The 144,179-nt window shown below is 40.2% G+C and overlaps 11 protein-coding genes across 12 annotated transcripts; 5 read left to right on the top strand and 6 right to left on the bottom strand.

Moving 5' to 3' along the window:
- Nucleotides 1–30,175: 30,175 nt before the first annotated feature.
- LOC311508453 (histone H2B) lies at nucleotides 30,176–30,738 on the top strand. The gene has a single exon (XM_084573216.1). It carries the CDS (start codon nucleotides 30,251–30,253, stop codon nucleotides 30,623–30,625), a length of 375 nt encoding a protein of 124 aa, XP_084429342.1. The 5' UTR covers nucleotides 30,176–30,250; the 3' UTR covers nucleotides 30,626–30,738.
- A 2,293-nt stretch (nucleotides 30,739–33,031) lies between these two features.
- On the bottom strand, nucleotides 33,032–33,641 carry LOC311508610 (histone H4). Its single transcript, XM_084573450.1, has one exon. It carries the CDS (start codon nucleotides 33,400–33,402, stop codon nucleotides 33,091–33,093), a length of 312 nt encoding a protein of 103 aa, XP_084429576.1. The 5' UTR covers nucleotides 33,403–33,641; the 3' UTR covers nucleotides 33,032–33,090.
- Nucleotides 33,642–79,013: 45,372 nt separating this feature from the next.
- LOC311508576 (histone H2B) lies at nucleotides 79,014–79,539 on the top strand. The gene has a single exon (XM_084573399.1). The coding sequence runs from the start codon at nucleotides 79,085–79,087 to the stop codon at nucleotides 79,457–79,459; it is 375 nt and encodes a 124-aa protein (XP_084429525.1). The 5' UTR covers nucleotides 79,014–79,084; the 3' UTR covers nucleotides 79,460–79,539.
- Nucleotides 79,540–82,100: 2,561 nt separating this feature from the next.
- Nucleotides 82,101–85,756, bottom strand: LOC311508920 (uncharacterized protein). The gene is made up of 5 exons (XM_084573911.1): nucleotides 85,169–85,756; nucleotides 83,819–84,751; nucleotides 83,430–83,591; nucleotides 83,248–83,340; nucleotides 82,101–83,037 (listed from the first exon to the last, which is right to left on the bottom strand). The coding sequence occupies exons 2-5, from the start codon at nucleotides 84,734–84,736 to the stop codon at nucleotides 82,708–82,710; spliced, it is 1,503 nt and encodes a 500-aa protein (XP_084430037.1). The 5' UTR covers nucleotides 84,737–84,751; nucleotides 85,169–85,756; the 3' UTR covers nucleotides 82,101–82,707.
- A 5,126-nt stretch (nucleotides 85,757–90,882) lies between these two features.
- LOC311508298 (histone H1-like) lies at nucleotides 90,883–92,654 on the top strand. Its single transcript, XM_084573009.1, has one exon. The coding sequence runs from the start codon at nucleotides 90,912–90,914 to the stop codon at nucleotides 91,524–91,526; it is 615 nt and encodes a 204-aa protein (XP_084429135.1). The 5' UTR covers nucleotides 90,883–90,911; the 3' UTR covers nucleotides 91,527–92,654.
- A 933-nt stretch (nucleotides 92,655–93,587) lies between these two features.
- LOC311508299 (histone H2A-like) lies at nucleotides 93,588–94,088 on the top strand. The gene has a single exon (XM_084573010.1). It carries the CDS (start codon nucleotides 93,601–93,603, stop codon nucleotides 93,982–93,984), a length of 384 nt encoding a protein of 127 aa, XP_084429136.1. The 5' UTR covers nucleotides 93,588–93,600; the 3' UTR covers nucleotides 93,985–94,088.
- Nucleotides 94,089–94,725: 637 nt separating this feature from the next.
- On the bottom strand, nucleotides 94,726–95,530 carry LOC311508300 (histone H2B; the record flags this gene model as incomplete). Its single annotated transcript, XM_084573011.1, has 1 exon — nucleotides 94,726–95,530. One exon carries the CDS (start codon nucleotides 95,528–95,530, stop codon nucleotides 95,156–95,158), a length of 375 nt encoding a protein of 124 aa, XP_084429137.1. The 3' UTR covers nucleotides 94,726–95,155.
- Nucleotides 95,531–125,992: 30,462 nt separating this feature from the next.
- LOC311508308 (histone H3.2) lies at nucleotides 125,993–126,487 on the bottom strand. The gene has a single exon (XM_084573019.1). The coding sequence runs from the start codon at nucleotides 126,444–126,446 to the stop codon at nucleotides 126,036–126,038; it is 411 nt and encodes a 136-aa protein (XP_084429145.1). The 5' UTR covers nucleotides 126,447–126,487; the 3' UTR covers nucleotides 125,993–126,035.
- Nucleotides 126,488–127,205: 718 nt separating this feature from the next.
- LOC311508275 (histone H4) lies at nucleotides 127,206–128,063 on the bottom strand. Its single transcript, XM_084572980.1, has one exon. The coding sequence runs from the start codon at nucleotides 127,842–127,844 to the stop codon at nucleotides 127,533–127,535; it is 312 nt and encodes a 103-aa protein (XP_084429106.1). The 5' UTR covers nucleotides 127,845–128,063; the 3' UTR covers nucleotides 127,206–127,532.
- Nucleotides 128,064–128,286: 223 nt separating this feature from the next.
- On the bottom strand, nucleotides 128,287–129,460 carry LOC311508531 (histone H2A-like). The gene has a single exon (XM_084573325.1). It carries the CDS (start codon nucleotides 129,344–129,346, stop codon nucleotides 128,855–128,857), a length of 492 nt encoding a protein of 163 aa, XP_084429451.1. The 5' UTR covers nucleotides 129,347–129,460; the 3' UTR covers nucleotides 128,287–128,854.
- A 1,379-nt stretch (nucleotides 129,461–130,839) lies between these two features.
- On the top strand, nucleotides 130,840–140,053 carry LOC311508842 (CCR4-NOT transcription complex subunit 2-like). Of its 2 annotated transcripts, none has more exons than XM_084573830.1 (15): nucleotides 130,840–130,884; nucleotides 132,541–132,672; nucleotides 132,844–132,916; nucleotides 133,088–133,235; nucleotides 133,324–133,539; nucleotides 133,953–134,032; nucleotides 134,111–134,236; nucleotides 134,736–134,866; nucleotides 136,047–136,167; nucleotides 136,323–136,479; nucleotides 136,713–136,774; nucleotides 137,049–137,098; nucleotides 137,182–137,282; nucleotides 137,439–137,583; nucleotides 137,990–140,053. In XM_084573830.1, exons 2-15 carry the CDS (start codon nucleotides 132,553–132,555, stop codon nucleotides 138,074–138,076), a joined length of 1,617 nt encoding a protein of 538 aa, XP_084429956.1. In that variant the 5' UTR covers nucleotides 130,840–130,884; nucleotides 132,541–132,552; the 3' UTR covers nucleotides 138,077–140,053. The 2 variants fall into 2 exon arrangements, with proteins under 2 accessions (XP_084429956.1, XP_084429957.1); XM_084573831.1 differs by having other exon boundaries at nucleotides 130,852–130,884; nucleotides 132,470–132,672.
- The last annotated feature ends 4,126 nt before the right edge of the window (nucleotides 140,054–144,179 follow it).

The raw sequence follows: 144,179 nt of genomic DNA, 5'->3' as shown, positions 1-144,179 counted from the left end.
TTTGTATGGACGACCGCTTTGTAAATATTCAAGATTCAAGGATTCAAGGATTCTTTATTGTCATTTCAACACATGTTGGTACATGGGATGGAATGAAATTAGTTTCTCTGGTCCCGAAGTGGAGTTAAAGTGACGGCAGATGTGTCTATGGGGTCGGGGGGGGGGGGGGGGGGGGGGGTTGGCTACGGAGGTCCTCCAGCGTTCAACAGTCTCACAGCCTCCGGGAAGAAGCTGTTCCTCAGTCTGGTGGTCCTGCTCTTAATGTTCCGTAGCCTCCTGCCTGAAGGGAGAGGGACGAACAGTGTGTGTCCAGGGTGGGTGGTGTCTTTCCTGATGCAGGTGGCCCTTTTCCTGCATCTGGAGGTGTAAATATCTCAACCAGAGGCTTTTTCATGGAGGACTTCCTACATATTGTTGTAAATAATGATGTTGGTCTTCTAACATCAGTCAGTCCTCACCAGAGACGCAGAGTCATGATTCCCTGATGTGTCTCTATTGATTCCTGCAGTAGTTGAATAGTTTACTGTAGACCAACACAACCTCCAGACAACACACCTGAAAGTCTCATTAAGAGTTAAGAAGCTCCACCAAGTAGAACCTGGGAACGAGCCTCATGAAGCCGTTTAACAGAGTAACTGATCATCTGGTATATTAGTGAAGACGAATGCTGTTATAATCCATGATGAAAGCTGAATATCTTTGGAGTGTACAACATGTAATTGTGTAGAAAATGTTAAAATATAATTTAGTCAAACACCCAACATGTAGAAATCTTAGCCTTTCCTCAGATACTAGCTGCCGTGTCCGTCAGTCCTCCCCCTCCATCACAGTAATCTCTGCTGCAGACGAGTTAAGCCTCTGGTTGCATAAGAACCAATCTCCGGTGTGGAGGTTCAGCCTCAGGTGGAGGAAAAATTGAATTTACCTGAAACTGAATCTAACCTTCTGACTCTGGTCCATGTGCAAAGACAAACAGTCTAAAATATCATATAACTGATTTCTGTTTCCATCTGTAAATGTTTTTGTGGAGGAAAGTTGTTCTGGAGTCTCTCTGTTGGGAACTGATTCTGCTCCTGCAAAGATCTGCTGGACCAATCAGATCGTTCATAAACTTGTGAACTTTAACCTCTTTGAAATGTTCAATTTACGAGGCTGTGACTACCACAACAGAGGGCACCATTTATATACTATTAACTGGTCAAGGTGACACCATATGTAGAGTGGCGCAAGATGCAAAAACACTACTGATGTAACTGTTAGTGTCCAGAAGCCACCAAAGCTAACAGTTAGCAAGCTAACGAGAGGCAGCATTAGGAAGACCTCATGAATAGGTGTACATATTATAAAATTACAAATTCAACTTTCCACGACTAGATTATACAACTATGAGCCATTTACAAACAACCTTTAAACTACTGAACCAGCAGTGATTCATCTAAAAACAGACTGAATTCAGCACCACTATGAAAAAAAAAAAACGACAGATCAAGATGGCAACGTGAAGTAGGTTATTTAAAACCTGGGCTGCACCCGGTCATTAGCTGGAGCCGTGAGCGTAGAAGAGAGCACACGAGTAAATAGAAAATGATTGCCTCATTGGCGTGTGATAATTAAGGGTTTTCAGCCGAGCTGCTCAGCTGGCTCGGGGTCTGTGACATGGAAATGTAAGACTCAGATGAGCTTACGTAACCTAATTGTTTAGCCTCGGAGAAGAACTTCCAAATGGAAAGCATCGCGAGGGCCTGAATTAATCAAATATATGTAAACTCTACTGAGAACGCTAATTAATCCCTCTCAGTGCTCCCGCCCTCCGCTGCCAGCTCCTTCCTGGGTAAATTCTTCATCAAACCAACCGGAGGGGTGGGGTGGGGGTCGGGGTGGGGGGGTTGTTAATTGCAACAATTCACAAAAACACATCCACGATAACGTCACCTCAACTTTAATACCACGCCAACTCATCCTGACAAACCTCTGCTGTTAATAAATGTAGGAAATGCAAATAAAGATGTTGTAATGATCCTGAGGGGAGAAGCCAAAAATAAATGAAGACATTTAGATTCAGTCAAAGCTGTCGAGGAAAGATGAATGAATACTGCACTGAGTTTGTGGTTGGTGGTTCTGCAGGTTGTTAAAGCCCATAAACTCCTCATACATCAATATTTTGCACGTTTTTTTTTTTCATAAATCACTTAAACAACTTGTTCAAAACTACCAAAAATGTTATAGTTTTCAGGATTTTATCCCTTTAAATGCCAGTCTGATTATATTAAGTATTAATCATTTTTTACAAAAATAAAAAAAACACAAAGACTTGACACAAATTTTTTTTCCATAAAATAAACAGTAGGAGGGATATGTCAAGAGAGTAGCAATAAAATAATTTGTTTGCATTAGTATTTTTGATGTATTGCCAGATACTCCCTCTGGACACATTCATGGCCAAAAATGCCCCATTGACTTCCATTCAAACCTCATTTTTTAATCTCACTGCCATCACAGTATAAAACCATGCATTCTGTAATGTTAGCATTCAGTTTAGAAGAAAAGTAGTGACATTTGACCGTTTTACTGTATCTGACCAGATTTAACCATTTTCCTATTTTAGGTCGATGCATGAAATTCTTGTAAATTTACCATTTATATTAAAGAGCTATGTGACTACCAGGGGCTCCAAGTGTGTGCAGAAAAAAATATTAATGTATAATGATTTTATGGCAATTTCTTTCTGTGTGTGTGTGTGTGTGTGTGTTTTTACCATGATGATGATCCAGAGGGTAGTAAACTTGAGGAGGGCACAAGGGTTAAAAAGTGTCATCTTACTTTTCTTTTAGAAATATAAATCCAAGAAAGAAAATTTGAATAATTCAACATTTAAAGTCTACATTTAATATCTGATGTATTTAATGGATGAACGTTTTATTACGTAGCAGTTAATAGAAAGACTTGACTGCATGTAAAAAGAAGACCTGGTCCTATCAGTGCAGATTAGATTTTAGCTGTTGGACAGTTGGTTGAGTTTCTGCAAGCGATGAGAAAAAGAGGAAAAAAAATCAAATAAGCAGAAAACAAGCAAACAAAGCAGCATCAGAGGAAGGTTATCTAACCGGACTGACTGAATGCAACACTTCCACATGAGAGGCTGCCGCCATCACTTCTGCATCATCTGCTTTAACTGCACCTACACCGCCGCTGAAACCGACGACGGCCGATCAAACCTCCAGACCTCCAGCGTTTGTCCAGCGGCGCAATGTCTTTAGAAAACAGAGGCTAGTGTTGTGTTTAATGCAGTTACGTAAGACAGAGAGAGAAACTCCTACAAAATGTCACAGATGAATCCATGAGGCTCATTCTGGCTGCTTTTAACCTTCAGCTGTTTCCTTTGGATTCACTTCCTTAAAATAATTTTACGATATTATTATTATTATGATGATTGTTATAGTTTTGGTTCAGGGTAGGAGCACAGCATTACTCAGTCATGTCTGAAGAGATTAAGACTTTTTGTAGTTTTTTGTGCCTTTGTTTTTTTTTCCGTCAAGGTCATGTTTTCTGTTATTTCCCATTTTCTTCTTCTTCTCTCATGTTTGACATTGTCTTAGTGATTGCTTGAACCTCCCTGATGTGTCTCATTGTTCGTCCTCTTGTGTCTTCGTCACAGTTTCAACCTTCACTTTCCTTTTCATAGTCTTCCAGTGTTCATCTTTAGTCTAAAGCAGGGGTGCCCAAATACTTCTCAGTGGAGGGCCAAAAATGAATCAGGGTACAGGGTCACGGGCCAAAACTAAACATTCATGTTGCAGTGCATTTAATTAAATATGACTATGATATAACTTTGCAAAATAAACAGTCATACAAAGTAATTTTGAAAATGAATGGCACTTCTGTTTATTGAAAGCAGAAAAATAATAATAAGGCTACCAGGCCTATGTCTTCAACAACATGGGACAACATGCCCCTACAAGACTGAAATATTACACTCTCTGCTGCCTTGAACAATCATTTTAAAATAGTAATATAATTGGACAACAGCTTCAGCTTTTTAGCTTTTTTTTTTGACGATTTCCTATTGCAATCAGCCTCGAAAGCAGCTGACTGAATAATGACATGCAATATGAAATCATCATTAGCCTAATAATCAGCCTGCAAGGCACTACTCTCTGCAATTAGCCTTGAAGGCTGGTGCCTTTTGTATTAACAAACAAACAAGCTAAGCTAACGTTAGCAGTAACTTGCAATTAAAAATTTCTAACATATATAAACTAACCAGTTTATTTACAAAAATACTCTGTGTATAGTCTTGGTTACCTATAATTTGTAAAAATTATATTTGTAATTTCGTAAAATCTAGCTCTTGTTTGCATTAGTCGAAGCAATCAATTAGCTTAAATATCTAACTTACTTCAAAAAGCAGTTTGCATCTAACTTAAAGCAGTTCGCTCGGTGGCTCACTCCGCTTATCGCTTCGTGTTCAAACCATTGACTGTAGGTTCAAACCATTGACTGTAGGTTCAAACCATTGACTGTAGGTTCAAACGAGTCGTGCTCACTCGCTTCGAATGGATGCCGCATGAGCTCTGATTGGTTGTGCTGGTTGTTGTTGAGGGTGGCGCTTGTGCAGCCTCCCAGGCTGAGCAGCCTGGAAGTCGACGGCTGAAGGCAGATTCACCCTGGAGCCATTGACTGTATATACTAGAGGGCCTGGAGCTATGATTGAGCCCATGCTCTCCATCCCAGCATCTTCTCACTCTCTGGTCATGGGCTTCCGGCCGGATTTGAGCTGACGGGAGCTAAACAGCGCCACCCTACCCCCAATGTAACACAATGCTAAGTTGTGGTCAGGAGAGGAAGTGCAACAATAAATAAACATTAAAAGAGATATTCCGACTGCTGGCAGTGGGAAAATAATAATAATTTAATTATTAAAAATATGAGCATGGGCCGCGGGCCAAAAATAATCAGTCGCGGGGGCCCCAAATTGGGCAGCCCTGGTCTAAAGGCTCCGTTCACATATAAACCAGATCTCCGCTCGTCCATCTCTCTATAGTTGGTCTCTAGTGGACATCCCAGGCTGTGGTTGTCATGGTAACCATCTTGTATATTTCCCAGTGAAAAGAGCAGAACATATAAATATTGGTTTGTTATTTTCGGAGCAGAACGAACTCATCTCGTCACCAAAGAACGCCGTCTCCATGGTGACGCATGGAGGTAACAGCATCATGTTGTGGAGCTGCTTTAGTGAAGGTGGAGGGAGTCATGAATATGTCTAGTGTGTGGGCGGAGCTAGCTCTTCTTCTACTGGAAAAGAAAATAACGCTAGTGGTGCTACTGAGGAAAAACCCTGCTTTGTTCTGAAAGTTTGTTCTGGAGGCGGCCATCTTGTTTTTAATGTTTCGACCTGATCTGTTCGGTTGTGACGATGTTCAGACAAAATTTATTTGGAGACTTTAGCTTCAGCAGCTGTTTGATGCCATGAAGTTCTACAGTTAGCTGAGATAAGAGCTAATGTTGTTAGCAGGGTTACTGTGCAAGCTAGCCTTAGCTTGGAGCTAGTTTTATGCAGTAAGGAGATAAGTGCTAATGTTATCTGTGGTAACTTAAACCAACCTTAAGCTAAAGCTAGGGCTAAGTAGTTAGCAAAGGTAAATTTTGATGTTCCTTGGACTGTTGTAGCTTCAGCTAAAGTCAAGCTAGCTGCTGTAGAACCTTCTCTCAGTAAGAGTCATCTCTGTCCACAAATAAGACAGTTGGTCTCTAGTGGAAGTCCCAGGCTCTGGTTGCCTAGGTAACATCATATAACCATGTCTAGTTTGTGGGAGGAGCTAGCTCTTCTTCCTCCAAGCCGCTATCATGGATCTGATGGTAGGAACCAAAGTGGTGGATGGTGTTTCCTTCAGGGAAATGTTCGGGGGACTCTGAGTTTGAGTCACATGTCAATCAACTGGATCAGTGGCTCCCATTGGTCCAGATCAGATCTTTACTCTTGCTGAGGTTGAGGAACGTTAAGGTGCTAAATGAAAACAGTTTTATTAGAGAGTTAAAGCAGATGGAGAGCAAGAAAGAGCCTTTTAATAAAAGACTGTGATTCTAGTGAAACTATTCTGGCAGGAGAACAATGTTTCTAGACATGTTGGCGTCGGTTTCAGTCGTTGCTTTTCACTTTGACCTAAAACACTGAAACATATTTCATGTTTTTAAACCCACGTGCTAAATAGTTCATAAACAAAGCTGTCTCCTAGGAATATGTTAACACAACAACAACACTGTGTTGGTGGTGGAACGCTTCAAGATCTTTAGGAGCATTAATTCAATTAATATTCTGCTGCTCGGAGTTAACTCTGAATGGTTCTGGTTAAAGGGTTCTTAACTACAGCACCACCCAGCAACGGGTCACTATGAAGCCTGGCTTTAATGAAGCTACTGATTTGGAGGCGTTTAGAGACATTTCAGTAGAAAAGTTTGAGCTCAGAGCCACAGACAGGAAGTCTTTGTTTAGGATTCATTGACAAGAATAAAACTATAAGATAAAGCTAGAGTCAATGGTTCAACCAGTGTTATTAGATTAATATGTAATAATTATAAAAAAAAACCTAAAGAAACCACGACCAGTGTTGGACGAATTTTTATTATTTTTAGAATTTTCATATCAGATAAAAAACTGGAAATGTTTTAGTCTGGAATGAAACAAGACCTATGGAAGTCAAATAATGTCTTAAATATAAAGAAATAAAGAATTACATAAATATAAAAGAAACATTTCTATAATGATCTTTACTGAAACAATCTCCACATATTTCCTTCATATTTCAATTTCCACATATATTTAAATCCAAATAAACAGCTAACTGACAGAATGACCACCTCCTCTACTTGATGCACCTTTATTCTATAACAGCAGCTTCATATTCTGCAGGATGTTCATGTAGTTTGTGGAGATAAGTGCCTCAGATCTGCTGAGTTTACGTCCGATGACCGATTCTAGACGGATGTGTTCCTGTTATGATGACCTGGATCGACGGCCGTCAGTAATGGACGGTAATGGACCCCCCCTTCCTGAATATGCTGCTATTTTTAGGAGCTTAAAGAGGGAAAATCCTGTTTCATTATCCACAGACGAGGTGGCACAACTGCGTCACATAACATCTTAGTTTTTCGTGTTTTCGGCCGACGGGGCCGCAGCACGTTCGCCTCCATGTGCCACATCAGTCATGCATGAACACACAGATTTAATTACTCAGTAATAATATTCACCATGTCTAACCCCAGATATAAATAGACAACGTGCTGTTTGTAGTAATCAGAGCGGAGCTGCTGTTGGTGTTGCAGCACACCAACAGCAAGCGAAGGAGGAAGGTGGGGGGGGCGGGGGGAGTCACATGATTCTAGGCGACCAATCACAGCCAGCCTCGCTTGACTGAATTTCATAGTCCGGCGAACGCTAACCACGCAGCTTCCAATACGACCCCCGAGGCCGAACTGCTGTGGAGGCTGGTCACAGAGCTGTGTCAGAGGTTTTTATTTTTTATTTTATCCCCCCTAATCCTCCTGATTTCCCGCCAAACATTTTCTCAGAAGACTAAACTTAGAATGTTTTATTTATTTATTTTTTATCACAAAAACATTTACAACCGCGTTTTTGCATTTTTCGGTTCAATATCTCTTAATCATTTTGTTGCTGCAGCTGATGCCATGTTTGTGTTTTGGTCACCATGGTTACAGATGTTATGTGATAATAAACAATCAAGTCATGACTTCCAGACCCTGCACGCCTACCATTAGCATTAGCATACCTAGCATTCCATCTGTGTTAAAACAGAGAACATTATAAATCCTGGAACCGACTAATTCCTTCTGAGAACACCATGAAAAACAACGTTACGTCGACATTAGCTAATCATGCTACGTTAGCTTAGCATATCAGATCTGTTGCTAGTTTGTCCCAGCTAATCTTTTGCTGCTTCTTGTCTGATCCTGGTTGTAGTTTGTAGATAAGATGGTTGTAATTTACTGAATGGAAGGAGTCTGTCTAACAGCAGTCATATAGAGGTGGTTGAACACAAGGCATTCTGGGAGTTTAACAGTTTAACACTAAAGGTTGCCCCTATTTTCTTCCTGGAACAGTGTGGAGGTAGATACATATGATAACTGCAACTTCCAGGATGTAGCAGCGTTGATGTGAACATGTCTGACTCAGACACGACTATAAATCCATAAAGAGAGTTTTCACTTTCACCACAAAACAACATAGTTCAGGTTCATTTAAAGCATCGTTTAGAGGAATTAATAGAGTTGGAGGCAAACTATTCTGATGGATCATAAAAAACTGGAACAGGTTTTCTATTCCCACCCCTAATGAAGCCCTGTAGCTGGAGGGTTGATGATGTCTATAGGCAGCAGTGATTAATCCCATAATATTAGTGACTGGTTCAGGTTTAATACTATGAATAGTTTGTTGTTGTGGTTTGGGTGCAGCCTTTGACTGAGTGGACTCCATGGATTCTGTTTAGATGATCAACTACTACCACCTCACCACACATCCACATTACACTAGTTACTGACTAACAGAGGACGACCTTTATGGTTAAACACTGGGTTCTGGTTCTTCTTCCTCTATATTTGTCAGCTTTGACGTTAGCCAACTGCCATTAAAATAAAAGAAAAAGGCGTTTTGGCGCTACAGAGATGTAGAATTGGTTTATAGCAGACCTAAAATAAATAACTACAGAAGATCAGACTTGGCTGAAGCCCGATACCGATCAGGACGTCCCAAAATACAACCATCAGAGAAGATGTCCCATTTCAACTTGGAAAAGAGCAAGTATCTCCAACAAACCAAAATATATGTACATATATATGAGCCACATGGTAGCAGAGCAGCAACATCAAAACAATGCGAGAACCTCTGAAAGCTAGCAAACAGTCAGTGTAGCTAGCTCTGTAGCTACAACATCATCGTTTTATTTTTATTTTTATTTGTCAAGATCCGGACACCGATTGGCGGAACCAGGCAGGATGGTTTCCCTACGTTATCTTGTGAGAACTGAGCAACCACATAGTCGTAGCACATCACTTCTTGAGAAACAACTTCAACATGAGTCTCTGAGTTTGAAGTCCACAGAAAAACTCAACATGGCCGACCAACAATGAACAAAGCCAACAAACCAGAAAACAAGTTTAAATCTTTACACCAGCGTGGCCAACCATATCATAGACTCTGTGTAGACCAGGAATTAAATATCTCATCTGAGGAACTGGTCTTTTATTTTGTCAGAATTAAAGAAAAAGCTCATCATAAACAAGAGTTTTAAATATACTGGAGGCCAGATAATATGAAAATATAAAAGCATATAAATATGGATTAAATCTCTAGAACCAGAATAAAACAAACAGCTGACCAGAAAACACTCAACAGGACAACAATCATTATTTTCTCTTTTCAATTCCCACAGATTAAAAGCGTTCCGTTTAATTCAGTGGAGTGATACCTCCTGTCAACGGAGCAGCTTTGTATCTCGAGTGTACCCGGAAATAACGGCCGTACCTGTTGAGTTCCGGTCCGGTCCGTTCTCAAGGCAGTCGTTCCTCCCGGGTAAAAAAAGACGAGCAGGGCGGGACATGGACGGTGAAGACGTCAAACGCGCCGACAGAGTTCACCTGCGCGCCCGAGAACACGCGCCATCTTGTTTTTAAACGCAGCCATTCCAGGTGTACGGGTGACGCAGGGGGGCGTGTCCTTAAAGGCGCCGTTAACATTATTAGTATTTTAATACAGTTAATACACGAACCAATACATCAATAATAACAATAATAATAATAATAATAATAATATCGTCTCTCAGGTCTGACTTTAATTGTAATTACTGTAGCGTTTTGTTCATTTATTTAAACCTCATCATGTGAACTATCTTGAGTATTTTTGATGGATTTAGTTCATGGACGTGTTGATCTGCAGCAGCTGAACGTCTCTGCAGCTCCTCTCCTTCACACTTCCCTCTCAGAGGATGAAGTGTGAAGTCGTGGGCCGAGTTGACGCCGCTCTGTGTTCCTTCATTCATGTCAGACCGTTAAATAACCAGAGAACCAGGAAACATTTCTGAACAGGAACGTTTTAAAAACCGACACAGAGCTGAGGCTGAACTAAAACAGACATCATTAACATCATTGAGATATTTTCTAGCTTTTCTTTGTCTCTTTGTTCGCAGAAAAACAGGATTCACATAAAATGTTCAATGATATTCAGTATATTTATTGTACCCAGAAGATGAACCCTTTCATAGCAACACCATCAGCTTAGATAAGATTACTTGTACATTTTTATTTTGTTCTATTTGGTCAGTACTTGTAGTCAAACCATTTTATCACTATGTCACATGCTAACATTTCATTTTAATTTAACTTTGAGTAACTGGGTCTTGTGTAGCCACGTTGACTCTTGTGTTTTTGTCGTCCTGTTCCAGATACTCCAAATAACTCACGTTAGCATCATTGTGGTTTTGTTAGTATTCTAGTAGTTGGCCTCTATGGGACGTCCCACTCTCTGGTTGCCATGGTAACCCTCTACAGAACAGAACATATAAATATTAGTTTATTGTTTTCGGAGCAGAATCAACTTGTCACCAAAGAACGCCGTCTCCATGGTGACGCATGGAGGTAACAGCATCATGTTGTGGAGCTGCTTTAGTGAAGGTGGAGGGAGTCATGAGTATGTGTAGTGTGTGGGCGGAGCTAGATCTTCTTCTACTGGAAAAGAAAATATCACTAGTGGTGCTACTGAGAAGAAAACCTCACCGTGTTCTGGAGGCGGCCATCTTGGTTTTCGTGACTTGTTTTGACACGATCAGTTCAGTTGTGACAACGTTCAGACATCTCTTCGCTTCAGCAGCTGTTTGAATCCACGAAGAGTCTGGTTGCCTAGGTAACCATCATATAAATATGTCTAGTGTGTGGGCAGAGCTAGCTCTTCTTCTTCTGGGTTCACTCACTGCTGCAAGCCGCTAACATCATGTTGGTAGGAACCAAAGTGGTAGTAGCTCGTTCTTTATTTTCTACGTGGAACACTTTGTTTAAGATTTGTCATTTTTGTGGCTTTTATCAACGTTGAGCCTTAAACCTGTTGATGCAACACGAAGCCAGGAGAGCAGGTTAGTTACTGTTCATGGGCCACAACCAACCGTCATGATTTAAAGCCAGAGGAGATATTAAGACGATGGGATTTAGAGTGTTCATTCTGTGCAGCGATGATGCGCCATCAAAAACACATCCAGCCCTATTTGGATTATCATCATCATCATCATTATCATCATCATCAGGTTTTTATGTGACGCTACAACATCCCTGAGCTTTTAAAGGCCGCTGTTCTCCTCGGGGGGGGGGCATTTATTCGAATATTGTGACGGAGAAGACGTATTGAAGTAAAACCATCCCACTGCTCCTACAGACCGACGTGTGTCTGGGTTTAGGTGAAGAAAAACCCAACACTGGTGTTTTCTCTGTGAATATATCTACATATGTAATGGACTGTGACAGCTGCCTGCCAGCATCAGATTTCCCATAATTCCTGGCTGGATTTTACGGAGGCTGGGTGTGAAAACAGATATGGATACGGTCAATTTATGCATCCAGATTTCAGATTCCTCTCTCGCTGTCTTTTTTTTTTTGTTTTTTTTTGCAGAAACACTTTGGCTCAGGTTAATTCCTGCAGTCTGCAGCGCTGCCGACCGTCCTGCTGGGATTTGCAGCGTCTGTTATTAAGCACATAATGCCGAGCGCCGCGTGATCCGCCGGCCATCTTCACGGCTGGAGGTCAGCAAGGGTCTGCAGAAAAAAAAGAAAATAAACCTGACAGCCACACCTCCACCGACACATTTATCAGACAAATAATCTTAAAGCTGAAGACAGTCGTTAGATTTGTCAACCGTCACTGGTTTATTCCAGCGTACAAACAGATTTCTGGTCCCTAATTAATGATAAAAAAATAATAATTAACAAACAAATAAAATACAAAATATTAATATAAATAAATAAATAAATCTGATAATTGTAAATGTATTTAACATGTTCTGGATGCAGAATATTAAAACATTTAAATACATAAAAATTCGCAGTGGAATATTTAAAACAATTAAATAAATCAATTAAATAAATAAATAAATAGTTTTATTAAATGTTGAATTTCAATTTACATTTAATTGACATTAACTACACATGCAATATATATTAAATTATTATATATATTTGCTATATTCTTTGCATTTTTTTCAAAATATTTTTCTTCCTTTAATAAAAGTTAAAATTATATACATTTTGTCAAAAGCATGGAGTTAGTGCATGTACGGAGTCCCAAAGGTGACAAAAATTAAACACATACATAAATACATTCAGCATATAAATAATCATAGAACAAATAGTAGTGTGAATTAAATTCCTTCTAATGTATTAATATAACTAATTTTAATATGCTCGATTTAAACTTATAATACAATAAATGTATTTTATTCTCTGCTCTTTTTTTGTGAGTCAGATTTTATTTGTGAAGCATTATTTCATGCAAATGCCGTTTAAAGATGACATGACAATATAATATGACACAAAGCTGTAGTTTTAAAGCAAATCAGAAAAGTTAAAACAACTATTGAAGCAAAGAAACAAAAACTTTAGTGTGATTTTCAAATACGAAGCACGTCAGTGATAGAACGGCAGTAATGGACTTTAGCTTTTAATTCTACTCTCGTTTGTTTGAGGTTTTCAGATGCAGCTCATGTGATATAAAATACTAATCACACTGTTTTGTCTCCACCGGGCCTCCGTACACAGTGATCGTCGTATTTAAGAAACGTTTGTGGCTGATGTGATTTCTGTCACTGACTCTTGTTGTCGTGACGATACGAGCTGGAGGACGAGATCAAGGTCAGGAAGCTCAAACTCAGCTTTTTCATCTTTATTATGGGACGCAGTTACCGTGGCAACCAGGGATGACTGCAAATTAGTGATGGAGGCAGAAACGTGAAAACCTCTGTGAGTTTGTGAGGCGACAGCAGCAGCAGCAGGAGCAGGAGAGTAAGAAATCAAACAAATGAGAGAAGACCCTGCAGGTTGGTGAGATGCTTCACAGCCACGGCCGTGAATCACTGCATCCGACCGGCTAATGTTCCCAGAGAGTGACGGCAGACGTGCAGGACACGTCTTCATCTCCACTGAGCATGCATACATGCAAACATACACAGAAACCAGAGCTCTGTGCATTTAATCTGCTTTGCATCGTCAAACACACTCTGGCTTAAAATAGTCCAGAGGGGAATCAGAGCGCTGGAGCGAGAGGAGAAAGAGAAAGAGAGCGATGAAATGTCACTGTTTTCATCTTAATGTGAAATCAGAGGTCAAGCTGAGTGTGTGAGGAGTGTTTAACTCAACCTTTCGAGAAAAATATCCTCAGAAACGAGTGAATCTGAGAGAATGTTAAAAAAAAAGATTCTTGATGATTTTCCAGGATGTTAAAGGAAAGTAAAGAGAACAGAGCAGCTTCAACTCTGACTCTGAACAAACATCCCCCACTAGAGAACAGAGACAAGAGAAATCCTGCAGCTCCACCTAGTGGACATCTGGAGAACAACAGGACTGAATCTGTCCATGATTGACCCTTAATACATTTGTTATCTTATTTTAAATCATTTAATTTTATTTTTCAGAAAGTTTTCAGAATAACCAGCTCATACTATAGACATACTAATAACTAACAAACTAATAATTTGATTTATTTATTTGGATGATAAAGATTTATACAAATTAATTCACCTTTTCCTTTTTTTTATTTTAATATTGACACTTCCTGGTTTCCATACTTCTTAGCCAGAACATTTTTACTTTAATGTATAAAAGGAGGCTTTAAGGTTATAATAAAAATAAATCTGGAAGAAATTTGTATTAATTAGAAAATTCAGTAAAATTTTGAAATAATTTGGGAAACTTGACTCCAAAACAGGGCGGCACAGTGGCGAGGTGGTTAGCACTGCTGGTTAGGTTCATTGGTGATTCTGAATTGGCTGTAGGTGTGAGTGTCTCTCTGTGTTAGTCCTGTGATAGACTGGAGACCTGTCCAGGGTGGACCCCCCCTCTAGACCAATGACAGCTGGGATAGACTCCAGCAGACCCCCATGACCCTTCACAGGAATAAGCGGTTACAGATACTTTTAAAAAAGTATGAAGTAAAAAATAATCAAGGTTTGAAACAGAAGAAGCTTTTGACTCTTTGATTCAATAATCTGTGATGTTCTGGTGTTTTGTTTACCTCAGGATCTGATCTGGCTCATTTAAATATTGATTAGAAATATTTCTGGTTCCTTTATTGTGATGAAAACTGATGTTTGATCCTCTAGTGATGTGAAGTCAACCTCGACTGCCTGCCACTAATTTCAGTTATTTCTAGGTCCAGTGATTTCAGCAGGAAGAGAACAAATGAATCTAACAGAAACATGAAACTGTGACTTTTTAGATGAGATTTTTTTTTTTTTAAAAATTAACTGCATTTATCGTGGGACGGTCCTGTCGTTACCAAACGACAGTTTCTTAAAATGTGTTTGAGGGACGTTTGTACGATCGCTGTCTGATCAGAGACAAAGACGGAGACAGGACTGTAGCGTCCATGTTGTCTTAATCAGAAGTAAACTTCCTGCTGCTCTGTGACGAAAACCGAACTGCCTGAAACCGTTGTAAACTGCTGCAAAACAGAAACACAAAGAGCGTCTGACTCTGGAGGACGAGAGCTTTTACTGTTTCAATGACTGAATGTAGACGTAGTGACTCCCAGGCTTTACTACGCTGGTCATTTTTATAGAGCCTGGATTTTAACAAATCAAACCTAACACCTCCAGAAACGACAAGACCTTGTGTTAACATCTGTCCTGAGCATCTGGATCACAACTGTTGGGTTTCTAGAGAACGTTCTGCTGCTGATCCAAGTTGGCTTTAGTCTCCGTGGTGCGTTCAGGTGCAACTTTCTAGTCCAGACTCAGGAGAAGTCACAGTCGACCTTTGTTGGAGTCGGTTTATTGTGTCTGTACCGTCACATGTTCAACATCTGGACGTTACAAGTAGTTTTACTTGAATAAACTTCAACACTAAAACACTCTGAGACGCGTCCACGGATCCTTCAGTCGTCCTCACGCTCCTCTGACGTCTTAACTCTGAATTTGGGTTCAGTGGGATGAGATTAAACTTGACTTTAGCCTTTTTATTTAAACCTTTAAACCTTCGTACAGATGTTCAGCTCGATACGAGGGACCAGACTCTCGTCCTGCCGTGTTGGTTCAGCAGCTGCCCGGGCGTCCCGTTGGCGGCGGTGGGCGTTCACACCTCGCTGCCTCCTCGGTTTGTGGAGGGAAAGCGAAGGAGGGAAGTTCTGCTGCTGGATTTGGCTGCTGCATATGCTGCGGTGGATTACACTGATCCAACTTAAAGCTTAAGACCGTGCAATCATTCATAACTACAGGAGCTGCTGAGGGCAGAGCTGCAGATGCTCCCAGCACCATCTGCCACTGCCGGGGGGATTAACTTCGAGGAAGATGGTGGAAGGAGGGGGTGGTGGGAGACGTCGGAACCCTCAACACAAATCACTCTCACTTCACACTCTGGAAAATCTGTATTTAATGACCTGGAAAAGTCCAGATACACCTCAGAGTTTAGCTTTAAGAGTCGACATTCACTGTAAAACAACATCCTCTTTTCTATTTCATTAGGATATAAACACATTTTATAGAGTCTCTAATCAGAGCCAGTTTGTCTTTTTACACTAAAAAAAATCAGATTACTACCAGATTTCCCAGGATGCATTGCTGGAGACCTAAAAGCCTGGGATGTTAGGACCCAGGAACTGAGCTGTTCCTAAACATTCATTTTGTTCTTCTTTAACCATTCTTCTGTAGAACCACTTGTGTTCTTGGTTCTCGTTGTCTTGCTGCATGACCCAGTTTCTCTTCACATTCAGCTCATGGACAGATGTCCTGACATTTTCTTTTAGAGTTCACTGGTAGAATTCAGAATTCATTGGTCCATCAATGATGACAAGGCGTCCTGGTCCAGATGCAGCAGAACAGGCCCAAACCAGGACATTAGCACCCCCATGTTTGGTGGAGGGATGAGGTTCTGATGCTGGAATGATGCAGTGTTGGTTCATCTCATTTAAACCAAACTATTCTACTTTGGTCTCATTTGTCCACTAAACATTGTCCCAATAGTCTTCTGTCTTGTCCACATGATGTTTAGAAATGTTCTTCTTGGAGAGCAGTGTCTTTGTCCATCACACCATGGTTGTTCAGTGGATTCATCAACATTAACATCAGCCAATGAGAGAGAGGCCTTTAGCTGCTTAGAAGTTCCCCTGGGTTCCTTTGGGACCTCTCAGACTATTATGGAGTGATCTTTGTTGGTGGACCACTCCTGTGGAGGGGAACAGTCGTCTTCAATCTGTCTGACTGTGGATTATTTGTGGGTTCCAAACTCTTTAGAGATGGTTCTGGAACCTTTTCCAGCCTGATGAGCAACAACAACTCTTTCTCTGTGCTCCTCAGAAAGCTCCTTTGTCCACAAACATGTGTTGTGAAGATCAGACTGAGACAAATCCCTGATTTATTGAAACTAAACCAGGAACTGAACCACACCTGAGTCTCATTACGTTGATGGAAACACTTCTGAACACATGGACTCTGATTGGATCCTAGAGGAGCACCTCTCTGATATGTAATATTGGCTCATTTTAGTCTAATATTTCTGTTTCATCTCTGACTGGGTTCTATCTTTGTCGACTTTCAGATTTATGTGAAAATCTGTTGATGGTTTGAGTCATTTTATGAAAAAATGTGGAAAATTCTGAGAGATAAGGAACGATAAAATATTTACTTTAAGCTGAATCTGCAGACAAACTAAATTAAATGTTGTGAAAAGCTGAACCTCTGACCGTGGTCTCGTGTTTGTCTCCACAGAGTTGAAGCCCTGCCCTCCGACCATCAGGAGAGTTGATCCCGTCATCAGGAAACAACAACACAATCAGCATCTACAACCCTTTTTCTGAACTCTGTGCCTTCAACCAAGACTCACCAGTGAAGCTTTTCTTGTTTTTCTTTGGAGCAGGACTCGGGGGGTGAACCTGCCTGATGAAGGAGGGCCGGGGGTCGTGCTGCTGTCTCTCTGGAAGAACAAAACAAAAAAACAAACAAACAAAATAACTTCTTCTGATCATGTTAACGTCCTAACGTGTTCCTTTTTTATTTTCTACAAATCGTGTCAGTGATTTACTTCATATCAGAAGAAATCCCTCGCTGTGCAATATCAGTCACATTTCTGTGGAGTCGTCGGGTGGACTATGGATGAACTTTTTGGTTTATTTTTGTAACGATGTTTTCCTGATTTCTATTTTTCTAAAGCGGTGTAGGACAGAGGAGGGGAGACGAACTCTTTTTAACGGAGACGGGACGTTTGGTTGTTGGTAAAGAAGTTTAGTTTCCCTCCAATAAACCCCTCCCTGCGTGGACCAGGGCCAAAGCCATAGCCTATCTCAGATAACACACAGCGAGATGCATTCAGGGTCTCTCAGTCTGGGGCGGCCACCACAGCCTCGTCATGTCAGCTCGTCTCAGCTGTTGGATTCATCGAGCGACGCTGTGTTCAGGGGCTTGAATCCCAAGTATTTAATATTCTCTACCTTTGTGTGGCCTGTTCTTCTCGCTGTTCTTTTTGTACTTCCTCCTACATATCAGTCGAGCAACTAGAAGTGGCATGATTACGTATGTGTGTGAGAAAAAAATACGAGTGAGTGTGTGTTTTTTTTCCTGAATGAGACGTAAAATACTGTAAATTCTCAAATAAACGACGAAATTATGAAGAAATGAAGTTAAACAGTTAAACATCCTGAATTAAAAACAACTAAGTTTTGTTCTTATGATTAGATTTGTTCTTTACCTCCGTTAGAAACTGACAAACCCGATAAACCGTTCAGACTTTTAGTTTAACCCTTTAACACTTCAGCCTCAAAATGACTTTTTTGTTCATTTTGACTTTAAAAAGGTGAAAAAAATGTCCTGAGAGTTAGTGCTTTGGCCCATTTTTCCGAAGAATACTTGGAACTTTCAATATCTGTCAGTTATTATGGTAAAAACCTTCTGGGAGAAACACAACTGAAATGACCGTAATGACATCACACTGGCTGTAAAAGAGCAACGTCACAGTTTTCAGAAACCGCTGGAATGGTTCCCAGTAGCACAAACTGTGACGGTACTACCGTAATCCACAGTGGTCTGGCAAACATGCTGCTTTCATGTTACAGTAGAAAAACAAGAAGCAGGAAACTCCCCGTTTGTGTCTTAGCCCCAATGCTAATGTTGCTAGCAGTAGATCGTTACCCTGGAAGCCAGACAAACTTCCCCTGCCTACTAATTTTTGCGTAGTGGAAACTTGTAAAGATCTGTCGGGCCACTCAGATTGTTTGGGGGTGGGGCTTAATGTTGTGATGGACAGAAGAGTAACAGTAGTCGTACGAGTCATCTGAATTAGTTTAAATGTCTCTAATTGGCTGGAGGACTATCCATCTTTCATTGTAGGTATCTGTTGAAACTCGACATTTCTTTTATCGTCCTTTTTAACCTTTAAACCAGTTCTGAAATCATCGATCTGAAAGATTGGCACAGCGATAATCCCGCTAATCATTTCATGTTGTGCCTTGTTAGCCACCTGCTAATGTTAGCTTCACAAACTAGTGAGAAAAGATGAAATGTGAGAGTCGATGTTCACTCATGACTCATAGAAACTAAAAGAAACAAACCATGATGTGTTTAAAACATTAAAACCTGTTAATCTGGATTGAATCCGTTTTCTCAAAAGGTTTCCACCAAACATCCCAGTTATTTTAAACAACCCTGATCTCAAAGAGTTAAAAAATAAACCATCTTAAAGCCGTCTGTGTTTGAGAGTTTACAGTACTTCCTGTTTCTATTGTTTCCACCTCGTTCTCTGCAGTTGTGACTCGTGTTCCGTGTTTCCTTGAAGCTGCTATCCCGGTACTGTGTAGATCGGAGACGTCCGGCCTTATCCCTGAAGTCCTGCCAACGCTCAGCCCTCCTTCACACTCGGTTCATCATGAACTCCATTAAACTCACCAGTGGAGCTCTGGATTCAGTAACTAAGAGTCAGAACGCTTCATTGTCCTTTAACCAAACTTTGGTTACACAGTATGGCCAAAATAATGTGGACACCTGATATCTTCCTGTTTCTTCTACGTTAGAATGATTCATGGGGTCTTCAGCTAAACTGATCAACCTGATCAATGACTGTGATCAGAGAGGAACTGTTTCCATGGACTCTAAATAAAATGATGTGATCAGATACATGAGTTCACATCCAAACATCATCCTACAGAAGAAGTAGTAGTATGTCCTCCTAAATGTCCTCCATGTCCTCATCCTTCATGTCCTCATCCTCCATGTCCTCCTCCATGTCCTCCTCCATGTCCTCCTCCATGTCCTCCTCCTCCATGTCCTCATCCTCCATGTCCTCCTCCATGTCCTCCTCCATGTCCTCCTCCAGTCCTGAATGTGTAGAGACTTAGAAGACGACCAAGCTGTCTCCACGTCTCCATCGTCTCTGTCCACATTGATTCCATCTTGGTTCATCTTGTTTTTCTACCTCCATGTTTCTGTCCCTCACCTGATGATGATTAGTAAAGGTTACCATGGTTACCACCTGAACCTCTACATCTGTTAGTTATTCCACTAATAATCAGATTAAACTAGAGTCCATGGAAACACATCTGTCATTGTGTCCTCGTTTCATTTTTGCCATATTGTGTTTATCAGACACGTTATTAAACTGAAAGTTGATTTTCTGATTCAGGAACGAAGGAAAATCTTCTTTAGGACAAAAGTAAAAAACAAAACAAAAAAAAAAAAAAAACACAACAACATGTTTCCTACTGATAAACCCTCAGAAGCATCAACTGGTTCAAGTTCCTCAAATTCTTAAATCTTTCTTGAAAAAAAATAAAAAATCTTCTGTTTGTAGGTGATTCTACAAAGTGTAAGTTATTTTTTTGATGCATGTTTTTGGTTGAATTCAGACGTTCATGTCCACCCAGTCGTGGAGTCGTTGGTTTCCCTCCGTCCCGGAACAATGCTGCCAAAACCGGTCTGAAAAGCCAAAAGTTTCTCTGTGTAAAAGTGGTTTAAGTGTTTCACATGTGAAACCTCGTCCCGTTAATGTTACACTGTGTTTTTAACAAATGAATCCTGTTTGTTAAACTGTTGATGATATTATGCAGAAGAGTTGAAATAAACTGAATCAGACTCATCCTCCTGTCGGCTGCAGCTCGTTTGTTCCAGGTTTCTCATCTCTGCAGAGGATTTAAAGGACGAGAATAAAACCACGGAAGAAACACAAGAACTTTATGAATAAATGCATTCATTTATTTAATATTGTCTCTAGAATAATATCCATGTTTCAGCACATTTAACATAAACTGAAACACAGTTTATATTTATAACTGAAGCAATGATGCATCACTTTATTATGAACTGTTAAATTCAACATCTGTTAGTAGTTAGATTATAAATTAAGTGTCTGTGTCCATTTACACAGTTATACGCCAGTTTATTAGGGACAGTAGTAAGCAAATACACCAACATTTGGAAATATTTAGAACATACAAACTTTTTATTTGAATGTATGAAATCAGTTTTACTTGTTAGCATTCTTTTTTTTTTTTTTTTTCACATTGTCTGATGAGGCATGTTTTCTTCTTAATAAATATCGGCTGATATAAAGCAGCTTTATTTAACATTACAGTAACAATAATGACTGAGAGTAAAACCTTTTAAAAGAACAAATAATAAATATTGGTTTAGATACACCAACTCTTTTTAGCTTTTGTTCAGATGATAAATGACTTCCTGGATTAAAATCTACTTTAGTAAAGTAGTACATACACACAGCACACAAAGAATATTATCCCAGACATATTTTACCACGGTGTCAAAAACACATCAATCACTTTCTTACCTTATTTGATGACTAATGTTTTCTTTTGAGTAAATATTGAAGGCTGACATTAAGCTGCTGTGAACATTCATTCCTCTAAATCTGTGAAATTACATTAATTAATTAATTCTCTCTATGAGTGGTGCCTCTGGTCAAATGATTCCCCATAAAGAAGAAAATCCTGTAAAACTCTTTATTTTATTTCTTCTTCTCGACACAAACATCCAAATGTAATAAAGATCAGAGGAGTTAAAATAAAACATGAATTATTCACCATTAAATAAGATTTTCTCTCTGAGCTTTGTTTCATCTCTCTCTTCCCTTGCTCTCAGAGAGGCGCCAACTTTAAAATCAGCTCAACCAATCACAGACGGGCGATCGTGCAGCCTCATTTCATAGAGTCAGTGTGTAAACAGACTCGCTGTCCCTCTACCAGCTTGTGTTCTACCCTCATGATGTCTTCTATTTTATGAAGTGCACCAGTTCCTCCTGCATCAAAACAGCCCCACAACATGATGCTACCACCCCCATACTTCACAGTTGGGATGGTGTTCTCAGGCTTAAAAGCTTCCCCCTTTTTCCTCCAAATGTAACGATGGTCATTTTGGCCAAACAGTTCCACATTAGTTTCATCAGGTCACAGGACATGTGTCCAAATATTAAGGTCTTTGTCCCTGTGTGTATTTACAAACTGTAATCTGTCTTTTTTATGTTGCTTTTGGAGTAATGGCTTCTTCCTCACTGAGTGGCCTTTCAGTCCATGTTGGTACAGGACTCGTTTCACTGTAGAGAATGACACTGTCTCACCAGCTTCAGCCATCATCTTGACAAGGTCTTTAGCTTTTGTTCTGGGGTTGATTCACATGTTTTGGACCAAAACACGTTCATCTCTGGGACACAGAACCCGTGTCCTTCCTGAGCGGTATGATGGCTGGACATTCCCATGGTGTCTATACTTGCGTATAATTGTTTGAACAGATGAACGTGGCACCTTCAAGCATCTGGACATTGTACCCAAGGATGAACCAGTCTTGTGGAGCTCCACAATTCTCTTCCTGATATCTTGGCTGATTTCTTTTGATTTTCCCATGATGTCAAACAAGGAAGCAGTGTGTTTGAGGTGTAGCCTTAAAATACATCCACAGGTGTGCCTCCAATTAACTCACGTTGTCTGTTAACCTATCAGAACCTTCCAAAGCCATGACATCATCATCAGGGCTTTCCTTCATTGTTTAAAGACACAGTAATCTTTGTGTATGTAAACATCTGACTTTGAAGAAAGTAATAAAAAATTATCTAAGAAATTCTCTCTCTCATTATTGTGCCATTTAGCAAATAGAAATATTTTTAGTAATCCTAACTGACCTAAAACAGGAGAGGTTTATTCTGATTTAACTTCAGACAGTGAAGAAAAAAAAGGTTTATGTGTCTTTTAACACAGTGGATGTAAACATCTGGTTTCAACTGTTTCATTTAGTAATTTACCTTCCTGTCTTGTTTTAAAAGGCATAGCAGCAATCTTGTCTCCACCACAAGTAACTGTATTAATATCACCACAGTAATATATCAAATCCCACATTTAAAATCCTTCTTAGCTTTTTAAATTACTGCAACTTCAGGCGCCATGTAGACGTTAATAATACAGAACTTCTGACCAGAATAGACACAGTCGATTAACAGAAGTCTTCCTGGTATAATGTCTCTACGTTTGATCACATTTACTGTATGATTGTTAAAGAAGACTCCAACACCATCAGAGTGGCTCTCACTGATAGAAATCTCACAAAGTCTTTATTGCCACAAGCGACAAACATCATGAGAATCACTGAGACTTCAGAGACACAACTCTTGTAAACACAGCATCAGTGTTTAAGAGGATGTCCACTTTCTTTAGTCTCAGTTTACTGGATTTAAAAGCTCTCACGTTCCCCGAAGCTACTACAACTGCTGCAGAGTCCTAAGCTTCATGCTATGAAGGACCATGTTGTCTGGCTGAGTGACAGATCTACCTCTCTTAGTTTTGTTGGAGTTGGACTGTGGACAGGTGAAGAAAATATTATATGTCCACACAGAGACTCACTCACTCTCCCTTTCACTGGCCTTGGCCTCCACAGTGTCAGCACTTCACCGTGGGACAGTCTCTGACTTTGTGACCCATAGATTAAAAGATAAAGCATTTTCTTTTCGTTTGGCCCTCCAGCGCGACGGGGGGAGCCAGAGGTCTGCATGGCAATGGTCCATCCATCTCTGACTCCTTGTCAAAGAATTCAACAGCATCTTTCAGGTGGTATTTGTCCTCAGTGATGGTGAAGACATCCATCATGTGCTGCTTCTTTCACCATTAAGGACAGCCTTAATGTATATCTTTCACCCAATATGAATATAACTAAAAACACAGATTACAAATATACGTTTAATTAAAGCTGAGAGGTTTGTGTGGAAATAAAAGTGAACTGAAGCTGAAACTGTAAAAACACAATTAGACAATATTTAGTCAACTTTCTATCAGCCTGAAATCTGAGATGTTTTATTTATATCAGACCATTTATACATTTCAGATCTAAAAAAGTAATTGCTTTAGTTTATCTTGACGGTGCTGTACAGTGCAAATGAATCCTCCATATTTTCTTGACGTCTTGTTCTGTGAAGGGAAAATAAACCATTCAGTCAGTTTCTAAACCCACATTTATCTTTTAGTTGTTTAGTCTTACAGCGGTTGCTCACCCTGTGGAACGACTAGAAGAGTTAAATATGACAGTTGTGTACACAGTGTCCTCCTCTTCCTCCTCTATTTGACTCTGATCTCTCCTTTTGTTGGAGTGAACAACATCTGTCTGCCTCTGGAAGCAGATGCTGCTGTAGTGAAGGTCATCCTGTGGTTCTGGTGGTTGTCTTTCTGCTGCAGAGGACGGGATGTCGTACACTGGAACCATGTTGAGCTGAAAGGACAAACAGAACCAGAGTGGAACTAAATGTTGCTTTGATCTGACATGAAGTAAAAGAAGAGTTTTGATTGTGATGTTGAGTTTTTCTTGCCACCATCTGGTGATAACATGAAGGTTAAGATGTTAGGCTAAAGAGTTCTCAGGGGAGAGGTGACTTCAGACTGGAATACAGGATTTCTTGAACCTTCTCACCTGTGCTGTGTTGCCAGGTCTCTCTCCACCATCAGACTGTTGAGTGAAGCACTTACTTCTTCTGGATATGAGAATAAAGAAATATATTGACTGAAGTGAAACCTTTAATGGTGGAGTGGTGAATTAGTGAACGTGTTCATAGTGACACAAGTGATCACCTGATCCACAGGTAGACAGCGAGGAGTGAGACAGCCAGGAGAACAGCAGTGATCGTTGCTGTAGCTGCTGTTTTATCTGCGTCTGGATAATTAAAAGGAAATCAGTTCATAGAGTCCTATTAATGAATGGGTTTAACTGACGACAGTTTATGTTAGTGGCTCTTAAAGCAGTGATCAGGAAGGAATAGAAACTTTATCATGGGAGAGAAAATGCCAGAAACTCAACAAAGTGAAACTCACATTTCACGTTGATGTGAATGTTTTCAGATGATCTTCTGCCCAGAACGTTCTCAGATGTACAGTGATACTCTCCAGAGTCAGAGGACTGGATGGAGCTGAAGACAAGCTGTGGTTCTTCAATGACCAGGGTTTGGTTCTTGTACCAGGTGTAGTTAGCTGCTGGGTTAGCATCACTGCTACAGGTCAGAGTCACTGAACTGAACTCCACTATCTCAGCAGAAGGAGTCACTGATACAGAAGGAAGCTTTGGAGGATCTGGAGGAGACCCAGAAACATAAATGATAACAAAATTATTAGAAAGTACTGATGTAATCTCTCAGATTTTATGGGATCTGTAAACATCTCACATTACCAGATAATCCGGGCAGACTTTGATCAATAGCAAGTTCTCCAGGATTTCTCCTGTGATTGTCAGTAGGGGTTCATCTGTGGTAAACTGGATCAAAAAGGGCTATGTGATGGTTTACACATCTCACTATGTGCTCTGCTGGAGATTTCTGTTGAACTGGATCATTATGGTTTTTGCCTTGTGATTGTAAAACTCTGATGAAAAACCTCTCCATAGTCAAAGAGTCAAGAACTCAACAAAGTGAAATTCACATTTCACGTTGATATGAATGTTTTCAGATGATGTTCTGCCCAGAACGTTCTCAGCTGTACAGTGATACTCTTCAGAGTCAGAGGACTGGATGGAGCTGAAGACAAGCTGTGGTTCTTCAATGACCATGGTTTGGTTCTTGTACCAGGTGTAGTTAGCTGCTGGGTTAGCATCACTGCTACAGGTCAGAGTCACTGAACTGAACTCCACTATCTCAGCAGAAGGAGTCACTGATACAGAAGGAAGCTTTGGAGGATCTGGAGGACAATGGAGACAAGTCTTCAACATTGGTTTACTAATAGAATAGAATAGAATAGAATAGAATAGAGTAGAATGTCTGTATTGTCATTGTACAGGTACTATGAAATGATGGTGACCTGAGGTCACCTTTAGGTGCCGTAGAAATATTGGAAAAAAATAAGCAAAAAAAGTAAAGGAAATGTAAAAAACTAGAATTAAAAAAAAAAACATGTACATAACAATAAACACTGACAAATCCATTCTCACATAATAAGAACTAAAATTATTACACATCACATGAAGTTCTTGCACTTGTTTGTGAGAAATTTTTGCACATATGAAATTACTGAACAGATGTATTGCATATTATGAAGAATTCTTTTATGAGTTATTGCACAATTCACATTATTACTTCTTTATTGTTTGAGTTGTTCAGTGTGATTATGACTCTTGCATAGACGTCATTTCTCAGTCTGTTAGTACTGGCCTTCAGTGTTCTGAACCGTCTACCAGATGGTACATGTTATACCCATCAGCACCCCTACTGGCCCTGAAGTGTCTTTGGGTGGTGTAATTGCTTTAAAAATCCCCACTTGTGGATTGTGAATGATCCACGTAATTATTTTTTTATAGAAAGGCCGAGCAGTGAGAAACATGAAGTGATCAGTCTTCAGTCTAATGTTTGGTCCATCCATCCATCCACCCCACTACTTTACAGTAATGTCACATTAATTCCTCTTAATAAGTGTTTTAATGTCTTGAACCTAAAATATGTTTCTTGAGGAACTTGCTAAATCACCTAATGTCATTCTCCATCAAAGGACAGGATGTCTTCACAGCTCACTCAGTGACTTAAGTGAAGGAAACTGAGCCTTCCAGTGTTGATCAACCTCCACTTCAACACAACCACTGAATTCTTTGAACACATTTCATTCAGGAATAAAGTTGAAGTAAACTCACACACTGAAGGAGACTGGTGATCCTCATGTCCTCTGAAAGCACAGGAGACAATGTCTCCAGGAGAAAAGTTGACTGTCAAAGTAGAAGTTTGCTGTGTCCTGATGTTCTGTTTGTTCTTGAACCAGATGTAGGAAACATGATCAGCTGGACTGCAGCTGCTGAGACACTTGAGCTCTGCCTCAGTATCAAACTGATGGACTGATATTATTCTGGTCACCTCCACCTGCAGAGCTGCACATGACAACACAACGTCAATGTCAAAAAGAAGAAATACTCCAAATACAAATACATCCACAAACACAGTTAGTGTTGATCAGTACCTGTGACAGTCAGAGTTGTTCCTGGTAAAATACTGCTCCATTCAAAACTTTGTGTTGTGAATTTGAAGAGATACTCAGATGAATCACTCTCTCTCAGGTCACTGATTCTCAGGGTGGAGCGTCCTCTTGTTGTTTCTAGGACTTGAACACGACCTGAATACTGAGAGTCTTTACTGAGGTCCTCAGACTGATGACTATGATCACGACGGAACCACAACTTTGATTTAATGTCTGAATAATAACTGCTGTAAGTACAAGAAATGTCCACTGATGATCCTTTGGTGGAACAGATTCTTCTCTTGTTATAAATCACTCTGTTGCAGATTTGACCTTTAAGACCTGGAAGATCAAGGATGAAAGTGGAGTTATACAGATTAACAGTAAGAACATGACATTAATATCCAACCCATGTTAAAAACTATATACAGTTAAGGTGAAGTAAGTTTCTATTAAAACTTACAGATTAATGGAGAGTGAAGATCCTCATATCTGTTAAATGCACATGAATAACTATTTTTATAGTTGTTGTTTTCAACACGATTGAAACTTCCCCCGATCATTTCATGTCCATCTTCGTACCAGATGTAGGAAGGATCCTTCTCTATCACACAACTGCTTTGACACCTCAACTCTGCCCTGTAACCATGAGGATATATCTCCACCTGGAGATCTGATTTGATGCAGCAAGAACAGAAACACAAGAGACATTCAGAAACACAGCCATGTTGATGTAGTGTTTGCTAGATGTTGATCATATGAATGAAATCTTACCTGTGACGGTCAGAGTGACTCCAGGTGAACCAGTATATTTCCCTCCTGCTTGGTTTGTTATGAATCTGAACTTGTACTGAGCTGAGTCGCTCTCTCTCAGGTCTGAGATTCTCAGAGTGCAGATGTTCTTATCATGACTGAGCATCACACGACCTGAATACATGGAGTCTGTGGTCAGATCATCAGGTCCTTCATCAGAGGCTTTGAACCAGACTTTGTTCTCCATAGTCGTAGTAACACCATCTACTCCAGATGGGTATGTGTAGCTGCAGGTTATTTCCACTGTTGATCCTTTTACAGCACAGATCTGAGTAGAAGTGTAAGTCACTCCATAACCATTCTGACCCTGTACCACTGGAACACAGAGAACATCACAAACTAGAATCACATCCATTCATTAAACACAACAGTTTCATTCACTATAAGTAACTCTTCTCACATCATACACTCATTTAATTAATCCAGAACTGCAGTTCTCGGGGTATTCCTGGTGTGCAGTGGTCAGTACCGGTCAACAGTGGTCCAAGGAAGGAGGAGAACCAGAGCGTGTTGTTCCTCTTCTGAAGAAAGGAGTCAGAAGACTCAGTGGATCTCAGAAAAATCAGGGGGTCCATGCTGACCCCTGACCTCTGATGGAAGCTCAGAACTGGTTCTGGTCTGATGGATCTTACCTGGAGAACACCAGGATGCATTATGGATAGAGGACTACAAGCCAGTGGAGGCAGAGTGATCTTTAGTCCATGTTCTGCTGGTAGACCTTGGGTCCTTCCATTCATGTGGATGTTCCTTTCACTTGTAGCTCCTAACTCAGCATCGCTGCCGACCATTTCCACTCTTTCATGGAGACAGGATTCTCTGATGACCTCTTTCAGCAGGATGATGCTCGCTGCTTCAGGAATGGTTGGAGTTGAAGGTGTTGAACCAGATCTCAGTCCAGTCCAGCATCTGTGGACTTTCTGGACAAACAAGTCTTATCCATGGAGCCTCCACCTCTCAACCTGCTGGACTTGCCAGATACCACATCACACCTTCAGAGGTCTAGAGGAGTCCAGGCCTCAACAGGTCAGGAAGGAGATCACAATGTTCCACCCGTCTGTGGTGGTTCTGTCTCTTTAAGCGTTGGAGGTGTTTGCTGGCGTGGTTAGCATGGTGAGGTTTTGGTGGTTAGCAGCTTAAATGAAGGAAATTTCCATTTCTGATCTGTTGCTATTTCTACAGCTTATCTTTGATGTTTTAATGTTTAGGAAGAAATACAATGATTATAATACTTTATGTCAATCATAAGAAGCTGGAACCATGAAATGTGACATTTTTATATCAAAGAAGTTTCATTGTTTTTCAGTCGAAGCATCGTTCTGATAAACGTCATGGAGAAAAAGTGTTTCTGTTTGAACTGTACTGGAGCAGATTCATAAAGTAGCGTGAAGATTTGTATAAACTATGTTCACCAATGTGTAAAACGGTTATTACTTCATTTCATTTCAACGCAACTTCATGAAAACGCTTTAACTTTCATCCTCTAAAGACATAAAGACAGAACTTAATATCTTTAGGGTTTACACCACGATGAACAACTAAAATATAAAATATAAATGCACAGTTACCTGACATAGAAAGAAGAAAGACAAATAATCCACTCGTTGCTGCAGTTAAATTCATCTCTGCTCCTCTCATACATCAGAGTGAGTGACAATAAACATTTCCTGGTTGAGACGTTTAAAAATAGTTTATCCTGTGGTTTTGAAGAGAGTCACAGGCCACTTGTTTCACACCAAGTGTTTAGTCCTTCTCTCTGTTAACATCAGTTACTTTATTAAAATGTAAACCAACATAAAACAACTCAACAACAATTTTAAATGAATGTAGCTGGAGATACAGGTTACAAATACATGTTAATATAAATCTGTGAAACTGAATCTGTGGAAATTATTGTTTTAACTGTGTGAACTTGTTATGAAAGCAACTAATGACCTCACAGAAAAGTGGATCTGAGTACTCTAGAATAAGTAAAATATAGATCTACTGTAGTTATTCCTAGTTCAGACATTGAGTGATATTTTCACAACCTACATTAGAGATATTCTCCAGGTACTATATAGTAAACATTAGGGATGTCCTGATCTGATGTTAAATGTCCTAGAGTTGTCCGTCCTTGTCTTCCTTGTCTTCTCCTAGAGTTGGTCTCCTGTAGCTTCCTAAAGTCTGTCCTTGGATAGATAGATAGATAGATAGATTGTAGTAAGTGTGCTGGCTACTCTTTTCAGTGTAAAAGACGTTATTAATCTTTCTTGGTATACCTGATTTGGTCTGATTTCATTCATGAATTCACGTGTCACATTCAGACCAAGAGCAGCGGAGATTCACTTTACTTCAACAAACAGCTGTTCATCAGATATTCTAGTAGCTACTATAGTGAGATAAGTTCTGCTAACAGAGAGGAGACACGATGCTGCTACAGTGACTTTACAGACCGCTCTAGAAACGCTGTTCATCAGAAAATACTTTTTAAAAAATCCTGTCATGTCAGATATTTGAGTTTTTGGCAACTTAACACAAACGAATGGAGCCTTGAAAATATATGAAAGCTGAAAGGAGTTAAAATAAAACATTAATTATTCTACATTAAATAATATTCTTTTCTCTCTGAGCTTTGTTTCATCTCTCTCTTCCCTCACTCTCAGAGAGGCGCCAACTTTAAAATCAGCTCAACCAATCAGAGACGGGCGATGGCGCAGCCTCATTTACATAGAGTCAATATAAATAGCCTCGCTCTCCTTCTGTCAGCTCATTCTTTACCGAGACTAAATCCCGGAAAAGATGCCTGAACCCGCCAAGTCCGCGCCCAAGAAGGGCTCCAAGAAAGCCGTGACCAAGACCGCCGGTAAAGGCGGCAAGAAGAGGAGAAAGTCCAGGAAGGAGAGCTACGCCATCTACGTCTACAAGGTGCTCAAGCAGGTCCACCCCGACACCGGCATCTCCTCCAAGGCCATGGGCATCATGAACTCGTTCGTCAGCGACATCTTCGAGCGGATCGCCGGTGAGTCCTCCCGTCTGGCTCACTACAACAAGCGCTCCACCATCACCTCCAGGGAGATCCAGACCGCCGTCCGCCTGCTGCTGCCCGGGGAGCTGGCTAAGCACGCCGTGTCTGAGGGCACCAAGGCCGTCACCAAGTACACCAGCTCCAAGTAAACGCTGCAGCTGGAAACAACAAACCAACGGCTCTTTTAAGAGCCACACACAAACACTCTACAGAGCTATCATCTGATCTGTTATATTAATGTTAATAAATAGTTATTACTCATGTTTACATGCTACTTTATTCAGTATTAATATAACTACAATATTAAAATCTAGGATGGTCCAACAAAATATTTATATTTTACAACATATTAATATTTACACACGAACACTCTATATATATATATATATATATATATATATATATATAAACTGGAGATACTTTTCTTATATTTACAGTTCAGCCAAGAGCAATGAGAAGTAACAAGGTTAAAGTACAAACAATATCAGTGAACACATTTATTATTTATATATGAGGTCCCAGGTCAGAGGGCTGTTGGTCTATAATCTTGCTCCTGAGATCTGTTAAAATGCTGTGAGTTGATCATCTTCTGTTGTTTTCCAGATGTGACGGTTGATAACGTCTCTTAGAATCAATAAAACTCTTTAAAAGGCCGTACATGACGGATGAACATTAAAACCTACAGTGTTCATTCATTTCATCTTCATCATTTTGTCATTGGACATTTTTTAGTATCAGCTCCACTGACTAAAGCTCTGACTGGTATTAACTGAGATCAGCCTGGTGCAGCCTCTGAGGTTATTAGAATAATTTATTGTTTTTATTGTCGTTGATTATCTTATTAATGTCCTTGGTGTCAGAGCCAGTCCAGTTTATGTTCATCTGGTTCATAAAGTCTCCAAAGAGGAGTTTATAATACGGAGCGTTGGTTCCAGTGAGCTTTACCAACATTTGTCCAATAAGTTCTTCTGCTTTGAGCTTCAGCTACGTTCTCTACGTGCTCCTAGACCATCAGTTTTTAAACCTCCATCTCTCTCTGATTTCTGATGATGACTGTAACGTCATCAGCATGAGCCAGGGCAGCCAGTCTATGTGTCCAGTAGACATCCTTTAATGTGATGGTCATAATTAATTCTTTGAATTAAAGGGCTGATGGCTAAGATGTAGAGAGGACAGACCTGCTTCACACGATAAGAGATCTGAAAGGTTCAGTTAAAACTGTGTTCACTTTAACTTGTACTGAGGATTTAACGTATAATGACTGAATCATTTTAATGAAGTCTGTAGGGAACCATAAACCTTCATTACAGCTCATTACTGACGGGACACGTAATCGAAGGCTTTCCTTTGGTCGATGCTAACTATAGAAAAATCTGTCTATGATCTATAAAAATAATTTAATCTTCACCCAACTTGTGATGATACGTAGAGTCAATTGTTTACATGTGACTACTTGTCATCTGTACTTATACAGTATTTACTGAGTACAAGGTTCATCTATAACAGTACAAATGATTTATTTGCTTGAATATGACATCCGTCTTATGACTCTGTATTGTCATTGGTGTTGATATAAAGATGAGTTAATGTCAGTGTAACCACACGTCCTCTGAATGACAGAATACTGAAACATGTAGACATAAGAAAAAATAATACAAAAACATTTATAATCAAATGTACAATTAAATGTATGCACGTTATATTATCTAAATAAAATGTACACTTACTTTAGATGGCTATGTTCTTTTGTATATATTTAAATTTACAGTTTAAAATAAAATAGTATAAGCAAAAGAATTCTGTTACAGAAAGGTGAGTTGTTGTCCAGCTGGATAGAGTAGAGGATGAATGACGTCCTGTAGCGTTCACTGTGGGAGTGGATCTGGATCAGTGTGATGGAGGATGAGCTCCACTGTCCCTCTATAGTCTGGGGGAGTGGACGAGATGTACAGGACACTCACAGCAATAACTGCTTGTCCTGTGAAGAGTCGTGGGGGGAGTGGAGCCTGTCCCAGTCCCTGTCCCAGCTAACACTCACAACAAGAGTCTCCAGCAACTTGATGAATACATTTACAGACCTGAGCTGAACACACACATTCATATATTCCACAACTGTTCAGTAAATACAGGTGGTCCAGAATAAAGTGGTCTGAACAGCAGAATATACATCTATGTTTAATCTATTACTGTACATAATGATGTTCTAGTTAGTTTGTTTAACTAGATTTTCTCATTTGTAAGTCAGCTAAATGGTAGTTGTACTACAAATGCATAAAAACCAGATGTTAGTGATGTACAGATCAATACCAGGTCTTTATGCTCTAAAATCGGTTCTCATAAAACAAACAAAAAAAAAAAAAAAAAAACTCAATTCTTGATCCAGATCATTATAAGGAACACCGTGAAAGAAAGATCTCGGCTAAATATCCCGTTAGTGGTGAGCAGATATTACCCAAAATATATATTAGGAGCACGTGTAATATATGTATCTGTGTCTAACAGACCTACTATACTACACCATAAAGGCGAAACTGAATGATCAGGAATTTGTCTTTATCGGAGATGTGGGTGGCTCTTAAAAGAGCCGTTGTGTTGTTGCACCAGGACGTAGAGTTTAACCTCCGAAGCCGTACAGAGTGCGGCCCTGTCTCTTGAGGGCGTAGACCACGTCCATGGCGGTCACCGTCTTCCTCTTGGCATGCTCGGTGTAGGTGACGGCGTCACGGATCACGTTCTCCAGAAAGACCTTGAGGACACCGCGGGTCTCCTCGTAGATCAGACCGGAGATACGCTTCACACCGCCACGACGAGCCAGACGACGGATAGCGGGCTTGGTGATTCCCTGGATGTTATCACGGAGAACTTTACGGTGACGCTTGGCGCCTCCTTTACCGAGTCCTTTGCCTCCTTTGCCTCTTCCACTCATTTTGCTGTTTCAGTAGATTTGCTGCTGTAAAAACGAACTGATGAACGAGGAGCACAGAGCGCTGCTTTTAAGTCAGCTCTGCGGACGTGGTTGAAGACAGTCACTCTGTTCTTTCCTGCTTCCGCTTTTGAAGTTGGGGAAAATAAACTGACAAATTCCGGTTTTGTTGCCTTCAGAATAAAAGTACGAAACAACCACTTTGTTGGACTTTTACGTTTATAAACGGTCACCAGAGAGATATTTGAAAAGCTGTACAGATATTAATTAATTCATTAATTATGTATTTATTATTTACCAGCCACACGGAAAACTTACGGTTAGAATACGCTTAGCTTTCACTCAATAAACAATAAAGTCAATCATATCTGTGCTTTAGTATGACTATACCTGAAAACTAAGATTACAAATATGCATTTAATTAAAGCTGAAAGATTTCTGTGAAAATGAAAATGAACTGAAGCTGACACAGTTTTAATGGAAGCAAATGAACATTTTAATACTGTAAACTTCAAATGAAACAACGATTTAACCAAGAACCATCGACACAAACATTTCAAACTGTAAAAACACAATTAAACAATTTTTAGTCAACTTTCTATCAGACTGAAATCCGAGATGTATAATAATTTCATACTTTGTGTAATTCATCTTCTGTAACCTCTTGTCCTGTGAAGGGTCATGGGCGTCTGGAGTCTATCCCAGCTGTCATTGGTCTAGAGGGGGGGGGGTCCACCCTGGACAGGTCTCCAGTCTATCCAAGCTGTCATTGGTCTAGAGGGGGGGTCCACCCTGGACAGGTCTCCAGTCTATCCCAGCTGTCATTGGTCTAGAGGGGGGGTCCACCCTGGACAGGTCTCCAGTCCATCACAGGGCTAACACAGAGAGACACTCACACCTACGGCCAATTTAGAATCACCAGTGAACCTAACCAGCATGTCTTTGGACGGTGGGAGGAAGCTGGAGAACCTGGAGAGAACCCACGCAGACACAGGGAGAACATGCAGACTACACACAGAAAGGAACCAGACGAGAGAAAATACAGAATAAAATTTACAATAAGGTCTGTCCTACTGATATATAACAATAACTATAAAACTATGAAGACATTAGCAAGAGCGCAGGGAAGTAAATGAAACTCATGAACTGACTGAAACATTACGCTGACATGATGAATTCAACAATGTCTGAATTAATTCAGACATTGTTGAATTCATCATGGTCATCGTTATGGATAACAGAGAATCACAAATTTAATAAAATGTTAATAAAACTTTGATTATAAGAGAACCTCTATGTCTGTCCAGACAAACACAGTGTTTCTTTAGTTTATCTTGACGGTGCTGTACAGTGCAAATTAATCCTCCATATTTTCTTGACATCTTGTTCTGTGAATGGAAAATAAACCATTCAGTCAGTTTCTAAACCCACATTTATCTTTTAGTTGTTTAGTCTTACAGCGGTTGCTCACCCTGTGGAACGACTGGAAGAGTTAAATATGATAGTTGTGTACACAGTGTCCTCCTCTTCCTCCTCTATTTGACTCTGATCTCTCCTTTTGTTGGAGTGAACAACATCTGTCTGCCTCTGGAAGCAGATGCTGCTGTAGTGAACGTCATCCTGTGGTTCTGGTGGTTGTCTTTCTGCTGCAGAGGACGGGATGTCGTACACTGGAACCATGTTGAGCTGAAAAGACAAACAGAACCAGAGTGGAACTAAATGTTGCTTTGATCTGACATGAAGTAAAAGAAGAGTTTTGATTGTGATGTTGAGTTTTTCTTGCCACCATCTGGTGATAACATGAAGGTTAAGATGTTAGACTAAAGAGTTCTCAGGGGAGAGGTGACTTCAGACTGAAATACAGGATTTCTTGAACCTTCTCACCTGTGCTGTGTTGCCAGGTCTCTCTCCACCATCAGACTGTCGAGTGAAGCACTTACTTCTTCTGGATATGAGAATAAAGAAATATATTGACTGAAGTGAAACCTTTAATGGTGGAGTGGTGAATTAGTGAACGTGATCATAGTGACAGAAGTGATCACCTGATCCACAGGTAGACAGCGAGGAGTGAGACAGCCAGGAGAACAGCAGTGATCGTTGCTGTTGTTTTCCACTTACCTGAATGTTTAAAATGAAATACTGAGAGTGTTAACATGTTCATTCTCAACACATTCAGTGACTGATGTTTATTGAATAAAGAGCTCTGTTCTCTTACCTGCCAAAGTAATCAGAGTTAATGTGGAGTTATGACGTCCTCTGCTGTTCCAGGCTTCACAGTAATAACTCCCACTGTGTTCAGCTTTAAAGTCAGTGATGGTGAAGACCTGTCCTGAAGCTTTTGGTGAGTCTTCATTCTCCTTGTACCAGGTGTAGTTAGCTGCTGGGTTAGCATCACTGCTACAGGTCAGAGTCACTGAACTGAACTCCACTATCTCAGCAGAAGGAGTCACTGATACAGAAGGAAGCTTTGGAGGATCTGGAGGACAATGGAGACAAGTCTTCAACATTGGTCTGGATGTGTGTTGATAGGCCAAGCATAGGGTTCTAACAGTTACACAGAATACAAATAGAACAATTCCATCCGGAACGATAAGCTGACATAGTGAAGACCGCAGGGAGTATTTAGTAGCTAATTAGCTTTACTAGCTAATACTCACACAGGACATCAATGTATAGAGGTGATGATGTTCTCTTTCCGTGCTGATTCTGACACAGGCAGTAGTAGTTCCCTCTGTCCTCAGAGTTGACGGAGGTGAAATGATAAATACCTTCTGGTGCCTGAATCTGGGTTCGGTTCTTGTACCAGGTGTAGTTAGCTGCTGGGTTAGCGTCACTGCTACAGGTCAGAGTCACTGAACTGAACTCCACTATCTCAGCAGAAGGAGTCACTGATACAGAAGGAAGCTTTGGAGGATCTGGAGGACAATGAGAAACATGAATCAGGGATTTTTCATGTAGCAGAAGACAAGAAGATGCCACTAATGAAAACAGAGAAAAAACAAATCTACATCTACACACTTACGTTACTGTTATACCCGTCTTCACCCTACTGGCCCTTCAGTGGCAGTGCAAGTGTCGTTGGGTGGTTCAATTGATTCATTACCTTAATGAGCAACACCTGACAATGTGTGTATTAAAGCCATGGATGGAAAGGCTTCCTTAAGTCACCTCCAGCTTTATTTTTGTCTGAATCTTCCATGAGCCGGGTAATAACTGTCAATTAGTAATGAATCCTTCCTTCTAGAATCATGAGTTCATTAGGATCACATGGAGAATTTTATCCCCTGTATATGTTACTTATAATCCTGAATGGGTCTAACAATCTACAGCTATGTTAGTGGCTCTTAAAAGGCCATGATACACTGAGACTACAGTTGGCTGTTTATTATTGTTGAGCCATCAATGAGCATTTCTGACCCAAACTCAGCATTACTTTACCTCTGTGGCTCTGTGATGGTTTACACATCTCATTGTTTCATCTGCTGTACACATGTAATGAAGTAGATATTTGCCTTAATTGTCTTTTGTAATTAACTTAATGGTTTTTAGACAAAGAACCAAGAACTCAACAAAGTGAAACTCACATTTCACGTTGATGTGAATGTTTTCAGATGATCTTCTGCCCAGAACGTTCTCAGCTGTACAGTGATACTCTCCAGAGTCATTAGACTGGATGGAGCTGAAGACAAGCTGTGGTTCTTCAATGACCATGGTTTGGTTCTTGTACCAGGTGTAGTTAGCTGCTGGGTTAGCGTCACTGCTACAGGTCAGAGTCACTGAACTGAACTCCACTATCTCAGCAGAAGGAGTCACTGATACAGAAGGAAGCTTTGGAGGATCTGGAGGACAATGGAGACAAGTCTTCAACAATGGTCTGAATGTGTGTTGATAGAAACATAAATGGGAGATTTTAGATTCATGTAGCAGAAGATAAAAAGAAACTACGAATGAAAACAGAGAAAAAATAAAAAGGTACACGTTATATAGTTCAGTGGAAGTGCGGGTGTCCTTGGGTGACGTATATTGCTTCAACATCACCACTCATGGTTGGACAATGATCCAGATAATTCTGTTTTATAGAAAGGCCTTGCAGTGACAAACTGGAAATTATAGGCATCAATCGAAATGTATGGTCCACCCATCCATCCACCCCTCTACTTTACAGTCATATCACCTTCATTCCTCATAATAAGTGTTTCCATGTGTCTGTGAAGGTTCTCAGTCATTCATCAAAAAGCGTTTAAAAATGGCAACTGGACTTTTGCCACTCACACGGTTAGCTTCTTCAGTTCTCAGGGACTGGTGGGAAATTGAAGTTTAAATAGGAAACTCTGTGGGTGTAACCCATCAGAAAGTTGCTTGACTTGGCTTTCAGATATCCTCTTTCTGATGGACTACACCCACAGAGTTTCTAATTTAAACCCCAACTTCCCACCAGTCCCTTAGAACTGAAGAAGCTACTCAGATGAAACGTCTTCTCAAAAACTCTACAAGTCCAGTTGCCTGTTTTAAACACTGCTTTGGATAACTGTTTTAATGTCTTGAAACTAAAATATGTCGAGGAACTTGCTCATACACCTAATTTCATTCTCCATCAAAGGACAGGATGTCTTCACACCTCACTCAGGGACTTAAGTGAAGGAAACTGAGTCATCCAGTGTTGATCAACCTCCACTTCAACACAACCACTGAATTCTTTGAACACATTTCATTCAGGAATAAAGTTGAAGTAAACTCACACACTGAAGGAGACTGGTGATCCTCATGTCCTCTGAAAGCACAGGAGACAATGTCTCCAGGAGAAATGTTGACTGTCAAAGTAGAAGTTTGCTGTGTCCTGATGTTCTGTTTGTTCTTGAACCAGACGTAGGAAACATGATCAGCTGGACTGCAGCTGCTGAGACACTTGAGCTCTGCCTCAGTATCAAACTGATGGACTGATATTATTCTGGTCACCTCCACCTGCAGAGCTGCACATGACAACACAACGTTAATGTCAAAAAGAAGAAATACTCCAAATACAAATACATCCACAAACAGTTAGTGTTGATCAGTACCTGTGACAGTCAGAGTTGTTCCTGGTAAAATACTGCTCCATTCAAACCTTTGTGTTGTGAATTTGAAGAGATACTCAGATGAATCTCTCTTTCTCAGGTCACTGATTGTCAGAGTGGAGCGTCCTCTCGTTGTTTCTAGGACTTGAACACGACCTGAATACTGAGAGTCTTTACTGAGGTCCTCAGACTGATGACTACGATCACGACGGAACCACAACTTTGATTCTATGATTCCGTAACTGCTGTAAGTACAAGAAATGTTCACTGATGATCCTTTGGGGGAACAGATTCTTCTCTTGTTGTAAATCACATTGTTACAGGATTGACCTTCAAGACCTGGAAGATCAAGGATGAAAGTGGAGTTGTACAGATTAACAGTAAGAACAGGATATTAATATCCAACCCATGTTAAAAACTATATACAGTTAAGGTGAAGTAAGTTTCTATTAAAACTTACAGATTAATGGAGAGTGAAGATCCTCATATCTCTTAAATGCACATGAATAACTGTTTTCATAGTTGTAGACTTCAAAACGATTGAAACTTCCCCCGATCATTTTGCTTCCATTTTCGTACCAGATGTAGGAGGGATACTTGTCTATCACACAACTACTTTGACAACTCAACTCTGCCCTGTAATCATAAGGAGATACCTCCACCTGGAGATCTGATTTGATGCAGAAAGAACAGAAACACAACAGACATTCAGAAACACAGCCATGTTGATGTAGTGTTTGCTAGATGTTGATCATATGAATGAATTCTTACCTGTGACAATCAGAGTGACTCCAGGTGAACCAGTATATTTCCGACCTGCTTGGTTTGTTATGAATCTGAACTTGTACTGAACTGAGTCTCTCTCTCTCAGGTCTGAGATTCTCAGAGTGCAGATGTTCTTATCATGACTGAGCATCACACGACCTGAATACATGGAGTCTGTGGTCAGATCATCAGGTTCTTCATCAGAACCTTTGAACCAGACTTTGTTCTCCACAGTCGTAGTAACACCATCTACTCTGGATGGGTATGTGTAGCTGCAGGTTATTTCCACTGTTGATCCTTTTAGAGCACAGATCTGAGTAGAAGTGTAAGTCACTCCATAACCATTCTGACCCTGTACCACTGGAACACAGAGAACATCACAAACTAGAATCAGATTCATTCATTAAACACAACAGTCTACTGTCTGTAGATGAGGAACATGAAGATCACTGGTTTGTTTATTGATGATGTAGTTTATTGAACATGTTCAGACAAAGATGAGAGTTTAGATGAACCCAACTAGAAGGATGGTTGGAGCAGAGTGTGAATAGAAACTCAAGACAAGTGTCAAACAACGGTAAAAGTCTCTTATAATAAAAGTCATAAATAATAATAAGTCTAAATAAAGTTTTTCTTGATATATTAATGTAGACGTACAGTACCTGACACAGAGAGAAGGAAGACAAAGAATCCAGTCGTTGCTGCAGTTAAATTCATCGCTGCTCCTCACATTCATCAGTAAAACAGAGTCTGAGTTAAAGACAACACACATTTCCTGGTCGAGGTGTTTAAAGACAGTTTGTTCTTCGTTTCGATTTAGAGATGACAGTGTTAACTCTGTCTTTCTTCCTCTTTACATTATTCACGTATATGAACAAACGGAGAGCAGAAATAGATCTTAATTCATAGTAGACAAAACCTCATACAACCTCAAGTACATTTAACAAGCCTGGCTCAAGTTATTTAGATCAGACCATATAATGACGGCACCATGATAAGATTTCTGATGGATGTCCAACACTTTAACCTCTTCAACCCTAGGATGCTGGGAGGCAAAGTTCATCTAAAAGGAGAAAATATATCTAAACATATTAGGTCCATATGTATGACCCAGGTCTCTATGGATAGGTAAGACTTCAGAGAACCGATTAGAAAAGAATAGAACAACCTGATGGCCCAAACAAAGTATTAACATGTTAACACTCTATTTAATGACTTATTTGTCAAATCACAAGGTCTTAGATGGAGCTTAATAGAAAGGAAAGTTGAGAATAAAGTACAAAAGTCCAAAGCAGTGTGCTGGTGACCACACTCAGAAATATTACACCGACGACAGAAATGACAAAGAAGTTTTGGTTCCTTTATTCTGCAGACGTTGGTAGATAAACTCTTCATGTATTGAAGTGTTTCGATTAAAATATGCAGAGAGATGCTGCTTTATGATTATTCTAATTTCAGTGTGATGACATAAAAATTATTTGACTGTTGATTATAAACCTCAAAGTAGCATTATATATATTATTATGATAAAGAAATACAGAACTGAAATATGGAGGCGTGACAACAGCTGGTTGATTTATGAGCTCACCACCAAACCTCCAACACCTCATCCAACCAACAAGAAACCATTAAAAGAGAAAAAGCTCTGAAGGTTTCTCTTCTACATGAACCTGTGCTTTTCTCACAACATTTTCTAATTTGGAGACTTATTAACAATTCGGTAACATTCATTCTTCTTGTGAATGATAATAAACATTTTCCTGAGGTTGAACATATGTTATTGCTCCAATAAAACTCCATGACCTTTAGTGTGCTCTGTATGATTCATTGTCTCTGATGTTACACCGATGAAGCTTCAGTGTTAAAGATGGAGGCTTCATCATTGACTCCTCCACTGTCTGCTAAAGGGTCCGTTCATCCCCCCAAAAAACTAATACAGACAATGAAGCCTCACTAGTGCAGTTACTCATCAAGGTGTCGAGAACAGTGAACAGTTCCTCGTTAAAGAAAAGATCCTGAGTGTTGAAACTGACCTGGTTCCTGTTGTAAATCAGTCTGCAGCTACTTTTATCTCAGTGAACTCATTCTTTAAGAGGATGTTACACAGTCGCTTCACTTTTACTGAAGTTTCCAGACTCCATGTTCTTTTACTGTTAGATGAGTGTGATATTAGCTCGACACATTTATCAGCAGTAAATGTTTTTCTTTACTGAGTATATCACAGAGGAGTAAGCAGCAACCTGAAGTCAGACTGAGCAAACCAAGAAAAGATCATAGATTCAGGGAAATATAAAAATCACTCCTCATAACATGCTCTCTGAGACGCTCCAAGATTTATTTTGTTTAAATACATTTCTGTTCTTTCCCTACAACTTGTATGATCTCTTTTATCAGTGTACGTTAAGTTTAACCTCTAACTGTCTTCTCTTGGACTGACTACTGTATAACTGAGCCAACACTATTTCAGTCACATGGATTTAGCTCATAATTAATTTTAATTAACAAAAGCAACCCCAGCTCATGAAGGATCAATGACTGAAAAATAAGTTTCACTTTTGTTGGGCCTCAGAGAGACAGTTAGTACTATTGTTGGACCAGTGTTATTCAGATCAGTCTCCTAACATAATCTAATGTTGGAATTCCAGTCAACTATTAATGAAATAACAATAATCACAATGACTTCATCAATAGTAATTAGAAGTTGAAGGGTTTTAGAGTTCTCTATAGTAGAGGATGGTAACGTTTCCTCTTGTTCAACATTAAACACACCATCTTACATATTTAAAAACATTTATTCAAAGATAATAAATGTGAAACACACAATATACAAACTGATGTAACTGAAGAACAAATGATGTGTGTCTGTGTGGACTTGAACATGAGCAAAGTCAGAACAAAACAACATTGTGAGTGTTTAGATTGTAGCCTCTCCTATATATGTGTGGCTGAGTTCTAACATGTTCAGAACTGAATTATGTGGGATTCAGTCTTCCTGGACTTAGAAAGTAGAGGTCAGTCTTCCTCAGAGTATGCTACCTCAGTTCAGATCATTATTTAAATCTCATTCTTGTCATTCTTCCAAAATTTACAGTGGACGACTGAACTTCACAGCTCTCCCCTCTGTCGACATTCATGTTGATCAGGATGAGAGGTTAACTGATAAGAAGAGAGGAAATAATGAGATTAAAAGAGCTTCAATCATTAAATATTAACATGTTTTACAGTAATTAGCTTAAGTCATCTGATTTAAATCAATCAGGAACAATTCTCAAAAACAAAAGCCTTTCCAGTGCATTTAAATAGTGTTTTATTATAAACATATTATAATCACCTCTATCATCTCTACAGAGTCATTCTGTTCAGACTTTGAGCTCACAGTCTTCTTCTTCCTGGAATATAACCATTAAAAACAAATTCAGTATTTAAGAAAATTAAATTTATGTTTCTCAAACTAAAATGAAATCTGCAGAAGAATTAAAATAGCAGTGATGGAACTGATGGATATTTATTCTTTTACCTCATCCACAGTATCAAGATGAGCAGCAGAATCAACATTGATATCAGGACAACCAGAGTCAACCTGATGATATTCATCAGTTTTGGAGGAATCAGAAAAGATAAAGAGGGGAGCTCTGAAGCATCTGGAGGACAATGGAGACAAGTCTTTAATATTACTATGGAAGCATTTTTACCTATGTTAAAGAAAAAGAAATGAGAGGAAGAAATCACAACTACTTGTATTTTACACAAAACATGATTTTTTTTTTTTTGTGTATTTGTGTTTGTTTCCATGTCGAAGTCGTCACTATTTTCTGTATATATATTTTTTTTGCCAAATTCCATGCTACTGTGACAAGGAAATTTCCCATACGTGGGATTAATAAACATGTTTTATCTTATTTCTGTTGAAGACAACGAGTTAAATTACTAAAGATCACTGTGATATTTTATTCCCTGTAATGTGACTGTTAATCATGAATGGGTTAAACTGTCTATGTCTTTGTTAATTATTCTTAGGGCCATGATAAACCAAGACGATGGTCGGCCCATCAGTGAGTTAGTGACACTAGATTTTAGTTTGTGTCCTGCACAGTTGGACAGAGTTGGATGTTTATCAACCGTGGTCGGAGAGATCACTCTTATTGGTCGAACTACTTAGAGATCTACATAGTACAGAAACAGGAAGTGATGAAAATAAACAAAACAATAAAGTTCAAAGATCAAACAGAAGACTTCTTATTTTCCATCTTCATCTCATCTGAACATTCAAACCCACAAATATTTCTACATTAATATGATGATCAAGAATGAATAAAGTGTTGATGAGCTGATCAGCTGATTGTGGAGAGGAATGCTCTATAGCTCTTCATAGCTTCCTAGCTTCCATGCTAACAGTAGCTCTTCTTCTTATGCTACCTGCTGGTATGAAAAGTTTCTTCCTCTGTTTGTGGTGGGTCTAAGTCCATACCATGGTCCCAATATCAGACTGAATATGCTGATGTTTTACATAGATTATGGTTATTATATTTCATGACATTGTTAAATACATTAAAATACTAAGATATTAAGATGGCCCCGTGACCCTTAATAGGAATAAGTGGGTACAGAAGATGAATGAATGAATGAATGATATTGAGATGGTTGTCTTTAGCTTTGGGGGACACTTTGGACAAAGTCTAATACATTTAGTTTCAGATTACTTATGAGCAGAGCCGGATTACCGCAAAGGCAAACTAGGCACGTGCCTAGGGCCTGATTGGTCTGGGGGGGGGCCCAGACAGAGGGACAAAAAAAAACATAAAATTTAAAAATAAAAAATATACAAATGTCCTTTTTACAATTTATTTCAGTGTCAATATATACATATTTAATAATTAACTAAAAATAGTGACGTTGTTTACCTTAACGTTACGTTACGTCACATTAACGCAACTACGCAAGGCAAGTCCGAGGGGAGGTCAGCGGGTCAGGACTAAGCGGGAAGGTAGCAGGCATTTTTTGACTACGCGAACGACAGGATGCTTTCAGGTGCGGCAAAACGTAAAAAGAAAAAAAATGAAGAGGAACAAAAGAAAAGACAGCGGGGGGCTTTACAGAAGTTTCTGTCGGGCAGCCGTCCGACAGCTGTGAACCTGCTTGTGTTAGCAGAGCCAGAGGCCGAGCCAGGCCCGGAGACGCGGCCCGAAGACGCGGCGGATGACGCGGCGGAAGACGCTGTTGCGCCGTCAACATCAGCGCCGTCACAGAATGACAAAATGATGGATAAACAGCAGCCAGCCAGAAAAAGTGAGCCCAATATAGTTTTGACGGAGCCTCTAGACCCAGAAAGGGTATTGTCAAGATATCCATCTGATCCTGCAAAGTGGGACCAAATTGACGATAGGATGCGTGAGTACTTTGCACGAAACCATCCCTGTCAAAACATTGGAGACTTCTCTGCATCACAGAGGAAATATGGAGACATTAACCGAAGCTTACCTAAGGAACATTTCTTTAGAAAAAAGCTAAATGGAGAAACCCTGTCAAGAAAATGGTTAGTGTACTCACCGTCTACTGGCACTGTATTCTGTTACTGCTGCAAGTTGTTCAGTATAAGAGACAATCAGTTTGTCACTGGATTTAATGACTGGAAAAACTGTGCTAATCGCTTGCATGAACATGAGAATAGTACGGATCATCGAGAGGTGATGCTTGTGTCTTTGAAAATAAACATCTTACTACTACATCACACTTTCTCTTACTGCAAATTTTATTGGTCTCTGTAAATTTGACAACTTATTTAACTATTCAATTTAATCAACACATTTAATTAAGATTTTCTGCAAAATGCAATAGCTTACAACATTTATCTTATTTGCTCTGTTTACATAGCAATACTGACACCTATTGGTGATTTACTGGTACTACTGCCTTAACAATGACACTTGCAATGGATAAGGATAATTTAATAGCATTTAATAGAGCCGTGTAACAACGTATTAAATAAAAATCCAAAAATAGTCTGATAGACTGTTTGATATACGACACGACTTATTTTGGCATACGAAGAACCAACTTGCAACCAAAGACTGCACTATGTAAAATGTGAATTAACTTTTATTAGTAACTTTGGTAAGTTTCAGATTTCAATTCATAAATAACATCGATGGAGGGGGGCCCAAAAAATACAGTCTGCCTAGTGTAGTCCATTTATTTAATCCGGCTCTGCTTATGAGTATCAGTTTGGAAACACCTCACATTACCAAATAAACAAGGCCGAACATCAGCTACAGAGTGAGCACTGGAGATAAAATGCAAAGACGTTAATGGACTGTATATTCACATACGATTCACGTTGACATGAATGTTTTCAGATGATCTTCTGCCCAGAACGTTCTCAGATGTACAGTGATACTCTCCAGAGTCAGAGGACTGGATGGAGCTGAAGATAAGCTGTGGTTCTTCAATGACCAGGGTTTGGTTCTTGTACCAGGTGTAGTTAGCTGCTGGGTTAGCATCACTGCTACAGGTCAGAGTCACTGAACTGAACTCCTCTATCTCAGCAGAAGGAGTCACTGATACAGAAGGAAGCTTTGGAGGATCTGGAGGAGACCCAGAAACATAAATGATAACAAAATTATTAGAAAGTACTGATGTAATCTCTCAGATTTTATGGGATCTGTAAACATCTCACATTACCAGATAATCCGGGACAAACTTTGATCAATAGCAAGTTCCTACAGGATTTCTCCTGTGATTGTCAGTAGGGGTTCATCTGTGGTAAACTCAGAGGTGGCAAAGAACGAAGAACAAATACTTCGTTACTGTACTTAAGTAGACTTTTCAGGTCTACTTGAGTATTTCATTTTCTTACGACTTTTTACTTTTACTCCCTACATTTGTACACAAATATCTGTACTTTCTACTCCTTACATTTGAAAAACAGGCTTGTTACTTTTTTAACCTCCACGGATGACAAGACGTAAAGGACGTGACATGATCGGACATGACTAGAGCATCGGACTTGAGAAGGAAAGTTGACAATGTGCTTCCTGTGTTCTTCTTCTACTGTTTTGAACACACAGCCTGTTGGTTAGTTTGAGCTCTGCTGCCACCTAGTGACCGGAGGCTTGTTTATCGTTCAAGCATCAATAAAGACAGTAATGCTGAAAGTCCACCTGACCCCACTATTTGAGAACTACTGGTCTAATGTGAAGAAAAAAAAACAACAAATTCAGGTATGGTGTGGTTTCTGTTGCTATCATTAGCTTTTTGAGAATTTTTTGGGAAGCTAGTTTATAACGTTAGCAATGCTATGGAAACACACCGTTTTGATAGTTTATAGCTAACACAAGCTAAAAACAGCAACCCAGTAACCCTCAATTTATTATTAAAAATTATCCAGATGCTCATGCAGGACATCTGGTCAGTTAAGTCTAGATTATTCTGCTAGAACTTTTTCATTTTGCAAAATTATCTACGGATGAATTGTTTCATTAATGGCAAAATAATTTTTACTTTTTACTTAAGTACATTTCAGAGCCTGTACTTTCTTACTTTTACTTGAGTAAAGGGGTTGAACCAGTACTTTTACTTTAACCAGAGTATTTTTTTACACAAGTATCCGTACTTTTACTTAAGCACAGAATGTGAATACTTTTGCCACCTCTGGGTAAACTGGATCAAAATGGGCTATGTGATGGTTTACACATTTCACTATGTGCTCTGCTGGAGATTTCTGTTGAATTGGATCATTATGGTCTTTGCCTTGTGATTGTAAAACTCTGATGAAAAACCTCTCCGTAGTCAAAGAGTCAAGAACTCAAGAAAGTGAAACTCACATTTCACATTGATGTGAATGTTTTCAGATGATCTTCTGCCCAGAACGTTCTCAGCTGTACAGTGATACTCTCCAGAGTCAGAGGACTGGATGGAGCTGAAGACAAGCTGTGGTTCTTCAATGACCAGGGTTTGGTTCTTGTACCAGGTGTAGTTAGCTGCTGGGTTAGCATCACTGCTACAGGTCAGAGTCACTGAACTGAACTCCACTATCTCAGCAGAAGGAGTCACTGATACAGAAGGAAGCTTTGGAGGATCTGGAGGACAATGGAGACAAGTCTTCAACATTGGTCTGGATGTGTGTTGATAGAAACATGAATGGAAGATTTTGGGTTAATGTAGCAGAAGATAAAAGGAAACTACTCATGAAAACAGATAATAAATACAAAGCTACATGTTTTAGCCCTCAGCACCCCTGCTGGCCCTGCAGTGGAAGTGCAGGTGTCCTTGAGTAATGTAATTGCTTCAACATCACCACTTATGGTTGGACAATGATCTGGATAATTCTGTTTTATAGAAAGGCCTTGCAGTGAGAAACAGGAAATTATAGGCATCAATCGAAATGTTTGGTCCACCCGTCCATCCACCCCTCTACTTTAGAGTAATGCCACTTTAATTCCTCTAAATAAGTGTTTTCATGTGTCTGTGAAGGTTTTCAGTCATCCAGGGCATGGTATATTCAAACAGCATTTAAAAATGGCAACCGGAATTTCGCCACTCATACGGTTAGTTTCTTCATTTCTAAGGGACTGGTGGGAAACTGAAGTTTAAATAGAAAACTCTGTGGGTGTAACCCATCAGAAAGTTGCTTGACTTGTCTTTCAGATATCCTCTTTCTGATGGATTATACCAGGCCTGGCCAACCTGCGGCTCCCGAGCCGCATGCAGCTCTTTGCCCGGTTTCATGCGGCTCTTACGTTCATGTCGAATTTTGTGTTTCGACGTGGCCCTTGAAAATTATAAATCTGTATCCACTGCGGCACTGAATCAGTTGTAATGACACAGTTGGCCACTAGATGGAGCCTCTAATGCAGACGCCACCTCGTACACGCTTCCACCGGGTCTTCTCTACCAGAGAAGAAGATGTTGAGCCATGGCTAAAAGCGGAGGAGAGAGAAAACTTGATCGAGAAAATTGTGTCTTTCAGGTAAAAGAAGATTATCTGTTCACAGAATGTAAAGGCAAACCTACGTGCTTACTCTGCTTAGAGACGTTATCTGCCATGAAAGATTTCAATTTAACTTGCCGCTACAACACATTGCACAAAGTGAAATACGAGAAGTATACTGAAGCTGCAAGGGCTGCTATCGTAGCGGACCTTAAATCAAAAGTACACAAACAACAGCGACTTTTTACCAGTGCCCACTGCTGGTAGTGGTGAGGTAGAGTGGGTATACAGGGAAAATGTTCAACTCTTTCTTAGTGTAAAAATGCACAAATTAATAATTAAAAAAAAAAAAAAAATCACAGTGGTTATTTTTTGTTTACTTCAATAAACACACACACATATATACATATATATATATATATATATATATATATATATATATATATATATATATATATATATATATAATCTAATTATACACACACAAACATATTTAAAATTCAAGTTTTATCATATCTGGTTAAGTGCGCTGTCTTATGTGGCCCTGTGGTAGTGTCGATGAGAAATTGTGGCCCCCTCCATTATTTAGGTTGCCCATCCCTCGTGTAGGCCTACCAAGTTTGCCCTCCAAATGGCAGGGAAAAAAATGCAAACAGCGAAATGACAGTGGTCTTACTTCTGTGGGAGTCAATTTTTGTCATTATCATGTTGATGTGTGACATTTACAGTAAATCTGGCTCTTTGCAGTAACACAGTAAAAACTGTGGCTCTTAGCCTCTGACTGGTTGGCCACCCCTGGATTATACCCACAGAGTTTCCTATTTAAAACTCAACTTCCCACCGGTCTCTTAGAACTGAAGAAGATGACTCAGATGAAATGTCTTCTCAAAAACTGTACAAGTCCAGTTGCCTGTTTTAAACACTGTTTTGGATAAGTGTTTTAATGTCTTGAACCTAAAATATGTTTCTTGAGGAACTTGCTCAAACACCTAATGTCATTCTCCATCAAAGGACAGGATGTCTTCACAGCTCACTCAGGGACTTAAGTGAAGGAAACTGAGTCTTCCAGTGTTGATCAACCTCCACTTCAACACAACCACTGAATTCTTTGAACACATTTCATTCAGGAATAAAGTTGAAGTAAACTCACACACTGAAGGAGACTGGTGATCCTCATGTCCTCTGAAAGCACAGGAGACAATGTCTCCAGGAGAAAAGTTGACTGTCAAAGTAGAAGTTTGCTGTGTCCTGATGTTCTGTTTGTTCTTGAACCAGACGTAGGAAACATGATCAGCTGGACTGCAGCTGCTGAGACACTTGAGCTCTGCCTCAGTATCAAACTGATGGACTGATATTATTCTGGTCACCTCCACCTGCAGAGCTGCACATGACAACACAACGTTAATGTCAAAAAGAAGAAATACTCCAAATACAAATACATCCACAAACACAGTTAGTGTTGATCAGTACCTGTGACAGTCAGAGTTGTTCCTGGTAAAATACTGCTCCATTCAAACCACAGTGTTGTGAATATGAAGAGATACTCAGATGAATCACTCTCTCTCAGGTCACTGATTCTCAGAGTGGAGCGTCCTCCCGTTGTTTCTAGGACTTGAACACGACCTGAATACTGAGAGTCTTTACTGAGGTCCTCAGACTGATGACTACGATCACGACGGAACCACAACTTTGAGTCTATGAATGAATAATAACTGCTGTAAGTACAAGAAATGTTCACTGATGATCCTTTGGGGGAACAGATTCTTCTCTTGTTGTAAATCATCCTCTCGCAGAATTGACCTTTAAGACCTGGAAGATCAAGGATGAAAGTGGAGTTGTACAGATTAACAGTAAGAACAGGATATTAATATCCAACCCATGTTAAAAACTATATACAGTTAAGGTGAAGTAAGTTTCTATTAAAACTTACAGATTAATGGAGAGTGAAGATCCTCATATCTCTTAAATGCACATGAATAACTGTTTTCATAGTTGTAGTCTTCAACACGATTGAAACTTCCCCCGATCATCTTGCGTCCATTTTTGTACCAAATGTAGGACGGCTCCTTCTCTATCAGACAACTACTTTGACAACTCAACACTGCCGTGTTACCATAAGGAGATACCTCCACCTGGAGATCTAATTTGATGCAGAAAGAATAGAAACACAACAGACATTCAGAAACACAGTCATGTTGATGTAGTGTTTGCTAGATTTTGATCATATGAATGAAATCTTACCTGTGACAGTCAGAGTGACTCCAGGTGAACCAGTATATTTCCCTCCTGTTTGGTTTGTTATGAATCTGAACTTGTACTGAGCTGAGTCGCTCTGTCTCAGGTCTGAGATTCTCAGAGTGCAGATGTTCTTATCATGACTGAGCATCACACGACCTGAATACATGGAGTCTGTGGTCAGATCATCAGGTTCTTCATCAGAGCCTTTGAACCAGACTTTGTTCTCCACAGTCGTAGTAACACCATCTACTCTGGATGGGTATGTGTAGCTGCAGGTTATTTCCACTGTTGATCCTTTTACAGCACAGATCTGAGTAGAAGTGTAAGTCACTCCATAACCATTCTGACCCTGTACCACTGGAACACAGAGAACATCACAAACTAGAATCACATTCATTCATTAAACACAACAGTCTACTGTCTGTAGATGAGGAACATTAAGATCACTGGTTTGTTTATTGATGATGTAGTTTATTGAACATGTTCAGACAAAAGATGAGAGTTTAGATGAACCCAACTAGAAGGATGGTTGGAGCAGAGTGTGAATAGAAACTCAAGACAAGTGTCAAACAACGGTAAAAGTCTCTTATAATAAAAGTCATAAATAATAATAAGTCTAAATAAAGTTTTTCTTGATATATTAATGTAGACGTACAGTACCTGACACAGAGAGAAGGAAGACAAAGAATCCAGTCGTTGCTGCAGTTAAATTCATCGCTGCTCCTCACATTCATCAGTAAAACAGAGTTTGAGTTAAAGACAACACACATTTCCTGGTCGAGGTGTTTAAAGACAGTTTGTTCTTCGTTTCGATTTAGAGATGACAGTGTTAACTCTGTCTTTCTTCCTCTTTACATTATTCACGTATATGAACAAACGGAGAGCAGAAATAGATCTTAATTCATAGGAGACAAAACCTCATACAACCTCAAGTACATTTAACAAGCCTGGCCCAAGTTGTTTAGATCAGACCATATAATGACGGCACCATGATAAGATTTCTCATGGATGTCCAAGACTTTAAAGCACAAAAGTACAAAATTTCAAAGCAGTGTGCTGGTGACCACACTCAGAAATATTACACCAACGACAGAAATGAGAAAGAAGTTTTGGTTCCTTTATTCTGCAGACGTTGGTAGATAAACTCTTCATGTATTGAAGTGTTAAGATTAAAATATGCAGAGAGATGCTGCTTTATGAGTATTCTAATTTGAGTGTGGTGACATAAAAAAGATTTGACTGTTGATTATAAACCTCAAAGTAGCATTATATATATTATTATGATAAAGAAATACAGAACTGAAATATGGATGTGTGACAACAGCTGGTTGATTTATGAGTTCACCACCAAACCTCCAACACCTCATCCAACAAACCAGACACCATTAATAGAGAAAAAACTCTTCGATGGTTTCCCTTCTACATGAACCCATGCTTTTCTCACAACGTTTTCTAATTTGGAAGCTTATCAAAAATTAATATAATAAGTCTAATCAAGATGACCACATCAGGAAGTATTAAAAGATGAAGGATTCTGTAGTTCTACACACTAGAGGCTGGTAACATTCATTCTTCTTGTGAATGATGACAAACATTTTCCTGAGGTTGAACATATTTTACTGCTCCAATAAAACTCCACGACCTTTAGTGTTCTCTGTATGATTCATTGTCTCTGATGTTACACCGATGAAGCTTCAGTGTTAAAGATGGAGGCTTCATCATTGACTCCTCCACTGTCTGCTAAAGGGTCCGTTCATCCCCCCAAAAAACTAATACAGACAATGAAGCCTCACTAGTGCAGTTACTCATCAAGGTGTCGAGAACAGTGAACAGTTCCTCGTTAAAGAAAAGATCCTGAGTGTTGAAACTGACCTGGTTCCTGTTGTAAATCAGTCTGCAGCTACTTTTATCTCAGTGAACTCATTCTTTAAGAGGATGTTTCACTTTTACTGAAGCTTCCAGACTCCATGTTCTTTTACTGTTAGATGAGTGTGATATTAGCTCAACACATTTATCAGCAGTAAATGTTTTTCTTTATTGAGTATATCATAGAGGAGTAAGCAGCAACCTGAAGTCAGACTGAGGAAACCAAGAAAAGATCATAGATTCAGGGAAATATAAAAATCACTCCTTATAACATGCTCTCTGAGATGCTTCGAGATTTATTTTGTTTATATACATTTCTGTTCCTTCCCTACATCTTGTATGATCTCTTTTATCAGTGTACGTTAAGTTTAACCTCTAACTTTCTTCCATTGGACTAACTACTGTATAACTGAGACAACACTATGGCAGTCACATGAATTTAACTCACAATTCATATCAAAACACCAAAAAGAAGTAAAATAATTAATAAAAGCAACCTCAGCTCATGAAGGATCAAAGACAGAAAAATACATTTCACTTTTGTTGCGCCTCAGACAGACAGTTAGTACTATTGTTGGACCAGAGTGTTATTCAGATCAGTCTCCTAACATAATCTAATGTTGGAATTCCAGTCAACTATTAATGAAATAACAATAATCAAAATGACCTCATCAATAGTAATTAGAAGTTGAAGGGTTTTAGAGTTCTCTATAGTAGAGGATGGTAACGTTTCCTCTTGTTCAACATTAAACACACCAGCTTACATATTTAAAAACATTTATTCAAAGATAATAAATGTGAAACACACAATATACAAACTGATGTAACTGAAGAACAAATGATGTGTGTCTGTGTGGACTTGAACATGAGCAAAGTCAGAACAAAACAACATTGTGAGTGTTTGGATTGTAGCCTCTCCTATATATGTGTGGCTGAGTTCTAACATGTTCAGAACTGAATTATGTGGGATTCAGTCTTCCTGGACTTAGAAAGTAGAGGTCAGTCTTCCTCAGAGTATGCTACCTCAGTTCAGATCATTATTTAAATCTCATTCTTGTCATTCTTCCAGAATTTACAGTGGACGACTGAACTTCACAGCTCTCCTCTCTGTCGACATTCATGTTGATCAGGATGAGAGGTTAACTGATAAGAAGAGAGGAAATAATGAGATTAAAAGAGCTTCAATCATTAAATATTAACATGTTTTACAGTAATTAGCTTAAGTCATCTAATTTAAATCAATCAGGAACAATTCTCAAAAACAAAAGCCTTTCCAGTGCATTTAAATAGTGTTTTATTATAAACATATTATAATCACCTCTATCATCTCTACAGAGTCATTCTGTTCAGACTTTGAGCTCACAGTTTTCTTCTTCCTGAATTAAAAACCATTAAAAACAAATTCAGTATTTAAGAAAATTAAATTTATGTTTCTCAAACTAAAATGAAATCTGCAGAAGAATTAAAATAGCAGTGATGGAACTGATGGATATTTATTCTTTTACCTCATCCACAGAATCAAGATGAGCAGCAGAATCAACATTGATATCAGGACAACCAGAGTCAACCTGATGATATTCATCAGTTTTGGGGGAATCAGAAAAGATAAAGAGGGGAGCTCTGAAGCATCTGGAGGACAATGGAGACAAGTCTTTAATATTATTCTGAAAGCATTTTTAATTATGTTAAAGAAAAAGAATAGAGAGGAAGAAATCACAACTACTTGTATGTTACACAAAACATGAATGTAGCATCTCTGTTGAAGACAACGAGTTAAATTACTAAAGATCACTGTGGTATTTTATTCCCTGTAATGTGACTGTTAATCCTGAATGGGTTAAAATGTCTATGTCTTTGTTAATTATTCTTAGGGCCATGATAAACCAAGACGATGGTCGGCCCATCAGTGAGTTAGTGACACTAGTTTTTGGTTTGTGTCCTGCACAGTTGGACAGAGTTGGATGTTTATCAACCGTGGTCGGAGATATCACTCTTATTGGTCGAACTACTTTGAGAACCACATAGTAGAGAAACAGGAAGTGATGAAAATGAACAAAATAATGAAGTTCAAAGATGAAAGAAATTTTATTTTCCATCTTCATCTCATCTGAACATTCTCATTCACAAATATTTCCAAGAATGAATAAAGTGTAGACGAGTTGATCAGCTGATTGTGGAGAGGAATGCTTTAAAGCTCTTCCTAGCTTCATAGCCTCCATGCTAATAGTAGCTCTTCTTGTTTCATGTTTACTGCTACCTGCTGGTATGAAAGGTTTCTTCTTCTGTTTGTGGTGGGTTTAAATTCTGCGTTTGGTCCAGACACATGGTCCCAACCATGGTCCCAATGTCAGAATGAGCATGTTGATGTTTAATAGGTATTATGGTTTCTATATTTTATGTCATTGTTAAATAGATTAACATACTAAAATATTAAGATGGATGTCTTTAGCTTTGGGGGACTCTTTGGAAAAAGTCCAATACATTTAGTTTCAGATTACTTATCAGTATCAGTTTGGTAACATCTCACATTACCAAATAATCTAGGCCGAAGAGAAGGTACAGAGTGAACACTTTACCAGATAATCTGGGACAAATTTTGATCAATAACAAGTTCTCACCAGATTTCTCCTGTGATTGTCAGTAGGGGTTTATCTGTGGTCAACTGGATCAAAATGGGCTATGTGATGGTTTACACATCTCACTATGTGCTCTGCTGGAGATTTCTGTTGAATTAGATCATTATGGTTTTTGCCTTGTGATTGTAAAACTCTGATGAAAAACCTCTCCATAGTCAAAGAGTCAAGGACTCAACAAAGTGAAACTCACATTTCATGTTGATATGAATCTTTTCAGATAATCTTCTGCCCAGAACGTTCTCAGCTGTACAGTGATACTCTCCAGAGTCAGAGGACTGGATGGAGCTGAAGACAAGCTGTGGTTCTTCAATGACCAGGGTTTGGTTCTTGTACCAGGTGTAGTTAGCTGCTGGGTTAGCATCACTGCTACAGGTCAGAGTCACTGAACTGAACTCCACTATCTCAGCAGAAGGAGTCACTGATACAGAAGGAAGCTTTGGAGGATCTGAAGGAGACCCAGAAACATAAATGATGACAAAATTATTAGAAAGTACTGATGTAATCTCTCAGATTTTATGGGATCTGTAAACATCTCACATTACCAGATTATCCGGGACAAACTTTGATCAATAGCAAGTTCTCGAAGGATATCTCCTGTGATTGTCAGTAGGGGTCCAACTGTGGTAAAATGGATCAAAATGGGCTATGTGATGGTTTACACATCTCACTATGTTCTCTGCTGGAGATTTCTGATGAATTATATCATTATGGTTTTTGCCTTGTGATTGTAAAACTCTGATGAAAAACCTCTCCATAGTCAAAGAGCCAAGAACTCAACAAAGTGAAACTCACATTTCACGTTGATGTGAATGTTTTCAGATGATCTTCTGCCCAGAACGTTCTCAGCTGTACAGTGATACTCTCCAGAGTCATTAGACTGGATGGAGCTGAAGACAAGCTGTGGTTCTTCAATGACCAGGGTTTGGTTCTTGTACCAGGTGTAGTTATCTGCTGGGTTAGCATCACTGCTACAGGTCAGAGTCACTGAACTGAACTCCACTATCTCAGCAGAAGGAGTCACTGATACAGAAGGAAGCTTTGGAGGATCTGGAGGACAATGGAGACAAGTCTTCAACATTGGTCTACTAATAGAATAGAATAGAATAGAATAGAATAGGATAGCATATCTCAATTGTTATTGTCCAGGTACAAAGAAATTAAGGTGACCTGAGCTCCCCGTTAGGTTCCATAGGAGTATTGGAATAAAAATGAATAAAAAGTAAAGGAAATGTAAAAAAAATAGAATAAAAAAATATGTACATAACTATAAACACTAACATTGACACACAATAACAAGTCAAGTTATTGCGCTTGTTTGTGAGAAATTATTGCACATTTGCACATATGAAGTCATTAGAAGTTTCACATATGAAGTTATTACACAGATGTATTGCACATTATGAGAATAATTAGAGTTACAGCACAATTCACATTATAATCTCTTTAATGTTCTAGTTGTTCAGTCTGATTATGACTCTTGCATAGACGTTATTTCTCAGTCTGTTAGGACTGGCCTTCAATGTTCTGAACCATCCACCAGATGGTAGCAGTTCAACAAAGAAGCAACAATGAAAACAGAGGAAGAAAACAAAGCTACATGTTTTATCCATCAGCACCCCTACTGGCCCTGCAGTGTCTTTGGGTGGAGCAATTGCTTGAAAAATCCTCACTTTTGGTCTGAGAATGATTCTTTTTCATTGAACGCCGTTGCAATGAGAAACAGGAAATGATCAGTGATCAGTCTAATGTTTGGTCCATCCATCCATCCACCCCACTACTTTACAGTAATGTAACATTAATTCCTCTAAATAAGTGTTTTCATGTCTTGAACCTACAAATATGTTTCTTGAGGAACTTCCTCAAACACCTAATGTCATTCTCCATCAAAGGACAGGATGTCTTCACAGCTCACTCAGTGACTTAAGTGAAGGAAACTGAGTCTTCCAGTGTTGATCAACCTCCACTTCAACACAACCACTGAATTCTTTGAACACATTTCATTCAGGAATAAAGTTGAAGTAAACTCACACACTGAAGGAGACTGGTGATCCTCATGTCCTCTGAAAGCACAGGAGACAATGTCTCCAGGAGAAAAGTTGACTGTCAAAGTAGAAGTTTGCTGTGTCCTGATGTTCTGTTTGTTCTTGAACCAGACGTAGGAAACATGATCAGCTGGACTGCAGATGCTGAGACACTTGAGCTCTGCCTCAGTATCAAACTGATGGACTGATATTATTTTGGTCACCTCCACCTGCAGAGCTGCACATGACAACACAACGTTAATGTCAAAAAGAAGAAATACTCCAAATACATCCACAAACACAGTTAGTGTTGATCAGTACCTGTGACAGTCAGAGTTGTTCCTGGTAAAATACTGCTCCATTTAAACCATCGTGTTGTGAATATGAAGAGATACTCAGATGAATCACTCTCTCTCAGGTCACTGATTCTCAGAGTGGAGTGTTCTTCTGTTGTTTCTAGGACTTGAACACGACCTGAATACTGAGAGTCTTTACTGAGGTCCTCAGACTGATGACTACGATCAGGACGGAACCACAACTTTGATATTATGAATGAATAATAACTGCTGTAAGTACAAGAAATGTCCACTGATGATCCTTTGGGGGAACAGATTCTTCTCTTGTTGTAAATCACTCTGTTGCAGTATTGACCTTTAAGACCTGGAAGATCAAGGATGAAAGTGGAGTTGTACAGATTAACAGTAAGAACAGGACATTAATATCCAACCCATGTTAAAAACTATATACAGTTAAGGTGAAGTAAGTTTCTATTAAAACTTACAGATTAATGGAGAGTGAAGATCCTCATATCTCTTAAATGCACATGTATAACTGTTCCGATAGTCTTTGACTTCAATACGATTGAAACTTTCCCCGATCATTTTGCTTCCATTTTCATACCAGATGTAGGAAGGATCCTTCTTTATCACACAACTGCTTTGACAATTCAACTGTAACTTGTAATTATAACGAGATACCTGCACCTGGAGATCTGATTTGATGCAGAAAGAACAGAAACACAACAGACATTCAGAAACACAGCCATGTTCATGTAGTGTTTGCTAGATGTTGATCATATGAATGAAATCTTACCTGTGACAGTCAGAGTGACTCCAGGTGAACCAGTATATTTCCCTCCTGCTTGGTTTGTTATGAATCTGAACTTGTACTGAGCTGAGTCGCTCTCTCTCAGGTCTGAGATTCTCAGAGTGCAGATGTTCTTATCATGACTGAGCATCACACGACCTGAATACATGGAGTCTGTGGTCAGATCATCAGGTTCTTCATCAGAGCCTTTGAACCAGACTTTGTTCTCCACAGTCGTAGTAACACCATCTACTCTGGATGGGTATGTGTAGCTGCAGCTTATTTCCACTGTTGATCCTTTTACAGCACAGATCTGAGTAGAAGTGTAAGTCACTCCATAACCATTCTGACCCTGTACCACTGGAACACAGAGAACATCACAAACTAGAATCAGATTCATTCATTAAACACAACAGTCTACTATCTGTAGATGAGGAACATGAAGATCACTGGTTTGTCAACTGATGATGTAGTTTATTGAACATGTTCAGACAAAAGATGAGAGTTTAGATGAACCCAACTAGAAGGATGGTTGGAGCAGAGTGTGAATAGAAACTCAAGACAAGTGTCAAACAACGGTAAAAGTCTCTTATAATAAAAGTCATAAATAATAATAAGTCTAAATAAAGTTTTTCTTGATATATTAATGTAGACGTACAGTACCTGACACAGAGAGAAGGAAGACAAAGGATCCAGTCGTTGCCGCAGTTAAATTCATCGCTGCTCCTCACATTCATCAGTAAAACAGAGTCTGAGTTAAAGACAACACACATTTCCTGCTCAAGGTGTTTGAAAACAGTTTGTTCTTAGTTTCGATTTAGAGATGACAGTGTTAACTCTGTCTTTCTTCCTCTTTACATTATTCACATATGTGAACAAACGGAGAGCAGAAATAGATCTTAATTCATAGTAGACAAAACCTCATACAACCTCAAGTACACTTTACAAGCCTGGCCCAAGTTATTTAGATCAGACCATATAATGACGGCACCATGATAAAATTTTTCATGGATGTCCAAGACTTTAAAGCACAAAAGTACAAAAGTTCAAAGCAGTGTGCTGGTGACCACAGTCAGAAATATTACACCGACAACAGAATTGAGAAAGGTTTGGTTCCTTTATTCTGCAGACGTTGGTAGATAAACTCTTCATGTATTGAAGTGTTAAGATTAAGATATGCAGAGAGATGCTGTTTCATGAGTATTATAATTTCAGTGTGATGACTTAAAAAATATTTGACTGCTGATTATAAACCTTAAAGTACCATTATATATATTATTATGATAAAGAAATACAGAACTGAAATATGGATGTGTGACAACAGCTGGTTGATTTATGAGCTAACCACAAAACCTCCAACACCTCATCCAACAAACCAGACACCATTAATAGAGAAAAAGCTGTGAAGGTTTCCCTTCTACATGAACCTGTGCTTTTCTCACAACATTTTCTAATTTGGAAACTTACCAAAATTTAATTTAATCAGTCTAATCAAAATGACCACATCAGTAAGTTTTAAAAGATGAAGGATTTTGTAGTTCTACACACTAGAGGCTGGTAACATTCATTCTTCTTGTGAATGATGAGAAACATTATCCTGAGGTTTATTTTATTGCTCCAATAAAACTCCATGACCTTTAGTGTTCTCTGTATGATTCATTGTCTCTGATGTTACACCGATGAAGCTTCAGTGTTAAAGATGGAGGCTTCATCATTGACTCCTCCACTGTCTGCTAAAGGGTCCGTTCATCCCCCAAAAAACGAATGCAGACAATGAAGCCTCACTAGTGCAGTTACTCATCAAGGTGTCGAGAACAGTGAACAGTTCCTCGTTAAAGAAAAGATCCTGAGCATTGAAACTGACCTGGTTCCTGTTGTAAATCAGTCAAGTCCGTCTGCAGCTACTTTTATCTCAGTGAACTCATTCTTTAAGAGGATGTTACACAGTCGCTTCACTTTTACTGAAGCTTCCAGACTCCATGTTCTTTTAGTGTTAGATGAGTGTGATATTAGCTCAACACATTTATCAGCAGTAAATGTTTTTCTTTATTGAGTATATCATAGAGGAGTAAGCAGCAACCTGAAGTCAGACTGAGCAAACCAAGAAAAGATCATAGATTCAGAGAAATATAAAAATCACTCCTCATAACATGCTCTCTGAGATGCTCCAATATTTATTTTGTTTAAATACACTTCTGTTCCTTCCCTACAACTTGTATGATCTCTTTTATCAGTGTACATTAGGTTTAATCTCTAACTGTCTTCCCTTGGACTGACTACTGTATAACTAAGCCAACACTATGTCAGTCACATGGATTTAACTCACAATTAATATCAAAACACCAAAAATAAGTAAAATAATTAATAAAAGCAACCTCAGCTCATGAAAGATCAACGACAGAAAAATGCATTTCACTTTTGTTGCGCCTCAGACAGACAGTTAGTACTATTGTTGGACCAGAGTGTTATTCAGATCAGTCTCATAACATAATCTAATGTTGGAATTCCAGTCAACTATTAATGAAATAACAATAATCAAAATGACCTCATCAATAGTAATTAGAAGTTGAAGGGTTTTAGAGTTCTCTATAGCAGAGGATGGTAACGTTTCCTCTTGTTCAACATTAAACACACCAGCTTACATATTTAAAAACATTTATTCAAAGATAATAAATGTGAAACACACAATATACAAACTGATGTAAGTGAAGAACAAATGATGTGTGTCTGTGTGGACTTGAACATGAGCAAAGTCAGAACAAAACAACATTGTGAGTGTTTAGATTGTAGCCTCTCCTATATATGTGTGGCTGAGTTCTAACATGTTCAGAACTGAATTATGTGGGATTCAGTCTTCCTGGACTTTGAATCATCTTAGAAAGTAGAGGTCAGTCTTCCTCAGAGTATGCTACCTCAGTTCAGATCATTATTTAAATCTCATTCTTGTCATTCTTCCAAAATTTACAGTGGACGACTGAACTTCACAGCTCTCCTCTCTGTCGACATTCATGTTCTCATAATCAGGATGAGAGGTTAACTGATGAGAAGAGAGGAAATAATGAGATTAAAAGAGCTTCAATCATTAAATATTAACATGTTTTACAGTAATTAGCTTAAGTCATCTAATTTAAATCAATCAGGAACAATTCTCAAAAACAAAAGCCTTTCCAGTGCATTTAAATAGCGTTTTATTATAAACATATTATAATCACCTCTATCATCTCTACAGAGTCATACTGTTCAGACTTTGAGCTCACAGTTTTCTTCTTCCTGGATTAAAAACCATTAAAAACAAATGCAGTATTTAAGAAAATTAAATTTATGTTTCTCAAACTAAAATGCAATAAAAGAGCAGTGATGGATATTTATTCTTTTACCTCATCCACAGAATCAAGATGAGCAGTGGAATCAACATCAGGACAACCAGAGTCAACCTGATGATATTCATCAGTTTGGGGGGAATCAGTAAAGATAAAGAGGGGAGCTCTGAAGCATCTGGAGGACAATGGAGACAAGTCTTTAATATTACTATGGAAGCATTTTTAGCTAAGTTAAAGAAAAAGAAATTAGAGGAAGAAATCACAACTACTTGTATGTTGCACAAAACATGAATGTAACATCTCTGTTGAAGACAACGAGTGAAATTACTAAAGATCACTGTGATATTTTATTCCCTGTAATGTGACTGTTAATCCTGAATGGGTTAAAGTGTCTATGTCTTTGTTAATTATTCTTAGGGCCATGATAAACCAAGAAGATGGTCGGCCCATCAGTGAGTTAGTGACACTAGTTTTTAGTTTGTGTCCTGCACAGTTAGACAGAGTTGGATGTTTATCAACAGTGGTCGGAGAGATAACTCTTATTGGTCGAACTACTTAGAGAACCACATAGTAGAGAAACAGGAAGTGATGAAAATGAACAAAATAATAAAGTTCAAAGATCAAACAAATCTTGTTTTCCATCTTCATCTCATCTGAACATTCTCATCCACAAATATTTCCAAGAATGAATAAAGTGTAGACGAGCTGATCAGCTGATTGTGGAGAGGAATGCTCTATAGCTCTTCCTAGCTTCATAGCCTCCATGCTAATAGTAGCTGTTCTTGTTTCATGTTTACTGCTACCTGCTGGTATGAAAGATTTCTTCCTCTGTTTGTGGTGGGTTTAAGTTCTGCGTTTGGTCCAGACACATGGCCCCTACCATGGTCCCAATGTCAGAATGAGCATGTTGATGTTTAATAGGTATTATGGTCACTATATTTTATGTCATTGTTTAATATATTAACATACTAAGATATTAAGCTTTTTACTAAGATCTTTAGCTTTGGGGGACTCTGTGGACAAAGTCCAATACATTTAGTTTCAGATTACTTATCAGTATCGGTTTGGTAACATCTCACATTACCAAATAATCTAGGCCAAACATCAGGTACAGAGTGAGCACTGGAGATAAAATGCAAAGACATCAATGGACTGAAGCTGTATATTCACTCACGTTTCACGTTGATATGAATGTTTTCAGATGATCTTCTGCCCAGAACGTTCTCAGATGTACAGTGATACTCTCCAGAGTCAGAGGACTGGATGGAGCTGAAGATAAGCTGTGGTTCTTCAATGACCAGGGTTTGGTTCTTGTACCAGGTGTAGTTAGCTGCTGGGTTAGCATCACTGCTACAAGTCAGAGTCACTGAACTGAACTCCACTATCTCAGCAGAAGGAGTCACTGATACAGAAGGAAGCTTTGGAGGATCTGGAGGAGACCCAGAAACATAAATGATGACAAAGTTATTAGAAAGTACTAATGTAATCTCTCAGATTATATGGGATCTGTAAACATCTCACATTACCAGATAATCTGGGACAAACTTTGATCAATGGCAAGTTCTCACAGGATTTGTCCTGTGATTGTCAGTAGGGGTTCATCTGTGGTAAACTGGATCAAAATGGGCTATGTGATGGTTTACACATTTCACTATTTGCTCTGCTGGAGATTTCTGTTGAATTGGGTCATTGTGGTCTTTGCCTTATGATTGTAAAACTCTGATGAAAAACCTCTCCATAGTCAAAGAATCAAGAACTCAACAAAGTGAAACTCACATTTCACATTGATGTGAATGTTTTCAGATGATCTTCTGCCCAGAACGTTCTCAGCTGTACAGTGATACTCTCCAGTGTCAGAGGACTGGATGTAGCTGAAGACAAGCTGTGGTTCTTCAATGACCAGGGTTTGGTTCTTGTACCAGGTGTAGTTAGCTGCTGGGTTAGCATCACTGCTACAGGTCAGAGTCACTGAACTGAACTCCACTATCTCAGCAGAAGGAGTCACTGATAAAGAAGGAAGCTTTGGATAATCTGGAGGACAATGGAGACAAGTCTTTAATATTTTTTCTGGAAACACTTTTAACTATGTTAAAGAAAAAGAATAGAGAGGAAGAAAACACAACTACTTGTATGTTACACAAAACATGGATGTAACATCTCTTTTGAAGACAACAAGTTAAATTACTGAAGCTGTATATTCACTCACGTTTCACGTTGATGTGAATGTTTTCAGATGATCTTCTGCCCAGAACGTTCTCAGATGTACAGTGATACTCTCCAGAGTCAGAGGACTGGATGGAGCTGAAGACAAGCTGTGGTTCTTCAATGACCAGGGTTTGGTTCTTGTACCAGGTGTAGTTAGCTGCTGGGTTAGCATCACTGCTACAGGTCAGAGTCACTGAACTGAACTCCACTATCTCAGCAGAAGGAGTCACTGATAGAGAAGGAAGCTTTGGAGGATCTGGAGGAGACCCAGAAAAATAAATGATGACAAAGTTATTAGAAAGCACTGATGTAATCTCTCAGATTTTATGAGATCTGCAAACATCACAAATTACCAGATAATCTGGGACAAACTTTGATCAATGGCAAGTTCTCACAGGATTTCTCCTGTGATTGTCAGTAGGGGTCCAACTGTGGTAAAATGGATCAAAATGGGCTATGTGATGGTTTACGCATCTCACTATGTGCTCTGCTGGAGATTTCTATTGAATTGGGTCATTGTGGTCTTTGCCTTATGATTGTAAAACTCTGATGAAAAACCTCTCCATAGTCAAAGAATCAATAACTCAACAAAGTGAAACTAACATTTCACATTGATGTGAATGTTTTCAGATGATCTTCTGCCCAGAACGTTCTCAGCTGTACAGTGATACTCTCCAGAGTCAGAGGACTGGATGGAGCTGAAGACAAGCTGTGGTTCTTCAATGACCAGGGTTTGGTTCTTGTACCAGGTGTAGTTAGCTGCTGGGTTAGCATCACTGCTACAAGTCAGAGTCACTGAACTGAACTCCACTATCTCAGCAGAAGGAGTCACTGATACAGAAGGAAGCTTTGGAGGATCTGAAGGAGACCCAGAAACATAAATGATGACAAAATTATTAGAAAGTACTGATGTAATCTCTCAGATTTTATGGGATCTGTAAACATCTCACATTACCAGATTATCCGGGACAAACTTTGATCAATAGCAAGTTCTCGAAGGATATCTCCTGTGATTGTCAGTAGGGGTCCAACTGTGGTAAAATGGATCAAAATGGGCTATGTGATGGTTTACACATCTCACTATGTTCTCTGCTGGAGATTTCTGATGAATTATATCATTATGGTTTTTGCCTTGTGATTGTAAAACTCTGATGAAAAACCTCTCCATAGTCAAAGAGCCAAGAACTCAACAAAGTGAAACTCACATTTCACGTTGATGTGAATGTTTTCAGATGATCTTCTGCCCAGAACGTTCTCAGCTGTACAGTGATACTCTCCAGAGTCATTAGACTGGATGGAGCTGAAGACAAGCTGTGGTTCTTCAATGACCAGGGTTTGGTTCTTGTACCAGGTGTAGTTATCTGCTGGGTTAGCATCACTGCTACAGGTCAGAGTCACTGAACTGAACTCCACTATCTCAGCAGAAGGAGTCACTGATACAGAAGGAAGCTTTGGAGGATCTGGAGGACAATGGAGACAAGTCTTCAACATTGGTCTACTAATAGAATAGAATAGAATAGAATAGAATAGCATATCTCAATTGTTATTGTCCAGGTACAAAGAAATTAAGGTGACCTGAGCTCCCCGTTAGGTTCCATAGGAGTATTGGAATAAAAATGAATAAAAAGTAAAGGAAATGTAAAAAAAATAGAATAAAAAAATATGTACATAACTATAAACACTAACATTGACACACAATAACAAGTCAAGTTATTGCGCTTGTTTGTGAGAAATTATTGCACATTTGCACATATGAAGTCATTAGAAGTTTCACATATGAAGTTATTACACAGATGTATTGCACATTATGAGAATAATTAGAGTTACAGCACAATTCACATTATAATCTCTTTAATGTTCTAGTTGTTCAGTCTGATTATGACTCTTGCATAGACGTTATTTCTCAGTCTGTTAGGACTGGCCTTCAATGTTCTGAACCATCCACCAGATGGTAGCAGTTCAACAAAGAAGCAACAATGAAAACAGAGGAAGAAAACAAAGCTACATGTTTTATCCATCAGCACCCCTACTGGCCCTGCAGTGTCTTTGGGTGGAGCAATTGCTTGAAAAATCCTCACTTTTGGTCTGAGAATGATTCTTTTTCATTGAACGCCGTTGCAATGAGAAACAGGAAATGATCAGTGATCAGTCTAATGTTTGGTCCATCCATCCATCCACCCCACTACTTTACAGTAATGTCACATTAATTCCTCTAAATAAGTGTTTTCATGTCTTGAACCTACAAATATGTTTCTTGAGGAACTTCCTCAAACACCTAATGTCATTCTCCATCAAAGGACAGGATGTCTTCACAGCTCACTCAGTGACTTAAGTGAAGGAAACTGAGTCTTCCAGTGTTGATCAACCTCCACTTCAACACAACCACTGAATTCTTTGAACACATTTCATTCAGGAATAAAGTTGAAGTAAACTCACACACTGAAGGAGACTGGTGATCCTCATGTCCTCTGAAAGCACAGGAGACAATGTCTCCAGGAGAAAAGTTGACTGTCAAAGTAGAAGTTTGCTGTGTCCTGATGTTCTGTTTGTTCTTGAACCAGACGTAGGAAACATGATCAGCTGGACTGCAGCTGCTGAGACACTTGAGCTCTGCCTCAGTATCAAACTGATGGACTGATATTATTCTGGTCACCTCCACCTGCAGAGCTGCACATGACAACACAACGTTAATGTCAAAAAGAAGAAATACTCCAAATACAAATACATCCACAAACACAGATAGTGTTGATCAGTACCTGTGACAGTCAGAGTTGTTCCTGGTAAAATATTGCTCCATTCAAACCTTTGTGTTGTGAATTTGAAGAGATACTCAGATGAATCACTCTCTCTCAGGTCACTGATTCTCAGAGTGGAGTGTCCTCTCGTTGTTTCTAGGACTTGAACACGACCTGAATACTGAGAGTCTTTACTGAGGTCCTCAGACTGATGACTACGATCACGACGGAACCACAACTTTGATTCTATGACTGAATAATAACTGCTGTAAGTACAAGAAATGTCCACTGATGATCCTTTGGGGGAACAGATTCTTCTCTTGTTGTAATTCACTTTGTAACAATATTGACCTTCAAGACCTGGAAGATCAAGGATGAAAGTGGAGTTGTACAGATTAACAGTAAGAACAGGACATTAATATCCAACCCATGTTAAAACCTATATACAGTTAAGGTGAAGTAAGTTTCTATTAAAACTTACAGATTAATGGAGAGTGAAGATCCTCATATCTCTTAAATGCACATGAATAACTGTTCCGATAGTCTTTGACTTCAATACGATTGAAAGTTTTCCCGATCATTTCACGACCATTTTCGTACCAGATGTAGGACGGGACCTTCTCTATCAGACAACTGCTTTGACAACTCAACTGTAACTTGTAATTATAACGAGATACCTGCACCTGGAGATCTGATTTGATGCAGAAAGAAGAGAAACACAACAGACATTCAGAAACACAGCCATGTTCATGTAGTGTTTGCTAGATGTTGATCATATGAATGAAATTTTACCTGTGACAGTCAGAGTGACTCCAGGTGAACCAGTATATTTCCCTCCTGCTTGGTTTGTTATGAATCTGAACTTGTACTTAGCTGAGTCGCTCTCTCTCAGGTCTGAGATTCTCAGAGTGCAGATGTTCTTATCATGACTGAGCATCACACGACCTGAATACATGGAGTCTGTGGTCAGATCATCAGGTTCTTCATCAGAGCCTTTGAACCAGACTTTGTTCTCCACAGTAGTAACACCATCTACTCTGGATGGGTATGTGTAGCTGCAGCTTATTTCCACTGTTGATCCTTTTACAGCACAGATCTGAGTAGAAGTGTAAGTCACTCCATAACCATTCTGACCCTGTACCACTGGAACACAGAGAACATCACAAACTAGAATCAGATTCATTCATTAAACACAACAGTCTACTATCTGTAGATGAGGAACATGAAGATCAGTGGTTTGTTTATTGATGATGGAGTTTATTGAACATGTTCAGACAAAGATGAGAGTTTAGATAAAACCAACTAGAAGGATGATTTGAGCAGAGTGTGAATAGAAACTCAAGACAAGTGTCAAACAACGGTAAAAGTCTCTTATAATTAAAGTCATATATAATAATAAGTCTAAATAAAGTTTTTCTTGAAATATTAATGTAGACGTACAGTACCTGACACAGAGAGAAGGAAGACAAAGAATCCAGTCGTTGCTGCAGTTAAATTCATCGCTGCTCCTCACATTCATCAGTAAAACAGAGTCTGAGTTAAAGACAACACACATTTCCTGGTCAAGGTGTTTAAAGACAGTTTGTTCTTCATTTCGATTTAGAGATGACAGTGTTAACTCTGTCTTTCTTCCTCTTTACATTATTCATGTATGTGAACAAACGGAGAGCAGAAATAGATCTTAATTCATAGTAGACAAAACCTCATACAACCTCAAGTACACTTAATAAGCCTGGCCCAAGTTATTTAGATCAGACCATATAATGACGGCACCTTGATAAGATTTCTGATCGATGTCCAACACTTTAACCTCTTCAACCCTAGGATGCGGGGAGTCAAAGTTCTTCTAAACAGACAAAATATATCTAAACATATTAGGTCCATATGTATGACCCAGGTCTCTATGGATAGGTAAGATTTCAGAGAACCAATTAGAAAACAATGGAACAACCTGTTGGCCCAAACAAAGTATTAACATGTTAACACTCTATTTAATGACTTATTTGTCAAACCACAAGGTCTCAGAAGGTGCTTAATAGAAAGTAAAGTTGAGAAAAAGTACAAAAGTTCAAAGCAGTGTGCTGGTGACCACACTCAGAAATATTACACCGACGACAGAAATGACAAAGAAGTGTTGGTTCCTTTATTCTGCAGACGTTGGTAGATAAACTCTTCATGTATTGAAGTGTTAATATTAAAATATGCAGAGAGATGCTTCTTTATGGTTATTCTAATTTCAGTGTGATGACATAAAAAAGACCTGACTGTTGATTATAAACCTCAAAGTACCATTATATATATTACTATGATAAAGAAATACAGAACTGAAATATAGATACGTGACAACAGCTGGTTGATTTATGAGCTCATCACCAAACCTCCAACACCTCATCTAACCAACAAGATACCATTAATAGAGAAAAAGCTCTGAAGGTTTCCCTTCTACATGAACCTGTGCTTTTCTCACAACATTTTCTAATTTGGAAACTTATCAAAAATTAATATAATAAGCCTAATCAAAATGACCACATCAGTAAGTATTAAAAGATGAAGGATTCTGTAGTTCTACACACTAGAGGCTGGTAACAGTCATTCTTCTTGTGAATGACGATAAACATTATCCTGAGGTTGAACATATTTTATTGCTCCAATAAAACTACATGACCTTTAGTGTTCTCTGTATGATTCATTGTCTCTGATGTTACACCGATGAAGCTTCAGTGTTAAAGATGGAGGCTTCATCATTGACTCCTCCACTGTCTGCTAAAGGGTCCGTTCATCCCCCCAAAAAACTAATACAGACAATGAAGCCTCACTAGTGCAGTTACTCATCAAGGTGTCGAGGACAGTGAACAGTTCCTCGTTAAAGAAAAGATCCTGAGAGTTGAAACTGACCTGGTTCCTGTTGTAAATCAGTCAAGTCCGTCTGCAGCTACTTTTATCTCAGCGAACTCATTCTTTAAGAGGATGTTACACAGTCGCTTCACTTTTACTGAAGCTTCCAGACTCCATGTTCTTTTAGTGTTAGATGAGTGTGATATTAGCTCGACACATTTAACAGCAGTAAATGTTTTTCTTTATTGAGTTTATCATAGAGGAGTAAGCAGCAACCTGAAGTCAGACTGAGCAAACCAAGAAAAGATCATAGATTCAGAGAAATATAAAAATCACTCCTCATAACATGCTCTCTGAGACGCTCCAAGATTTATTTTGTTTAAATACATTTCTGTTCCTTCCCTACAACTTGTATGATCTCTTTTATCAGTGTACGTTAAGTTTAACCTCTAACTTTCTTCCCTTGGACTGACTACTGTATAACTGAGGCAACACTATGTCAGTCATATGAATTTAGCTCATAATTAATATCAAAACACCAAAAATAAGTAAAATAATTAATAACAGCAACCTCAGCTCATGAAAGATCAACGACAGAAAAATACATTTCACTTTTGTTGCGCCTCAGACAGACAGTTAGTACTATTGTTGGACCAGAGTGTTATTCAGATCAGTCTCATAACATAATCTAATGTTGGAATTCCAGTCAACTATTAATGAAATAATAATCAAAATGACCTCATCAATAGTAATTAGAAGTTGAAGGGTTTTAGAGTTCTCTGTAGTAGAGGATGGTAACGTTTCCTCTTGTTCAACATTAAACACACCAGCTTACATATTTAAAAACATTTATTCAAAGATAATAAATGTGAAACACACAATATACAAACTGATGTAAGTGAAGAACAAATGATGTGTGTCTGTGTGGACTTGAACATGAGCAAAGTCAGAACAAAACAACATTGTGAGTGTTTAGATTGTAGCCTCTCCTATATATGTGTGGCTGAGTTCTAACATGTTCAGAACTGAATTATGTGGGATTCAGTCTTCCTGGACTTTGAATCATCTTAGAAAGTAGAGGTCAGTCTTCCTCAGAGTATGCTACCTCAGTTCAGATCATTATTTAAATCTCATTCTTGTCATTCTTCCAAAATTTACAGTGGACGACTGAACTTCACAGCTCTCCTCTCTGTCAACATTCATGTTCTCATGATCAGGATGAGAGGTTACCTGATGAGAAGAGAGGAAATAATGAGATTAAAAGAGCTTCAATCATTAAATATTAACATGTTTTACAGTAATTAGCTTAAGTCATCTAATTTCATAAATTCAATCAGGAACAATTCTCAAAAACAAAAGCCTTTCCAGTGCATTTAAATAGTGTTTTATTATAAACATATTATAATCACCTCTATCATCTCTACAGAGTCATTCTGTTCAGACTTTGAGCTCACAGTTTTCTTCTTCCTGAATTAAAAAACATTAAAACAAATTCAGTATTTAAGAAAATTAAATTTATGTTTCTTAAAATAAAATTAAATCTGCAGAAGAAATAAAATAGCAGTGTTGGAACTGATGGATATTTATTCTTTTACCTCATCCACAGAATCAAGATGAGCAGCAGAATCAACAGTGATGTCAGGACAACCAGAGTCAACCTGATGATATTCATCAGTTTTGGAGGAATCAGAAAAGATAAGGAGGGGAGCTCTGAAGCATCTGGAGGACAATGGAGACAGGTCTTCAATATTACTATGGAAGAATTTTTAACTATGTTAAAGAAAAAGAATAGAGAGGAAGAAATCACAACTACTTGTGTTGATGAGCTGATCAGCTGATTGAGAAGAGGAATGCTCTATAGCTCTTCCTAGCTTCCTAGCCTCCATGCTAGTAGTAGCTCTTCTTCTTATTTACTGCTACCTGCTGGTATGAAAAGTTTCTTCCTCTGTTTGTGGTGGGTCTAAGTTCATACCATGGTCCCAATGTCAGAATGAATATGCTGATGTTTAACAGGTATTATGGTTATTATATTTTATGTCATTGTTAAATATATTAAAATACTAAGATATTAAGCTGGCCCCGCAACCCTTAAAAGGAATAAGCGGGTACAGAAGATGAATGAATGAATGGATGATATTAAGATGGTTGTCTTTAGCTTTGGGGGACTCTTTGGACAAAGTCTAATACATTTAGTTTCAGATTACTTATCAGTATCAGTTTGGAAACACCTCACATTACCAAATAATCTAGGCCAAACATCAGGTACAGAGTGAGAACTGGAGATAAAATGCAAAGACGTTAATGGACTGAAGCTGTATATTCACATACGATTCACATTGATGTGAATGTTTTCAGATGATCTTCTGCCCAGAACGTTCTCAGCTGTACAGTGATACTCTCCAGAGTCAGAGGACTGGATGGAGCTGAAGATAAGCTGTGGTTCTTCAATGACCAGGGTTTGGTTCTTGTACCAGGTGTAGTTAGCTGCTGGGTTAGCATCACTGCTACAGGTCAGAGTCACTGAACTGAACTCCACTACCTCAACAGAAGGAGTCACTGATACAGAAGGAAGCTTTGGAGGATCTGGAGGAGACCCAGAAACATAAATGATAACAAAATTATTAGAAAGTACTGATGTAATCTCTCAGATTTTATGGGATCTGTAAACATCTGACATTACCAGATAATCCGGGACAAACTTTGGTTAATAGCAAGTTCCTACAGGATTTCTCCTGTGATTGTCAGTAGGGGTTCATCTGTGGTAAACTCAGAGGTGGCAAGTAACGAAGTACAAATACTTCGTTACTGTACTTAAGTAGACTTTTCAGGTATCTGTACGTTACTTGCGTATTTCTTTTTCTGACGACTTTTCACTTTTACCCCCTACATTTGTAAACAAATATCTGTACTTTCTAGTCCTTACATTTGAAAAACAGGCTCGGTACTTTTTTAACCTCCACGGATGACAAGACGTAAAAGACGTGACATGATTGGACATGACGAGAGCATCGGACTTGAGAAGGAAAGTTGACGATGCGCTTCCTGTGTTCTTCTTCTACTGTTTTCAACAGACAGCCTGTTGGTTAGTTTGAGCTCTGCTGCCACCTAGTGACCGAAGGCTTGTTTATTGTTCAAGCATCAATAAAGACAGTAATACTGAAAGTCCACCTGACCCCACTATTTGAGAACTACTGGTCTAATGTGAAGAAAAAATACAACAAATTCAGGTATGGTGTGGTTTCTGTTGCTATCATTAGCTTTTTGAGAATTCTTTTGGAAGCTAGTTTACAACGTTAGCAATGCTATGGAAACACATCATTTTGATAGTTTATAGCTAACACTAGCTAAAAACAACAACCCAGTAACACTCAATTTATTATTAAAAATTATCCAGATGCTCATGCAGGACATCTGGTCAGTTAAGTCTAGATTATTCTGCTAGAACTTTTTCATTTTGCAAAATTATCTACGGATGAATTGTTTCATTAATGGCAAAATAATTTTTACTTTTTACTTAAGTACATTTCAGAGCCTGTATTTTCTTACTTTTACTTGAGTAAAGGGGTTGAATCAGTACTTTTACTTTTACCAGAGTGTTTTTTACACAAGTATCCATACTTTTACTTAAGTACAGAATGTGAATACTTTTGCCACCTCTGGGTAAACTGGATCAAAATGGGCTATGTGATGGTTTACACATCTCATTATGTGCTCTGCTGGAGATTTCTGTTGAATTGGATCATTATGGTCTTTGCCTTGTGATTGTAAAACTCTGATGAAAAACCTCTCCGTAGTCGAAGAGTCAAGGACTCAACAAAGTGAAACTCACATTTCATGTTGACATGAATGTTTTCAGATGATCTTCTGCCCAGAACGTTCTCAGCTGTACAGTGATACTCTCCAGAGTCAGAGGACTGGATGGAGCTGAAGACAAGCTGTGGTTCTTCAATGACCAGGGTTTGGTTCTTGTACCAGGTGTAGTTAGCTGCTGGGTTAGCATCACTGCTACAGGTCAGAGTAACTGAACTGAACTCCACTATCTCAGCAGAAGGAGTCACTGATACAGAAGGAAGCTTTGGAGGATCTGGAGGACAATGGAGACAAGTCTTCAACATTGGTCTGGATGTGTGTTGATAGAAACATGAATGGAAGATTTTGGGTTAATGTAGCAGAAGACTAAAAGAAGCTAATAATGAAAACAAAGAAAGAAAACAAGGCTAGATAGTATACACCTCTGCACCCCTGCAGTGGAAATGCAGTTGTCTTTGGTTGGTGCAATTGACCTTTGGCTAAGCCCCGCCCTAGAATGTAGATTGACCAATCACAGCCAAGAGAGCTCCCACAAGGGTCCGACACTTTTTCCACAGCGCTCCATTGACTTTAACGCAGGCGTCTCATATTTTCGGTCTCGGCAGGCTATACTGTCGATATATATCCAGCATCCAGGGTATGGATAAACCCAATGATGTGCGCGCAAAACCCTGTGGAGCTAACCAAAACATCACCGTTACAGCTTAAGTTGCATCGTTGTTGATACGCTAACACACGCTGAAGAAATACAACGTTATACGTGCGCAACGTTAGTCCGTTTGCTTCGTAATAACGATTATAGAAGTGAATAGAGACGTACCCAGCTTTGCATGAACAGTGTTGCTCCTTGATTTTGATACCAGAGCCTTATAGATAACCAGAAAACCCGAGCCCAGAAGAGAATGTCGGACGTAGCAACAGTAACTAAGGGGGGCGGGGCTTAGCCAAAGGTCAATTACTCAAACATCACCACTTATGGTTTGAGAATAATCCATGTGGTGCATTTTTTAAATAAAAGCCTGTTAGTGAGAAACAGCACATTATAGTGATCAGTGCTGTTCCACCCATCCATCCACCGCACTACTTTACAGTAATGTCACCTTAATTAATCATAATAAGTGTTTTCATGTGTCTGTGAAGGTTGTCAGTCATCCAGGGCATGGTATTTCCAAAAAGCGTTTAAAAACGGCAACTCGAGTTGTAGAGGTTTTTGGGAAGACGCTGAGGAAACTCTGTGGGTGTAACCCATCAGAAAGTTACTTGACTTGACTCTGACTCATAATAGGTCGTTAGAGCACCATTCAAAGGGAGAGAGGACAGGGACAAACAGTGCCCCTTTCAACAACAGGTAAGTATCTAGTTGTTAATAGACTCTAGCTGCACCAGTTGCTGGTTGTTGACAGAAATTAGTCAAGCAAGTTTCTCATGGGTAATACCCACACAGTTTCCTATTTAAAAGTCAAATTCCCACCAGTCCCTTAGAACTGAAGAAGCTACTCGGATGAGTGGTGAAATGTCCTCTCAAAAACTCTACAAGTCCAGTAGCCTGTTTTAAAGACTTTTGGATAAGTGTTTTCATGTCTTGAACCTAAAATATGTTTCTTGAGGAACTTGCTCAATCACCTAATGTCATTCTCCATCAAAGGACAGGATGTCTTCACAGCTCACTCAGGGACTTAAGTGAAGGAAACTGAGTCTTCCAGTGTTGATCAACCTCCACTTCAACACAACCACTGAATTCTTTGAACACATTTCATTCAGGAATAAAGTTGAAGTAAACTCACACACTGAAGGAGACTGCTGATCCTCATGTCCTCTGAAAGCACAGGAGACAATGTCTCCAGGAGAAAAGTTGACTGTCAAAGTAGAAGTTTGCTGTGTCCTGATGTTCTGTTTGTTCTTGAACCAGACGTAGGAAACATGGTCAGCTGGACTGCAGCTGCTGAGACACTTGAGCTCTGCCTCAGTATCAAACTGATGGACTGATATTATTCTGGTCACCTCCACCTGCAGAGCTGCACACGACAACACAACGTTAATGTCAAAAAGAAGAAATACATCCACAAACACAGTTAGTGTTGATTAGTACCTGTGACAGTCAGAGTTGTTCCTGGTAAAATACTGCTCCATTCAAACCATTGTGTTGTGAATTTGAAGAGATACTCAGATGAATCACTCTCTCTCAGGTCTCTGATTCTCAGAGTGGAGCGTCCTGCCGTTGTTTCTAGGACTTGAACACGACCTGAATACTGAGAGTCTTTACTGAGGTCCTCAGACTGATGACTACGATCACGACGGAACCACAACTTTGATTTCATGTCTAAATGATAACTGTTGTAAGTACAAGAAATGTCCACTGATGATCCTTTGAGGGAACAGATTCTTCTCTTGTTGTAAATCACTTTGTTGCAGTATTGACCATCAAGACCTGGAAGATCAAGGATGAAAGTGGAGTTGTAAGATTAACAGTAAGAACAGGACATTAATATCCAACCCATGTTAAAACCTATATACAGTTAAGGTGAAGTAAGTTTCTATTAAAACTTACAGATTAATGGAGAGTGAAGATCCTCATATCTCTTAAATGCACATGAATAACTGTTGAATAAGTTGTTTTTTTCAAAACGACTAAAACTTCCCCCGATCATTTCACGTCCATTTTCGTACCAGATGCAGGAAGGATACTCTATCAGACAACTGCTTTGACAACTCAACTTTGCCTTGTTACCATAAGGAGATACCTGCACCTGGAGATCTGATTTGATGCAGAAAGAACAGAAACACTACAGACATTCAGAAACACAGCCATGTTCATGTAGTGTTTGCTAGATGTTGATCATATGAATGAAATCTTACCTGTGACAGTCAGAGTGACTCCAGGTGAACCAGTATATTTCCCTCCTGCTTGGTTTGTTATGAATCTGAACTTGTACTGAGCTGAGTCGCTCTCTCTCAGGTCTGAGATTCTCAGAGTGCAGATGTTCTTATCATGACTGAGCATCACACGACCTGAATACATGGAGTCTGTGGTCAGATCATCAGGTTCTTCATCAGAACCTTTGAACCAGACTTTGTTCTCAACAGTCGTAGTAACACCATCTACTCTGGATGGGTATGTGTAGCTGCAGTTTATTTCCACTGTTGTTCCTTTTACAGCACAGATCTGAGTAGAAGTGTAAGTCACTCCATAACCATTCTGACCCTGTACCACTGGAACACAGAGAACATCACAAACTAGAATTACATTAATTCATTAAACACAACAGTTTCATTCACTATAAGTAACTCTTCTCAAATCTTTCACTCATTTAATTAATCCAGAACTGCAGTTCTTGGGGTATTCCTGGTCTGCAGTGGTCAGTACTGGTCAACAGTGGCCTAAGGAAGGAGGAGAACCAGAGCGTGTTGTTCTTCTTCCGAAGAAAGGATTCAGAAGACTCAGTGGATCTCAGACCAATCAGGGGATCTATGCACCCTTAACCTCTGATGGAAGCTCAAAACCAGTTCTGGTCTGATGGATCTTACCTGCAGAACACCAGGATGCATTATGGGTAGAAGACTACAAGCCAGTGGAGGCAGAGTGATCTTTAGTCCATGTTCTGCTGGTAGACCTTGGGTCCTTCTAGTCATGTGGATGTTCCTTTGACTCGTAGCTCCTACCTCAGCATCTCTACAGACCATGTCCACTCTTTCATGGAGACAGGATTCTCTGATGACCTCTTTCAGCAGGATGATGCTCGCTGCTTCAGAAATGGTTGGAGTTCAAGGTCTTGAACCAGATCTCAGTCCAGTCCAGCATCTGTAGACATTCTGGACAAACAAGTCTTATCCATGGATCCTCCAACTCTCAACCTGCTGGACTTGCCAGATACCACATCACACCTTCAGAGGTCTAGAGGAGTCCAGGCCTCAACAGGTCAGGAAGGAGATCACAATGTTCCATCTGTCTGTGGTGGTTCTGTCTCTTTAAGCGTTGGGGGTGTTTGCTGGCATGGCTAGCATGGTGAGGTTTTGGTGGTTAGCAGGTTAGATGAAGGAAATTTCCATTCTGATCTGTTACTATTTCTACAGCTTGTCGTTGATGTTTTAATGTTTAGGAAGAAATACAGTGATTATAATACTTTATGTCAACCATAAGAAGCTGGAACCATGAAACGTGACATCTTTATATGAAAGCAGTTGTTGATTCATTGTCTTTCAGTCGAAGCATCGTTCTGATAAATGTCATCAAGAAAAAGTGTTTCTGTTTGAACTGCACTGGAGCAGATTAATAAAGTAGTGTGAAGATTTGTATAAACTATGTTCACCAATGTGTAAAATGGTTATTTCATTTCATTTCATTTAACATGAACACAACTTCATGAAAACGCTTTCACTTTCATCCTCTAAAAACATAAAGACAAAACTTAATATCTTTAGGGTTTACACCATGATGAACAACTAAAATATAAAATATAAAATTACAATTACCTGACACAGAAAGAAGAAGGACAAAGAATCCACTTGTTGCTGCAGTTAAATTCATCTCTGCTCCTCTTATACATCAGTGTGAGTGACAATAAACATTTCCTGGTTGAGGTGTTTATTTTGTGGTTTTGAAGAGAGTCAGGTCACGTTATTGTTTCACACCTTTTATAAAGTATTTAGTACTTCTCTCTGTTACCATCAGTTATTTTATTAAAATGTAAACCAACATAAAATAACTCAACAACAATTTTAAATGAACGTAGCTGGAGATACAGGTTACAAATACATGTTGATATAAATCTGTGAAACTGAATCTGTGGAAATTATTGTTTGAACTGTGTGAACTTGTTATGAAAGCAACTAATGACCTCACAGAAAAATGGATCTGAGTACTCTAGAATAAGTAAAATATAGATCTACTGTATTTATTGCTATGCTAGCTCAGACATTGAGTGGTATTTTCACATAGAGATATTCTCCAGGTACTATATGGTAAACATTAGGGATGTCCTGATCTGGTCCTAAATGTCCTAGAATTGGCCTCCTGTAGTGTCCTAAAGTCTGTCCTTGTCTTCTTTGTCTTCTCCTAGAGTTGGTCTCCTGTAGCTTCCTAAAGTCTGTCCATGTCTTCCTTGTCTTCTCCTAGAGTTGGTCTCCTGTAGCTTCCTAAAGTCTGTCCTTGTCTTCCTTGTCTTCTCCTAGAGTCGACTGGATTCAGTCCAATAAATCTTTCAGTCAAAGTTAATGTAGTGTGGAGAGGGTAGCTGGTACCTTGTGTTCTCTACTCCAGAAATGTTCTGGTCATCCAACGCTGCCATAAACTCCCTAACCCTCTCTGGAAGATGTTTCTCCTTGACGCTGTCTCCAGGAAACTTTTCTCTTCTTTTAAAAGCTCTCCTTCTGCAGGTGATCGCCCCTCCTCCGACCAGCAGCAGGTTCCAATCAAGGTAATCAGCTGATCGTAGTTAGATGGATGGATGGATGGATGGATGGATGGATGGATGGATGGATGGATGGATAGTTAGATAGATAGATAGATAGATAGATAGATAGATAGATAGATAGATAGATAGATAGATAGATAGATAGATGGATGGTGGACCACAGTGTTGGAAGCTTGAGGCTTGATTTGTCTGTTTGTTGTTGATTGTAATAAGTGTGCTGGCTACTCTTTTCAGTGTAAAAGATGTTATTAATCTTTCTTGGTATACCTGATTTGGTCTGATTTCATTCATGAATTCACGTGTCACATTCAGACCAAGAGCAGCGGAGATTCACTTTACTTCAACAAACAGCTGTTCATCAGATATTCTAGTAGCTACTATAGTGAGATAACTTCTGCTAACAGAGAGGAGACACGATGCTGCTACAGTGACTTTACAGACCGCTCTAGAAACGCTGTTCATCAGAAAATACTTTTTAAAAAATCCTGTCATGTCAGATATTTGAGTTTTTGGCAACTTAACACAAACGAATGGAGCCTTGAAAATATATGAAAGCTGAAAGGAGTTAAAATAAAACATTAATTATTAAATATTCTTTTCTCTCTGAGCTTTGTTTCATCTCTCTCTTCCCTCGCTCTCAGAGAGGCGCCAACTTTAAAACCAGCTCAACCAATCACAGACGGGCGATGGCGCAGCCTCATTTACATAGAGTCAATATAAATAGCCTCGCTCTCCTTCTGTCAGCTCATTCTTTACCGAGACTAAACCCCGGAAAAGATGCCTGAACCCGCCAAGTCCGCGCCCAAGAAGGGCTCCAAGAAAGCCGTGACCAAGACCGCCGGTAAAGGCGGCAAGAAGAGGAGAAAGTCCAGGAAGGAGAGCTACGCCATCTACGTCTACAAGGTGCTCAAGCAGGTCCACCCCGACACCGGCATCTCCTCCAAGGCCATGGGCATCATGAACTCCTTCGTGAGCGACATCTTCGAGCGTATCGCCGGCGAGTCCTCCCGTCTGGCTCACTACAACAAGCGCTCCACCATCACCTCCAGGGAGATCCAGACCGCCGTCCGCCTGCTGCTGCCCGGGGAGCTGGCTAAGCACGCCGTGTCTGAGGGCACCAAGGCCGTCACCAAGTACACCAGCTCCAAGTAAACGCTGCAGCTGGAAACAACAAAACAACGGCTCTTTTAAGAGCCACACAAACACTCTACAGAGCTATGTTCTCATCTGTTAAATATTAATGAATTAGTTAATATTTGTAGCTATATACATACACCTGTCCTGTAATAAGTGATTATTTACATCCTATTTTAGTATGTTTGAGTGCAAGGGTTCATCTATGACCTAGAAACATTTAAGCAAATGTTTCAACTCAATATGGTCAATAGTGATATTTATAAAGATGAGTTAATGTCACTAGTATAATCACACATCCTCTGAATCATATGAAACTCAATGTATTCATCTACATGTAGACCTTATACAAAATATAGAAACATGTAAATGTACATAGTGATGGGTAGATGCGGAACATTACTCAAACGGTGTTGATGGTGTTATTCAATACGGACACCTGCTGGACTGGAAACATTATTGCAGGTAAAAGTGTAAAATATCTTTAAAATGTTTAGTCAAATAATGTGAACATGTGAAATTATAATGAATGTGCTTATGTACTTGTCTTTGAGGCAGGGAGTTTATTTTATTTTTTTTTTATGAATTGTTATTCCAAAAACAAGCTTTTCCAGTGTTTTCACATTCAGTCGATTCCGTTTCTTGGATGAAAGTTCTCCAGCTTTGGAGAACACCTGCTCACATGGCACTGGTGTGGATAAAAACTGTAGGGACAGCTGGAAGAGGTTTGGATGATTGTGCTTCTGGCTGGCCCAGTATTGTAAGGGATCCTGGGATCTGGGGAGGTTGCTCTCAGCGAGGTATCTCTGGACCTCAATAACTGAATCCTCTGTGGCGTTGGTGGTCTGCCTGCCAGCTTCCTCATCCAGCTGCTGCCACAGGTTATCTAAAAAAACAAACTGGCATTTTAGTTTTAGTCATCAATTACAAACCTGTACAAGATCTGTAAACAAATGCATGCAAAAATAAACTGATAAGACTGAACATAACATGCCTGAAGTGGGTGCTGGTAACTGCTGTGAAGAAGGTCCAGGCTGTGGCTCGGTTGATACGCGCCCAGTTACAGCTGCTCATTCTGATTTCAGTCTATTCACTGCTTCACTGCATTTGGAGGAACTCTGAAATCTGAGTGATTTAAGTCTGGGGTCTCAAAGTGTGGACAGGGTCAGCACACTGAATGAGTCCAGACTGGAAGCAGTGTCTGAGACTCGTCACCTCAGGTGTTGGTGTAGGTGCATGGCTGCCTGTGTGTGCAAAGATGAAGCATTACGCTCAAGTACACACAACTCCACTGTGTCTTGATGGAAAGGAGCGAGCACAAGAAGTGTTTCTGCTATGATGTTAAAGTCATCGGCTGTTAGTGGAGTCATGTGTGTTGTTAGTGAGGCCAGAGATCCCCACACTGGTTCCTTCTCATCATTTAGCCTCACCAGCATCTGATATGTTCCAACGTGTTGGTACCTCATTGAGAAGTTTCAGGGTTGGCCGTCCCATCTGCTGCTGCACTTGAGCAAGCTTCTCTTTGGCTGTGGTGCTCGATCTGAACTATGTCACAGTTTGCCTAGATTTGTGTCTGATTGTTGTAAATGCAGGGATTTGATCACATGACCTTTTTACTATTAAGGTTAGAGTGTGTGCAATGCAAACAGAATGCTGAATATGGAGATGTTTTGTGGATGCAATCATGTTTGGTGCTGCGTCGGTCACAAGACACTTCAGTTACAGTTTTTCTCAATTGCTAAAACACAATTTCTGAAACCTTGCTCCATTTTCTCAAAACCTTAAACACAAAACCTCAGCTTCAAGCACGATTTACAAAACCTCTGACTCCTCTTGCAAAATCAAACTTTGGCCTCAAAACAGTTTTACGTGTGCCCAAAATGAAACTTTGGCCTCAAAACAGTTTTACGTGTGCCCAAAATGAAACTTTCGCCTCAAAACAGTTTTGCCTGTGCCCAAAATCAAACACTGCTCTCAAATAATAAACAAATTGCTCAAAATTACATACACTATCAAGCAGTCAGTAAACAATACACCAAAAAATAGAAAACACATTGTTCAAAACATATAGTTCTCAGGAAGAAGTACATTTTTAATCTCAAAACAAATTTCATATGTTTCTGTCATTATACAAAAAGCTCAAAATTGATCAGAAATTACTGTTTTGCTCTTTGCATTTTTTTTTGTTCTTCCTCCTTCTTGTACCCCTTTACAGTGCTGTACTGTAATTCTTGTTCTTTGATGATATGAACCTGTAACCAGTCGAAATCTATTGAGCAGTCAGTACTGAAAACAAATGGAAAGCACAATGTTCAGGGCCATACAATTTGTTTATTGTACCATATACAGCCAACAACATGGTCTATGATTGTTGCTCGAATTTCATCGGATATTTCCACTCTTTGTCTTCCTCTTCCTCTTCCTCCTCCTCTTTCTCTTTCTTGCCCTCCTCCTCTTTCTCCTCGTCCTCCACCTCGCATATGCACTCGTCCTCGTCCTCTCACATAAATTCTTCTGTCCATTCACTGTAATAAATTTCAGGTTGGTTTAACTTATAAACTTAAGTTCAAAAGCTGCCTTAAATATATGAGTAAACTCAACTTTGAGAAAAGCTTTATTTCAGCTCAGGAAGGCAAGTTTGATAAATTGCTTAATTAATTACCATTTATTGTTTGAACTTGATACTCTGAGTTGAAATGACTTGTTATGTCACATTATGCATTAAATAAAACTTACTTTCTCTTGTTAACTTAACGTATGATTATACGTTGTTTCAACTCAAAAAGTTCAGTTATACTAGTTATTTAACTCATGATTCTGTAGCATTTGGACTTGATAATTTGAGTACAAACAACTAACTATATTGCATAACCCATTGGAGAAAACTTGCTATGTCTTGTCAATAAAGCATACAATTACACACCCTTTCAACTTACATTTTTCAGTTTAATCAACTATATATATTCACACCAATTGCCTTTTCAAGTTATTTTAACTCTTGTTTTTAAGGCAGCTTTTGAACTTAGAGTTGGAAATTGAGCAAACTAAAGTTTTCAATTACTGATTTCGTCTCGACTCATGAGAGCAAGTTAACCAGTTTCCTAAATATTACACTGAATAAACTTACTGTTCATATACATTTATTGAACAATAATAACAATAAAACATAACCATAAGGATAAAACAATCTTGGCCAAAATGAATTCCTCCACTCAAAATAAATTCAAGTGTGTGTGTGTGTGAGTGAGAGACAGAGGGAAAACTTGTTAAAGTTTGTATCTCAGGATCCTGTTTCGTAATCCATGTATTCTCGCAGAGGCTTGCTCTGCTTTGACTTCCATAACAACTCTCTGAATGAACTCAAATGAGTATTTCATGGCATCCGGATATTCAAGGTTAACGGAGTATATTACTCCCATTAGCATTGCAAAACTTTGTGAGATGTCTTTCAGGTTGTGGAGAACAACTGTCTCCTCAACCACAACAGCAATGTCGAAAATGTTGTGTGGAATGGGTCCCTGTTCATTCCCTTCGCAAGCGATCAGCAGGCCCAGCTGTATACCCTTCATCGCGTCGTCCAGCATGTCAGTGTGTGCCTTGAAAAGAAGAGAAATAGAGTAAGACCATTTTCATAATTCAACACACTATATGTATAGGAAAGAAAAGGAGTGAGACAGGGCGTAAAGGAGAAAGAGACAAGGAGGGAAAATGAAGAAGGGGAAAGGAGGGATAGAAAGAGGAAGAGAAAGATTAGGAGATAGACAAAAATGCACAAACATACAATTTTTCATTACAATTATTCTTACATCGCACATCCTGATGACATTAGAAGAATCTTCGCCCGATATAAAGTGTGGCAGGCCAAGAAGCGCAGCCGCCCTTCTTCTCCCATTTGTGTCCTACAAGACAAAGAAACATGCAGTAAGATGAAAATGTTGAAAACAAACAAAAAAAATGTCTCTTCCTAGTCATCTGCTCTTCAACTTACATCTTTTTCAAGGCAGTCCAAAAGTTTCTGGAGCGACTGCTTCTTTCCACTCCTAGTCGCTGCTCTGTAAACTGCCAATAGTCTTGGCACAAGGCCATCCAGTCCTGCAAAAAACTTCTCCAGGAGGTCCTCAGTCACAATACGCTGGAATTCTGCCCTAATCTGAGGAGACAGATAGAAAATATTAATCAACATAGTTCTCGACGTAACATAGGAGGTAGAGAGGGAGAGGAAAGGGTAGAAGAGGGGAGAAGGGAGAAAAGGAAGAAGAGAAGGGGGGATAGAGAAGAAGAGTGGGGAGCGGAGGAGGGAGAGAAGGAAGAGAAAGAGAAGGGGAGAATAAAAAAAATTATAACATTTCTGGGGATTGCATAAGAAGTTGTGATTACCTGTCTCTCAACAAACAGCGCTGGCCACCGGGAAATTACTTCTGTGATGAGTGGCTGATCTCCAACGATCTCTTTTCTGCGCTGGGAAAATGTAGCAGCCATAAGGTCTTCCAATAGCTGGTGATCAGGGTCTTTCTTCTGCATTTCAGCCTTCATTATCTCACGCTTTTCCTCCATGTCTTCAGGACACTGTCCTTCAGGTGGATCAGGACAGTAATTCACCTCACCCTTCTTTGACTTCTTGAACCGTTTTCCCTTTGAGCCTTCTCCTTTACGCTTGTTAATGACGACCTCAGGGCATCCTGCTGCACTCAACTTTTGCCGGTAGTTGCCGAGCTTAAACTTCAGGCTGTGAAACCATGAATACCATCCCTGTTTGGACCCTGGCTCTCGCAGACAGGGATGCTTCTCCACCAATGCTTTGGCTACACTCTCATAGTGAGCCCTCTCAGGATAAGCACTAATCTTCACCATACTATCTGCAAGTGTGTCAAGAATATCAGTCTTTACACTTTTCGGAATCACCATCACAGATTCATCCTTTGAGTATCTATAGTTAGCTTCTCTCAGTTGTAGCTCTACATCATGTGAGAACTGTGGAATTGGGAAGGGGTCAGGCCATTCGACAGAATCTCCACTACTGAGTGATGGAAGGCTGCCTGTATCCAGTGTAGAATCTGAGGAGTCATCAGCTGAGAACAATACTTTTAAAGTTGCCCGCTCTGTAGGAAGGTCTTTGATGTCTGTTAGGTTGCACAACTGATTATTAAAATCAGGATCCTCGAACTGTAAAATAAATCCTCCTCTGAGACCAATGTTGGCTCGCAAGATCTGGTACAGCTCCTCGACGCTTGAGGGGATGCCTTCGACTGACAGACGTCTGATTTCGTTTTCTGACACGATGACACGCAGAAGCATTGTAGGCACTTTTACCTGAAAATGGAAAAAAAAAAGATGCACTTGATATCCACTAAACTATTTTAATCACTCCACCTCACACACCTGTCCTTAAATTGTCCCTGTCCAGACTGTAGAATATTTTTCTAATGAATGTTTAGTGTTTCAGGAGGTAGGCAAGGAGAGGAGGACGTGCAGAGGAGGCAGAGAGACAGAGGAGGAAGGAGAGGATGAGAGGAGGAAGAGAAGAGGGGGTAGAGAAGGAAAGGGGGAAGCAGAAGAGGAGGAAGAGAAAGAGAGGAGAAGAAGGAGGTAGAGAAGAATGAAATGAGAAATGTAAAAGTAGCATTCCCTCCAATACATATGATCTTCAGCAGTGTCAGTAAAAATTTCCACATCTGGAAAACAGTTTTTCAAAATTGTTCAGGATAATATGAGTGTTTAATTACTTACAGCAGGCTCATCTCAGTAAGAAGGTCTTGGGAGTGACCAGGAGGCAGCCCCGAATAAAGTATGACACCAGTGGCACGTAGTCGTTGAGATCCTCTAGTTTCACCAGTAGACACTCGGTAGGAGTTTTCCTCACAAGATGGTAACTCCGCAGATGCTCCACGTAGTACGCTGTAAAAACTTCAATTACAAAGCAAACTTGGCAATCCAACACAAGGCATATTTCCAGAATTCTTCCAAAGTCTGGTAGCCCACTTGTACTCCCAGCAGAAAGAATCATTCCCTTTGAATATTTTGTTCCATTTAGAAAGATGTGTGGGGTCAGTCCTACTACGTTAACGTGTCCGAATCTTTCCAAGATGGCTTTTCTGATGGTAGCGTCTAAAACTTCGAGGCACACATCAGACACTTTTGCAGTCTCAGTGTCGGGCTTAAAAATGCTTGGCAATTCGAGGTAATATGCCAACATGAGCTGGTGTCTTGAGGCAAGGGTAAGTAGAATGTTTTTAAAGTTGTTGGCATCCCTCACAACCTTTTTAAAGAATGAATGTTTTGCCTCAAACCTAATTGTCCAACACTCAGTTGGAGGTCCAAACTTTTGAATAAGCTGTGGATAATGTTCCATGAAGTGATGTTTGGGACACAACTTTTTTTCAGGGAAAACTGTCTGCAGCAATTGCCTGTGATCCGATGTTTTTGCTTGCAAATAACAAAGCGAGTCTGGAGTGAAATATGGGGTCGACAATAACTCAACCAAGTCTTTGAGCTCGAGGACTAATTCCCATGTTTGATCACCTTCTGGAACATGGTGACCAATGATGAGGGGAAGGAAACGCACAAGACTCCAATTTTCGTGTCCATTACCGCCAAGTGTCTTATTCCGCTGGAAAGTTGCAGGAATTTTCTGAGGCCGGTTTGTCTTGTCAGAGAATTTAAAAGGAAAACTTTCTATCTCACAGTTCAGTTCGTCCAATGTGAAATAGTTCTTGGAAATCAAATCTGCAAGGCACAGACTTAGCTCTCTGGGTACAATGCCTTCCAGCACATCATGTAGAAAATCAGGAGGAAAGCCTTGGCATGCATGGAAACCTGTCAATCTGTTAAGAGGACATTCTCGTTTGACGCCATCCACAGACACAAGTTCACTCTGCTTCAACACATTTACAGCTTCATTGTACAATTCTGGAGTCCGTAAAATAAATTTACCACTTCTAACATCACAAGTCTGTATTTCTTCACGACTACACAGACAAAACCTACAAAATTTATCCACATTAAAGGACTCCTGGAACCCACCTAAAGAGTGTGCAGCCAAGTTATCTGCAGCCACGTACAAAATGGTCCCTTTTACATTACAACCGAATTTCTCAACAAACAGACCAACTGTTTCTAGATATTGAATGTCTTTTATCAGTGGCTCCAAAACACTATTATAACCATAAATTTTTATGTGTTCAGTCTTGCAGAGTAAAGCTAGGTAAATTGATGAAAGTAATGACTTGTATTTTTTTGGCAAATTGGCAAGGATCCAATATACACCACAGACTTTGTGTTTTTTTCTGGATGTGCCCAAAGGATTACAAATTTCAAAATCGTCAATGTACAAAGTTATGCATAAACTAATATCTTCCTGTGAGAGAATCGAATTTCTTTTAAAGCAATCACCATCCAGACATGATAAGTAATGTCCAGGTTGTTCAGCTGGTCTGTTTACCCTCAACTCATTCAATATTTCATCTCTTTTTAGAAGTTCAGAAAGTAATTTTAGAATAGGCACATAAACAAAAGTATGAGAACTTTTTTGTCTACTCAAAACATATTCAACAGGTTCTATGACAGTAAAGTTATGTCTATAAAATCCCTGCCTTTTATATTCTGTACCTAGAGACCCCTCTCTTGAAAGTAAAGAAAGTGGGTTGGTGCTCTGTAATGCTTCAGTCAATGATGCCGTTAATTCCTCAGATGTGCAGTTATGCTCCTTTAAAATATTTTTAACTGTCTGTCTAGTTATTCGTCCTGCACATTCACCAACATCAAATAAGTCATCAACAATTTCTTGAATTGCTGACTGTGACACATGAAGGACTGCTTGCAGGCGAAGTAAAAGGGATGCAATCCGCCGTTGAATGGAATTGTGCACAGGCTGAAATTCTGATTCAGAAAATTCTGATGAAACCGAATTGTTCAAGTCTTCCTCATCATCATTTACAAAGGCTTGACTGTGACATTTTACAACAAGGTCAGGTTTGAAATTGGCAAAATCAGCACATTGATGATATCGACTCCTGTGGGCAGTAAAAGTTGAAACTATGCTGGACTTAAAAGAGCACCCCTCAAATGGACAAGTCACAGTCTCTCGAGTTCTCAAATGTGTCTTTAAGTGAAGAAAATATTGTTTTATATTGGTTGGAGCAGAAAAAGTACAAAGTTCACAGCGTAGTTTAGCAACTGGATTTGATCCTTTTTTATGCCCCTTGATATGCTTTGCAAAATCCACATGCGATTGGAGCACAGTTAGACAGCTGGGGTAAATGCAGCTCAAGCCCTGTCTTCCACGTCCATGTCTGTCTTTGTAATGAGTGACTATGGTTTTTTGATTGTATGTGGCAAAACTGCAAAACTTACAGCTCCACTTCATCCAAATGTTGCCAAACTTCTATGGACAGCAGCACCTTAAAAAAAGAAAGCACAACATACATTAGACTATGATATAAAAACCATAGTCACGTGAAATGGAAACATGAGCAAAAACACTTATTTTTTAATTTATTTCACATGTGGTATGATTGAAAAGTGTGTAGGCCTAGATGGAAAGTGTGTGGGAGAACGTAACAGTGCGACCTATATATACACACTTGTAACGGAGTTGATACATAAAGAGGATTGCATTTACCTCTGCAGACTGGGGTCTTGCACCCAAGAAGATAGCAACAGTTTGGCTGCGCTGTCTCACTGTGAGAGAGCAGTACCTCCGCAGTACCATAAATTAGGCTTAATGACGGACGAACACGCGCGCGGGTCGCGACTAATTACTGATACAGAGCCTAGTGAAGCCGTTAACTCGACAAACATTACAAACAAGCACCAGTTTCAAACAAAAGTTTTACCAAGCGCCATGAAGGTTCTTCTAAAGGACTGAATACCATACAACTCTGGCTAACTACTCACAATACTAGCCTACTTGAAGTTTAAAAAGTGAAATAAGACTATGTTAGGCTCAAATTAACCAACACTACTTCCCACAACAAGCTGTTGTTTAACCATTTCGTTTTTAGAACGCGTGAAATTCGACTATTCATAAATTGTATTTATAAAAAATAAATGCAATTACTTACCTTAATATTGACTCCCCGCCAATTTCTCTTCTACACCTGCAGCTCGTCCAGAAAAGAAAGCCGATCCGGTCGCGTCCTGATTTTGCTGACAAATGTAGTCTTCCGCCACTTCTCTTTAACCGTCCTATCTGATCGACAACAACTGTTCCTCTTCTTCTTTTAATTAGCAGCTGCAACCGGGTGGAGAAGTATTTTAAAAGATCTTATATGATAATTATTTGTCCCTTATCAAATCAAGATGAAATTTTAAGCACTATTTTTACGGCGCAATAATATTGCTACCACACCAAGGGTCACGGTCAGGTCATGGAAGGTCCAGTTACCATTGTATAACTCATATTGTCAAGTTAGTTTGACAAATTGAAATTTCCATTTCATTGAACTGGCTTAAGCCCTTAAGTTGGAATACCAAGAACTAAATAAATTAAGTTGAAATTTTTTAACTCATTATGTTAAGTTGATTTAAATGATAGAAACAAGCCAGGATAACTTATTGAGCTGGTCCCTTTTTACAGTGTTCTCTCACTTTCCCATTCCCACATTCAACAACCTGTTTGCTCTCTGAACTGGCTTATATTGGTTGTCACATCATTTGAAAGAAGTGAAATCAATTTTGACTGATTGTGTTCAATCAATGACATTTCTGCTCTCTTTATATGTAATTGTTGCCACTTGTGTTTACCAGTATGGATGACATGTGCATTAGAGTGCAGAATGTGTTTTAAGAATGAGAATGTGTTTAGAGTTTTGCTAAACCATGTGAAATGGTTTAAGGTATTGACAACAGACTGAACAGTTAGCTTAATGAGTTCAAGCAACTGAGAACTTTCTTCAGCCAATGGATTTTAGTGTTTTAGCAACTGAGAAAAACTGTAATTAGTTATCATTTTTAATTTTTTATATTACTTTTTATGCTCTTTGTATTTGTCACCTTGCATCTGTCACTGTACGGGAGTAACAAAACAATTTCCTTGAAGGATCAATAAAGTATTCTGATTCTGATAAATGCATCCAAATTATAATTGAAGACTGGTCGCTCTTCATAAAATGAGGGAAACTTTAATTTGCTGTTAAGTTCTTTATGACTAGCAGAGCCCAACAGACCGAGTTGTGAGTGATTCAAAAAGCCTTTGAGGCCCTAAGTACACATCTAGAGCTGCTGTGGTTTCATGTGTTGATGATGCATCTAACGTCTGCTTCCTGCAGGATGACGCTGATGTTCACTGGGCTGAAGTCAAAAGCCTCCAGTTACAGTCTGCTGACACATGAACCTACGTAATAATCTAATGGTACGACAGTACAACAACTTCTGTGTGAAACCTTTAATACTTACTGAACATGTCTGACACTGTTCAAGAATATTTCAGTAGAAAGAGGAACAACTTCCTCTTTCTGAGAGCTGCCTTAGAAACTTTTAGTACATTATGGACATGTCAGCATTAATGAACTCTCTTTTTACACATCATCCAGTGAACAACCTGGAATTTCAAATTTTGCACTTAAAAATTGATCCTGTGGTCCAGATTAGAACCTCCAAGGGCCGGTTCTGGTCCATGGGCCTCGTCTTTGACCCCTCCTAAATATGCTACTCTCATTATTGTCTTTCTTCTCTGCATTTTATCCTTTTTAATAGTCTGGAGTTTTAAATGTAGGTGAAATTACCTCCTGGTGTTTATTTGTATATATTTATTTTATCTTGTAATACTGTGGAATTGTTTAGTTTGAATTAAATCGATATATTAATTTATATTTGTCCACCACTTCAGTTTTATTTATATAGCGTCATCTTTATTCAAACTTTAATGTGTCAGTTTTGAATAATTTACAGATTAAACTAAATGAATTAAAGATTAAAGTCACTCAGAGACAGTTTGTTCTGGTCTGGGTTCAGTTGAATGAGCTGCTGTTGAACTGTGTTTGCAGAGAAGACAATAAGCTCTGCTGGAAGGACAGTTCTGGACAAGAGCTGTCACTTTCTATTTTTCATCTGTGAACTAACATGTCCTCTCGCTGTTAAACTGGTTTCCGTTTGTTTCTGGTGATTTTTTAAACATTTACAGGAGAAATCAGAGGAAAAAGACCCGGAGCAGCGGCTCTCTCAGCGGCACAGAGGCTTCGTTTAAACGCTTCCCAAAGCAAATCCAGACACGTCTTGGTGTTTCTGCGGCTTCTGTGGGAAGAGAAAGTTTTCCGCTTTCAGCTGGAGTCGGTTTGAATCCCTGATGTTTCCTCCAGACGTGAGTTTGAAGCCGTTTTTGTGGAAGAGAAAACACAAGAGTCTCCGAGTTTCTGGAGCAGCGCTGAGGCGGTGGTTGGGTTGAGTCTCTACGGTTCTCATGGTGTGTTTAAGTTCCTGTTTTTGCTCGGAAATACCCGTCTCCTCTTCGGATTCAATCTGTCTGACAGCAACGATGGCAGAAGTCGCTCCAGCCGCACCCGTCGCCCCGGCTGCACCAGCCGCCCCAGCCAAAGCTCCGAAGAAGAGAGCGGCTAAACCTAAGGAGAAGTCTGGACCCAGAGCCGACGAGCTCATCCTGAAAGCCGTCGCCGGCTCCCAGGACCGCAAAGGCCTCTCGTACAGTGCTCTGAAGAAGGCGATGGCCGCTCAGGGCTACGACGTGGAGCACAAGAGGTCCGCGATCAAACGCTCCGTGATGAGCCTGGTGGGGAAAGGAGCTCTGGTCCAGACTAAAGGAACCGGGGTCTCCGGCTCCTTCAAGGCAGCGAAGGCAGCTGGGAAGCCGAAGAAGGTGAAGAAGGTGAAGAAAGCAGCTGTCAAAGCTGAAAAGCCTGCAGCCAAGAAAGCTGCTGCTGCTGCAAAGAAACCAGCTGCAGTCAAGAAACCCAAAGCGGCTAAAACAACCCCGAAGAAGGCAAAGAAACCTGCAGCAGACAAGAAACCAGCAGCAGCAAAGGAGACGAAGGAGACAAAGGAGACGAAGAAGACGGCTACACCCAAGAAAGCTGCAAAGAAGGCCGTTAAACCCAAAGCTGTGAAGACCAAGAAGGCTGCAGCCAAGAAGTAACGGTCCAACAAAAGATTCACTTCCTGTTCTACCGGGAAATTAGAATGATTGATGGTTCTGTCATATTATATAGATCCAGTGCTTCTCAGAATTTAGTAATTCTCCATTTGGATTTCATTAACTTTAAACAGAAAAAAGCAAAAGCCTCTTAAAATGATCTGATTGGTCCGGCAGATCTTTGCAGGAGCAGAATCAGTTCCCAACGGAGAGACTCCAGAACACAACATATGTGCTGGCAAGGAAGTTTGTTCTGACTTCCAGGTTAGTTATCCTAGACTTCTTCTTGCCGTCCTTTCATGATTTTATGATAAAACATTTGAAGCAACATTTAAATTTCATGTATTCAACATTTAACTTCATGAATGAACTCTTTTCTTGTTCATAAACATCATGAGGATGGTTTTGTGAGATGGAATCAATCCACTGAAATATGTTCCTGGTAACAGAAAATGAACGTTAGCCTTAAATTCTGCTTCATCATTGTTAATTTTTGCCTCCAACTTGGTTGTGTTGCCCCCAGCTGAAGTAACTGGTTCTATAATGTTATAAATGTGTAAATATTGTCTCAAATATCATTTATTTTTCTGTCCATGTTGATTTTCTTTTGGGAGTTTTGGTCTCATTTGAATTCTTTACTGAATTATGTATGTTGTGAAAAATTGACTATATATTGTGTTCACATTTGTTTCAGGAGTCACAGATCAACATTTATTTTTGTATTCAGCTGTTTGTTTCATAATTTGTGATTAAGAGTTTGTAGCAACATTTATTGACCAACATTTCAACCAGTTCTATTTTAGTGAGTGTATTCATTTTGTGAAAACTGCAAACTGTTGACAAACATGTTTCTATCAGTGTTAGTTTCTCTCCAAATTTTTGGTCTCATTGCACAAAGTTTTATCTGAAATATATTTTTTTAATTGTGACTCCTCAGTTGTATTTGATAATTCTCTGTTAATATAACAAGCACATTCCCTGTTTCTTAAATGTAAATAAAATGAATTTTTATACTCACATGTCTCTGCTCATATTTGACGTGGACAACACTTAACTCCATGTGACGTAGTATTCACTGATTTATGAAATATATGTGGACCCAACTGTAATGTTTTTTAAAATGTTAGGTCTCATCACACAGACATCTGGCTACAGATAAACTATTATTCACTGATCTTGTGTAGCTGAAGCCTCTTACAAAGACATTACATTTAAATAAACTGAAATATAAAAAGTAAAGGTGAAGTCTCAGATCATATTTATCCACAACTCATCATGTTTGTTAAAAATTAAAAGATCTCTCTCAGCTGACTGACTGACTGTGCTATACTATTTAAACCTTTAAACTTTGTTGATGCAGTTAAAGGTATGTAAAAAGAAAACTTTATTTGTCCCCAGGGGAAAATTTAAGGCACATGCAAGGAGCATAACAAATAAAGCAAACAAATAAAATAGAGGATGTTAACATGGCTGTATGAATGAAGAGGATATGGTGCAGACAGGGTAGATTTGAATGAGTTACAGGGATTGAATGTTTACATGTTAGAAGTATAATGGATAATAACTAACAATAAATAAAAACAGGGTTGTGTTGTCTGCTTTTGTGACACTGTTTTCATTAAAAAAACTAAATCAACAGCACATTATCAGTGCTAATAATCTGACTAAAGATCAAGAACATTTACAGACCTGACAATTAATTAATCTTAACAGATTCAAAGTTTTATCTTCTTATTATTTTACGTGTATTTTATGTATCTCTATAGTATTAAACGCTGTCTATGCTGTATATTCTGTTTCTTCTCATTTACCTTTATTCATAGTAAATTATTTACACTAATGCTTTGTTCACTGTCGCCATCTTCTGTCGTTTTTTTGAATTTAGAAGCCGTTGCACAGCGGAAGTGTCGTACTTTTCTACGTCATCATCTACTGAGTTCTCATTGGTCGATCATACTCCAGCTCTGTTTGACCAATCATCGAGCCGAGTGAGAGAAATAAAAGGAGGGCGCTTCTCGACAACTTTCCATTCTTCTTTTTTTCTTGTAAAAAGACAGAGAAACTCCTTCAACTGAAAATGTCTGGACGTGGAAAAACCGGCGGCAAAGCCAGAGCAAAGGCCAAGACCCGTTCCTCCAGAGCCGGGCTCCAGTTCCCAGTCGGCCGTGTCCACAGGCTGCTGAGGAAAGGTAACTACGCCCAGCGTGTCGGTGCCGGAGCCCCCGTCTACCTGGCGGCGGTGCTGGAGTACCTGACCGCTGAGATCCTGGAGTTGGCTGGAAACGCCGCCCGTGACAACAAGAAGACCAGGATCATCCCCCGTCACCTGCAGCTGGCCGTCCGTAACGACGAGGAGCTCAACAAGCTGCTGGGCGGAGTCACCATCGCTCAGGGTGGTGTGCTGCCCAACATCCAGGCTGTGCTCCTGCCCAAGAAGACCGAGAAGCCCGCTAAGAAGTAAACCTGCTGCTCCGGCTCTAAACAAAACAACGGCTCTTTTAAGAGCCACCCACTAAACTCAAAGACATGAATCCTGATGTTACTAGACTGTCTGGTGTGTATTGAGCTGATAAAACAGGACAACGATTTTAAAATATAGAAATGTGTATATAAACCAAATATAATATATATTCAATATATCATTCTCTTTTCATCAAGAGAGAAAAATAGTGACAATATAATTTAGTATAAATATATCAGCACACTGGCATAATTCCAGACATTGTTCATTTTCAAGTTATTTAGCTTTAACAATGATTACAACAAAACATATGTTTAACATATAAAAAAAAATAGATAATACATTTACAGTTCAGCCAAGTGCAACAAAAAAAGTAAAAGGGTTAAAACACAGTGAAAAACATTAATGTCATTAAACACATTTATGTTAAATATTTAAGAGGTCTGTTCAATAAAACTTTAAAAGGCCTTACATGACAGATGAACATTAAAACCCACAGTGTTCATTCATTTCATCATAGTCTGTTCACTGAGGTTATTGCATATGATCACTCTGTTACATGTAATCAATTTATTTACTGTTTTTATTGTCCTTGGTGTCTGAGCCAGTCCAGTTAATGTTCATCTGGTTCGTAAAGTCTCCAAAGAGGAGTTTATAATACGGAGCGTTGGTTCCAGTGAGCTTCAGCTATGTTCTTTACAAAAGGAGTTTTTTAGTTTTATTTTGCAGTCCGGTGCTCCGTATTCTTATTGTTGTGCATAATATATCTGTCAGTTCTCCAGATGTTTGAAACCTCCATCTCTGATTTCTGATGATGGCTTTAACAGCATCGTCATGAGCCAGGGCAGCCACTCTGTCTAAAAGACATCCTTCAATGTGATGGTCATAATTATTTTAATTAAAGACCTGATGGCTAAGATATAGAGTTGTTAGCCGACTATAGCTCTGAGTGGTAGTATATTTACTGAGATCTTGTATCTGGGGTTATTGGATACAAGTTCCATGTTGATGTTTTTAATCGTTTGTTATAAAGAGCTGTATGAACAGAATCACTAAGAAAGAAGCTAATCGTTCATTTACTTCATATAAAACCAAGATCAGATGATAGCTCTGTAGAGTGTTTGTGTGGCTCTTAAAAGAGCCGTTGGTTTGTTGTTTCCAGCTGCAGCGTTTACTTGGAGCTGGTGTACTTGGTGACGGCCTTGGTGCCCTCAGACACGGCGTGCTTAGCCAGCTCCCCGGGCAGCAGCAGGCGGACGGCGGTCTGGATCTCCCTGGAGGTGATGGTGGAGCGCTTGTTGTAGTGAGCCAGACGGGAGGACTCACCGGCGATCCGCTCGAAGATGTCGCTGACGAACGAGTTCATGATGCCCATGGCCTTGGAGGAGATGCCGGTGTCGGGGTGGACCTGCTTGAGCACCTTGTAGACGTAGATGGCGTAGCTCTCCTTCCTGGACTTTCTCCTCTTCTTGCCGCCTTTACCGGCGGTCTTGGTCACGGCTTTCTTGGAGCCCTTCTTGGGCGCGGACTTGGCGGGTTCAGGCATCTTTTCCGGGATTTAATCTCGGTAAAGAATGAGCTGACAGAAGGAGAGCGAGGCTATTTATATTTACTCTATGTAAATGAGGCTGCGCCATCGCCCGTCTGTGATTGGTTGAGCTGATTTTAAAGTTTGCGCCTCTCTGAGAGTGAGGGGAGAGAGAGATGAAACAAAGCTCAGAGAGAAAATGATTTAATATTTAATATTATTTTTATCATAAGATCATGAAAGGACGCCAAGAACCTGTAAAATCAGAATCAGAATACTTTTTATTAATCCTTCAAGGAAATTGTTTTGTTGCTGTTGCTCCCATAAAGTGACAGTTGAGAGGTAACAGAGCAAATAGAAAGAGAATAAAAAGTAGACAACATGGCACACAATATTGCACAAGTATTCACAATATACAGGAGTGAAAACTTGCAAAGAAATTAAAAGAGTCTGTAGTGTTAAGAGTAGGGTTGCCACCTTTCAGAAATGAAAATAAGGGACGCCCACCATGGCTCCTCGTGGTCATGACCACCAAGGGCCGACTCCTGTGGGGCAGGGTGCCCGCAGCATTGTCATGTTTTATTTTGTGCTGGTGTTTTTAGTAAAGGGGTAATCAAGAAAGCAATTAGTCATACTTAAAGCTTGAAATGCTTTATTAACAATAAACACATCCTCTTATAAAGTGCAGTTAATTAAATCTTAAATGAAATCTGTACCAATTAACTTTTTAACAAAATGTATTCATTTATTTATTTATTTATTAACTATTAATCTATTAGTATGATTTGTTTTTTTAAGGGGCCATATATAATATTTATATTGGCTAATACTACTGTATATTAAATAAATGATCATTCATTCAATTCAACATCCTAAACCACACATGTCAAACTCAAGGACCAGAACTGTATCAGGCAAGATAATTTATACCCATTGACTGTATACCTATCAGAACTGGCCCGCAGGTATGCGTGCGTCAGGTAGGTACATCATTTAGCTCCTCCTCCCAACTTTATTGACCAACTCGTCAGTCTCATGGTTGCCTTGGCAACCGCTCAGCGTATCTGTATGGCAGCGCGGCGCTCTGCTACAAGCATTAGCTTGAAGATCTTCTGGCAAAATCACTGACCATTATTGTTAGATTTAGTGTTGGTGTGTGTGTGACAGACATGTGTTTTGGACATTTATGGAAATACGGAACAAATCGTATTGGTTCAATACGGGACGCAACATTTAATTGCCAAATAATGGACGATTCCGTATTTTACGGGACGGGTGGCAACCCCAGTTAAGAGTGACCATCACTCCGCGGGAGGAGTTATCACGTTTCATGGCCACAGGCAGGAATGAGCTCCTGGGATATTCTGTGGTTCATTTGGGTAGAATAAGTCTGTTACTAAAGGTACTAGACTGGCCAGTTTTGTTGTGGAGTGGAGTTTTTCTTTTCTTCTGTATGAACAAAATGAATGAATGGAAAGAGAACCCTCCTAATGCATTTGTTTGATGTTTTATTCTAGTTTTTAGTAGTAGTTCTTAACAGGAGGTGGTTTTTCGTATTTTTCAGTCTATTGGTGTCTGTTCAAAATAAAAGAAAAAAACTAGTTTTATACATGTGTGAGTTTTTGCTGCTTTTTTCCTGTTGTATTGAACCGTGACTTGTGTGTACTGTTACACTCCGACTAACAGAGAAGGACTAAACACTTTATAAAAGGTGTGAAACTAAAACGTAAGGAGGAAGATGACATCTTTAACAGCCAGGCCTCTGACTCTCTTCAAAACCACAGAATAAGTTTTTAAACACCTCAACCAGGAAATGTTTATTGTCACTCACACTGATGAATGTGAGGAACAGAGATGAATTTAACTGCAGCAACAACTGGATTCTTTGTCTTTCTTCTTTTGGTGTCAGGTAATGTAATTATACGTTTATATTTCAAGAAAAAATATCTGTTGTCCATCGTGATGTAAACCCTGTAGGTGTAAAGTTCTGTTTTTATGTTTTTAGAGAATGAACGTTAAAGCGTTTTCATGACGCTGTCTACATTTTAAATGAATTGAAAAGAAGTAATAACCGTTTTACATATTGGTGAACATAGTTTATACAAATCTTCATGCTACTTTATGAATCTGCTCCAGTGCAGTTGAAACAGAAACACTTTTTCTCCATGACGTTTATCAGAACGATGCTTCGACTGAAAGACAATGAATCAACAACTGCTTTGATATAAAGATGTCACATTTCATGGGTCCAGCTTCTTATGATTGACATAAAGTATTATAATCACTGTATTTCTTCCTAAACATTAAAACATCAAAGATAAGCTGTGGAAAAAGCAACAGATCAGAAATGGAAATTTCCTTCATCTAACCTGCTAACCACCAAAACCTCACCATGCTAGTCACGCCAGCAAACACCCTCACCCTTAAAGAGACAGAACCACCACAGACAGATGGAACATTGTGATCTCCTTCCTGACCTGTTGAAACCTGGACTCCTCTAGACCTCCGAAGGTGTGATGTGGTATCTGGCAAGTCCAGCAGGAGGGGTGGAGGCTCCATGGATCAGACTTGTTTGTCCAGAACTTCCACAGATGCTGGACTGGACTGAGATCTGGTTCAAGAACCTTGAACTCCAACCATTCCTGAAGCAGGGAGCATCATCCTGCTGAAAGAGGTCATCAGAGAATCCTGTCTCCATTAAAGAGTGGACATGGTCTATAGAGATGCTGAGGTTGGAGCTACGAGTCCAAGGAAAATCCACATGAATGGAAAGACCCAAGGTCTACCAGCAGAACATGGACTAAAGATCACTCTGCCTCCACCGGCTTGTCGTATTAATGCATCCTGGTGTTCTCCAGGTAAGATCCATCAGACTAGAACCGGTTCTGAGCTTCCATCAGAGGTCAGGGGTCAGTATGGACCCCTTGCTTGTTCTGAGGGTCACCCTGGCTCTGGTTCTCCTCCTTCCTTGGACAACTGTTGATCGGAATACCCCAAGAGCTGCAGTTCTGGATTCATTAAATGAGTGAATAATTTGAGAAGAGTTACTTATAGTGAATGAAACTGTTGTGTTTAATGAATGAATGTGATTCTAGTTTGTGATGTTCTCTGTGTTCCAGTGGTACAGGGTCAGAATGGTTATGGAGTGACTTACACTTCTACTCAGATCTGTGCTGTAAAAGGATCAACAGTGGAAATAACCTGCAGCTACACATACCCATCCAGAGTAGATGGTGTTACTACGACTGTGGAGAACAAAGTCTGGTTCAAAGGTTCTGATGAAGAACCTGATGATCTGACCACAGACTCCATGTATTCAGGTCGTGTGATGCTCAGTCATGATAAGAACATCTGCACTCTGAGAATCTCAGACCTGAGAGAGAGCGACTCAGCTCAGTACAAGTTCAGATTCATGACAAACCAAGCAGGAGGGAAATATACTGGTTCACCTGGAGTCACTCTGACTGTCACAGGTAAGATTTCATTCATATGATCAACATCTAGCAAACACTACATCGACACGGCTGTGTTTCTGAATGTCTGTTGTGTTTCTGTTCTTTCTGCATCAAATCAGATCTCCAGGTGGAGGTATCTCGTTATACTAACATGGCAGTGTTGAGGTGTCAAAGCAGTTGTCTGATAGAGAAGCATCCTTCCTACATCTGGTACAGAAATGGACGTGAAATGATCGGGGAAAGTTTCAATCATATTAATGTCTACATCTATTGGAACAGTTATTCATGTGCATTTAAGAGATATGAGGATCTTCACTCGCCATTAATCTGTAAGTTTTAATAGAAACTTACTTCAACTTAACTGTATATAGTTTTTAACATGGGTTGGATATTAATGTCCTGTTCTTACTGTTAATCTGTACAACTCCACTTTCATCCTTGATCTTCCAGGTCTTGAAGGTCGATTCTGCAACAGAGTGATTTATAACAAGAGAAGAATCTGTTCCCCCAAAGGATCATCAGTGAACATTTCTTGTACTTACAGCAGTTATTATTCACCCATAAAATCAAAGTTGTGGTTCCGTCGTGATCGTAGTCATCAGTCTGAGGACCTCAGTAAAGACTCTCAGTATTCAGGTCGTGTTCAAGTCCTAGAAACAACGAGACGATGCTCCACCCTGAGAATCAGTGACCTGAGAGAGAGTGATTCATCTGAGTATCTCTTCAAATTCACAACACAATGGTTTGAATGGAGCAGTATTTTACCAGGAACAACTCTGACTGTCACAGGTACTGATCAACACTAACTGTGTTTGTGGATGTATTTGTATTTGGAGTATTTCTTCTTTTTGACATTAACGTTGTGTTGTCATGTGCAGCTCTGCAGGTGGAGGTGACCAGAATAATATCAGTCCATCAGTTTGATACTGAGGCAGAGCTCAAGTGTCTCAGCAGCTGCAGTCCAGCTGATCATGTTTCCTACGTCTGGTTCAAGAACAAACAGAACATCAGGACACAGCAAACTTCTACTTTGACAGTCAACTTTTCTCCTGGAGACATTGTCTCCTGTGCTTTCAGAGGACATGAGGATCACCAGTCTCCTTCAGTGTGTGAGTTTACTTCAACTTTATTCCTGAATGAAATGTGTTAAAAGAATTCAGTGGTTGAAGAAACATATTTTAGGTCCAAGACATTAAAACACTTATTTAGAGGAATTAATGTGACATTACTGTAAAGTAGTGGGGTGGATGGATGGGTGGACCAAACATTAGACTGATCACTGATCATTTCATGTTTCTCACTACAAGACCTTTCTATATAAAAAAAGAATCATTCTCCAACCATAAGTGTTGATGTTTGAGCAATTGCACCACCCAAAGACACTGCAGGGCCAGCATGGGTGCAGAGGGGTTTAACATGTAGCTTTGTATTTTTTTCTCTGTTTTCATTAGTAGTTTCCTTTTATCTTCTGCAACATGAATCTAACATCTTCCATTCATGTTTGTATCAACACACATCCAGACCAATGTTGAAGACTAATGTTGAAGATTTGTCTCTATTGTCCTCTAGATCCTCCAAAGCTTCCTTCTGTATCAGTGACTCCTTCTGCTGAGATAGTGGAGCTAACTACACCTGGTACAAGAGGCAAACCCTGGTCACTGAAGAACCACAGCTTGTCTTCAGCTCCATCCAGTCCTCTGACTCTGGAGAGTATCACTGTACAGCTGAGAACGTTCTGGGCAGAAGATCATCTGAAAACATTCATATCAACGTGAAACGTGAGTGAATATACAGCTTCAGTCCATTCACGTCTTTGCATTTTATCTCCAGTGCTCACTCTGTACCTGATGTTCGGCCTAGATTATTTGGTAATATGAGGTGTTACCAAACTGATACTGATAAGTAATCTGAAACTAAATGGTTTGGACTTTGTCCAAATAGTCCCCCAAAGCTAAAGACATCCATCTTAATATCTTAGTATGTTAATATATTTAACAATGACATAAAATATAGTAACCATAATACCTATTAAACATCAACATGCTCATTCTGACATTGGGACCATGGTAGGGACCATGTGTCTGGACCAAACGCAGAACTTAGGGCGTATTCACACCAGGAAGGTCCGTTAGTTCACTTGCTTTGGTCCGGACCAATTTTTTTTTTCTTTTCTTTTTTTTAGTGCGGTTCGCTTTCACACTGTGATTAATTGCAACCGGACCAGAATTTATAAACAAAAACACATGTGCTAAGGTCGTTCAACCATTGGCTGGTAAACGTATAGGCGGGGTAAAGAAGGAAGCCAAATGTCCCACGTAAATAGGCTACAATGGAGACTTTGCGTACTGTAGGTCTACTTGTTATTATGCTAGCAATATGGTTTATAAACTGAGCGCTGGAATCCCCTCTCTCTCATTTGTTTACTAAAAATCTTATATACTTCTGCATTTTTATGTGTTTTCTCCAGCATTTGAGATATCTGGACATCTGCCCAGATATCTAGGAGGCAGCGTGTCTCTTCAGAGCTCGGTTAAGCCACGGCTCATCTCTACCTAACCTACCTGCGTTTGTTTGCTTCACGTGTCTCTCTCTGTTGTGTGTGTCACTGGGCTATCCTACATTTCCCATAGTGCAGTGCCCGTCGGAAGTATGTATTCCTATAGTGGAAGCTGAAGAAGATTTTTCAGTTGTGACCATTGTCGTGACCCATGTCTCCTCCCCACAAAGACACCTGCCCAGTTTCAAATCAGCGTGCCACAGACAGACAGACAGACACAAACTCACCAAATAAGTTAAAATAAATTCTTGATTTATAGATAGATGATCAAATCACTCATGTTTTGTCTGTAAACTGTAAAATAACGTTGAGTCTCCGTTGCCATGGTTACCATCTAGCGTTTGAGCCAGCGCAATAATTTAGAACTGTCATCAGGCAACTGGAAATATTAGAGCGGAGAAAATCTATTTTACCGATATATTTTACATTTCTTATCCAAACAACGTCAAACTTAGCAGTGCACATCTTCGTGCCCGTAGCGAGACACCTGCCCAGTTTCAAATCAATCGGGCCAACGGTTCGCGACATATGCGTGCCACAGACACACACACAGACGCTTCTTGATAGATGCGCGAAAACTACGGGAGCTCGTCAAATCCAAAAAGGTAGATTTTTGCAACTTGGGTCGGATCGAGGTCGGGCTGCTTTCACACCATAAAGGAACCGCACCAGGGTTCGGTAGGAACCGCTCCGAGACCACCTCCTCAGCTGGGTCTCGGTCCGCTTGTTTGGTCCGCACCAGAGTTCGAGTGATTGTATTCACACCAGTCAAAAAGGTCCGAACCAAGCAAGGAAACGAACTTGAGTTCGTTTTAATCGAACTAAACAAGGCAGGTGTGAATACACCCTTAAATCCACCACAAACAGAGGAAGAAACCTTTCATACCAGCAGGTAGCAGTAAACATGAAACAAGAAGAGCTACTATTAGCATGGAGGCTATGAAGAGCTATAGAGCATTCCTCTCCACAATCAGCTGATCAGCCCATCAACACTTTATTCATTCTTGATCATCTTGTTAATGAGGAAATGTTTGTGGATTTGAATGTTCAGATGAGATGATGATGGAAAGTAAGAAGTCTTCTGTTTGATCTTTGAACTTTATTGTTTAGTTTATTTTCATCACTTCCTGTTTCTCTATTATGTAGTTCTCTAAGTAGTTCGACCAATAAGAGTGATCTCTCCGACCACAGTTGATAAACATCCAACTCTGTCCAACTGTGCAGGACACAAACTAAAAACTAGTGTCACTAACTCACTGATGGGCCGACCATCGTCTTGGTTTATCATGGCCCTAAGAATAATTAACAAAGACATAGACAGTTTAACCCATTCATGATTAACAGTCACATTACAGGGAATAAAATATTACAGTGATCTTTAGTAATTTAACTGGTTGTCTTCAACAGTGATGTTACATTCATGTTTTGTGTAACATACAAGTAGTTGTGATTTCTTCCTCTCTATTATTTTTCTTTAACATAGTTAAAAATGCTTCCATAGTAATATGAAGGACTTGTCTCCATTGTCCTCCAGATCCAAAACTGATGAATATCATCAGGTTGACTCTGGTTGTCCTGATGTTGATTCCACTGCTCATCTTGATTCTGTGGATGAGGTAAAAGAATAAATATCCATCAGTTCCATCACTGCTGTTTTATTTCTTCTTAGTTTCAGAAACATAAATTTAATTTTCTTAATTACTGAATTTGTTTTTAATGGTTTTTATTCCAGGAAGAAGAAAACTGTGAGCTCAAAGTCTGAACAGAATGAGTCTGTAGAGATGATAGAGGTGATTATAATGTGTTTATAATGAAACACTATTTAAATGCACTGGAAAGGCTTTTGTTTTTGAGAATTGTTCCTGATTGATTTAAATTAGATGACTTAAGCTAATTACTGTAAAACATGTTAATATTTAATCACTGAAGCTCTTTTAATCTCATTATTTCCTCTCTTCTCATCAGGTAACCTCTCATCCTGATCATGAGAACATGAATGTCGACAGAGGGGAGAGCTGTGAAGTTCAGTCGTCCACTGTACATTTTGGAAGAATGACAACAATGAGATTTAAATAATGATCTGAACTGAGGTAGCATACTCTGAGGAAGACTGACCTCTACTTTCTCAGATCATTCAAAGTCCAGGAAGACTGAATCCCACATAATTCAGTTCTGAACATGTTAGAACTCAGACACACATATATAGGAGAGGCTACAATCCAAACACTCACAATGTTGTTTTGTTCTGACTTTGCTCATGTTCAAGTCCACACAGACACACATCATTTGTTCTTCACTTACATCAGTTTGTATATTGTGTGTTTCACATTTATTATCTTTGAATAAATGTTTTTAAATATGTAAGCTGGTGTGTTTAATGTTGAACAAGAGGAAACGTTACCATCCTCTACTATAGAGAACTCTAAAACCCTTCAACTTCTAATTACTATTGATGAGGTCATTTTGATTATTGTTATTTCATTAATAGTTGACTGGAATTCCAACATTAGATTATGTTAGGAGACTGATCTGAATAACACTCTGGTCCAACAATAGTACTAACTGTCTGTCTGAGGCCCAACAAAAGTGAAATGTATTTTTCTGTCTTTGATCCTTCATGAGCTGAGGTTGCTTTTATTAATTATTTTACTTTAACCACTTCTCTTTGGTGTTTTGATATTAATTGTGAGTTAAATCCATGTCTGGAGACAGTATTGCTGCTATGCCTTTTAAAATGAGACAGGAAGTCCTCAGTCCTGACACCATCCATTTCACAAGATTTGACTCAAAAACTAAAGCCAGAATAGACAGAGTTTATATTTCCTCTCTGGTTAAACCTCTGAATTACAACACCGTCCTCACAGAGCACTCAGATCATCTAACAGTCAAAGCCTCGGTCCAACGTGGCTCCAGAGACATGAGGTTAATTAAAAAATGAATCTGTTAAATGACAGAGCTGAGATTTCTGGTCAGATCCGATGCTGATCTTCAGTAACTGTTGAATAACAGAGTAAAGGATTTCTTTAAATTCAAATATAGTAAATGAAACAAGATATATATATAAACAAGAAATGTAACGTGAACATGTTGAAGTATGTTGAACTAAAGTGTAAAAACAGATCAGAGGACGAGGAAAACAAGCTGACTGAACTTTTTAATTCAAGTCTGAAGAACCGTGTCCTCTGTGACTCTTTATCAATGAACAGACTAAATGATGTCCTAGATATGATAATAGACAACGAGTAAACATGTGTGATTAAAGGATGTGGGTCAAACTCTGCAGCATCAGAGAAATAATTTATAATGAGAGGACAGATTTATATAACATTAATCTAAACCAAAGAAAAGCCTTCGATTCCGTGTCCCGTCAGTATTTATGGGCTGTAATGAAGGCTCATGGTTCCCTGATGACTTCATTAAAATTATTAAATCATTATATGTTAAACTCAGTACAAGTAAAAGTGAATGCTGTATTAACTGAACCTTTTCAGATCTCTCTACATTTTATCCATCAGCCTTTTAATTAAAAGAATAAACAGTGACCACAGTGTTAAAGGTTGTTGACTGTCCTGGCTGACACTGACAACGTTCTCATTATTAGAACCAGAGAGAACGTTAGTTACGTATTGTAACTCCAGATTCTATGAGTATAGGCGCAGCCCTCTAAGAGCTATCGCTGTTGGGTTTATCCCTCGCGCACCTGCGCAGTACTGAGAAAAAATAGTCCACGCCCACCCACAGGGGGCCCCACCTAGACGGAGTATAAATACCCGTGTTAACATACAATCAGCTCCCAAATAAAAGGCTTTTCTTTTAGCCACAGGGAACCAGTGGGGCCCCTAGCTTAGAGGGCTGCGCCTATACTCATAGAATCTGGAGTTACAATACGTAACTAACGTTCTATTTCGTATAGGCTACGCCCTCTAAGAGCTATCGCTGTTGGGATAAGGGCGTAGCAGGATATAGTCTATGCCACACTGGTTCCATACAGTACCAGAAGCACAAACATACCCGCTACTTAAAATAAACACAACTCCATCCATGCCCAACCATTACGCTGTGCGTAATGACGCAGTCCACATTCCTCAGAATATACTGAGGAGAAAGGACAGTTGGGAAAAATCAAGACGAATGATGAAGTCTCGCATTGCAACAGAGGAACAAAGCAGAGACAAGAATAAACACATCACTCTGACAGAACACTCAGAACAGAGTGAGTCATGGAAAACTGGGACACATCCCGCAGATAAAAGCGAACAAAAGAACAGGGGGAAGACCAAGATGCCGCCGTGCATATGTCTTCCACCGTCATTCCTCCATGTAAAGCTGTGGAGGACGCGATTCCTCTGGTGGAGTGCGCCCTGATGCGCTCCGGGGGGTCCGACCCGGACGCAACGTACGCCTGTGTAACCGCCTCACACAGCCAGTGTGACAGGCGCTGTGAAGACAGAGGAAGCCCCTTAGACTGGTCTCTGTAATGAACAAATAGACGCTGAGAGCGGCGTGTAGAAGCCGTGCACGCCACATAGCATGACAGCGCACGCACTGGACAGAGAAGATGAGACATGGCTTCTTCCTCTGATCTGTGAGGAGGGGGGAAGAACCCCTCCAGCGTTACCACTCTTGATCTGAACGAACTGGTGATGCTTTTAGGCGTAAAAGCTGGGTTTGGGCGCAGGACAGCTGAACTGCCATCTCCCTGTATTCTGAGACATGATGGAGCCACAGAAAGAGCAGACAAATCACTGACTCTTTTTGCAGATGTTAAAGCCAAAAGCAGGGCCGCTTTAATGGACAGAAACTTGAGCGGAACCTGATCCAATGGCTCAAAGGGAGGTTTAATCAGCGCGCGTAAAACCAGCGCCAAATCCCACTGAGGAGCAAATGAGCGAGACACAGGTCGATTTATCCGCACACCTCTCAGAAAACGCTTCACCAGCGGATGACTGTAAACTGATCTGTCGCCAAAACCTTCGTGACAGGATGACACAGCCGCAGTGTAAGTCTTAACCGTGCTGAAAGCCAGATTCCTGTCAACCAGTGTTTGCAGGAAAGAAAGCAAATGAGGCAGAGGACACGCAGTGGGGTTGAAATTCCTTTCTACGCACCAGCGCTGAAAGGCCGCCCACTTCGCCGTGTATGACGCTCTAGTAGACGCGGACCGTGCACCCTGTATCGTGCGCACAACATCCTGAGAGAGGCCTAACCTCTCTAAACGTTGCCGCTCAGCGGCCAGGCCCATAACCGTTGCCCCAGCACCGGGTAACTCCTGATTGCCCGTCCTGCCTGTGAAAGCGCGTCCCCGCGCCACGGCAGTTCCCAGGGCCGGCCCGACACTAGCCGCCGCAGACACGGAAACCATGACGCACTCGTGCGCACCGGGGCTATCAGAACCATGGACAGCCGCTCCTCCAGCACTCGGTCCAGAACCCGAGGGATGAGCGGAACCGGTGGGAAAGCGTACAGAAACATCCTGGGCCACGGACGATGTGCGAACGCGTCCACTCCCAGCGGAGGATTGTCCCGTGAGCTCAGACTGAACCACAGGTCGTGGGGAACATGTGAGCAACTACAGCTGTGTCAGCAGAGACAGGTGCAGGTTGTTTGTTCGGTAGGATGTTGCTCATTAAGGGAAGATGTTTTTGTTGTATTTCAAAACAATCTGTCCCACTAACGACAGCGTTAACATCAAGGACTTTAACACACATGTCCCCCCCCTCACGTCAGCGTCTCCGGCCCTGCTTATTCGGAGGCTCAAAGAGAGGGTTGGCCCCGCCGTAGCCAGAGTGGGCGGCTTTCGGGGCCTTCTGAAAAGCCTGCCGACCAGCCGAGGAGGGTGGGAAGGGAGGCCGACCCGGTGTGGCGGAGGAAGCCGAGTGGTGAGGTGCAGTTCCCGCAGCTGCAGGAGGTCGCCTCCGGCCCCGCCGCTGCTCGTTGTCGTACCGTCCGCCGCCGGGACGGTAAGGACGACGCTCCACAAAGCGCTGCTGGCGTGGAGGAGGCTGGCCCCAGTGCACGTGACGTCTGATGGACTCCGCTTCCTCGGAAACGGCTTTCATGGAGTCCACCATGGCACGAAAACGAGGCCCAAACAACCCGTCCGGGTGGATCGGAGCCTCCAGGAGTTCTCTTCTGGATGCCTCGGGAATGCGAGTCTGCTCCAGCCACAGGCGGCGGTGCTGCAGAGTCGCCCAGGCGGCCTGTCGGGCCATGCAGACGGCGGAGCAAGCGCAGAGTGTGAGGGCGGCGCTGGCTGCGTTGCTTAGCTCCGTGGCTAGCTCGGGAGGCATCCCGGGATCTGCTGCTATCTTCAGAACGCTGGAGAGCAGCAGGGCGATGTTGTTCGTCGCAGCAGATGCTTGGAAGGCACACTGGTGGATCCGGTCTGCCTGCCGAGCGACGTACTGGTCTCTGGGTGCAGGCAGTAAGGGCCGCCGTCCGGCTGCCGTACCGCTGACACCAAAGAAGGTGGTGAGGTTGTCCTCCAGCGGAGGTACCGCCGGGAACCCTCTGTCGCTGAAACCACCGACTTTGGTGATTGGCACGTAGGTGGAGACAGGTGCCTTCAGGTTCTTCGGGTCCTCCGCCGCGCCCTCCTGGTACTTCCGGATGGGCGGGAAGAGAGGCCACACGGCGTCTTGCCTGCTCGGCTGAGCGAGGGGAAACACACCGTACATTTCGTCCGGCTGTGCGGACTCTTGAGCCGGCGGAACCGGAAGCTCCCGGCGAGCGGCCGCCTGCTTAATAATGTCTGGCAGCTCTTTAATTAGGCCGCCAATCGATGGCAGGGCGGTGGTGGCAGAGGAAGGGATCCCGGGGACACATCCTGTCCCAGCGTGCTCCAGCTCTTCCGGCTGGGAGAGGGGAGGGACAGGGAAGTCAGCCTGCGAGAGCTCAGACTCCTCCGAGTCCGATAAGTCAGGCGGGTCCAGGACATCCAGGGCCTCCTAAACGGTGTAGGTCTCTCGCAGAGGCCAGACGTCGTCCACCGCCGTGGTGAAGAGTTCAACCCGCCGCCGCTTCTCTTCAGGAGGGAGGAGCGCGCAGTACGGGCAGGAGGACCGCGAGGTCAAAGCCAAGCCAGCGTGCTGGGCTCCCAGGCAGATCCCGCAGCGGGTGTGGAGGTCGAAGCCGGAGACACGGCCATCGCAGGAAGAACACGGCCTGTCCTCGTCGTCGACATGGTGAGTTCTTGCTAGCTAGCTAGCTTCTTGAAGAGTCTTTAGTTTCTCAAAGTACTTGCAGCTTGGTGGCTGAAAGAAAATGGGAGCTGATTGTATGTTAACACGGGTATTTATACTCCGTCTAGGTGGGGCCCCCTGTGGGTGGGCGTGGACTATTTTTTCTCAGTACTGCGCAGGTGCGCGAGGGATAAACCCAACAGCGATAGCTCTTAGAGGGCGTAGCCTATACGAAATAGAACAAAGCTCAGAGAGGAAATATGATTTAATATTATTTTTATCATATGATCATGAAAGGATGCCAAGAAGTCTAGGATAACTAACCTGGAAGTCAGGACCAACTAAATAAATCTGTAAAACAGGGCCGGAGTGGGACTCATTTTCAGCCTTGTAGTTTCATGCCTCAGATCGGCCCACTTTAGATCACGACCTATTATATTAAAATAATGTAATTATAACTTTACATGTTAAGCCTACAATAGCACACTGTTCTCTAAAGCCTTGTAATTCCGTGTATGTTTTCTAAAATAATTTCAATTCAGTGGAAGTAATGGTTGCTTCACAATGTGGATTTATTTCAGCATGAGTGCACATCGCCACCATTATCACCATTCATCTGTCTCATTCCTATCTTGTGGTTCAGGGTTCTGCTGCTGAGCTGCTGCCTCTGTAATCAGTCCCTGCGTAGACTCTGCTCTCCCTTTCACAATTCCTCCAGTTTCCCTAGACTTGCCTGCACCTGAATCACATAACCAATAATCTGTAAGGCTTTAGCATATTTGACATGGAAAACACGTTTTGACTGAACCAATTAAGATTTTGTTCAATGGCAAAACAGGCAGGCTTATTCCATATTACTTAACTATTACTAATGATGAAAAGTATAACGGGACTCTACTATCATTTGGGCATAGAAAGTGGTTTTATTGGAACTGATGCTTGTTCACACACTAGCTCACCTGTTTCATCCTCACCACTGGCTCCTGGCTCTGCCTCTGACACTAAATCATAAAAATGGTCATAAATCTCAAAACAAATCTCCCCTTTTTTCAAGTCAAAAATTCAAGTCAGTTTCATTATTGTAGTGCTGAATCATCCATCATCATCAATTATCGCAGGGCATTTATCATATAGAGCAGGTCTACACCGTACTCTTCATTATATTATATAATATAATAATATTCACTTAATGAGCAGTCCTACCTGCACACTCTGGACCTGTAGGCTCATGGCTGGTGCTTGGTGATGCATCTTGCATCTAAGGGGCTACAAGACAAAGTCTGTGGCCAGTTATGTGACGTTGCATCATATTATTATTTAAATTATATAATGCTAAGTTATACAGGCTATATGTTACAACGCCACGCCATTCATTGACTTGATAGGCTCATTAATTAACTTGAACGGTGCAGGTAAAGTTGCATTTTGTTCAACATCTTGTCTTACCTGTTTCATCATCTTCATTGGTCGTTTCAGACCGCGAGCACGTTTTATTGAAAAAGCTGCCGATTTTTGCACATTTAGCTGCATCTGTAGTAGTAGTAGTAGTAGTACTACTACTACTAGTTTTTAACAGGAGGTGGTTTTTTGTTTTTTTCAGTCTATTGGTGTCTGTTCAAAATAAATGAAAAAAGCTAGTTTTACACGTGTGCGTTTTTGTTGCTTTTTTCCCGTTGTACCAAACCGTGACTTGTGTGTACTGTTACACTCCGACTAACAGAGAGAAGTACAAAACACTTTATAAAAGGTGTGAAACAAAAACGTGAGGAGGAAGATGACAGCTTTAACAGCTTGGCCTCTGACTCTCGTCAAAACCACAGAATAAGTTTTTAAACACCTCAACCAGGAAATGTTTATTGTCACTCACACTGATGTATGTGAGGAGCAGAGATGAATTTAACTGCAGCAACAAGTGGATTCTTTGTCTTTCTTCTTTCGGTGTCAGGTAACGTAATTATACGTTTATATTTCAAGAAAGAATATCTGTCGTCTGTCGTGATGTAAACCCTGTAGGTACAAAGTTCTGTCTTTATGTTTTTAGAGAATGAACATTAAAGCGTTTTCATGATGCTGTCTACATGTTAAATGAATTGAAAAGAAGTAATAACCGTTTTACATATTGGTGAACATAGTTTATACAAATCTTCATGCTACTTTATAAATCAGCTCCAGTACAGTTCAGACAGAAACACTTTTTCTCCATGACGTTTATCAGAACGATGCTTCGACTGAAAGACAATGAATCAACAACTGCTTTGATATAAAGATGTCACATTTCATGGTTCCAGCTTCTTATGATTGACATAAAGTATTATAATCATTGTATTTCTTCCTAAACACTAAAACATCAAAGATAAGCTGTAGAAATAGTAACAGATCAGAAATGGAAATTTACTTCATTTAACCAGCTAACCACCGCAGCTAAAACCGCACCATGCTAGCCATGCCAGCAAACACCCCCAACGCTTAAAGAGACAGAACCACCACAGACGGATGGAACATTGTGATCTCCTTTCTGACCTGTTGAAGTCTGAAGTCCTCTAGACCTGTGATGGTGTGATGTGGTATCTGGCAAGTCCAGCAGGTTGAGAGGTGGAGGCTCCATGGATAAGACTTGTTTGTCCAGAATGTCCACAGATGCTGGACTGGACTGAGATCTGGTTCAACACCTTGAACTCCAACCATTCCTGAAGCAGTGAGCATCATCCTGCTGAAAGAGGTCATCAGAGAATCCTGTCTCCATGAAAGAGTGGACATGGTCTGTAGCGATGCTGAGTTAGGAGCTACGAGTCAAAGGAACATCCACATGAATGGAAGGACCCAAGGTCTACTAGAAGAACATGGACTAAAGATCACACTGCCTCCACTGGCTTGTAGTCTTCTACCCATAATGCATCCTGGTGTTCTCCAGGTAATATCCATCAGACCAGAACCAGTTCTGAGCTTCCATCAGAGGTCAAGATTCAGCATGGACCCCGTGATTGATCTGACATCCACTGAGTCTTCTGACTCCTTTCTTCAGAAGAAGAACAACACGCTCTGGTCCTCCTCCTTCATTGGACCACTGTTGACCGGTACTGACCACTGCAGACCAGGAATACCCCAAGAACTGCAGTTCTGGATTAATTAAATGAGTGAAGGATTTGAGAAGAGTTACTTATAGTGAATGAGACTGTCGTGTTTAATGTATGAATGTGATTCTAGTTTGTGATGTTCTCTGTGTGTTCCAGTGGTACAGGGTCAGAATGGTTATGGAGTGACTTACACTTCTACTCAGATCTGTGCTGTGAAAGGATCAACAGTGGAAATAACCTGCAGCTACACATACCCATCCAGAGTTGATGGTGTTACTACAACTATGGAGAACAAAGTCTGGTTCAAAGGCTCTGATGAAGAACCTGATGATCTGACCACAGACTCCATGTATTCAGGTCGTGTGATGCTCAGTCATGATAAGAACATCTGCACTCTGAGAATCTCAGACCTGAGAGAGAGCGACTCAGCTCAGTACAAGTTCAGATTCATAACAAACCAAGCAGGAGGGAAATATACTGGTTCACCTGGAGTCACTCTGACTGTCACAGGTAAGATTTCATTCATATGATCAACATCTAGCAAACACTACATCAACATGGCTGTGTTTCTGAATGTCTGTTGTGTTTCTGTTCTTTCTGCATCAAATCAGATCTCCAGGTGCAGGTATATCCTTTTGGTACCAAGACAAAGTTGAGTTGTCTAAGCAGTTGTCTGATAGAGAAGGATCCTTCTTACATCTGGTACGAAAATGGAAGCAAAATGATTGGGAGAAGTTTCAAACATATTGAAGTCAACAACTATGGAAACAGTTATTCATGTGCATTTAAGAGATATGAGGATCTTTACTCTCCATTAATCTGTAAGTTTTAATAGAAACTTACTTCACCTTAACTGTATATAGTTTTTAACATGGGTTGGATATTAATATCCTGTTCTTACTGTTAATCTGTACAACTCCACTTTCATCCTTGATCTTCCAGGTCTTAAAGGTCAAATCTGCAACAGAGTGATTTACAACAAAAGAGGAATCTGTTCCACCAAAGGATCATCAGTGAACATTTCTTGTACTTACAGCAGTTATGGATTCATAGAATCAAAGTTGTGGTTCCGTCGTAATCGTAGTCATCAGTCTGAGGACCTCAGTAAAGACTCTCAGTATTCAGGTCGTGTTCAAGTCCTAGAAACAATGAGAGGACGCTCCACCCTGAGAATCAGTGACCTGAGAGAGAGTGATTCATCTGAGTATCTCTTCAAATTCTCAACACAAAGTTTTGAATGGAGCAGTATTTTACCAGGAACAACTCTGACTGTCACAGGTACTGATCAACACTAACTGTTTGTGGATGTATTTGTATTTGGAGTATTTCTTCTTTTTGACATTAACGTTGTGTTGTCATGTGCAGCTCTGCAGGTGGAGGTGACCAAAATAATATCAGTCCATCAGTTTGATACTGAGGCAGAGCTCAAGTGTCTCAGCAGCTGCAGTCCAGCTGATCATGTTTCCTACGTCTGGTTCAAGAACAAACAGAACATCAGGACACAGCAAACTTCTACTTTGACAGTCAACTTTTCTCCTGGAGACATTGTCTCCTGTGCTTTCAGAGGACATGAGGATCAGCAGTCTCCTTCAGTGTGTGAGTTTACTTCAACTTTATTCCTGAATGAAATGTGTTCAAAGAATTCAGTGGTTGTGTTGAAGTGGAGGTTGATCAACACTGGAAGACTCAGTTTCCTTCACTTAAGTCACTGAGTGAGCTGTGAAGACATCCTGTCCTTTGATGGAGAATGACATGAGGTGTTTGAGCAAGTTCCTCAAGAAACATATTTTAGGTTCAAGACATTAAAACACTTATTAAGAGGAATTAATGTGACATTACTGTAAAGTAGTGGAGTGGTTGGATGGGTGGACCAAACATTAGACTGATCACTTCCTGTTTCTTACTGCAAGACCTTTCTATAAAAAAAGAATCATTCTCCAACCATAAGTGTTGATGTTTGAGCAGTTACTCCACCCAAAGACACTGCAGGGCCAGCATGGGTGCAGAGGGGTTTAACATGTAGCTTTGTATTTTTTTCTCTGTTTTCATTGTTGCTTCTTTGTTGAACTGCTTCCATCTGGTGGACGGTTCAGAACATTGAAGGCCAGTACGAACAGACTGAGAAATGACGTCTATGCAAGAGTCATAATCACACTGAACAACTAGAACATTAAAGAGATTACAATGTGAATTGTGCAATAACTCATAAAATAATTATCATAATGTGCAATACATCTGTACATTAACTTGACTTCTTATTATGTGTGAATAGGGTTGTTCATGTTTATAGTTTTGTAGATATTTTTTTTATTCTAGTTTTTTACATTTCCTTTACTTTTTTATTTTTATTCCAATACTTCTGCGGCACCTTAGGGGGATGTCATGTCACCTTAATTTTGTTGTACCTGTACAATAACAATAAAGACATTCTATTCTATTCTAATAGTAGACCAATGTTGAAGACTTGTCTCCATTGTCCTTCAGATCCTCCAAAGCTTCCTTCTGTATCAGTGACTCCTTCTGCTGAGATAGTGGAGTTCAGTTCAGTGACTCTGACCTGTAGCAGTGATGCTAACCCAGCAGCTAACTACACCTGGTACAAGAACCAAACCCTGGTCATTGAAGAACCACAGCTTGTCTTCAGCTCCATCCAGTCCTCTGACTCTGGAGAGTATCACTGTACAGCTGAGAACGTTCTGGGCAGAAGATCATCTGAAAACATTCATATCAACGTGAAATGTGAGTTTCACTTTGTTGAGTTCTTGGCATTTTCTCTCCCAGTATAAAGTTTCTATTCCTTCCTTATCACTGCTTTAAGAGCCACTAACATAAACTGTAGTCAGTTAAACCAAATAATTAATAGCACTCTATGAGCTGATTTCCTTTTAATTATCCAGATGCAGATAAAACAGCAGCTATAGCAACGATCACTGCTGTTCTCCTGGCTGTCTCACTCCTCGCTGTCTTCCTGTGGATCAGGTGATCACTTGTGTCACTATGATCACGTTCACTAATTCACCACTCCACCATTAAAGGTTTTACTTCAGTCAATATATTTCTTTATTCTCATATCCAGAAGAAGTAAGTGCTTCACTCAACAGTCTGATGGTGGAGAGAGACCTGGCAACACAGCACAGGTGAGAAGGTTCAAGAAATCCTGTATTCCAGTCTGAAGTCACCTCTCCCCTGAGAACTCTTTAGCCTAACATCTTAACCTTCATGTTATCACCAGATGGTGGCAAGAAAAACTCAACATCACAATCAAAACTCTTCTTTTACTTCATGTCAGATCAAACCAACATTTAGTTCCACTCTGGTTCTGTTTGTCCTTTCAGCTCAACATGGTTCCAGTGTACGACATCCCGTCCTCTGCAGCAGAAAGACAACCACCAGAACCACAGGATGACCTTCACTACAGCAGCATCTGCTTCAAGAGGCAGACAGATGTTGTTCACTCCAACAAAAGGAGAGATCAGAGTCAAACAGAGGAGGAAGAGGAGGACGCTGTGTACACAAATATAACATTAAACTCTTCTGGTCGTTCCACAGGGTGAGCAACCGCTGTAAGACTAAACAACTAAAAGATAAATGTGGGTTTAGAAACTGACTGAATGGTTTATTTTCCCTTCACAGAACAAGATGTCAAGAAAATATGGAGGATTCATTTGCACTGTACAGCACCGTCAAGAAAAACTAAAGCAATTACTTTTAAGATCTGAAATGTATAAATGGTCTGATATAAATAAAACATCTCAGATTTCAGGCTGATAGAAAGTTGACTAAATATTGTGTAATCGTGTTTTTACAGTTTGAAATGTTTTTGTCGATGGTTCTTGGTTAAATCACTTTCTGAGTTGCTTTCATTCTAAGTTTATAATATTAAACTGTTCATTTGCTTCCATTAAAACTTCTTCAGCTTCAGTTCATTTTCATTTTCACACCAATCTCTCAGCTTTAATTTAACATATATTTGTAATCGACCTGCACCTCGCTGTGAGTCCTGCCTCGGTCCAGAGTACGTTGGTCTGACTCTCACCCCCTCCAGGCTGTGTCCTGACTGTAAGCTCCCTCCTCAGAAAGAGAAGCAGGACATGACGGATGTCTTCACCATCATAGAGGACACATACCTCCTGAAAGATGCTCTTGAATTCTTTGACAAGGAGTCAGAGATGGATGGACTATTGCCATGCAGACCTCTGGCTCCACCCATCCCGCTGGAGGGCCAAATGAAAAGAAAATGCTTTATCTGTCAATCTATGGGTCACCAAGTCAGGCACTGTCCCACGGTGAAGTGTTGACACTGTGGAGGCCAAGGCCAGTGCAAGAGAGAGTGAGTGACTCTGTGTGGACATATCATGTTTTCTTCACCTGTCCACAGTCCTACTCCAACAAAACTAAGAGAGGTAGACCTGTCACTCAGCCAGACAACATGGTCCAGACTACTGCACAACACCCCCCACTACCTCATTTCCTGAGTCAGACCCTGTACAGCCCCAGACCGTTAACCCTCAGCCTCCAGACCAGCCTCTTCTTCAGCTGTGGACCAAACATCAGACATGGCCCTAGCATGAAGCTCAGGACTCTGCAGCAGATGTTCATCCAACTGCTGATCCACCTCTTTGAATGTAGCTTTGTGGAACGTGAGAGGTTTTAAATCCTGAAAATTGAGACCAAAGAAAGTGGATGTCCTCTTAAACACTGATGTTGTGTTTACAAGAGCTGTGTCTCAGAAGTCTCAATGATTCTCATGATGTTTGTTGCTTGTGGCAATAAAGACTTCGTGAGATTTCTATCGCTGATCATACGGACATATCGCTGGGTAGTGGTAGGTGAAAGGACCAAGAGTGGCCTGAGTCTGCCGCCAATTAGAGCTAACGTGGACGACATGACTACCATTACAACAACAAAACCATGCACTATACGCTTGGTGCTGAAACTCCAAGAAAACATCCAGTGGACATGAATGGAGTTCATGGCAAGCAAATGTCACAGCATGTCCATCAGTAAAGAACAACTAACAGGCAAGTGTATCCGCATCAGCGATGAACTAATCCCAACAGTCCTAAAGAATCTCATAAACAGTCTTAGATGATGGTATAATCCACAAACCTGTAGCTTTAGCTTGGAAAAGACCCAGCCTCATGCAAGGCAGATACACTTGGAGACACAATCGGGTCCTCAGGTGTCTAGCTGACAAACTTGAGTGCAAGAGGGTATCCATCAACGCCCAAAAATTCAACAACAGGACGCACACCGACACCAACCATCAGTTTAGAGGGAGGGACAAGATGGGTAGTAACCCCTAAACTAGGGTGGATGACTGTAATTCATTACTGTCTGGCTCCAAATACTCTTTAAGAAGTGGGATGACAGGAATTAACCAGAGAGATCATATTACTCCAGTTTTAGCTTCTCTTCATTGGCTTCCTTTAAAATCTAGAATAGAATTTAAAATCCTCCTCCTTACATACAAGGCAATGAAAGGCCTAGCTCCATCGTATCTGAAAGACCTCATTGAGCCAGATCATCACCATCTCAAAGTTCAGGTCTACTTGTGGTTCCTAGAATTTCATAAAGTAGAATGGGAGGTAGAGCTTTCAACTATCAGGCTCCTCTCCTGTGGAACCAGCTCCCAGTTTGGGTTCGGGAGGCAGACACTCTCTCTATTTTTAAGGTCAGGCTTAAGACTTTCCTTTTTGATCAAGCTGATAGTTAGGGCTGGACTAAACCATCCCTTAGTTATGCTGCTATAGGCCTAGGCTGCTGGGAGACGATAGACTAAGCACATGTCCTCTACTCTTCTCTCTCACACCAAGCTCCTATCCTCTAATTTCTGTCATGCAATTCTGTCCTTTTACTGTAAAGCATGTTAACTGCTGTGTTTCCTTGCCACCATCGCCTTCTGGCTTGCTGTGGTGGTTTCAGGCCGGGTTTCTGACCGGATGTTGTAAAGCGTCTTGAGACGATTTGTATTGTTATTGACGCTATATAAATAAAATTGAATTGAACTGAACCCTGATCTGGCCCCACCAAATGCAGACAGGGACTGGCTGTTGTGAGTCGACTTGGATCGAGACTCATTTTCCCCCCAGAGATCAGGAAAACTATCCTGTGACCAGACCTCGTCCTTTAGTCTCTTTCCTCCCAGTTTGCTTACATCATTAAACTGACAGTCCCCTGGCTGGACGCCATCAAAGAAGCATACAAGTGCAAGAAGCTGCAGTACTCCATCTTTGCAGCTGAGGCAGAGGACAGAGGCTAGAGAGTAAAGGTGGAGGTGGAGTACAGGGGCTTTGTAGCTAGTACAACAGCAAAGCTCCTTAGAGAAGTTGGAGTCAGGGGACAGGGTCACAGACAGGCCATTAAAGAGCTGGCCAACACCACAGAGAGGACGAGTCATTGGCTGTGGTTGAAGAGAAACGACACCATCTGGGCTGCTAAGGCTAACAGCTAAACCCACAACACACACCCAGGTTTGATCAACCTGTGGTGGCGTGCCTCAGTGAGTCTTGTGTTAAATGGCTCAAACACTGTTGATGCTGAGGTACACAGCTGACACATAATCAGTTATGTACCTCAATACCTGGAGAGTTTATCTACAAATGTCTGCAGAATAACGGAACCAAGACTTCACTGTCATGTCTGACATCATTCTAATATTTCCGTTCTCTGTGTGGTCACCAGCACTCTGCTTTAAACTATTGTAATTTTCTCTCTACTTTTCTTTCTATTAATCACCTTCAGAGACTTTGTGTTTTGACAAATTAGTCATTAAAATGATTGTTAACACATTAATACTTTGTTTGAGCCAACAGTCTTGTTAAATGAACATTCATGAAGCTCTGTCTCCTTTGTGTTAACTTCTGTTTCTGCAACGAGTTTGTTCACACATATTAATAATGGGAGGAAGGAGGAAGGAAGACAGAGTTAACACATTTATTGTTGAATTGAAACAAAGAACAAACTGTCTTTAAACACCTTGACAACCAAATGTGTGTTGTCTTTAACTCAGACTCTGTTTTACTGATGAATGTGAGGAGCAGCGATGAATTTAGCTGCAGAAACGACTGGATTCTTTGTCTTCATTCTCTCTGTGTCAGGTACTGTACGTCTACATTAATATTTCAAGAAACACTTTAATAAAAAACATCAGATCTGTGATTCATTGTAGTGTAAACCCTGCAGACATTCACTTCTGTCTTTCCGTCTTTAGAGGAAGGCAGTGAGAGAGTTTTAATGAAGCTGTGTTCATGTTAAATGAAATGAAGTCATTTATACGTCTACTCCACTACAGTTCACAATCAAGTAACTTTTACTCAACTACATTTAGTTATAAACTAAACTAGCCAACAGTAGATAAGTAGAGTTTAAAGATGAATCGATTGACAGAAAATTGAGAAAACCTTTATTAGTCCCGCAATGGGGAAATTACAATAGTGGGGGGAGGAAAAGGGTAAGAAAAACAAGAGAAGAGGAGAGTTTAAGCAGCTCCCAGACTACACTCATCTGGGGGAGTACAGTGTGTGACCTGGAAAAAAACCTCAGCAACATAAGCACATATGAGCACACTTTACAACATAAGAACTCAAAACAACTTGCACTGGGTGACTGGGGAAAGGGGGGTGGAGGTGTTCCAGCACAGACAGGCATCCGTGGCTGCGACCAGTTTTGGCGGCGCCTTTGGACCCCGCATGTCGCACTGGGGGGTGAAAGCGGCGAAGGCATGGGATTGGGGGTTAGGGAGGTGTAAACCTGGAGAGTCGCTTCGTCTAGCCTCCCAGTCAGTGCCTCAGTTCGCAGGATGTCATTGCAATAACACAGCAGGTTGCCATGGAGACGTCCCTGATCGGGTCCCAGATGGAGTCAACCATCAACAGGTGTCCGTGAAGGAAGGGAGGCAGGGATGGGACAGAGCGTCTCACAACAGCGATCTCCTGGGGGAGTTGTTCCAGGAGCGGCCTCGGCCAAGGAATGCAGATTAGATTATGATTGTTTGGGTTAGGGAGAGTAGTCGCATTTCAACAGACACGTCTTACTCTGTTTGTACATTCTGGTCTTCAAATCCATTCATTCGCTTTGCAAAGCCGAAAACTTCTCCAAGATGTTTTCCATGTTGCGGTTACTGACCACAGTCTGAGCGCTAACAGCTCTGCTCACTCCATCAATCATGTCGGGCAGCTTCATGGGGCTTTGGACTGCTGACACCGTCTTCCTAATTTTCCAATTCACCAGGGCAATGCCTAATCCAGTCAGCAGGAAGCCTGTTATCATGGTTCCGAATATGTAAAGATCCTCGATCTCCCCTACGGAAAGAGTCGCCAGGCACACGACCCTCCACTTCTCCCAGGAGTCCATCATGTATCCAGCAGGGCAGGGATCGAATTAGAGGGTGACAATTTTTCAGGACGCCCGCGAGTCACGGTTTTCCCACGGGTGTCATTTTCACTGTTGGTAACGTGATAGGGACGAGATAGAGCAAATAATTAACGGGAGCGGGCGGGACCGGGACAGAGGACGGAGCCAGAGATTAAATTAAAAAATGACGCTGCAATGCAGTGAGTGTTCCCCACTTTAGACAACAACATAGGGAGCGAGACGGGATTTAGTGAAGATTTTCTCATGTACCAAAGGGGGTCCCAGCAGAAAAGGTTTGGGAACCACTGCCTTAACTGTATATAGTTTTTAACATGGGTTGGATATTAATGTCCTGTTCTTACTGTTAATCTGTACAACTCCACTTTCATCCTTGATCTTCCAGGTCTTAAAGGTCAATACTGCAACAGAGTGAATTATAAAAAGAGAAGAATCTGTTCCCCTAAAGGATCATCAGTGGACATTTCTTGTACTTACAACTGTTATTATTCACCCTTAAAATCAAAGTTGTGGTTCCGTCGTGATCGTAGTCATCAGTCTGAGGACCTCAGTAAAGACTCTCAGTATTCAGGTCGTGTTCAAGTCCTAGAAACAACGAGACGACGCTCCACTCTGAGAATCAGTGACCTGAGAGAGAGTGATTCATCTGAGTATCTCTTCAAATTCACAACACAATGGTTTGAATGGAGCAGTATTTTACCAGGAACAACTCTGACTGTCACAGGTACTGATCAACACTAACTGTGTTTGTGGATGTATTTGTATTTGGAGTATTTCTTCTTTTTGACATTAACGTTGTGTTGTCATGTGCAGCTCTGCAGGTGGAGGTGACCAGAATAATATCAGTCCATCAGTTTGATACTGAGGCAGAGCTCAAGTGTCTCAGCAGCTGCAGTCCAGCTGATCATGTTTCCTACGTCTGGTTCAAGAACAAACAGAACATCAGGACACAGCAAACTTCTACTTTGACAGTCAACTTTTCTCCTGGAGACATTGTCTCCTGTGCTTTCAGAGGACATGAGGATCACCAGTCTCCTTCAGTGTGTGAGTTTACTTCAACTTTATTCCTGAATGAAATGTGTTAAAAGAATGGGTGGACCAAACATTAGACTGATCACTGATCATTTCCAGTTTGTCACTGCAATGCCATTCCTCTATTTTCATTAGTAGCATCTTTTGTCTTCTGCTACATGAATCCAAATTCTCCCATTCATGTTTCTATCAACACACATCCAGACCAATGTTGAAGACTTGTCTCCATTGTCCTCCAGATCTTCCAAAGCTTCCTTCTGTATCAGTGACTCTTTCTGCTGAGATAGTGGAGTTCAGTTCAGTGACTCTGACCTGTAGCAGTGATGCTAACCCAGCAGCTAACTACACCTGGTACAAGAACCAAACCCTGGTCATTGAAGAACCACAGCTTGTCTTCAGCTCCACCCAGTCCTCTGACTCTGGAGAGTATCACTGTACAGCTGAGAACGTTCTGGGCAGAAGATCATCTGAAAACATTCATATCAACGTGAAACGTGAGTGAATATACAGCTTCGGTCCATTAACGTCTGCTGTTGATCAGCTCATCTACACTTTATTCATTCTTGATCATCATGTTTATGTGGAAATATTTGTGGATTTGAATGTTCAGATGAGATGAAGATGGAAAATAAGATTTGTTTCATCTTTGAACTTTATTATTTTGTTTATTTTCATCACTTCCTGTTTCTCTACTATGTGGTTCTCTAAGTAGTTCGACCAATAAGAGTGATCTCTCTGACCACGGTTGATAAACATCCAACTCTGTCCAACTGTGCAGGACACAAACTAAAAACTAGTGTCACTAACTCACTGATGGGCCGACCATCGTCTTGGTTTATCATGGCCCTAAGAATAATTAACAAAGACATAGACAGTTTAACCCATTCAGGATTAACGGTCACATTACAGGGAATAAAATATCACAGTGATCTTTAGTAATTTAACTCGTTGTCTTCAACAGAGATGTTACATTCATGTTTTGTGTAACATACAAGTAGTTGTGATTTCTTCCTCTCTATTCTTTTTCTTTAACATAGTTAAAAATGCTTCCATAGTAATATTAAAGACTTGTCTCCATTGTCCTCCAGATCCAAAACTGATGAATATCATCAGGTTGACTCTGGTTGTCCTGATATCAATGTTGATTCTGCTGCTCAACTTGATTCTGTGGATGAGGTAAAAGAATAAATATCCATCAGTTCCATCACTGCTCTTTTATTTCATTTTATTTTAAGAAACATAAATTGAATTTTCTTAAATACTGAATTTGTTTTTAATGGTTTTTAATCCAGGAAGAAGAAAACTGTGAGCTCAAAGTCTGAACAGAATGACTCTGTAGAGATGATAGAGGTGATTATAACATGTTTATAATAAAACACTATTTAAATGCACTGGAAAGGCTTTTGTTTTTGAGAATTGTTCCTGATTGATTTAAATTAGATGACTTAAGCTAATTACTGTAAAACATGTTAATATTTAATGATTGAAGCGCTTTTAATCTCATTATTTCCTCTCTTCTCATCAGGTAACCTCTCATCCTGATTATGAGAACATGAATGTCGACAGAGAGGAGAGCTGTGAAGTTCAGTCGTCCACTGTACATTTTGGAAGAATGACAACAATGAGATTTAAATAATGATCTGAACTGAGGTAGCATACTCTGAGGAAGACTGACCTCTACTTTCTCAGATCATTCAAAGTCCAGGAAGACTGAATCACACATAATTCAGTTCTGAACATGTTAGAACTCAGCCACACATATATAGGAGAGGCTACAATCCAAACACTCACAATGTTGTTTTGTTCTGACTTTGCTCATGTTCAAGTCCACACAGACACACATCATTTGTTCTTCACTTACATCAGTTTGTATATTGTGTGTTTCACATTTATTATCTTTGAATAAATGTTTTTAAATATGTAAGCTGGTGTGTTTAATGTTGAACAAGAGGAAACGTTACCATCCTCTACTATAGAGAACTCTAAAACCCTTCAACTTCTAATTACTATTGATGAGGTCATTTTGATTATTGTTATTTCATTAATAGTTGACTGGAATTCCAACATTAGATTATGTTAGGAGACTGATCTGAATAACACTCTGGTCCAACAATAGTACTAACTGTCTGTCTGAGGCCCAACAAAAGTGAAATGTATTTTTCTGTCTTTGATCCTTCATGAGCTGAGGTTGCTTTTATTAATTATTTTACTTTAACCACTTCTCTTTGGTGTTTTAATATTAATTGTGAGTTAAATCCATGTCTGGAGACAGTATTGCTGCTATGCCTTTTAAAATGAGACAGGAAGTCCTCAGTCCTGACACCATCCATTTCACAAGATTTGACTCAAAAACTAAAGCCAGAATAGACAGAGTTTATATTTCCTCTCTGGTTAAACCTCTGAATTACGACACCGTCCTCACAGAGCACTCAGATCATCTAACAGTCAAAGCCTCGGTCCAACGTGGCTCCAGAGACATGAGGTGAATTAAAAAGTGAATCTGTTAAATGACAGAGCTGAGATTTCTGGTCAGATCCGATGCTGATCTTCAGTAACTGTTGAATAACAGAGTAAAGGATTTCTTTAAATTTAAATGTAGTAAATGAAACAAGATATATATATAAACAAGAAATGTAACGTGAACATGTTGAAGTATGTTGAACTAAAGTGTAAAAACAGATCAGAGGAGGAGGAAAACAAGCTGACTGAACTTTTTAATTCAAGTCTGAAGAACCGTGTCCTCTGTGACTCTTTATCAATGAACAGACTAAATGATGTCCTAGATATGATAATAGACAACGAGTAAACATGTGTGATTAAAGGATGTGGGTCAAACTCTGCAGCATCAGAGAAATAATTCATAATGAGAGGACAGATTTATATAAAGTTAATCTAAACCAAAGAAAAGCCTTCGATTCCGTGTCCCGTCAGTATTTATGGGCTGTAATGAAGGCTCATGGTTCCCTGATGACTTCATTAAAATTATTAAATCATTATATGTTTAACTTAGTACAAGTAAAAGTGAATGCTGTATTAACTGAACCTTTTCAGATCTCTCTACATTTTATCCATCAGCCTTTTAATTAAAAGAATAAACAGTGACCACAGTGTTAAAGGTTGTTGACTGTCCTGGCTGACACCGACAACGTTCTCATTATTAGAACCAGAGAGAAACCGAGGCTTTAAAACAACGTTTACTTCAGCATGAGCTAAAATGAACCAGGAGAAAACTGAAGGAGAACAAAGGTCAAGACTTGACTTTATTAGATAAGAGCTGATATGCATTTCTTTCTTCCTCCATCTACTTCTGTAGTGGATTAGAATTTAAACTTACTCTAATGCTCAGCTTTAATAAACATTAAATGTTTGAACGTAGTCTGTTTATTTCTGAGGAATCTCGTTAACGCTGACAACCAGAGGAGAGTTAACTAGATTTACAGTAAAACCTCATGATTCATTCATCTGCATTGACATTAGATTATTTTGGCAGATCTGGGAATGAAAATGTGTAGATAGAAGTATTACATAAAAGTAGCTTTACAAAAAAAGGTTTAGATAGATAGATAGATAAATAGATAGATAGCCTTTATTGTCCCATAAGGAAATTTGTTTCCACAGTCTGTCACAGAAAAACACGAAACAGTGCATATAATGCAGACATGACCAACATATACATACAAACAAAAAGACCATAACAAACACACCATGAGTGAACATAACCATACATTGAACAACAGTACATGATATCTTTTCACTCAGGAGGGCTGGGTCTGCACAAGGTTTAATGGGGCAGATTATTAAGTGCCATGATAGCGGAGGGTACGAAGCTCTTGTTAAAGCGCGCCCTTCTCCACTTTACAGTTCTGTATCTGCGCCCAGATGGCAGCAGTGTGAAGTGTGGGTTGAGGGGGTGATCCGGGTCATTGGATATTGTCGGCGCGAGCCGTGTGACAGCTCTGTGGTTGAGTTCTGAGAGGTTTGGTGTGGGGTGGTTAATGATCTTGGATGCAGTGTGTGTGATTTTTGTGAGCTTGTTCCTGTTGGTCGTGGACAGCATGTTGTGGAAGCAGGGGGAACTACAGAGTCATTTAAATACAAGGATTTGATTTAAATATTCAGGAAAACCAACATAACCATGTTAATGCATATTATTAATCCTTCCTATGGATATAATACATTTACTTGTCTCTTATTTGACAAGATTTTTACTTATATTTTATTCTCTTTTTTGGTCTACATATAGATAGATCCTACTCCAAGTCATATTAATTGCTGCTACAGTGTTAAAAGCGCTGTTCATTTTTTTATATATCTCAAGAAAAAATGGTGCACTGCACCTTTAGAAAATTAGCGCTGTCCCTTTAAGAACTGAGGACGTCTTGAAGTTGTGCGTGGCTGTGGATGTGTGCAGCTGAACTGAGGTCATGTTGCAAATATAAAGTAAAAAATAAATAAATAAATAAACGTTTTTCTTGCCCTTTGTTTTGAAGGTGCAACAGATAAATGATTAGACCAACAACTATTTTTCTCCCAATAACACGCGACTTCTACAAGCTACAACTTTACGCTTTTCTCTGTACTGCAGATTTCCGTTCTCTGAAAGGCGTCGAGTTGCAGTAGACAGAGCTGTCATGGGGCATGCTGACCGATATCCCTCATTACAATGCAATCTGTTGTCGAATAAAACACATTTAACCATGTAATTTAAATATCTGATAATCTTGAGGTTCTATTGTAAATATAACTTATACTTTTATAAACATGACAGTCGGATCTCAGCTCTTAGAGTTTAGTGTGTGGCTCTTAAAAGAGCCGTTGTGTTTCTTTTTTCTAAACCCTTGAGAGACCAGTCTAAGCTCTCTCTCCGCGGATGCGCCGGGCCAGCTGGATGTCTTTGGGCATGATGGTGACTCTCTTGGCGTGGATGGCGCACAGGTTGGTGTCCTCGAACAGACCGACCAGGTAAGCCTCGCTGGCCTCCTGCAGAGCCATGACGGCGGAGCTCTGGAAGCGCAGGTCGGTCTTGAAGTCCTGAGCGATCTCCCTGACCAGGCGCTGGAAGGGAAGCTTGCGGATCAGCAGCTCGGTGGATTTCTGGTAGCGACGGATCTCCCTCAGAGCCACGGTACCGGGCCTGTAACGGTGAGGCTTCTTCACGCCGCCGGTGGCCGGGGCGCTCTTACGGGCAGCCTTGGTGGCCAGCTGCTTCCTGGGGGCTTTGCCTCCGGTGGATTTACGGGCGGTCTGCTTGGTTCTTGCCATCGTTAGAAGATCTTGTCTTCGATACAACGAATATGCGAAGCGTGTCTGCGCCCAAGTCTTATATAGTCCGCGGCGGAGCGACTAGAACGCTGATTGGTCCGATTTGTGCACGTGACATACTTATCTGCCGCGCGAAGACGTTTGAAATTCCAACTGACCAATCAGGAGAGACTCTGAGTAACCGCTGCTGCTCGTGACGTTAGATTCAAAGAAAACGCTACTTTTAATTTAACTATGATCAGTTCTGACTGAAAAGATGAGGCGATATCTTAAGGTGAAAGATTGTTTTCATTTCATGGTGGAACATGGACGGACAAGGAATCACATGTTTACTTCACTGTTAACTGAAAGACAGGAGCAGATGTTTGGAGTTTTAATACATGTTAATGTCTTTATTTCTAAAGACTTTATAAAACATGTTTAGCCCTAATTCACCTGAATGATTACTTCAGTGTGATATAAAAACAATAATTACTGTGGTTTCATGACCCAAAAATGCTCCAATGACATAAATGATCTACAGCAACAATCTATTATCAGTGACAAGTCTGTAAAAAAAAAAAAAAACTAAAAATTAGAAACAGTTATGGATAACAAGACAAAACAAATAACATTTATTAAACTGTTTAGCCCAATGTTTATACAGCTAATCCAATTCTAATTCCTTTAATATGAAAACAAGGTGATAAAAATAACACCTTATTTCAGTGTCAGCGTTGTAGTTTGAAATAAAATAATCAAACCTAGTGCAAATAGGATACATGGACAATTTTTATGTCTAAGCATGATATTGACGTTTGGCTGTAGATGTTTAATTAAATGTCAGTTTACTCAAACGCCTAAATGTATACGTTTATTTGTCTCAGTACTACTTTACTAGTGTCAAGCTATATCTGCTAATCAAACCCAAGACAGTGTTCTCAAAACATGTATTTACTTGTTCAGTTGCACAGAAACACAAGTAAAACAAGATAATATATTGAGACATTTTAAATAGATAATAAACCGTTCAGGAACTTTTGTCTTTATCGGAGATGTGGGTGGCTCTTAAAAGAGCCGTTGTGTTGTTGAACCAGGACGTAGAGTTTAACCTCCGAAGCCGTACAGAGTGCGGCCTTGTCTCTTGAGGGCGTAGACCACGTCCATGGCGGTCACCGTCTTCCTCTTAGCGTGCTCGGTGTAGGTGACGGCGTCACGGATCACGTTCTCCAGGAAGACCTTGAGGACACCGCGGGTCTCCTCGTAGATCAGACCGGAGATACGCTTCACACCGCCACGACGAGCCAGACGACGGATAGCGGGCTTGGTGATTCCCTGGATGTTATCACGGAGAACTTTACGGTGACGCTTGGCGCCTCCTTTACCGAGTCCTTTACCTCCTTTGCCTCTTCCACTCATTTTGCTGTTTCGGTAGATTTGCTGCTGCAGAAACAAACTGATGAACGAAGAGCACAGAGCGCTGCTTTTATGTCAGCTCTGCGGACGTGGTTGAAGACAGTCACTCTGTTCTTTCCTGTTGACGAAGCAAAGACAATGAGGCTGTATTCACCGAAACAAAACCACTCTGAAAAGCTTGATAGTTCTACGATTTATCATCTTATTCTGTTAATTTTAATTTAAATCTGGATTAAATTCAAATTTTTGTCATTTAATTGAGTTATTTGACATCGTTAAATCACCAACAGTGACTATAGAGCCTCGTGGTGACGGACATGATTTGTCTGAACATACTAAAAGTACTAATATTAGTAATTTATTAATGACCCTCATCACAGTTTATCCAAGATCCAAACTATACTTCACACAAGATTTCCACATTTATTGTTTCTTTGCTATTATTTGTCATTTACATACAAAAAACAAATAATCCTGTTCTTCATTTCAGAGTCATATATTTGCTTAGATTTACAGGTTTACATTCTTACTGATCTGAAGTGAAATGCTCAAATAAAACATGTATCATTGCTGTTATGAGTCAGTATAGTGAAATAGTGTTTAGTAACATTAAAGGGTGCATATTCTGCTCTGACATAACCATAATTTTACATCCATCACAAAGCTGTCCATCCATCTACATCATATACGAGTTTATTTAAATATTGACTCTTATGTAAACTGGAGATCAAACTATATTTATTATGTTTACCTTTTATTTTGGTGTTGTCCATTAAAACACCTATAACCAAGTCTTACATTCATATTTACAATTTCAAATCAAGACTCATGCTCAGTTACAAATACATTAAAAATAACCACCTTATAAACGTTAATATGGAAGGTTCTTCCACCTGTAGATTATAGTGAACTATTTAGGTTTCAAATTAACATAATATAAGGATTTATGTCTTTGAGTTTAGTGGGTGGCTCTTAAAAGAGCCGTTGTTTTGTTTAGAGCCGGAGCAGCAGGTTTACTTCTTAGCGGGCTTCTCGGTCTTCTTGGGCAGGAGCACAGCCTGGATGTTGGGCAGGACACCACCCTGAGCGATGGTGACTCCGCCGAGCAGCTTGTTGAGCTCCTCGTCGTTACGGACGGCCAGCTGCAGGTGACGGGGGATGATCCTGGTCTTCTTGTTGTCACGGGCGGCGTTTCCAGCCAACTCCAGGATCTCAGCGGTCAGGTACTCCAGCACCGCCGCCAGGTAGACGGGGGCTCCGGCACCGACACGCTCGGCATAGTTGCCCTTCCTCAGCAGCCTGTGGACACGGCCGACTGGGAACTGGAGCCCGGCTCTGGAGGATCGGGTCTTGGCCTTTGCTCTGGCTTTGCCACCGGTTTTTCCACGTCCGGACATTTTCAAAGAGTCTAAATTCTTCCTTTGTGTAGAAAAGAACTGAGTTACAATCCTGTATCGCGATTCTTTCTTTATATAGGCACCAGCGGCGCCGAGCTGGCCGCTCATTGGTCAATATGAGCGTTAGTTTGATAGTCCAATCAGAAACGAACGCGTAAAGCCACCATAGAGATGACGCCATTTCCGCTCTGCGGTTCGCTTGGTCTACAAAATAAAACATCACAGGACGTGAGACCATATTATTTTATAATTTAGCTAAAACTTTTAAACAAAAACCATAAAGCTTCACATCTCTTGATAGTGTTTTTATTTTACAGAATTACAGTTGTTGGTTCATATACTGAAGATATATAATTAACTTTAAAAGGTATTACTAATTCTGTCATGGTGTTAGGCCGGTAATGAAAATGTGGTTATCTGTAGTGGAAAAAATAAATATATTAAAATGTGTTTGTTTGTTTGTTTGTTTGGGCTGAAGAAACTACTTCAACTCACTTGTTATTTGAAGATTAGAAGTGTATTTTGTGTGAATGTACACGTGTGATTAACTATTTCCAATGGTTTAATATAGTAAAGAATGATTAATGTGACTTGTTTGATGGTGATCAGTGTAAAACTTATTACACAAATGAATTAACCCTGATAGAAGTGACCAGATGAATCTGTTCACAATAAAAAAAAAAAATAATGTGAATCAAGAAAAGAATCAACTTTGTGTTTAATGAGATTTTTGAGTCTTTCTAGAAACTGTCCCAAAGGGATCAAGAAAGTTGTCTATCTATCTAAACTCAGCTTCTTCTGCCTGTGAAAGTCTAGAATAATAAACTGTTAATGCTGGACTAGAGTAATGGAGGTCACAGTAGAGTTCAGTAAGTTAAATAGAGTCCAGTAGAGAGTGATGGAATGTCAGACAGAATAGAATTCAGTAGACTATAACAGAGTTCAATATAATTTAATATAATTTAATAGAGTCCGCTAAAGCCCAGTACGGTTCAGTAAACAGTAGATATTAAAAGAACTCAATAGAGTTCAGTAGAGTTTAATAGAGTTCAGTGGAACTCAATACAGTGTGTTAGAGTTTATTAGAGCTCAGCAAAGCTCTGTAAAGCTTGGTAGAGTTCAATAGAGTACGGAAGAGTGATGTCAGGGGTCAGACAGTAGAATACAGTAGAGTTCAATTGAGTTCAGTAGAGTCTCTGAGGTCTGGATGTAGAATATAATAGAGTTCAGTAAGAGTTTGTTAGAAAAGAGAAAAGTTCAGTAGAGTTCAGTAGAGGATTTGAGGTCAGACAATAGAACACAGTAGAATATATAGTGCTCAGTGGAGTATTAGATGCTCTGAGACAGTCGAATACAATAAGTGTTATTCAGAGTATAATAGAGTTCAGTAGAGTTCAGTAGAGTATAATAGAGTTAAGCTGATAGACTGTATATGGTTTAGTTCAGTCGAGTTACTAGACTGATCTGACAGTAGAATACAGTAGAGTATAAGAGAGTTCAGTAGAATAAAGTAGAGTTCAGTTCAGTAGAGTTCGGTAGAGTGATGGAGGCTCCGGGTCAGAGGCGAATCGCATCCCAGCATCCTCGCTGATTGGCGAAGAGATGTCGGCCATCTTGGATTGTAGCGGGGAAGAAAGATTGATGCGGTGAGCTTCTTTTTTTTATTGGTTTAATTTCTTTTCTCAGATATTAGTGAACAGAACTTCCTTTAAATGGAACTCGGGTCGTGTGTTGTTTATTACAGAAGGAGGTTTTAAAAGGAAGCGGAGGAAATGCGGCCTTGAAGCCGCCAGGCCGGTTTCGGTGCTTTTTGTTATTGTTTTGGGGAACTAACTGACGGAGGCGCAGCAGGCCCAAATAGAACAAAAACACACCTGTCTGCGGGGCTCCTTTCTGCCCGGGGTCCTGTCTGAATAACAGCATCTAAACCGTCGTTACCGGCTGGTTGGATGCTGTTATAACGGTTTAAACATCCCTGGTCGCGACGTTCTTACATTGCTGTTAGCGCATTAGCTAGCTTCGTAGTGAGCGTTAGCTATTAGGCTAACAACCCCATGTATTCCAATGCAGGTAGCTGTTAGCTAACGTGTGCTACTCTGTTAGCATTAGCCTCGACACACTTTACTGCTAACAAGGTAATACCGGCTATTAACAATTAATTGAATGGAACTTGCGAACAGAACATAATTTATGACGCGTCGCTGGACTCATACAGTCTGAAAAGTAGACGGTAGCTTTATTTTAAAATAGCGTTAATCTGACAGATTAGCGGAGCTAAAGTTAGCCTGTAATGCTAACATTAGCCTTTTGCGACACTGCTGCACATTTAACGTTGCTCTGAAACAAAACCAGACTTTCGGACCAGTGGGTTCGTGTCCAGAGCTGATCGTGAAAACCTCAGGTGGTTTTTCTGACCTGAAAAGACACAACGAGCACAGACACACGCGTTACACGAGACCAGGACCGTGTTAGCCCTCAGCTAGCCGTGCTACATGAACCTGAGCTGAGGAATGAACATGTTTGGGTTAAGTGAACTAAAGTTATCTCAGCAGATCTCTGTCCAAGCAGGAAAATGAACCTGTGTGTCCTGTGTATTAATACATGATGTGGTGATGTTGAGCACAGACTGGTGATGATGTGCTAAGTGTCTGTTTAGCATCTTGATAAACATCATATGTGAGGTGCTACAGCTGCAGCTAACAGGGTTTTCATTATTGCTCAGTGCGGTTATACTTTTACACGTATGTCTGAATTATTTGCTCTGGTCCACACCGATCAGACACCACAATCAAATGCGTTCTTAATCACTGATTATTACATAAATCTAAAGCTGCAGCGCCACTTCCTCCTTACAGTCATCTCCAGACTGTTTTAACCAACACTAATATTGATATTTAATTGTATAGTTTATTTAATTAACCAAAACCAAGTGATGCTGCTTCATATTCTTGTAATTTATCTGCACTGACATCAGGATCTGATTCTGAGTGTATTTACTATAAATGATGGTAACGCTGCAACATGAAGCATGAGTGAAAAATAAATACTAGATTCATTTTGATTATTGTTACAGATTATTTGATCTTATTTGCTCTTTTTTTTTTCCAATAATAAAGATTAAAAACATACTTTTGTAACTTTCTGTTTGAGAGTCTGAGGTTTGCCTGTGGACTCGTTAGACTACGTGCATCCATCAGTTTATCGGTACCTTAAGTTTTCCCACGCTTGCAGATTTCTAATGATCGGAGGCTGCAGGTGTGACAGGAAGGCGTGTGACCGTTTCCCCTCGTCTGGTTTCTCAGGTGACCCGCGGCATGTTTGGTGCTAACCGGAAGAAGTTTATGGAGGGGGGGATAGAGAGCGACTACGCGGACGACTCCACCCTCTACTACAGCCAACAGTCCATGTTCCCTCCTCACCGCGCTGACAAAGACGTGAGTTATTCATCAGCGTAAAGATTATTCTTCTTTTGACAGATCGTCATTTTAAATATCTGGTTAGAAATCAAGCTGCAGACTAGTTTGACATGACAAGATCCAGCCCTCGCTGCTTGTTACCGTTTAATATTTCAGGAACATAAACTAAAGTGTGCGTTTGTGTTTCAGATGTTGGCGTCTTCCTCTGCTTCCTCAACGGGTCAGCTGTCACAGCTAGGAGCCAGCTTATATGGCCCACAGAGTAAGACCAACCCATCCACACATTCTCCACTGAGACTTACTGAAAATACTTTTATCTGATGATCACAGAGTTCAGATTAATTAGAAATGTTCATGGGCATCTACCTGGTTTAGTTTTAAAGGTTCTGACTATGTTTTTTCTGTCCCTCCCTCCCTCTCTCTCTCTCCTCAGGTGCGTTGGGGTTTCCCATGCGTGGTATGAACAGCAGTGCGGCGCCTCCATTAAGTCGAAGTGGGCTGAACCAGTCTGCCAGCCAGCTCTCCAGTCACACCAGTACACCCAACACTGGAACCATGCTCACACCTTCCTCACCGAGCAGGTACGCGGCTCACCTGTAGCTCCTTGGTGTGAATTAGTTATAGTCGCCTGTACGTCATCACATTCTACCGTTGTGTCTCTCTCTGCAGGGGTATCCTGTCCATGAGCAGCAGGAGCGTACTGAACCACAACCAGCAGGTGGGGGGGCCGACGGGGCAGTCGAGCGGGATGGGAGTGGGAGGAGAGAGGGGAGGTGGCGGCGGAGGAGGAAGGAGCGGCAGCATGGGGAGTCCCAGCCGGTCGTCACCAAGCATCATCGGCATGCCCAAACCTCAGCAAGCACGGCAGGCTTTCACCATCAACAGGTAGCACACCTGGTCCACCCTCACTGCGCAACCAATCAGTCGTTTAATCAGCTTCTGTTCTGCTGTTAATTATTAATTATTTACTGTAGCAACAACAACAAGGAAGCTTTTAATTAACTCAAAATAATGGCAAGTGTTTGGGTCTAGAACGACACTCAGAGACAAAGAATTAGTAAATAATAAACCTGTTTTAGTCGCACAAGTAAAAGAGAAATGAAATGATTTCTGTTCCTGCTCAGAAACCTGAACTCATTCTGAAAGTAATTTATAGACAAACGACTCTTTATTTGAAGCGTAACCGTGTAGCTGCCTCTTCCTTCTGTTTCCATTTCACTTCTAGTTTTTAGGACTGATGACATTTTGTGTGTTTGTGTGTGTGTGTGTGCGTGTGTTTGTGTGTGTGTGTGTGTCAGTATGTCGGGCTTCGGTGTGAACAGGAATCCAGGCTTCAACATGAACAACTCTCTCTCCAACAACATCTTCAACGGCACAGGTGACGTCTCAGACAACACTTAACGATGAACGTTTAACTCCTGATTCAGAAAGTTAACGGTATAATTCTGGCGTCCAGACGGCAGTGAGAATGTGACGGGGTTGGACTTGTCAGATTTCCCGGCGTTAGCTGACAGGAGTCGGAGGGACGGAGGTTCAAATCCCACCCCGCTGCTCAACCCGCTGGCCGGTCGGGCTCCCTACGGTAAATACTCCAACACGTCTCATGATTTAAACACCGATTAAAATCTTTTACTGAAGGGAATACGCTGAATGTTGTGAAGTTTTCTGCCTTTAAACTTTTTATTATTTTATTATTATATTGCCTTGTAACAGGAAGTGAAATCTGATTGTTCTTAAGGAGCCACAACATTTTATTTCATATGTACTATTTCCTATTAGTAGTTTATACATTACTTGTTGTATTTCATTTAAGGCAGAGAGAAGTTAATTAACATTTGTAAAACAGATTAAGCTGTGGATCTGTTTTTATATTTTTTTCTGCCGTGATCAAACAAAACAAGAGATTTCAAAGCGTCACGTTTGGTTTTTAGGAAGTTTTAGGATTTTTTTCTGACATTTTAAAGACAAAATAAAATATCTCTCAAGTGAAAATATCTCCAAACACCTTAAAGTCTTTCATGATGTCTGGACTTTTACACTAACGCGCTGTAATTGGTCCTTTTTTGTTTATTTTTTTCCAGTTGGCATGGTAACCAAGCCGTCCAGTGAGCAGTCGCAGGACTTCTCCATCCATAACGAAGATTTCCCAGCTCTCCCTGGTCCGAACTATCAAACGAAAGATCCCACCAGCACCAGCGAAGACAGCAAAACGGTTAGATACCTGTATTAGTGTCTCAGGGGTGCTCTGATTTTAATTTCTGCTGACGATCAAAGGGTCGGACTGTGTCTCAAATGGCGTACTTTCGTCAGTCCACTTCGATATCATGCACTATGAGCACTATGCACTTACGTCCGTAGTGCGTAATTTTAAAAAAGGTAGTATCGTCTCAAATCGGGTGCTACGCCTATACTTACCGGAAATGACGAATGACTAACGCCGTATTTTGATTTTGACCGCGAGCGTGTATCGAGCAGCAATTTAATAGTACTACGTGTAAAACAGCAATATAGATCATTTTCATTAAATGTCATATTATAACTTACATCTGTATGGACCTGTAAAACTGCTCCACCACCGCTTCCAAATCACTGCCGCCGATATCAGCCGCCACTATCGCAAGTTTGAATTGGGTTGATAGTCCCTCCCCTTCTGCTTCGTAGCCAAGATGGCTACCGTTTAGGGTGGAAAGTGTGCAGCGTTCCACACTCAGCTTTTTGACCGTTATGAGTACACCATCCGGGTACTTGCAGTGCACTTCGTCTCGTTGGAATTTTCAGTGTGAACGCACTCACGTACTCAAATTAGGTATTGTAAGTGCAGAAGTACGCGATTTGAGACACAGCCTCGGTCTGAAGACGACGTCACTTAAATACGTCGACGCTTCGTAATGTTTTATTAAAAATCCAAATTTAACCGTCAAAATACAACCAGTAGCTCAAAACTGACAAAATCCAAAAAGAAGATGAAGTGAGGGACGAGCAGCTTATCTTGAAGACTCGTTCCCCTGAGGATTTACATGTGTCCAAATTTTTATGGATTCTATAACGTGCACAATGGCTAAATAAAACGGCCAAAGTTTAAACGGTGGAGGCTATCTTTGGGGGGGAAATTATCTGGAGATTCTTGAGTCATCTGATCAGTCGTAGTTTTATTTAGGTGATCAGACAGAGAAGTTTCTACGTTTCTTCGTAAAAATGACCCAAAACATCAGCAGATTCTCACACGTCCTGAAAGTAGACAAAGAGAACCCAAGAGAATCTAATTTTTATGCTGAAATACAGAAAATTATAAGATGATCAAATACTTTTAAGCGTCTCCATATTCTGTAATGTCCAGTATTTACATCCTGACTCTTTTAACGTCCTAACGGGTCTAAATGTTTCCTGTTCAGAATCTGAACTCGTCAGGGAAGTCCTCCTCCAGCTCAGACGGTCCAAAGTTTCCCGGTGATAAGAGCTCGGCGCCGAGCAACAACAACCAGCAGAAGAAAGGGATTCAGGTGCTTCCTGACGGTGAGGCCTCCATGATGCTCTAACACAGATTATATCTCAATGAAATGTATTAAACCTGAGAGTGTCAGCGATGCATTATGGGTTGTTTGCAGCATTAATGTCGATGCATTCATTTAATTAACCTAAAACCATCCTGTGTTGTCTGTGCTCCTCAGGCCGTGTGACCAACATCCCCGGTGGCATGGTAACGGACCAGTTCGGTATGATCGGTCTGCTGACGTTCATCCGGGCGGCGGAGACGGACCCGGGCATGGTCCACCTGGCGCTGGGCTCCGACCTCACAACGCTCGGCCTCAACCTCAACTCGCCAGAGTACGTTCAACACAAACACTGTTACAGATAATATACGTGGCTTCATGAGTTATATATTACTAATTAATGTTATGTTTGTAATCTAAGCAGTTTTGTCCAATTAGAAGATGTTCAGCCTAATTATTATTTTACTATATTTTAGTCTGGATTGGGTTTGTTGGATTATTACTAATGTTTCTTACTTGGTTTAAATATATAAAGTTAATTTAGTGTTTATTTTCTGTCTCTAACAGGAATCTTTATCCTAAGTTTGCGTCTCCCTGGGCGTCGGCTCCGTGTCGACCGCAGGACATCGGTGAGTTTAAAGTGTATAAACAGTTGTATGTTGTATTTTGGCCAAAGTCCCGCCCACTAACATAGAGGGGGAGGAGCTTATATGACCTATACTGCAGCCAGCCACCAGGGGGAGCTCTACTTGCTAGGGCTTCACTTTAAAGGAGCTGTCGTGGGGAGAGTTTTCTAAAAAGAGGATTTTTGTTTTGATTTTTTTAAACGAAAATGATCAGATCTTCAAAAATCAAGTTTGATAAAATGAGTAGTTTTTATTTAACATCGTCATCTTCCTGCAGACTTCCACGTCCCGTCAGAGTATTTAACCAACATCCACATAAGGGACAAGGTATGGACCTCTGAAGCTGAACCGTTTCTTTCCTGCACGTCAACAAACCTCAGAACTTAACGCTGGTGTTTTCTCATGTGCAGTTAGCGGCGATCAAGTTGTCTCGATACGGTGAAGACCTGCTGTTTTACCTCTACTACATGAACGGAGGAGACCTGCTACAACTCCTGGCTGCAGTAGAACTGTAAGAACATTCAGTCAGTTCAGTATTTGTGTTTATTTAGATTCACGGCCGAGATTGAGGAGATTTATCGAGGACGTTCAAACCTAAAACCACTGCTGCTTAATAAACAAATATAAATAAATGTTTAAAAGTGTGCGTCCATTGTCGCGTGTCCAGGTTTAACAGGGACTGGAGGTACCATAAAGAGGAGCGGGTTTGGATCACTCGGGCCCCCGGCATGGAGCCCACGCTGAAGACCAACGCCTACGAGAGAGGGACCTACTACTTCTTTGACTGCCTCAACTGGAGGAAGGTGGCCAAGGTGAACACAGACAGTTATTTAACTTAATTAATCAATGAATGTGTCGACTAAATCAAACCTAATCAGGACATATATCAACATCTGTTTATACTATTCAGCAAAAGTTCAGATTCATTCAGTTTGATTAGGAAAGACCTTTAGCATCCATGGTTTGCATTGAACACAATGATGCATCACAATGTTTATTAAAAAGACTGAACACCTTAATTGGCATTAGTTGTTTTTGAGAAAAGAACTTGACGGAGACTTTAGAGCAGATGGTGAAGAGGAGGAGGAGTGTGTCGTTGTCGTTCAGTCTGCACCTTCTCTCCTTATTTTCCTCCAGTCGTGACCCATGTCACTTCCTTTAGATCAGTTTTATTTAACCTTATTTAAAATAACTCGTCGTCTCTCCGGCTGTTTTCAGGAGTTTCATCTGGAGTATGACAAACTAGAAGAGCGGCCTCACGTTCCCTCCACCTTCAACTACAATCCTGCCCAGCAGGCCTTCTGATTGGCTCTCCCTCCACCTGCCTGCCTGCCATTGGCCCTCCTGGCTGGTCAGTCATCACCCCTCTAGGCCCCTCCCCCCTCCACCCACCTCCACACACTCTAAATGAATCTGGCCTGTAAGGACTCAGGACAGGAGTCCAGCTCTCTGAACAGACTTCATCATTTTAACTTTCTTTCTGCTTTCTGTTCGTCCTTTACCTCACTCTCCTGATTTTTATTCCTCCTCCTCCTCCTCCTCCATGTTTGGTTTGGTCTGTTATTGGAGCGCAGACAGCACGGTGAATAACTGTCCATCTGAGCCAGTGATTCACGTTTATACCCATATTTTTCTCTAGAGAAGCTTTTAAGAAGATTTTAAAACACAGGATTCAATCAGCTGTCAGGATGGATAATTATTCCACACTGTGTCGCACCTCTCCGACCCTTCGGCAGGAATATTCATCATCTTCATCGTTTCACCAGCATCGCACATCAGAGCACACGTCAGACAGCGGACAGTCAGGGGAGGAAATGCAATGTACATTGTAGCACTATTTCATAATAAAAGAAGAAAAAAGATTTATTTTTACTTTTTTGTTACTGTTTTGAAGCGAAGACGCAGGTTTGATTTTTTTATTTTGGGTTTTTTTAATTTCTCATCCAGAAGCATTAGTTTATATTTATTTATTGTCAACACGTCACATGACCCAAACCAGCAATCTCATCTGTTATTAAAATGAAAACGTAAAATTAATCCATGTCCAGTTCTCTAGGGCAAAAACATTCAACATAGTCTAAATTTTCTGATTTTAACTTTATCAAATATGTTTAAAATAAGAATATTTAGGATAATAAACGATGGGAACAAATTTAAAACATACCTATCGGCCTCGTTCTGAGAGAAAGATGCAGATTTGTTGGTTTTGTTTTAGATTTATTGACGATAAATAAAAATAACACCAAAACTCACAGCGGTAGTTGGAGGTAACAGAAGTTTTTTCAGCTTCTCGTCTGTTTTTATTTTGTCTTCTGTTTCTTCACTTTTAATATTTAATTTTTTATTTTTTTAAACGTTTTTTTTGTTCACCTCCCCTCTCCTCATTTATTCTGTATTTTCTGCCCAGTAACAGTCAGACCAATCAGATTTTTAGTTTTAATTTTTCCTCTCTTTGCTGAGACGCTGCTCACGTGCCTGAACACCACATGCTAGTTAGCTTATCTTAGCATAAAGAGCGTCTAGCCTGGCTCTGTCCCAGCTCCTGTGAAGCTCCCTGATTAAAAACGCTGCATCTTTTAGTTTAATCAAGGTGGAGCCGGGCTAGCCGTACCCCCTCATTCCAGACTTTATGCTAAGCTAAGCTAACAGTCTGTTCGCTTCACTTTTAATTTAAGACAGAAATGAAACTTTTAAATGAAGGCCCTTTTTGTTAAAGCTCCTTTCACTCCACCAAAACTCAAAACCAACCAAAAATGTCTTTAATTTATTTAATTTCATTATTTTTTAAGTTTCCTCCAGGAGGCACCAATGAACAGCTGTGTGTGTGTATATTTATATATTTAAATATATATGTACACATACACGTGAACACAAGGCAGTATTTTTAAGAAAACGGATAAAAAAACAAAAAAGAGAAATTTGTCCTGAACGAGGAGCCCCTCCCTCCTCCGCTGGCCGCCAGGTAAACGATGCAATACTCGACTTCCGTTACCACGGAGACGGTTGACATGGGGACCACGCCAGACTCCAACGAGGACGTCGCCATGGCAGCAGCGGCAGCAGCAGCTGGGTTGCCATGTCAACAGGGGGCCCAGCTCTCACAAGCTGCAGCAGCAAAGCCAAGGACACGCCCACACACACCCATGTGACCTGTCAGAGAGGATCTGATTGGAGGAGGAGGAGCAGGAGGACTGAGGCACTTGGCCGTTGGCTGTTTTATTAAATATGGCAGCTAGTGTTTTAATAGGAAAAAAGAAGAAAATAAATATTCTGGTAATGAAACTGAAACACGAGTCCTGACTTTTATTATCGACGTTGCTGTTGTTGTTGTTGTTGTTGTTGTTTTTCAGGACTGAGAAGCTTCTGATTGGACGACTGAAGATGAAACTCAACGTTTTACCCGGTAACGCTAGGTGTTAGTTTAGTTTGGTTTGAAATCAGCACCTCTGATGGATTCATCCAGGCTCTGCAGTCGGTAGCTTTGGCAGCCATTTCCAAAATGGCCGCCTCCATGGATTCTGTAGTTGGCTTCTTTTCAGGGAAACGTTTGCAAATGTTGAAAAGGTTAAATTAAGAATATCATTTCTGTTGTTACTGACATTTAAATATGAATATTTATTAAATCAAATTAAATTACTTCATACTTTGTACATTATGTTAGTAAAATTAAATATGATGTGGTCACTGACCTCAGGCAAGTTTTATAATTTTATCAAACTGATTATTTAAAAGATTTAAATGTTATCTTAAAATATGCATATATTAATTTATTCCTTATTTGTGGATTTTTTAGATGTTCATGATTGTTCTGTTCAATCTAATGCTGCAGAGGTTCACTTGGTAATTATTATCATTTGTCGTTAATACAATTAAATGACTACCATAATTTATAGAATATATATTTACCAATTAAGAGAAGAAATTGAGAGACACAGACTTTAGTTTTTGGGTGAAAATAAAAACGAACTTTGCTGTGTTTAAGTAATTTGTCCACAGGATGGCGCCATGTGGCAAAGAATCAGCGGGAAGTAAGTTTGATTAAAGTCCAGTCACTGAGAATCAGAATAAATGATCCTAAATAAACAGTTCGTCATCATCTACACACCAGCATAAACATGACTCAAAGTGGATTCATCAACATTAACATCAGCCAATGAGAGAGAGGCCTTTAGCTGCTTAGAAGTTCCCCTGGGTTCCTCTGGGACCTCTCAGACTATGATGGAGTGATCTTTGTTGGTGGACCACTCCTGTGGAGGGGAACAGTCGTCTTCAATCTGTCTGACTGTGGATTATTTGTGGGTTCCAAACTCTTTAGAGATGGTTCTGGAACCTTTTCCAGCCTGATGAGCAACAACAACTCTTTCTCTGAGCTCCTCAGAAAGCTCCTTTGTCCACAAACATGTGTTGTGAAGATCAGACTGAGACAAATCCCTGATTTATTGAAACTAAACCAGGAACTGAACCACACCTGAGTCTCATTACATTGATGGAGACACTAATGAACACATGGACTCTGATTGGATCCTAGAGGAGCACCTCTCTGATATGTAATATTGTCTCACTTTAGTCTAATATCTCTGTTCTGTGTGTTTGATTGGGTTCTCTCTGTCTACCTTCAGGACAGGTGTGTAAATCTGTTCTTGTTTTGAGTCATTTTTTATTAAGAAATATAGAAACTTCTGATCGACGGCTCTTGGCTGCAGAGCTGATGGTGTGAGGACAGAAACCTGCTGAACAACGACAATGAGTTTTTATAACCTGGAGATAAACAAGCAACGTGAGCGTCTGTCTGAACAGAGGTGAGGGCGATGAAGACTTAATGGGGCGATAAAAACTCTGCACATTTAAACTGTCTGTTAAATTTAGGAGCTGCTGAATAAACAACACAGCTCTGAACCAAAGAGAGGAGGAGAGGAGGTAAACAGGTCCAGAAGTGTCCATACATCAGATAAACTCACCGTGCACTAATTATAAAACTGATCACTTTCTTTGTATATTCTCATACTTGTGTTGTTGTTATGTAACTGCAGACCAAAGAGAAGGTGTAGCAGAGAGTGAGTGGGCGAAAGTGGGAAATTAAAACTTCACTTTATTTCGTTAATGAGCTCATCTCATCATCACTGAAGCAAAGGAATCAAATGTTAACTGAGAAACAACGTCGTGACTCCCTCAATAAACAGTTTCATTTCTCCTGTTAGAACTAAATGTTCAGTTGAATTTGTTCAGAAGAAATCTAATTGTTGTAAACGTTGTGTAAAAGCAGCAAAGAGCTCTTGGAATTACAAAAGTATGAATTACTGAGACAACTGTAACTGAGCCGAGAAATCTGGTTAAAAGTCTTATTTAGTCGTTCTGGTCGTTTTAACAAGCGTCCTGGGTGATATGATCAAAAGAGTCCAGGTTAAACAGGCCCAGGTGTGAACACTGATCTGGTCTCTAGAGTCCAGGTTAAACAGGCCCAGGTGTGAACACTGATCTGGTCTCTAGTGTCCAGGTTAAACAGGTCCAGGTGTGAACACTGATCTGGTCTCTAGAGTCCAGGTTAAACAGGTCCAGGTGTGAACACTGATCTGGTCTCTAGAGTCCAGGTTAAACAGGTCCAGGTGTGAACACTGATCTGGTCTCTAGAGTCCAGGTTAAACAGGTCCAGGTGTGAACACTGATCTGGTCTCTAGAGTCCAGGTTAAACAGGTCCAGGTGTGAACACTGATCTGGTCTCTAGAGTCCAGGTTAAACAGGTCCAGGTGTGAACACTGATCTGGTCTCTAGTGTCCAGGTTAAACAGGTCCAGGTGTGAACACTGATCTGGTCTCTAGAGTCCAGGTTAAACAGGTCCAGGTGTGAACACTGATCTGGTCTCTAGAGTCCAGGTTAAACAGGTCCAGGTGTGAACACCGATCTGGTGTCAGTCCACATGTGGAGGTGGTCTGGGACACATGTGACCTCCTTCCTTTGGTAGTGTGAACACACAATGAGTCCTGGGTCACATTAAAGACCACCTACTCAACAGGGCTGATCTGTGGAAGAGGAGTTTAACTCATTCATTTAGCCACTAGTAGAAATGATCACATGAATCAGTGATGTCTGTTCATTGTGTGGACTCCAAGGGGAGTTACATGATATCAATATTTTTATGGATTCTATAATGTGCACAAGTTTGGAATTTAATTATGTACAGGTTAATACCAGGTGTGAACACTGATACTTTAAGATGAACAGATGTTATCTTACAGCATCAGTATAAAAGTTGTAAATAAGTGACTTAATAAAACACTAAAAGTATAATACATAAATGTAGTATTTATAAAGTTAAACTTCTGACTGGTTGTTTATCATATGAATATAACTCAACACTATTAAGGTGGGATTAAAGATAAAAAGCTGAAACTTGTCATAATTCTCATACATGTGACTTTTAATCAGCAGGATTTTCTCAGTCAGGGAGTACTTAGTCGTTTCGTGTTCAGCAGCCAGATATCGTGTCAAAATAATGTATTGCCTTAAATCTGCCACCGCTCACGTTATTCTTCCATCAGTGAACGCTCAGACCTTCGTCTCTATGAACGAGGGGACGTTTCCCAGCTTCACTGTTGATGGAGGGATTTTCAACCAAATGTTTCCTCTGCAGCAGCCGGAGCAAACACTCTGAAGCCTAATCACATCATCCCAATGTTGATTTCCATCAGACCAGGCCGCCTTTTCTATCCGGTATTTATTTGTTTTATTCCCTGAAACTCCAAATCCCGTCCACGGAGGACAGCGACTGTAGGATCAGATTTTATTTGTTCTCATGGTTTCTGGGTTTTAAATCTCACATGGTGGTTGTTTCTGCTCGGTGGCCTTCAGTCGGTCGCCCTGGCTCGTGTTCCTCCACGCTGCATGTCCGTTATTATTTGTAATCTTTTGATCTGCAGAGATGATAATAATCCTGCCACATGCCTCCCTGATTACCAATGCATAATGCTGAGGCTTTATTCTGGAGCCTCTGGGCTCATTTATGCAACAGGCCCAAGCAGATGAAACTACAGGAAGATCGTTATTTAGAAGGTGAGTCTGACATTTTTAAGTTTAGGTTCTTTTGGTTCTTCTCTATAAAGGTTAACCTGACCTCCCTTCATTATATTTAATAATAGAAACCAGACTGGTCGTCGACTGGTGGATTTTTTATTTCTCCAACCAAAACTGAGAAAAAAAATAGATCTGTTTCAGTTGGATATACCTCCAGCCAATCAGAACCATTTGGTTGGAACATTTTAGTTGCAGTACCACAAGTGACCACTGGAGGTAAACATTAGCATCTTTCCAGAAGTGAAGCCAAAATATCTCAGCAATGGGAGCAGCCATCTTGTTTTGGTGACATAATTTCCAAGCGGAGTGTCCAGGTGTGGACACCTGGCATCGATGTCCC

Source organism: Chelon labrosus, assembly GCF_963514085.1.
Source record: "Chelon labrosus genome assembly, chromosome: 23".
Classification (NCBI taxonomy): domain Eukaryota; kingdom Metazoa; phylum Chordata; class Actinopteri; order Mugiliformes; family Mugilidae; genus Chelon; species Chelon labrosus.
This window is presented reverse-complemented; position numbering and strand designations above follow the sequence as displayed.

Bases quoted from the DNA above. Each gene is read 5' to 3' on its own strand.
- LOC311508576 (XM_084573399.1), top strand. From the start codon at position 79,085: ATGCCTGAACCCGCCAAGTCCGCGCCCAAGAAGGGCTCCAAGAAAGCC.
- LOC311508453 (XM_084573216.1), top strand. From the start codon at position 30,251: ATGCCTGAACCCGCCAAGTCCGCGCCCAAGAAGGGCTCCAAGAAAGCC.
- LOC311508842 (XM_084573830.1), top strand. From the start codon at position 132,553: ATGTTTGGTGCTAACCGGAAGAAGTTTATGGAGGGGGGGATAGAGAGC. The intron at 133,236-133,323 runs GTACGCGGCTCA...CTCTCTCTGCAG, and splicing joins ACACCTTCCTCACCGAGCAG to GGGTATCCTGTCCATGAGCA. The intron at 137,099-137,181 runs GTATGGACCTCT...TCTCATGTGCAG, and splicing joins ACATCCACATAAGGGACAAG to TTAGCGGCGATCAAGTTGTC.
- LOC311508531 (XM_084573325.1), bottom strand. From the start codon at position 129,346: ATGAGCGGCCAGCTCGGCGCCGCTGGTGCCTATATAAAGAAAGAATCG.
- LOC311508308 (XM_084573019.1), bottom strand. From the start codon at position 126,446: ATGGCAAGAACCAAGCAGACCGCCCGTAAATCCACCGGAGGCAAAGCC.
- LOC311508275 (XM_084572980.1), bottom strand. From the start codon at position 127,844: ATGAGTGGAAGAGGCAAAGGAGGTAAAGGACTCGGTAAAGGAGGCGCC.
- LOC311508299 (XM_084573010.1), top strand. From the start codon at position 93,601: ATGTCTGGACGTGGAAAAACCGGCGGCAAAGCCAGAGCAAAGGCCAAG.
- LOC311508298 (XM_084573009.1), top strand. From the start codon at position 90,912: ATGGCAGAAGTCGCTCCAGCCGCACCCGTCGCCCCGGCTGCACCAGCC.
- LOC311508610 (XM_084573450.1), bottom strand. From the start codon at position 33,402: ATGAGTGGAAGAGGCAAAGGAGGCAAAGGACTCGGTAAAGGAGGCGCC.
- LOC311508920 (XM_084573911.1), bottom strand. From the start codon at position 84,736: ATGCTTCTGCGTGTCATCGTGTCAGAAAACGAAATCAGACGTCTGTCA. The intron at 83,592-83,818 runs GTAATCACAACT...CTGTCTCCTCAG, and splicing joins CGCTGTTTGTTGAGAGACAG to ATTAGGGCAGAATTCCAGCG. The intron at 83,038-83,247 runs GTAAGAATAATT...CTTCTTTTCAAG, and splicing joins ATGTCATCAGGATGTGCGAT to GCACACACTGACATGCTGGA.